The sequence below is a fragment of the Molothrus ater genome, chromosome 5 (assembly GCF_012460135.2).
Source record: "Molothrus ater isolate BHLD 08-10-18 breed brown headed cowbird chromosome 5, BPBGC_Mater_1.1, whole genome shotgun sequence".
Classification (NCBI taxonomy): Eukaryota; Metazoa; Chordata; class Aves; order Passeriformes; family Icteridae; genus Molothrus; species Molothrus ater.
In genome coordinates, this window is record NC_050482.2 from 48,848,127 (window position 1) to 48,978,893 (window position 130,767).

The following is a 130,767-nucleotide window of genomic DNA, read 5'->3' on the forward strand; positions in this document are numbered from 1 at the left end:
ACAAGTAGCAGACAGCAGCTTTTATACTTTCATTTGGGTATGTCAAGCCCATCAGCAGATGATCCACTAAATTATCTAGCATGAGGAACAGGAACAGCAAACATTCACTGACATTTTAAAAGCACCAACCTATTTCCCTTGAAAACTTGCAAAAGCCTACTGGCCAGACTGGTGTATGCAGGTTAATGAAAGCCACAGTCAGGTGATGTGCTCAGCACCACCTGTCCCTCTGAGCAGAGGTACAGTAATCAACAGCCAGCAGAGCTCACTGTTCACCATATGAAGATCCACCATCCCAGCTCCCTCCACAAACAGTTCAGCTTGCTCACCAGACCCCCAAGGACTGGATCAAGATAAAAAAACCTCAATGTATGTTGCCTGTGAGGCAGACCCACAACCCCAGTTCACAGAGGCTGCTTTTGCCTGGCTAAAAGCAGGATTATAAAAGCTTCTATGAAGGTTCTAACCTGTATCCCAGGAGGCCTGAATGCCATTCTGACTTCTGGACAGGCTTTTTGCATGACCTTCATGAACTCATCTGGGGGACAGGGGAGTGCATGCATGCATGTGTACTAGGACTGTGAATACCACCCTTCAGTGGGACATGACATACTACTCACTGTGCTTTACCACCAGTATTTCAGCAAAGCCTGGGATGGCATCTGCCAGCTTGCCCAAGAGAGAAAATGTGGGCAGGCTGCTTCTCATGGTATTTGCTTTGCACAGCTGTAGAGGAGACAGAGAAGGAAAACGTTTCACTGATGAGGACACAGTCCAAAGGCAGAAATGCACCCAAACCAGCAACTTCTCAGTGATGCATAATCTTCCAGAACAGGATCTTTTCCAAAGATGGGCCCTCTTCACCACTTGGGATAAAGCACAGGGAAACCCCAAATACCACACTACGTCTCCAAAATGTCTTTAAATGAATTCAAGGAATTGCCTGCTTGTTGTTCCTTTTCCTCTTTCTCCCCTCCATCTCTTACATGAGCAGGCTAATTTCTCACCACTTTTGCTACTTCTCTTTTTTTTGTACGCTGTGGGACCATCATAAACTTAGGAATGAAGAGAATGAGAGCCCATAGCACAGGCTGGGAAAGCTCCTCATATAACTGAACAGTGAAGTAGGAAAAGAAGCATCTAAGGAAACCACACAGCTTCATAAGAGTATCATGAAGCCCTGTGGCTGCAAGGCATCATGAGAACAATATAAAAACTCCATGGTAGAAACTAACACTGCCAACATCACAGCTGGGAATGGGCATTAGGACATCCTAGATCAGAGGGGATGGAGCTTTGAGCAACCTGGTCTAGTGGAAGGTGTCCCTGCCCATGCCAGGAGGGTTAGAATTAGATAATTTTTAAGGTTCCTTCCAACCCAAACCATTCTATGATTCTGTGATCCCACTGCTACATCCCAGTCTTGCAGGGCCACTCATTCCTCAACTTCTGAAAGACTGGAAGAAAGGGGAAGAGAACTCATCTTCACTGACCTCCTTCTGACTTTCATCCAAAATGCAGTATAAGTACTGTTCTGACTTCAGCTCCACAACAAGCCTCACCAGAACTAGGCAGAAAAAACAGGATCAGTAATACACACACAAGAGCACTCACAATCCATCTTCCATGGGGCTTTAGCAGACCAGTGAGCAAAGAGCTTAGAAATGAAATGAGCCCAGACGTGCTGAGAGAGCTGGGTTACAGCAGCATTCCCAGCACTATTACCTCTGATAGCCCAGCTCAAGCTCTCTGAGGCATCATTCCAGCAGTCCTGCTTCAGCTGCACTACAAACCATGCATGGAAATGAGCTGCAAGCGACAAGCTGAGCCTCAGGACAGCAAGTAAACATAAGGAATTAGGAAAGGAAGGGGAGGAAAAAACTAGCTTAAAAGCATAAAAAATTATGGTAATTGAATAGACCAGGCTTCCTACTGCATGAAAACTGGCCTTTAAAAATGCATCCTTCCAGAGAAGATATCAGAACTGAAACTGCTGAGGAGCCTTAGATTCACACTCAGAGCTCCTCCTTCAGCTGCTACTGTCCCTAAGATAAGTGAAGTCTGTCAGCCATTCCTCCCCACTGCAGATGTCCCATATACCTTACCAGAAAGCACAGTGCCAGTCACCAGAGTGGTGCTGGTCACTTCCTCAGCCCCAAGCAAGTGCTGTTACTATTTTTAGAACTCTGACAGCTCTGTCCTAATAAGAGGAATCAGCAAGAAATGATGTTTTCCAGGCAGTGGCAACACATCACCTGGGGTTTCCCTAACCAAATCTCAAGGGAGTTGCCTGATGCTGGCAGGCTGCCTGTGCCTCCACACACAGACCAGCAGGCCAGTTGCAGCAAGTAAAGTTCTTCTTCCAGTACTTTTAGAACTGGCACCTGAATGTTCAGCTGATAAAATTTTGGCAAGAGCCCCTTTACTGAGACACTGCACACATTTCTACACGGGGTTTGGTAAGGCTGTCTTGGATGTAGCTTGCTGTCATGGCATGACTCATTTGGAAAACCTACACTTTTGATTCGTGTCCTAGGAAAGCATTCTAAAAAGAAATACCAGGGACTTCTGGGCTCACCATTTCTTGGTATATCCAAGGCAGTACTAGACCTGCCTGAGCTACAGAGCTAGACATCTCAGTAGAAGCATGTCAGAGACAGGTGATTTATAGGTGGTTTAATAGCCCTTTCTTGCCCTAAACTCTCAGAAACTTATAACACTTTCAACACTTAGGCAACACTAATTCAAAATTGCTCTGTTAGAGAGCATCCATCTCTCAACAGACTGGTAACATGACAAAAAGACTTCTCCACTTTTCAACCCCATTTCAAGCAAGTGTCTGGAAGCTAAAATCCCTCTGGAAGAAGTTTGTAATAGCTCCTTTTACCTTACATGGCTGGTCATGAAATGCACTACTGCACTGTTGATATCTCTAGACTCAGCAGAGGTGCCCAGGGTTAACTGGACTGCAGAGATTCCTTTGTCAGCCCTGCATATGTTTTCTTCAATTTTCAATGAAGGACTGCTCACAAAGAGGAATCTACAGCCTGTACAGCTAAATCACAAATACCCTCTACTCCTGAGGAGAAAGCAGTAGATCCCATAGACTTCCATTTGCTTTGACAATTTGGTCAGGTCTAAAGATGCCAAAGTTGAGGCACTGTTACCCATCTGATACTAAATTCATGACACACACAGAACCTTTGAGAGAAATGTTCAATATTTTAAAATGCACACACTCCCCTGCCCCCAGTATTGGAGCAGACCATCATTTTTGATGCACGGATATCGACGGTCTTCCCTTCTGAAGCTGTGTCAAAGCTGAGCATCTCACTATAGGTATCAGACAAGACACATTGTCCCCTTCAAAAACTGCCAGGAACTGAGATGTGGATTTGTCTCTCACCTTCAACTAATAGGTTCAGGGCACTGCTGTCTTCCACAGAATGCAACATCCCTACAAGACAAACCACAACATGTCATGGAACTCATTCCTGTTTCTGATCATCAGTGCTGTAATTCCTTCTTGTTAAAAGGAGATGATTTTTTTTTCAGAACTGTTTTGTTTTCCCTGCTTCACATAACACCAGCCTGACTTTGTCAGATAAGAGTGGATACTCTCCAGGAATATGGCAAAAGTTGCCTCCATAAGCAGGAAACAGGGACACAAAACACTTGGTTCTCTTGCAAATTTTTATGTGCTTTATAGTTGAAGTCAATGGCTCCACCTATGCCAGGGAATATGTAACTGCTGCTACTACCACATCTCACTGTGTGTATGCAGTATTACACATCTGAAACAACACCCTGGAATGACAGAAGTGGGTTTTGTCCTTTGTGTGCTTTGTGTCCTCCATTCTTACCAGTTAGTATGATCAGTCTTCTCCCTCCACAGTACTGACAACCCTGAAACCAAACCTGAACACCAGGTTTAAATCATCCAGAAACAGTTCCAACATTAAATTGAACCTGAAGGCATCACTTCACAAGTTAATTTTACAATGAGAGCATAAGAGTGGATGTATCAAAACAAACCACTATCTCACTCTACAACACCACAGCAGACAAGAAACTCCACCTCCCAGCCCCTTCCAACCCATAGCATCAGGTATGTGTCTCGGGTCCCCACTTCTGCCACACTAAATCACTTGTTTCAATACATCCAATCAAATTACCTCCCCTCTGAAGGCTCCATGACGTCTCAGAATTTTGACCAACTAAAGCAATGTTATGACAGATGAAGAAATTACTTATTTCATGCCTCATCTGACCAATTCTTAGTAACTCTTTAGAAAATATTTGTATACAGCATTATTGAACATTACAATATTAGCTGCATTAAATTCAGGCTTATCTGAAACACACCACCTCGTAAGTAACACTCCACATTTCAGCCCTCTTAACCCTCTTTCTTCTGCCTGTGCTTATTCCAATATTCTCTCTCCAAATGTATTTTCCTGAATTCACTATTAATACCTCCTCCACAGCACTGCTCAAACTTCTGGGGAGATCCCCCTTACACTCTTGCACCAAATGATCCTTGGTTCATCCATGCACTACTGAAAATGAACATCGTTTGTAGCCCCAAGTTTAGGATTCCAGCTGCTGTGAGAGTTACACCAAGTACAGTAAAACCCAACGCTGTCCTCAAACCACCCAATCATAAAGAGAATTCTCTTCTCAGAGAATTATTAAAGCAGACAAGAGCACTGAAATGAAAGCACAGCATCCCTGTCTTCTGGGCTATTTTGTGTTAGGGCTATATAGTGTAGGGTTCAATTGGCCACAATCACCACTTTTTCCACTACTCTGAAGGATTATATGTGTACCACATACTATTAAAAAAAATTTGCACAATTAAAAGAACGAAAACTTCATAAAACTCTGTTTCTAACAAAACTGCTTCCAAAACATGCCCAACACAATCTAAGGGCAATCAACTCTTTGAACAATTCAGTGCATCAAGGCAGGGAGAGGGTCTTGTAGGTTACTTTTCCCCAAAGAACAAGAATTATCTGTGATGTGCAAATGAGATGGTGGAATTGAAGGAATCTGGTATATTTGCACTTCGAAGGCACTCTTATTTCTACCCTCCACCTTTCCCTTCCATTATTTCTTCTCCATCAAGACTTTAGATGTTTCAAAGACATTTCTCTGCTATGCAAACAGAAACCCATAAGAGAAGTTCAAGATCACAGAGACTTACTGGAAAGACACTTTCTGACATCCTGCCGAACACTATTTTGCTGAGGCTGACTCACCAGAAAGCAGCAGGTTTCAGTTCTACAGCAACAAAGATTTCTACAAATGTAAAGTGATGGTGTAAAAAAACCCCACTACATAGATTTGTGGTTTGCGCATTTTATATTAAATCCTGCAACACCTTTTTATGCTCACACTTTGATTTCTGTATGAATCTTCATATAACTCCAGAGGCATGAGACCAGAATGGAGAGCATTCAGGGAAAAGTAAAATGCCAAGCATTCCCTATTCTCCGGGACTTTACAGATACGTCAAGATACTTTGAAAAACTGCAAGAGCTTTATGAACATGCCAATTCTGCACCTTGGGGAATGGGAAAATTAATTAACCTATTCTAAATCAATGACAGCCAGTTTTCTGCAGGGAGTAATTACACAACAGCACGGTGGAAATATAGAGGCAGGCACCTCAATGTTCTTTTGCTCTTTTTTTTGGCTTCAAATGTGAGGAAGCTTCACATGTATTCAACAAAAGGTAACTACCTCCTCCCTGCTGCTGCACCAGGCCTCAGAGAGCTCTTACCAAAGAGAGTTCCTATCAAATGCATGCACACTCTCTCGTCTGGTGCCAGCAGCTGGACGACCGGCAGCGCCTGCCAGGCCAGGGCATCCTGGAGCCGGGACAAGACGTGCTTCTTGCGCACCAGCTACGGATCAAACACAGCAGCGTGTTAGGCCCCGGGCCCGAGCCCCGCGCTGCTCCCACCGCCCTGAGGGGAAAAGGGCCACTAGGGCCCGGCTGCCAAGGCGACAGGGCCGGCCAAGGGCCACACCGGCCGGGCCCGGCCCCCAACTGAGCGCCGGGGAGCGGCAGCCCCGCCGCTGAAGGGGCTCCGCGGCCCAGCCGCACAGGGGAAGGGGCGGCGGGGCAGGCGCTGCCCACCGAGGCGCTGCCGTCGCCCAGGGTCTCCACGGCGCAGGCGAGGCAGAGCGGCGGGCGCAGCGGCAGCGCCCAGTGCGGCCCGTGATCGCCGCACGGCCCCGCCGCCATCGGCGCTGCCGCGGCTGCCGTGCGACTCCGCCCCGCTGGGAACGGCGACTCCGCCCCGGGGCCGCCCCGGCACCGCCTCCCTTCCGGCGGCCGCGGCAGCGCTCCCGCCTCTTCCCTCACAGCGCGCTCGGGCCCACAGGAGAGACCGCGCCGCGGCCATGGTGAGTGGCGTCGGGCCCCCAGCTCCTCTTCGTCCTCCTCTCCTTCTCCTTCTCCTTCTTCTCCTCCTATTCTTCCTTCTCCTCTCCCTACTCCTCTCCCTACTCCCCACTCCCACCAGCCTGGGGTAGAGGGAGGCCGCTCTCCGGCTGCGCGGCGGGCAGCACGTGGAGGCCGTGCGGGCGGGGGTGCGGCCGCTTGCGGGGCAGGAGGCCCGGAGGGGTCCTGGGGACACCCGGTAACGGGCGATTCTCTGTGTCTGGGGCCACCCCCGCGCCGTGCTGGGAGCCGCAGAGGCCGCGGTTCTGCCAGCGCCAGTCGCTAACACCGCTTGTGACCTCGCTGCTGTGCCACCCCGCTGCCCATGTTAATGTTTAGAAGCTACTTGTGGTTTGCAGAAATAACCCTGATGAGTGCTCTTCTGGTGATTTCTTCAAAATTTTTGTTAGTCCTTTAATTTGCACTGTTAAGGTGCACTGAAGTGTTTCATTTTGCGTAGTCTGAAGACTGCCCCATAAGTGCGCTGCTTTGTAGGATGTATATTGTGAGTAGATACACTCTTTGATGTAAAGCATATCTTTCTTACGTTTCCCCTTTACTTTGATACAAGAAGAATCCTTACTCTTTTAGGAGTAAAATGCAATGGCGTTTCTTCTGTATGAGCAGAGCAGATTAGACACGACTTCAGAAATCAGTATATGGTGGACATGATGCCTGCACAGCGTTGGTCGAACCAAAGCCTCTTTTGCTCCTATTGTGATATTCTTTACTTTTTCCTTTAGAGTGAGGCAGAAGTGAATCCCAAAGCTTACCCCCTGGCTGATGCACAGCTCACCAAAACACTGCTGGATCTCGTGCAGCAATCCTGCAACTATAAGCAGCTACGCAAGGGAGCCAATGAAGGTAAAACCTGCATGTTAAAAAGTGTGCTACAAATCACAACAAGGATTTTGTGAGATGCCATGGGTAGAGATTGTCTTTTCTCTGTAGCTTGATGAGTGAATCACTCATTTTATATAGATCTGGCTATTGCAGGTGTGTGTCTCCTTTCTCCTCCTTCAAGTCTGCTTTAACAAGATTCAGGGACAGAACTAAGCTGTAATCTTTTTGACATTTATATGTAGTTCTGATAGATTCCCAAATTGTGTTCCTGGTGCATGGTTTGTAATCATGCATGTTTCAGTGGTGTGGCACTGGGGTTACCAGATGCCTAACCAGTTCAGAACCATAAAAGATTTGGGTTTGAAGGTACCTTTAGTGCAACCTGCTCACAACCTCTCTTCACAGTTGCTTGGGGCTTCACCTAGTCAAACTTGTAAAAAACTCCAGAATTCCTAAGGATAGAAACTCAGCAATGTCTTAGAACCCATGTCTCATGCACTAGATCTCTTCCCACTGATGCCACTTCCAGGACTTCCTGAAGTTGTTTAACATTAGATGTGCTTTCCAGAAAGACCTAGACTGACTCCAGCTTCTTTTACAGCCACCAAAACACTGAACAGAGGGATAGCAGAGTTCATTGTGATGGCAGCAGATGCAGAGCCCTTGGAGATCATCCTGCACCTCCCTCTTCTGTGCGAGGACAAGAACGTACCGTACGTGTTTGTGCGCTCCAAGCAAGCCCTGGGCCGGGCGTGCGGCGTTTCCCGGCCTGTCATCGCCTGCTCCATCACCATCAAGGAGGGCTCACAGCTAAAGCCTCAGATCCAGTCTGTACAGCAAGCTATAGAAAGACTCTTGGTCTAAGTGCCCATGAGAGTGTGTATGTGAAATAGAAAGTGCAAATTAGGGGAAATTTATGTTTAGCTTCATTTGAGATGATAGTTTTGATATCAAAGTTTCATTTTAAAATGCCACATTTTTGTTTAATAATGGCTTAATTCTTAGTGTTTCCGCCTCCTATCCCCCCACTTTTCTATTATTCCACTCCAACATTTTCATTCTCATTGTATTACTTCTTGAAAAGTGACTATACAACTGTGTTTCCTGTTTTATGTTTGAAAGAATGACAGAAAAAATAAGTCCTCCTCTCGTCTTCCTGTCTGCCTGCTCAGGGCTTTTTTAACCCACCCGTCAGCTTTCTCTGTGGTGCAGTATTTCTGCCAAGCTTGAACCTCCAGCAGCTGTGAGTAACTCTGCATTTCTGAACGGTTTAGGCTACTGAGGAAAAGGTTCCCTGTGTTCAGGCTGCTGGAGTCAGTAAGTGATGGAGCAGCACAGGCAGGTATAAGGCAGGCAGCAGCTACTGTGTAGCAGCAGGTAGAGCCAAGATCAGCACAGCCCTCATTCTCAAAACCAGACAAGAGACGTCTGTAAGAGATGCACCGCAAGCAGAAATCTTATGGCAATACACAAGGGGAACTCTCTTAATTTGATTATTTTTAAATACTGACTTTTTAAGAAAAAATAAAAATGCTGCAAAGCTAAATATAATTGTCATTCCCTTGGTGAAGTATTTGCAACTAACTGGAATGTTTCTGCTTGTAAAGCTGAACTGCTCACAGGTTGCCTAAAGGCTATTGCAGTGCAGTAATTTGTTCTCTTTCAGTTTCCTTTTCATGGACTGTTACCACTGAGGTTGGGCTCCCTAGAGAAGTTAGGCACAAAACACATGGCAGAGAGCAGCCTGTTGTGCCTGATGAGCACCCTACATCTGGCTGTTAATTATAAAAAGTGCCATGCTTTTTAGCTACTGCACTCTGGTCACCTGATTGAAGATGAACCCTTCTAAGTCATGGCCAAGGAAACAGAGAACGAGTAATTTTTCAGATAAATTAATACATATCTCAAGAAGAGAATGCTATATCATCTCATGTCCTGGAAAAGCAGCATGGAGCACCAACAGCAGCCTGGATCAGTGGTGGTTTTATGGACCTGGTTTTAGTTAAATACATATTGTATAATAAATGCACTTCTGCTCTGATCAGAAGTTTAAACCCCTGTGTTGGAATATCAAACCTGTTTTCTATTGCAGGATGCCAAAGCAAAATAGTGTGGAAACTCCATTAGGTGTAATAGCAGAATGGAAAGTAAAATTTTCTGTAATGTTTCCACAGAGGCACTAACTTCATACCTTTCATAAGTACATCCCAAGCAGATGAAGTGAGCTTATGAAAGACTGAAGACATCATGTTTGTATATTTTTGTAAATGGCTGATACCAGTAATCCTTGCTGAGATAAACTTGATCCAAATACTTCAGAATCCTTTTATTTGTATGAGGTTTAGAAGGGCTCCTGTTCCCTTCTACTGATGCTGACTGTTGAGCGAGTTGTGTTAAGAACTACAGCTTTGCCAAGGATTTGCCCTGTTGTACCAAGACAGATGATGTAAGAGAAAGCACACAAGGAGCAGAAATAAAAGATACTTGAGCAAGCAAAACTGTCTTTTTCTGCTCTAAAGTACTCCATCACCATCCCTTTTAAACTTCTGCTTAATGTGATAGCCTGCTATTAAAAAGAACAAAAAAAAAAAGCCAGGAGGCAGATCTAATAACCTAGAACAAACATGCCACAATCATCCAAAGCCTGGCACATAGTGTGCCTGAGGGTTAGCAAGGCAAGAGAGATGTTAACAAGGGTATTTGCAGAATTCAATTCACAGACTTACAGACAGGATAGTCTCACTATTCCACTCTTCAAGCCTTGCTAAGACAAGCAGTTACAGTAACTTCATTGCCCAAGGGCAAAATAAATTGAGTGCTTAGGCAAATTTTATTAAAAATAACTAATCCAGGCTGATGGGAAGTGTAACAGGTAACGTAGTTTCAGTACTGCAGAGCTCAGTGCAGGCTAGTTGCTCTCTGGGGGAATTGTCAAGGTAGTGAGTAGCATGCTGGCACAGCTAGGACAGTCACAGTGCTAGAAGGGTGGTCACAGCTGGCTCCACGTGTGCCACACTACAGATAGTGACAAGACAGTTTGTGGGCCACACACAGGAATCTCTGGACACTAAAAACACTATGCAGACCAAAATGGACACCTCAGGTATCCAATGTGGTATACAGGTGTCCTGTAAAATGTTAAAAGTTTCACTAAACAATTAGTAATTTCCTAAAGCAAAAGCAACAACTGTTTATTGGTTTTAGGTATCTTGCACTGCAAGACAGGTGGGGCATGCCAGGGATGGAAGTCTAAAACCCAAAACACCCAGCTACAGCCTTAAGTATGACTAAAAAAGGAAAAATACTGTATGTAACAAGGGCTCTCTCCATAACTTGCTATTCTTCTATTTTAAAAGCACATGTTTGAGTACAGAAGCCTGAACAATAGTCTGACTCATTCACTTAGAGAGGTAGAAAAGCTCTTTGCCATCTCAGTAATTTAATTGGGATAAATGCTTGCAGCCTTCTGGGGAACACAATTTGTTTTCCATTTTTAAACCAGCTTCCGCTATTACCATTTAAAAATGGAAGACCTGTGTGTGCAGATTTAAGTGCCAGCTTTTTGCCCAAGGGATTGGACACTGCTTCCCAGTAATGATTTTTTTCTTTTAAGATCTGCTGGTAATACTTGTAATGGTGATGGCAGAAAAGAACCCAATTGGATTACTAGTACTGATACTGGCTGTTTTGGAGAGTAATACATATTTATACCCTCTGTTAGGACACAGACTCAATCTACTGCTTGGATTCATGTGGTGCCATTAACACAGATCATTGTGTTTTCTTACACTGAAGTGAGTTCTGCTGTCTTTATGATGCCGAGACGACACAGTCGGTGTTGCAAAGGAAAAGATCCAAACTTTTATTAAGAAACCAGCAAGGCACAACTCTGTCCATGTGCAGTGGGTGACCTGAGTTCACAGGCAATTTAGTTCTGCCTTTACCTACTGTCAACAGAATCCAACTTTGCAGAGATGTTTCACAACTAAGTAAAAAGTTTCTCCACTGCTAGACAAAGCAACATTTAGTTGCCATCTCTTTCATAGCAAGATTAAATAGACACAGCACCCACATAAGACAATCAAGATTCTAAGCAGACAGAAGTAAACCAGGGCCTCCCTCTCCAGCTTAGTGCTCATTAAAGTAATCAGTTAAAGAATCCACAAGCTCCTGCTTCTTGCTTCCACATCTCAACCCCAAAAACCTGCATGCATCCTTCAGGATAGGTACAGTGAGCTTGCCTAGAGTGCCCTTCTGCACATAACTCCGCAGCTCATCTTCTGAGACTTCTACCTTGGGCCTCTTCTCAGTTTGACCATCAGAAGCTAGAAAGATACATTTTAGATCACAAAGATTTTAAAAATTAGAAAGACATCCATGCTTCTTACACATACCATAGTTAATGGCCATTAGCACATGGTACTTTAACAGCCACATGCTCACAGACCTAGTTTTCATGTTTTCTTTTAAGAAACAGGTAACTTCATCACTATGTAAGTCATGCAGTATTTCGTTGATAGGAGTTATCTTAACTGAAGTATGAAACTGTGTGTTCTGATGAAAGCATCACCCTCCAAATGAAACTTTTAAGGGATTCTCGTTGAGACAGCAGAATGCAATGATTCCACAGGGAGCTCGGCTGACACTTGCTTTATGCAGTCTTTCATAGACTCCCAAATTACACATGGACTTCAGCATTGCTTACACATATAGCCATTAAGATGCCCATCCTGGACTTGCTAAATGGCCCATGCATAAAGTCTCACCAACACAAACCGAAAGCATAAGTGATTTTACTATTCTGTTGTAAAACAGAAAGTTGCTAAAATTATATATACATATTCTGCAGTCATTTACCTACGTTACTTCTTATACTTGACCCTGCATTTTGTCACTCCAGCAACTCTCCAACTGGATACCACAATATTCTCTACTCTCTAAGAAGCAATACTGGATATAATACTTCATTGTGGAGATTAGCAGAGTTGTTGCACAAGCAGCTACTTTAAACTATGAGACAAACTGAAAACACAAGAGCTTCTTAACAGAATACAGACATTGTATTTCGTGTCTGCACCACCACTACTTACCTTGTTTTCGCTTTACAGCCTTCGCATCAGGATTGTAGTCAGGGGGATAAACCAGCTGCTTAAACTCATCCACCAGGTTGCCCAGCCTGTGGCTCATCTGTTCAGACTTTGGCACTGGCAAAAGATAAAGATTTGCCCTCTCAGAAACAGTGTGATCACAAGAAAGTCTGAAAGGCCATCCCTGTTGCCAGATGAACTATCAGCTCACCTGGTGGGAAAAATACAATGCTCATTCTACAAAACCATTAGTGTATGGAACCACACAATACTTTATTTTGTAGGATCATGTTAAACATTCACCAAGAAGGGACTCACAAAATATGAACCAGTTTAAGTATGCCAACTGCACTCTGTATTGGGATGTAACACCAGTTCATCAAGCACCCAGCTGTAACTTTAGGGTCTATGACCATGAGAGAGATCCCTGGGACTGAAGAACATGTGCACAAAGGAGAATTAACACATGTTAATGAGTTTGGGGAAATGATTACCACATGTATGTTTCTTCTGAGAAAACCTACATAAACAGCTTTTTCTGTACTAGAGATACATGATTTTGGTGGAGATATCCTTCCATGCATCCAGGACTGTAATAAAGAACACCTGCTTCTTAAAGCTGCATTGGTGCTAACAAGTCTGACTGTTTTTCAGTAGCATCACCAGACACAACTGTGCTTCTGTAATAACTAGTCCACAAGTGTCCTGCAAGCATGCAAAAATGCAAATACTTGTGTTATGATACTCCCAAATGAGAAATTTACAGCTCTTGGTAATATCAAGAGTTTGGACATCTAGAATGCTGCGTCCACTTCTGGGCTCCCCGGTACAGGAGAGATATGGAGCTCCTGGAATGGGTCCAGCAGAGGACAACAAAGATGATTAAAGGACTGGAACAGCTTCCTTATGAGGAAGGTCTGAAGGAACTGTTCAGCCTCCAGAAGAGAGGACTGAGAGGGGAACCTCATCTAAGTATCTGAAGGGAAGGTGTCAAGAGTATAGTGTCAGGCTCCTGGTGGTGCCAAGCAACAGGACAAGAGGCAATGGGCAGAAACTGAAGCACAGGAAGAGCCATCTGAACAGGGGGAAAAACTTTCCTGGGAAGGTGACTGAGCACTGAAACAGGTCACCCACAGAGGTTGTAGAGTATCCCTCGCTGGAGAAATAATTGAAGAACTACCTGGAATGCACCCTGTGCAATGTGCTGTAGGATAATCCTGCTTGGGCAGGGGGGTTGGACCAGATGACCCACTGAGGTCCCTGCCCTCCTGACCCACTCTGTGGTTATACAAGACACTCACAGTTTAACTCTCCCCCTCACTAGGTGGCAGCACTGCCCCCAGCAGAATAATTATCTTCATTCACTCCATTTATCACACTGAAATATTAATGAGAATCTTGAACAGAGGAATTTCAGAGAAAATATTTTTCACCACAGGAAAAAGGTGATTCAATTTTAATTTTGGATGGTAAAGTGAGCAATTTTTTCTTTACCTTATAAGTGACAGCAATAGAAAATAAGGTTTCAGTATTTCAGAATGAACCCATCCAGAATCCTACATAGTGAAACTGCACACAACTGAAATATTTCTTAAAATACATTTAGGTTTGTAGTAGCACATATTTGACTCATAACAAAGTCACGAGTCCTCTACCCTGCCTCCCTTCACACCCACCAAGAGCTCTCACTTGTAAGATCCTCAGCTTGTTCTGGTTCCATCATATCCAGCGCCAAAGCCTCCAAATTCCTGAAGTGCTGCTGCAAAACTGGGTTCTCAAAGCTGTCAGCCCTGTCAAGAATCCCCCAAAATGTCAATGCATGCTGCCAAGAAGACAGACAAAACACAAGATCTACCACCAACTTATGTGAGAATAAAACTTCCCTCTTTCCCACACAACAATCCATCACATCAGAACTGCTTTTCCTCTTTGCAATTTACCTGCTGAATCACTATCCTGTCATGTATAAACCCATAAGAATGCTGTGTGAGAGTTAGAAAGTTGTATGAAGCAAAAAGAGATAGTGGTATTATACTTCATGTACAGTTATGGTGGCTTCCACATATCTAGAGAAAAAATCTCCCATGAAAGTACTTCATAGCATTTATCCCAGCTGTAATGAAAAAAAGACCTAATTTTTCTTTCTAAAGTGCTCTAATTTAAATGATCTGGGTCTGATCTGCTGTAGAGTGGCAGAGCCACAATAAAATGTGATACCTCTGCAACAAATGACAACAGCCCAGAGAACAAGAGCAATTCTACAAAGAACTCCAGAACGTGCTACATAAAGCATTGTGGTGCCTGGGTATCCAGAATGATTAAGAATAAAGTTTGGACAAAGCTACTGCAAAGAGAAGCAATTTCTATCAAAATACATCAAAATCTGATCTCAGGAACACCACAGCTGAACAACACATGCAGCAGAGCAAGCTGAGCAAGCTGCAGCAGAGCAATGGTTGTGCTTTCTTCCCCATGCCACCCCCTGCACCCTATTTAACTCCAGGTACCTGTATTTGAATCGTAGCTTCTGAATTATTTCCTTCATTTTGTCTACCTGCTCTTGGCTGGCTGGCACATTGTCTGTAACATCAACATTACGTTTGTCATCTGCATAGGGTAGAAAAATCATGTGGAAACCTACACAGAAGAGAGGGAGGAAGACAACAGTTACACAGAAGAATGGTGTCAAAATAATTTACAGAAAAACCAAGATGGTTATTATCTAGGTCTGATGACTCCAAACTACCCACCTGCTTTGTTGTTAACAACAGCAGTCCATAATACTTCCAAGTGCCTACAGCAGGACACTCAATCCCAATCTCAATGTTTGTAACCAACATCACTAATGGCTTTGTGGAAGACATTCAGACTAAATTCATAGCTACCAATTGGATACCAGAGACTTGCTTTATGTGCAGGAGATCAACCAGCCCACCTCTCCCACTGGGTCTGAGCTTGAGAAAGATTTGTTTCAAAATCAAGATATTGCCCACATTATTCTGAAATAATTTACTTTATACACAAGCAGTGTTACTTCCCTACTTTACATTCTCCCAGAAGATGTTTTTGCACTTAAAGAGGTGAGAAAATGCAAAACAGCAGAAATCTGCTCCCTAATCATTCCCCGTTCGTCTGATGTGGTATGAGGCTCACTATATGTGAGATTATTTATTTAATACTTTACAATCTATTCAAGGATACAACATAATTCAAGAAAAGACATTCTGACTAGTCTTCAAACAGGAAAAAAAGGCTTTTCATTTCTACAGCAGTTATTTGAATCTGCAAAAAATAGGTAGAAGGCAGGGAAAACACTCTAGCCAGGTCATACCTGAGCAAGCACTGATGCAATTGGGGCTTTAAAAATAGATTCAACATCAGATGCTTACACTGACAAAACTGAAGAAAAGGAATGTTGGAAAGCATTTTCCCCAGTTTTAAGGGAGGGTAGCACCAAGAGTATTTTCCCTCAATAGAGGATGCCATTACACTGACTACATCCCATCATGCAGGGAAAGGCATCATCTCTTCCCATACCTGGAGGGGCTATCTGCACTTTCTGCTCATCCAGCTCTTCCTCCTGGGGAACCAGGGCCACAAAGCGAGGAGGGACATTCCGGCGAGGGGTGTACCTGCACAGCATCATCACCTCCCTCTCCAAGCACTTCATCAGTAGGGCATTAAACAGAGTTGTACTCCCTGCAAATCAAAGAGGGGACTGGTCACACTGACAGCTTTGCTCCTTTGCTCTGGAATATAACCCTAGATATAATCTTGTAACTTCTTTGAAATGCTTGCATTATTGTGGCAGTAAAAAGCAAATTTTAGAAGGGAGAAGACTCAAAATGGACAATATTAGTGAGTATCTCCTGACCAGCAGTGAGAGTTCTGGTGGAAGAAGTGAAATCACTACCATCTGAGAGATTGAATACTGTGAAATTTTATCTACCAAGTCTATTTTTGTTTGGTGGGGCATCACAATAAAAGCAGATCACAGACCTTTTGTGGAAGTAACACACTAAGAATTCAGACTTCAGTACTATTCCTGAGGCACATGTTTGCCTCAGGTATATTTCACCAGACATGGTGGTCAGGGAAAGACTGACATATAAATAACATGATTGAGCCAGGAAACTGCAGTTAGAGAAGCAAGCATAAGGGTTCTTCTTTAGTCAGACATTGGAAAAGCCTTTGGTCATAACTCAGCCCTCTTTATCCACTGCTAGACCAAGGAGCTAAAGGTTTTTTCTTTCTACTGCAGATTGGGATATATTTCTAGATAAACAGATGTATGTATACATATAAAAAGGCAAAACTAAGCAGTTCTAGATGTCCTTCCCTTCTCTCTTTACAAGCCTATAAAGTGCTGTTAATTCAACTATACTTCCTGAGTATCATGTTTCCACTCCTAGCCGATATGGACTTAAAACCAGCAATTATCTCCCCTGATTTGGGGTTTAGGTTTTTCTTTTTTTGTTGTTGGTTGGTTTTGTTTGGGCTTTTTAAACCAACTTTACCTTCTTGTCAGGTACTAGGATCCTTCACTTTCATGAATGGCTAAAACAAGTACTTTGAGACTACATCTGCATGGTTTAATTGGCTGCTTGTCATGATGGATAAACATGATGCACAATTGGCTGCTCTGCTATAGAAGAAAACAAGACATATCTGCAGCTGAGAGGGGCAATAACAGTTAGTTCTTCTTAACATTAGCAAGTTTTTAAATTACAAGTAATTAAAATTTTACACTCAATGATCCCCACCTACACACGATGGATCAGCAGGTTACACTAATGCAAAGTGATAAATCTTCTCTTGCCATCTTTGCTTACCTCTCACCAGGGACTCCTCAGGATAGATGAACTGGGAGGGCCTGACATGGTGGTGCTGTTTTAGCATTGAAAGTGGTTTGAAGCCAATCAGAACCAAACCTGGAGAATCAAACTGTTTTAATTCTTCAGTCTCCTCTTTCTCCAGCACAATCTGTCGGTTTCCGTATGTCTAAACCAGGGAAGAGCAGATGATAGGGCTGCCAGCATAAAAAAAAAAAGAGGACCAGGAGGCAGGACAGGGCAGGAAGTGCAGGAAGAGGATGCAATTGCTGTGTTCCACTATTTAAAAGAAGGTTATAGACAAGACAGTATAAACCCTCATGAGAAGTGCACACTGAAGTGGCAAGTGACAGTCTGTGACCATTATCCCAAGGGAAATTCTACCTGAACATAAGCAAAATGCACTTTTGTAAGAAAATGGCTAAGCCCAGATACAGAGAGGCTGTCACATCTCATCTCTGGAGTTCTTCAGAGGTGTCCCAAAAAAGCCCTGAGCAACCTCATCTGCTTTTGCTCTGGGCTGGGTTGTACCAGACTTTTTCAGAGGTCCTGTCCAATTGTAAACTTGCTTCAGTCAGCTACCTGCTCCTGACAGAAACAGTGACTGAGAAACAATGTTTCTGTAGCACCACTCATGCCTCACAAAATCAAAACCATATTATAGTCCAGCTGCTGAAGCAGACATCAGGGCTTATTGCTCAGCTTTCTGTTTATCTCCTATACTTTATTTCAAGAAACTAATATCCACTATAAATAGACTAAATACTTCATTTTAAGACAACAATTTTAAGAACTACCAACATCGAAGAAGACACAAAGCACACTTGTGACAGTATACCTAGCAACTACATAACCTGTTTTGAAATAAAGCTGTGCTTGTTACAACGTGACACTCAATTTACATCAGCCAAACTATCAAGTGGGAAGGCAAAACAAAGAAAAATTTATACAAAAAAAAACTCCAAAGGAAACATGCCTTTTGTTTGGAAAACAGCTCCAACTCCCCTGTGATTCACACTTGTATGTTTAACAAAATGGACCATATCTGTTCCTAACAAACCAAAAGTTGACAGCAGTGGCAATGGCCCAGGGTCACACAAGGTCAGGCTCTGACAACCTCGTTCTTCCTTACAGAAAGAAATGAACTGTATTCCTGACAGCACTCCCACCAGCAGCTATGCCTTCCCATGACAGCCAGGCCAGGGAGACAACCCGTTCTCACCCTGCAGAGCTCTCAACACACCAGCCTGTACCCAGGTGCATACACATGCAAATATTTCTGTATCTCATCTTGAAAGTACAATACAAACAAAAGCAGCAAGGGAATTGGCATCTCCCTCACACATCAGAGACAAGAAAAAGCAGGTACATAATCAAAAAGTTACCTGAGCCCTTTTAGTGTCACTGGGCAGGAGCAAGCTGCCTGTTTTTCCGCTAAACATCCTTGTTTTGGTTTTAACAGGTTCATTAGTTTCCCGATAAAGCTTCACCGGATGTGGTTTATAAGCTTTTTGAATAAGGTTGTAAACACCAACAGAAAGGGCCACATCTTTGCCCAGATGCAGATTTAGCCTGTGTAAAAAAGCAGATACAGACTTGAGATTCCTGAAAAATCACTACTGCAGAAGAAAATCACCCCCTCATGTAAGTTATTTCCTTTGACCCTCTCCTGTTCTCCTCCCCCAAAATCACATATATCTTTGGAAACATACTATCAGTTGAGTCATAATCTCACTTGAATAAAAATATTTTTGCAATATCATCATTTCTCATCATAAAAGTCATCTAAACACAAGTCATTTACTATATTTCTTTGACCTTTTTTTTCACTGAAGGGCAGCTATGCTCAAACAGAGCACAGGACAAGTCCCCATTTGGGTATCCCAATTATGCCTATTGTAATGTCCATGAATTCTCACAGCTGTTTGCACAGAAGGCAACATTCTCCCCCAAAAACCCACTAAGACAAACAATACCAAGGTTTAGGAAAAAATATAAATCAGATGTTAGAGAAAAAATTAGATGCAAAAGTTTAAAAATAGAGGTAATCTTCAAGTTGTGAGAGCAGAACAGTGAGTTACTACAAATGCAACTTCCTCTCTTATAAAAGGTATCACTGGTTTGGGATTCTTCCTCCCCAGCTATTAGAAAACTTAAGGAACATTCCCAGGAAAGAAAATAAGGCTGCAAGCAGGAGCAAGAATGCCAGTGACAACAGCTCAGGTTGGGATACTTTATAAATATTTATTAGAAAAAAACATTAGGCCTTGAAGTTCATTCCCTTTACTGTGCTTCCACGGCATTCTGCTATGAACTCACTCCCCAAAAAAACAACTGTTATAGAGCATGTGGTTCCAAAAATACTTTCTATCTGCTTTGTCAAGATCCCTGTAATCTCTCTTAAGTATCTCTAATCTTTTAGTAGGAGATTAGAAATATCAAGGCTGTGTGAATCCATGCCAAGTACCTAGACAGTCTGGCAACATATAACTATTTAATAACAGGAAAAATACCTAGCATTCACATTCAGATGCATTTTTTAAAGTTAGTGTTGGCAAGAAAAGCCTAATTTCAATCAGATTTCACTATACAGTACTTTTTATGTTGCAGCTTTTTAAGTAAGTACTTGGCAATTACGTAATTTTTTAACAAATTATCATTTCTGGCCAAGATCAATACAGGAGATATCACACAGAGGAAACAAGAGGTCCACTCTGCTCTTCTCATCCAGAAATATCATTGGAAACTACAGAAGAAACACCACTAAAGATTCTTGGACTAAAGAATTAAGATTGAGGAATGTAAGCACTTTAAAGTGCCTTTAAAGACCAATCATTCCAGAAAAGGAAAGTGAGATGCAGTCTAAAAATAACATCAGGTGCCCCTGCTGAATGAATGATGTATCATAAGTAGGCACAAACCTGACTAAAGCCCTTTTCTTTGTCTCCTTTGCTCGTACTTTCTTCATGAGATGTTCCAGTTTCTCTGACTCTCTAGGCTGGATCCCAAGGTCCTCATCCTCTGCTACATTTATAATATCCCTGTAGAACAACGAGATATCGAACCCTCCAGGCTTCTTCAAGTGCATCAGGTCCAAGATGATACCTAGAAACAATGGAAGAGATAAGAGCAGGATAAAAACTGCTTTTTTCTTGCATCAGCATGTATCTCAGCACTCTCAGATTTCTCTATCTACACAAATAATTTAAGTAAGTATAAGCTCCAAACTGTCATCTGTACCAGATGTGAAATATTCTGGAGAAAGGGAATATTAACTTCAGTCAAAACAATGCAGAATAGAAAATGTTTCCTCTCTAATTAAGAATCTGGACAGCAATGAAAGCTCCTATAAAATATAATCTTACCTCAGGCATAGAGGGGAGTAATAAGTTCAGAAAATCCCCTTTCCTTTAGTTATAGGGGCTAATGGATTAAGTAACCTTCACAGCTTCTAGATCCAGGACATCTCCTGAATTCCAACATCACTGGTTACCTCAGCTACACACTTGAACTAATGCTGTCTACTCTCTGAGCCCAGGCTGATGCCCTTCAGCTAATTCAAAATGGAACCCTAAAGTAATTTTCCTTTTGTGTTAACTCGGTGTTATTATTCCTTTCCTAGAAAATGATACAATAACAAAGAAAAGTTTATTTTCTTGGCCCTGTCATGTCCCCATTTATGCTATCAAACTAGAAAGAGGTCCTAGAAAACAAGTGCTAGCTTTTGAATACCAGATCAGAAAACATCTATTCTAATTAAGATTAGATACCAAATTTCTAGTTTAGGAACATTCAGAAACATTCCCCAGTTCTGATGATTTTACATCTTTTTCCATCACAAACCAGCAATGCAGTTAACATCTGCTGCAAAGATTCATCACGTTTACTGTGTCTAAAATGAAAAGGGGAAAAAGAATGACCTGTGTCCCTCAGATCACCAGCTCTGGTCCTGGCCAGCTTGGCTTTGGCACTGTCATTGGCATGGGGGTCATCCTCGTTGGTGAAGAGCATGATCCTCTTGTGGCTCAGCCTGACACGGACATCACTGAAGAGGTTGGAGCAGGCCCAGAGCGCCTCACCCAGGGAATAGTCAGCGCTGTGGCCAAAGCTCTCCCGGAACAGGGCCCGGCCTTTCTCTCCCCTGTACTGGTCCAGCTCCAGAACACGCTTTGCACCTGGGGGGCAACAGCATCCACAGGCATTGGGAATTCTGCCAGAAGTATCATGAGTTCTTCTGAGTATGCACCAGGAGTCCCCCAGAGCTGACATCCAAGGAATGCTCCCAGGCACCTCTGTGGCAATGTGTAGGGGGGTAGGACGGTCGGGACAGACAGAGACGAGAGATCTCTGCAGCCAGGTCATGGAACTTGGGGTTTATTGCAAAGGGCCCGGGTGCAGGGCCCTGCTGCGGACTGCCAGCCACAGCTTGGAGCAGGCCCAAGAGAAGAGAGGGGTAGAGAGGATGAGAGAGAGAGGATGAGAGGGTAAGAAAGTGAGTTTCCCGTTACAATACAATAAATCTTCTTCTGTGTTGAATATTCTGATTCTCACTAACCAATCTAGCACAATATACAAATCCTATAGCATTTACACACAGCCTATAAGAATCATTACATTACCATGCTGTGTTACATTTTAAACTCTAAAAATGACTCTTTGGACCCCTTCTGCCAAGCTAGTAGGGTCTGCTCTGACCCTTGGAGCTGTCTGCAAGCAGAGGGTCTTGTTTCATCAAAACGGGATTACCTTCAGTCTGGCCATACTATTGCTTTCCAGTTGTTCAGTAACTAAGGTATCTCAAAGCTTGCTTTCATTTCAATTTCACTTATAGTTTCTATATTCTCAAAATCTTTTGTCAGGCAATCATTTATAAGGCTCTCCTTTTTATTTATAAGGCTTTCCTGTTTCATCTTCTCCAACAGCAATGTCCTTCCAACACCTGGCTGAGAAAACTGTCCAGCATGGCCTAACAATATCACTAGCCACTTACCACTGAAAGCACCTGCTAGGGCAACAGGACACAAAATGCCCTGGCACCAATATGGGCTCTTTCTGTGGGAAAGGACAGGAATCAAAGTATTGCAAACCCCCTCCACTGAATGCCAAGTGCTCAGCTGCAAAGGCAGCAAACTGCATCTGCTGCAGAGGCACAGCAGACTGCTGCACCACCACAGAAAAGAGGAGCCTGAAATGCATCCTGCATCTCCACAGCATGCTGGGAAGGTGGAGAGCTCCTCCTCCTCCTTCCACGCCCCTCAAATCAGAGAGAATGCACACAGAGGTGAGAGGAAACCCACAGATCACCACACTGATCACAGCAACATTCAGGTCAGGTGTCCACAGCCTTGCTGCAGCTCTGAGGATTACCTCAACACAGCTAGGACTCCTTTTCCCACCTGTCTAACAGCAGGTTCTGTTCTCTCCTGTTACTCTACAATGGGAGACAAGCTTTCATTTTTCAGCCACTGCATTCTGCAGAGCTTCTTCCTTTGTCCTTCACTTAAGCTCTATAGCACTTACAAAACTTCATTTGAAAATGTTTTTCTCTGCCATTACTATTTTATTTTCATTTCCTCATCTATCCTTTAACATAAATCTTCATAACTATGTACTCCATAATAATCACCAACAGCATCTCTTCCTTCTCCAGAGGATTGCTCTCCAGGGGCAGCAAATACACAATTCTGCTCTTTTTGAACTGATGCCTTAAGTTTTAGCTTTCATATTTTCTAGCTTCTGTCCTGCATTGGTATATAACTCTGAGCTTCATATAAAGTGTTAGCAAGTTCTCTTCACAGGGCAGTTAGGCACAGCAGTCCTTTTCCAGCCTGAGAACCAGGGACACTGTTGTAGCTTCAGGCCCAAAAAGTGTAAACAGCAGCAAATTGAGGAGAGCAATCTGGAAGGATGGAACTTCATGAGCTGAAGCTGTAATTGGACAATTAACCTCAATATGTAAATGGACCAAAACTTATATAAGTGTGAAACCTCATGACTCAGGATCCATCCTGGGTGGAGCCACAGCCGGGCTCTTGGACTGCCCAAGGTGTATCCTTTGAAGGCCATTTAATAAATACCTGCTTTATTCCTTTAACTCTGTCTTAGCCTCTGTTCCAGGTAGCCTCAGAAGGCATCAGAACAACACCCACCTTTCACCTGTGCTGTTTTTATCCTCGTGGTGAGGCTACTGCCTCTAACATGGGAGAAAGGACAAGCAGGGAAGAAGGAGGAAAATGAAAATACAAGACCTATACGGCACTGTCTACCACAAAAGGGAGAAGAACCTAAGGCAGCCCTATCAGGTCTCTATTGTAATAAATTCTGAAATTTATTACAATAAAATAATTGTAATAAATTTCAGAATTTATTACAATAGAGAAAGCTCAATTCTTTCAGGAGAAGCCCCTGTGTTGTTACTGCACCCCCCAGTAAAGAAAATTAAATCAAACATCCTCAGAGATAAAGGCTGTATTAAAAGTTGTAGACAAAATTCCCCCAGAAGACTCTCAACTGCCAGACAATCTGTCACCACTAGCATGCATTCTTTGCACTTCTCCTGCTGCCTTTCCATTCAGCAACCAGCACTTGCTATCAAGCAGATGGTATGTAATCTCAAGAAAATGAAAGAGCGAAATTCAAGAACTGCAGAACTTATTATGGAAATAAGAGATGGAACACCCCAAACAGGCTACCATATTGAACCACCTGCTCCAGCTGACACTGCCTGAGCAGGAGGACTGGACAAGATGACCTCCAAAATCCCATCCAACCTCAGCTATTCTGTGACATTTTCCATCAGCTGGAATCCATGGTGCCTTAACATGGACACACACTTTTCTGATGGACATTTAAGAGTTCTGTTGAGATACTCTAAGGTTTAGCAGACAGCAAGTGAAGCCACCACATTAAAATATAAGAAAAGGCATAGAAAAGGATCTGAACCAACTCTAAGAGAAAATGCTAGGCTCTTATGAAGTTTCTAAGCTTTCAATAAATATCTAAATCTATCCCCACCAGCAAGAGTAGATTTCAGTAAGAACTTGTCTGATAGCTCTCAGATTTTAGAGAGACCAGTTACTGACAATGCTACTACACCAATTTCCTTGCTCCCTCTTTTTACAAAATCTTCATATCACTTTACCTGGATTGTCCAGCTCCTGGAGAACATAAATGTGCTTGAAATCTGCCGAATTTTTGTTGTTTTCTGTACCATAGAATACAACGCTTAACAGGTCCCTGTCACTGCTGATAATTTTGCTGGTATACACATTCCGGATGCACTGAAAAAAACGCACCCAGGTCAAAATTACAAGAAAATAGTTTTCAGAAAGGAGTGTGAAGTCTTGCCTTAGCAGTTTATCCATCCCTACCTGGATGGTCATGTCGAAAGGAGTCTCTGCCTCCCTGTCGGACTCGAACATAGCCTTGGAGGCATCCACCAAGAAGATGAGGCTGTCCCGGCCCGAAAACCTCTGCTCCGCTACGGAACGGGGGAAACAGTTTTAGCAGCGGCCCCTCCACCCGTGGAGCATGGAAAACAGGCTGCCACCTTCCGTGAGGAGGTGGGGGGCCCTTACCGACCGCCTCAGGCCCTTCCTCCTCTTCCTGCTGCTCCTCCTCCTCCTCTCCAGCCCGTCGCCCCGGTAGAACGACCCCCAGCCCGCCATGGCCTACGCCGCACGGCCCCGCTCACGCTCAGCCGACCGATCGCTCCGCCCCCGCAACAACTCTGACCAATGGCGAGAGCAGAAATGGGCCGGCCCCGCCCATCCCGGGGCATTTGCCCCTCCTCTCCACGCGGATTGGCTGCAGTGGGGTAGCGAAGGGCGGGAGGTCCTCACGCGCTGCTCACGGCTTCGAGTCTCAGCCAATGACGGCGGGACTTGTCCGTCCCCGCCCCCCGGCTGTAGCTCCGCCCCCGGCGCTGTCGCGCAGTGACGGGGCGGCCCCGCAGGCGCGGAGCGGCCGCGCATGCGCCCGGGGAGGGTGGCCCCTTCCTCCCCGCCTGTCACCTCACGGCTGGTGCCGCTGTGCTGGGGACCGGCACCGGGGCCGCCCTTTCCTCCCGTTCCCCTCCGTCTCCCGGAGGGAAGGTCCTTCCAACCTTGTCTGCAAGGGTTCCGGCTGCCGCCCGGCGGCCGCGCCCGCGTCATCGTCCCCATGGAGGAGCCGCTGGCGCTGCACCCCGTGAAGCTCTATGTGTACGACCTGTCCAAGGGCATGGCCCGGCGCCTCAGCCACCTCATGCTGGGTAAGAACACGGCGGGGGACCCGGAGCCGCACCGGCCGCCGCCTCCCAGGGGCTCCCATGCCGCCACCGACCACCGCGGCCCGGCTTTGCCGCGCCGGAAAACGGGGCCGAAGTCGCCGCCTCCTGCCCCTGGGGTGGCGATTCCCGCCCGGTATCGTTCTCCTGAGGGAGCGGCCCGCTGGGGAAGGCTCCCCTGAGGGCGCTCCGGGCGGCGGCGGTGTCCGGCGGGTGCAGCACGGCTCGAGATGCGCGGGGCTTGCCCGGCGGCTCAGTGCTTGGGGACGCTGCGGGGTTTGGCTGCAGGATTCCGGACCCCGCTGTCTTCGGAAGGAGCTTTGTCAGTGCGGCAGATGCAGCTGCTCTGGGTCCAGCCTGTTCTCCCGCAGCCGCCCGTTGCCGCTACGCGGGTGTATTTCCTAACGGCAGAGTAAAAGTGTTCCTTGGCCCCTGCAGGGAGGCACGGCTCGGCTCCCTGAGCCCGGCTGATGTGCTGCCGCGGCCGGAAGGCTGAGCTGAGGAAAGGCGCCTGCTGTTTACAAGGTTATTGAGCTCGAACGTCTCCATGTTGTGGCGAGGCCGGGCTGGGCTGGTGATGTGCAGCTATCCTCCCGCTCCTTCAGAGGGTTTGTAGGAGTCTGCTGGATGTCTTGTCGAGATTGTGTGCGTTTCCATCCGAACCTGAAACTTGGGATGGAAAGGAAACGGGTTTTGCTTAAAGTTTTGGAAGCGTGAATTAGGAATGCAACAAGAGAGTGTTTTATACCTGTTATGAGCAGATTCTGACCTATGCCAGACCAGCAGTCTGTGTGGGATGAGACTTCTCAACAGACTCAGTGTCTGAACAGATGGCTCTGTGTAATCTTGTTTTACAGTTTGTTGGCATTCACTTTGCTCATCTGCCCTATGAGGAGATTCTTGTGATTTCCTGCAAGCTTAAAATGAAAGTCCAAAGCACGAGGTTTCATGAAGGTCAACGATAGGTTTGCAAAGTTAGGAAGAAAATAGTACAGGGATCATGTGTGTTGTGCTCTGTTAGTCATTTAGCAGCAACCACTTTGGGAGATGTGTGTTTCCTGCACTGGATAACCTCAAAACTTTTTATGCGGTCAGAATTGCTTCTATTGTAGCCCTTAGGGAAATAGCTTTTCACCTATCAGGTGAAATAGCCATGTTTTATCATGTGCTAAGAGTTATAAATCTTGAGATTACATGGGTGCATGATTTACCTGTATTTGAGTTGAGTAGAGTTTAACTACCTGATATCAAAGTGTTGGTCCAAGCAAAGACTGTAACAGAGGTAGGTTGCCACTATAATTATCTCCATGCCAATCTCCGCACAGATCAAGCAAAGGCTTTTTAGCTCCCTTTTTACCTACAAAGTCAGTCTTGGCATCTTGTAGCTTTCTGAATTTCCACATAAAAACACATAGCACATTACTTCATTTTGATGCTTTCTAATCTATTCAGACAACTTGGAAACTTTTGTGCTTGTGATATAGTTTGATGGTAAATTTTGGGAATCTGAGCAGTGAAAAGGAAAGCTTAAAAACCTGAACACTTCTGGGTAGAAGGGGAAATGCTACTTGCTAGTACTGCGTGGTAACTGTGTTCAGATTTGTTGGTGGAATGTGGCCAACGAGGGAGGCCCGCGTGGTCACAGTGACAATGCAGACTGCAGAACATTTGAGATTGTGCATCCTGTGACATGATTGTCCATAAAACAAATCATTCTTTCTTTCTTTCTTCCTTCCTTCCTTCAAGTTGTTTCTTCTATGCATTCGCACTCATCTCTGTTTCAGATGATTTTGGAAACCTCCCCAAGAGCCAAGTGATTGAGAGAATACTCCTCTTACCTCATGCATAGACCCTTTTTCCCCTGAAGAACAACAAAAAAACTCTTCTTATTTCTCTGTATATCAACTCTCAGGTGGTGGTCAATATCAATTCTTTCTTTAGTGATGTTCAGAAACTGTAGGTCCTCGGAGAAGGTCATAAAAATTAAAGAAGAAGGCATTTCTTAAAGGATTTACACTTGGCAACTCTGCTTACAGTATTCTCTTCATCAATGCCAAGTTTGAAACAATGCTTTTGCTTTCAGTGATAATCCTGTAATATTGCCTAAATTGAAATACATTGTTTTGGAAAGAAAAAAATAAATACAGCAATTGATTGTGGTAAAATCAATTTCTGTCAGGCTTGAAAACAGCAGCTCAGGTCCCCTTGCCAGAGGGGGATGAATCCTGTCTTGTGAGACTGACCACTGCAAGAGCATCACTGCACTGTGGCTTCTTGTGCTGATAGGGTCCAGAGGTACTGTGGGCTATGTCAGCACAGCCTTCAGGGGTCAGCTCTCACTGCCAAATTTATACTGACTTGTTCAGTACCATTTCTCTCTGTTGTTGTTTAGTGAATCTGGAAGGCAGAGATGTTTAGCACAGTTCATAGCAGGCTTTGGAGTGACTTAGTCTTGTCCCTTGGACAGTCTTTGTTTTTCTTGGCCAGTTTACTCTTTCTCTACCCAGACTACTTTTATTCTTCTTACTTTTCTGTAAGCTTTCTGTAATTTAGTGACTATTCCTATTCTGAAGGATACATGACCAAAAATTGTAGTTCAGTTGCCTTTGGTATCAGAAGCAGCACATTTAATTTTTATGTTGCTTTACTTTACATCTTCTCAATAGCTACTGTTGGTCCTCTCTCCCCCACTCTCAGTCTGTGACTACATTTGTATGTTCAAATACGTGTTATAATAATGAGAAATGTTGACCTGAATGCAGTAAGCTTTCTGTTGCCAAGACAGAAAACATAATCCACCTGATTCTGTGGAGGCTAAAGAGGAAAAGAGAATAGTTCAGCTTGCAGTGCTGATTTTGAAATAGACGTCCAAAGGCAGAGAAGTCTTTAAGGAAGATTAAAATCCTATTGCATCATAGGCCTAAAGAAAAATATCTACCAGCTCAAAGTTCTCCTGTCCTGTAACTGAGGTTATTGCTTTTGTGACTCACAGAGTGAGCTGGGAGCTTGGTTAACCACAGCAGCCTTGGCTCAGTGTAGTGTAAATTAACATTGAGTGGACTGGGAGTATGTTTTGGTTGAAATTTTTAAGTGGTGCATTCAGCTGTAGGGATTTAACAGCCCAGAGGGAATTGGAGCGAAAGGTAACTGCTGAAAGGAAGTGCCTTCTGCTTGGTTCCATTTTCCCAGGCCAGCACATTTCTCTGCTTCTCCTCCATCTGTTCTGAACAGTTTTGAATTGCTTCAGCATGATATTCTATCAGCTTTGCTCCCAGCATTTGCTGGGGATTTCATGAAAATGGCATGTGTTACCTTCCCCCAATATAGCCTACTTCTGGCTCTCTCTAGGCACCTCAAGGAGAAGGGAATTGAAGCAGGCTCCTCCCTCTCTGTTAGGTTTGGTTTTTTTTGCTTTGGTTGAGCACACTGGGTAGCACATAGAAGAAAGTGCTTGATTAAGTGCTTGCCTAATTAAAGTAATTTTCAATTCAAAAAAGGCAGGAATCTTAATGGATTGTCCTAGGGAAATTACAACAATATGCAAAGCAATGCACTGCTAGAAATAGCCATGTTGGTTCACCAAATTGTATTACTTCTAATTCCACAGGAGACCAGTTCACTACTTTTTTTTAGAGTCTTTTATGGTCTTCTGGACTTTGCATATCCACTGCAGACTACAAATATATTGTTAAAGATACTGACCATCCTATCATTTCTTTATAGCTCAAAAGCAGGCGTAGATCTTGCACTGAGGGCTGGATGGCCTGAACTCAGAATGGGGTAAACTAAGGGCCCATCTGCACAGACAGTTCTTCCCTCATGTCTCAGAACTCTTCTGCCCTTCAGTATAATAATTTGGATTAATATACAAATTCCACTTTCATTTGATATTTAAAATGCACAGGAATAATCAACGTTGTTTGGTCCTCAAGATTAATAAATTACTGTGACTATAAAAAAGATTGGTGAGTATCTAATCTCCCTTGTGCTTGGCCTTCCAGACAAATCTAAGCATGGAAGTAATCCAGTTTGATTGTATTCTAAAATTATATGGGCTTGCTTCTTCTTTCAAAATACCCCTGTATCTAAACAATTACAGCCTCCTGAATTGATTTTACAAGAAACTAATCTAACTACTTCATTCTCCCTGTTCCTGTGACTAAGCTGAGGGTCCTGGAATTGTTTATGTTCTATTTTTCTCATAGGTTTCTGGCTCATGTAAACACCATTAAAATATTTGAGCTATGAATGTTATAAAGAAAATAAAACAGTAAATATAAAAGCTTGTTTACTTGCTACTTACTCTGCCTTATGGAAAGAAATTGAATCTTTGAGATGCTTAAGCACAGTTTTATGCTGAACTGGCATCTCCCCCCCAGGTTCTTGTGAGTATTTTCAGGAAGGAGCCACAGAAGCACATCAGCAAGGGAAAAATAAAAAAGTAAATAAACAACAAAACCATCTCCAAACAAAAACCATGGTGATCATATTTCCAAAGACTGACAGGCTATCCCCTGAAACTCTCACAAATATAATGCAGTAGCTTTTCATGTCCATGTTCATGGTCTGTCATGAAAACAAGGTACCTTGACTTGCATTAGCTTGGAATGGATGCAGATCAAACTAAGCTGATTTGCTTCACATTTACTTCAGGCTGAGCTGGCACATGGGCAGTTTCTCTGGGAGGGTTGGTACCTGATAGCCTGGCCATATGCACTAAATGTTGTGTGATTAAATGTGTACATCTAAATTTGCAATGACCTTTCCTGTTCAACAGCCCCTGACCCTTGAAATATTTAAACTAGTTAGCATCTTGCTGTTTCCCTGTTTTACCTGGATAACAAAATCACAGAAGAGGTAAGGTTTCAAGGAACCACAGTGGGTTATCTGGTCCATCCTCCCTGCACAAGCAGGGTCATCTCAGGCACATTGCACAGGTTTGTGTCCACATGGTTCCTGAGTATCTTCAGTGAGAGAAACTCCACAACCTCTCTGGGCAATTATTCCAGTGTGTCATCACCTCTACAGTAAAGAAGTTCTCCTCATGTTCAGATGGCTCTTCCTGCGCCTCAGTTTCTGCCCATTGCCTCTTGTCCTATTCCTTGTCACCACTGAGAAGAGCCTGTATCCATCCTCTTGATAACCCTCCCTTCAGATATGGTAAGTGCCCAAAAGAGCATAATCCCATCAGGACATTCCTGTTCTGCATTTTGAGCATGTGCATCCTTTGGATTAGCTTTACTGTAGGTATGAGCGAAGGATAATGCCTGCAATTAAATACTGCAAGGGTTTTTGCAGCTCTGATAGAAATTACTGGAGAATCTCTATACAGTAATAGACAGCCTCAGGTTATGAGTAAATGGCTTGGTTTTGGTGGCAGCACCAGCACACAGCTCTACCCACATTGCAGTGACCATGGGAGTTTGGAGTGTTGTGGCAAGGAGTGGAAGAACAGGAAATGTGATGATACCTGCCAGTATCCTGGATAGTGTTTGCAATCCCTTCTTACAGTCCACTCTATTGACTATGGGATGTCAGCTCTATTGCACTGTAGGATTATTTGGGGAAGTTCATGGCAGCCTTGAGCTTCTGGCTTTCAAGTGGACAGTGCTGCCAGAAGCTTGGTTGGAAAGTGTTGTTGCAAGGCCCAGATACAGTTTGTGTCTTAGCACTCACAGCAATGCTGTAGCCTTGCTTGGTCATGCTGTTGGGGCTGTTGTGTGTATCAAGCCTTCTGAGGCTCTGGGCAAAATATTTTGTGTGTAGTGAGCAATGTCAAGCAGAAGGCAAAATATAGCTCATTAGTGCATGCTGCCCTGACTGCTCTGCCTCAGCTTATCAGGGGTGGCAGTGGTGGTGAGCTGTCACCTGTTCTGTGCAGTGTCTGAGTCTGGGAGAAAGGGCAAGAAGAGTCATAGAGGAGGGTCCCCACCAGAGGTAGAACTTCAGGAGGAAGATGATTGTGTCCATGAATGTCTGTACATAACCTCTTACATGACAGACAAGCAACACTGAGATTCTTGCTGAGCAGCAGGAAAGGGAGCTGCCTGAGTTCCTCAGAAACTGGTGGCCATTGATTTATTCCTCTGTGGCTGTTTGAGTTGAAATGACAGCAGCCAGCTGTGAAGCCTGGGTACTGCAGCAGCTTAGCAAAAGTTCTCAGTCTTGGATGTCTCTGCTTGATGCATATGTGGCCAATAATGGCAGGTTTCTTAGGCATGGGATTCCCCCAGCAGGGCTGTCACTAAAGACACTTGCACTGCCTCTCACCAGACACAGTCCATCAGTGGAAGAAAGGGATTATATTTTGTCTGCAGCAGGCTGGAGAGCTACCACAGATGCCTTATTGTCAGCAGTGCTGCAGATCTGGTGTGTGTTTTCCACAATGCCAGCTTGGTTAATGACTTTTAGGAGCCAAGGAAAAATAGTGGGTCTGCAGCTTCATTAAGATTTTCAAATCAGTGTTGGCACAAACCGACCGAGCTGAGCAGCATCGGACAAACCTGCCTTGTGAAGATAGGCAGCTTCACTTGCCAAAAGCTGTTCTGTTACTGCCCTGGCAATCGCTGCCTTTGGACTGCTACAAACTTCATGTGTAACAGCAGAGAGTGGACTGCAGTCCAAAACAAAGTCCAGTTCCTGAATTCTGCTTGGGTTTTGTACATACAAACAGACAATTACTTTGGTGAAAAGGGACCTCTAGAAGCCCTGCTTAAGGTAGAGCCAACAAGAGCAAATTCTTTAGGGCCCTGGACAGCAGAGTTCTAAGTATCTTCAAGGATTGAAATCCCATATACTTTCTAGACTCCTGCTCCAGTGTTTGACCACCTTCATGATAAATGTTTTTCCTGCTTCCTACTGAATTGTGAATTTCCCATTTTCCAGCTAGCACCTGTTGCCTTGCACTGTTGCTGAGTAGAGCAAGGGTCCCCTCTCATCCATACCTGTTGGGTAGCTGTAGACAGGAATACAGACTCTTGGCTTTCTCTTCTTGAGGATGAACACACCAGTTTTCTCAGCTCTTCTTCAGTACAGTAAGTGCTCCAGCCTGGTATGTCAGTGTCTTTTATATTGTGGTGATCCAAAAGTGGACACAGCACTCCAGATGTGGTCTCACAAGTGTCAAATTGGAGGACAGAGTCACTTCCCTTGAGCTGTGGGCTGCAGCCTTGCTAGAGCAGCCCATTGGGTAGCCTTTGCTGCAATGATAGTTTCAGGTAGGTGTTGTAATTGCACAAGCAGGTCCTGGCAGCACCTGTGACATTGTCAATATCTACCATAGCTCTTTCACCTGCATTCAGTATCTAGGTACAAAGTGGCAACTCTCTGGAGAGTCTTTTGTTATTGTTTGCTGGTGGTGTGTGTGAAAGTAAATACTAAGATGTTCTCTTTCAATTTAGCATGCAAAGAACAGGCACAATTCTAATATATGCTGCCTTTGAAATGGTTTGTTTCTCTGGTCTGAAGGAAAAAGTTCAAGTTTCTAGTGAAAAAGTTACTTATCACAAGCAGATGTGTAATAATTTGTTAATAGATACACAGAATGCTAACTGGGCAAAGCCAAAGGGTAGATCCAACCAGAGGCCAGTGCTACCTGTGGTGCTGAGCCTGCAGGGCCAATGGGCTGTAGAGCTGGCAGCTCTAGAGTGTGAGGTGAAACCTGCTATGGGGAGCATCTGGAGCAAAGGCCAAAGGATCACAAAGCACAGCAGTGGGACATGCTAAAGGGCCAGCAGATGCTTCTGAGATACTGCAATACAGTGTTCTGGTTCTGTCATTATTGGCCCTCTCCCTTGGCCTTCGTCCTACTCCAAGCCCACATTTCTGTGCAATGGGTTGTCAGGGAATGTGGTTGCTGCCTGGCTGTGACCCACGGGAGTGACAGATCAGTCCATCTACTTCAAAGCTACATGTGCTCACTTCAGCTGATGTTTCTGTTGTCACAACAGCCTTTTCCCTGCCTCTGCTCTTCCATGACTCTCATCTGAAGCAGGTACCTATTTTGCTTCAGACCTGAGTGGAAAAAAATGTGTTATTGATTGCTTCTTCTTGTGGCAGAGGAGTACTCAGTCTAGTGCTTGGTTTCAAGAGAATACCAAATGTTGGTATGCACAAAGTTTTTCTGTTCTTAATCTGCTTTTTGGGGGTTCTGCACCTTGTTCAGGAAATGAAGTTATAGCACATCTCCCCCAGCATGCACGGCTCCCTACAAGCTCCCAAAGGGAGGGTACCAGGGACCAAGCCTTTCGGTTATGATAGATAAAATAATTGAGCCTAGAGCAGTAAAAGCTGGTGACCTTTTATAAATAGGTTTAATCTTAAGATCCTGCCATGAACAACAGAGAGGTTTATGTCTCCTGCTTCTAGGGAACTGGAAACACGTTTTAAAAGGGACCTTTTCTCTGAGACTCAATTATATTATCAGTGTAGGGGTGCCTGAAGCAAGTCTTTGTTGCTTTGTTCTGGAAAACACACAGCTTTATAACTTGTGTAAATTTCAATCCTGTACTTCTCTACCTAAGTTCCCACTTAAACTAATTTTTAAGGGCAGGGGGAGGGAGGGAAAAGAGGAAATCATAGAATACATTATAGAGGCTACCACCACTGGTCATATGTTTAAGTCAGACCTCTCATCAGCTACTGAAAAAGAGAAATGAATACACTCTGCTGGCCAGCTGCCTGCAGTTATGAAATCCGTTAAATTCAACTCTTCTGCTCCTGATTGAAGAATCTAAGTTTAGGAAAATGTTTTCTTGGTCTGTAGAAAAACACCTAAGGAAGGTAAGCATCAGAAGGATAGGATGGCATTGCTACCTCTGCCTGCCAGGAGGGAAGAAGTACAAAGGATGTGGGTACTAACTAGTTAAATTGAAAGATATTCTGGATTTTTTAGAAGCAGTTCTGGATTAAATCTTTTGTGTTGCTCTCATGATGAAATAATAAGCATGGTTCCTAAGTGATTGATGGAAAGTAGGCTGAAATCTGGAAAATACATTGCTAATAACTCTTCTTTTCTCTGCATACAGGAAAACAGCTGGATGGCATCTGGTAAGTGACTAGATTTAAATTGCATAATGTGGGTAAAACACTGGTGTAGGAAGTATTTTCAATATGCAGTTATATATGCTTCAGAGCTTAAGAACATTTTGTGGTGGAAGAGAGACCAAGGCACTTTTTGTTGCTGAATACAGATTGGCAGTAGGATTATGTACAGTCAGGTGCTAGTTAAACCACTCTGTTCAAAGCTCAGTGGACCCCATGGAATAGGGTGTTGTTAGTAGCTGTTGTGTTTTTGTGCACCTGTGTACTTTTTCAGGGGTAAGTTGGTGTCCTTGTCCCAAGCACTTTGTCTTATAATACCAGGCATGACTAAACATGATAATAAAAGAGTAGGTGGGAAGAAGGTATTTCAGGATCAAGTCTTCTGTCATATAGGAGCAGTATCTACATTCAGTCACAAAAACACCCTTAATTTCCTATAATTCCTACCAAGAATTTTGATATCACACGAAGAGGGTTTGTTTGGTTTCATTTTAGAGGCAAGAAACCCTGTAAACCCTTGTCCATCCATTTTCCTCTCCTCTGATCTGTCTCCAGTGTCTGTGTGACCAGCTTCTCAGGCAGTGAGAAGTCTCTGTCAGTGTGGTAGCAGGGCTAGTTCTGTCTCTGAGGGCTGACCTCACCCTCAGCCCGTTAGCTGTGAGAGGCTCATGCCTGGGCTCTTAGATAAACCTGTTCTTTCCTAACTGCTTGCAGGATTACAGTAGGCTTGATAATCATTGCTTCCATATCCATTCATGTCCCAGCAGATCCTGTTCCCACTCACAGAAACACATTGACCTTCTCTTTCAGTTATTCCCTTCATTATGTCCTTCAGCTCATCAGTTTATCAGTGATTTATGTGCTAGGCTATTTACTTTTTTCCTTTATTTCAACTTGTTTTGTTTTGTTTTGTTTTCTGTGGCAGGCACACCTCTATAATAGTCCATAAGGATGAATTCTTCTATGGCAGTGGAGGGATCTCCAGCTGTGCACCTGTAAGTTAAACTTAATTTTCTGATAATTTTTTGTAAAGTTACCTGATGAGAATTGCTTGCATTACTGTCTTTTAGAAAAGCAGCAAAAGACTTCTGAATTCAGGCAGATGCTGAAGCCAGCTGCTTGTCATGGTTTCCCAGGGAACTGAGGGTGAGGGGAGCATGGACAGTGGGTTTAAGCCCAACTCAGTTCAGGCTGGGTGATGCTTCTTCTGGTAGAGTCTATCTATGCAGAACACCTTTTGCAACTGCTTTGCCAGAGTGACACCTTGTCCAATTCTGTATCATTAAGTGTTACATGCAGACTTTTTAAGAGTAAAAAAAAGCCCCAAACCATGATGTTTTCTCAGACCTTTCTGTTCTTAGAAGGGTAAAATGGATGGGCCGTGCTTCTAAAGGAGAATTTTGCCATAGCTTAGAGCTTTCAGCCCAAAGAGCCAAATTTACCAGCTGAAATGGAAGTTTCATGTTCCTTCTCATTCTCTGGATTGCAGAACAAGGGAGGCCAGCAGGGCTTTTTGCTTGATAAACATCCCAAAAGTTCCTTCTTTTGTGCCCGCACGAACCATAACAGCTTTATTCAGTAGAGTCCTCCAAGAGAATTCTGCCTGATCATTTGACAGTGTCTTCTGGCTGTTCATTTTTACAGGGAGGGACACTTCTTGGCCCTCCAGACACAGTTGTTGATCTGGGGAACACTGAAGTCACTGAAGAAATTTTTCTGGAATACCTTTCCTCTTTGGGGGAATCTGCATTCCGGTAAGTAACAGCCTGTACTGGAAAACCTGTGTACCAAAAAGGTGCAGAATGGAGGAAGGTTTTATGAAACCAATCCAGCTTCCAGAGCTTCTGTCTGCTTACTCTCTCATGTGGTACTCTTCAAATATGGACTGGACTGATGCACCAATACACACAAGGAGCTACTTTCTAGGCTGGGAAAGCATTCTTCTGGGAAGTCTTTAACACTGTTTTTTGTAAAATCCATAATGCCTAAAATATTTTTGAGAGAATCACCAGAGAAAATGAAATCTCTCAGTAAATAGCAGTTTGCCCTGTGAGTCATAGGTAGTCACTGTAGTAAAGCTGCCAGTTTTCACATGAGTAGAAGCAAGGTCTTGACTGTTAAAGAGTCTGCTCTGCTTCTGACAAGAGTAGGAAACCACAACATTTAGTGTTCTGGCTGTCTTTCAGAGTCAATAATTCCTGTGATTTCTCATTACTGCTACTGTGGTTTTAATTGAAGAAACCTGACCTCACCTGTTCTCCCAAAAATGGTTGCTTTAAAGTAAGGGATATGGAGAGATGTCATTTTCCCCCGATTCAATTGAATTTGAGGGTGAATTGATGTCTGTATTTTACCTATTTGCCTTAGAATTCTTTGGGGTGGGCGGAGGAATTGCTAATGTAAGATTCTTCATCAAGGGTGTAAGTTTTTTTCTGCTTTTATGATTTATTGCTGAATCTGTGGGGTTTTTTGTTTCAATTTCTTTTCTGTGGCACAGAGGAGAGTCTTATAACCTCTTTGAACATAACTGCAACACCTTCAGTAATGAAGTGGCCCAGTTTCTGACAGGAAAAAAAATCCCTTCCTATATCACTGACCTTCCATCTGAAGTTCTCTCCACGTGAGTATGGATGCCCCTCCTCTCTGTAGCTGCTTCATGCTAATGCTTAAACATTTGATAGAGCCAGCAGTACCAGTTCCTGATGGATCTGTCTGAGAACCAGCATAAGATTAAGGAGAGGATGCAATTTTCTTTACATCAACACTTGCAACACTCTATGACAAGTGCTAACTGGCACTGGTGTCCCAAAGAGAGGAGAAGGATGTTCTTCTGCCTTTAACTTAAACTAGCTTTTTTGTGATGGTCTCTTATATAGAGAAAGTTTCAGAAGACAGTGTAAGGGGTTTTTTCCCTCTTAGACAACCAGTATCTGTTAAAAGTCATTTCTCTAAGCACCATAATTGCAGAGGTGTCACTTTGCTTGTGAAGAGGCAGGGGAGATACAATTTTAAAATTAATGCTGCAGATTTAAAGCTAGGATTGGGTGGAAAAAGAGGATATGGAAAAAAGAAATTAAGAATTTCCTGCTTGATAATTCAGATGTTGTTTTTGTTCGGTTTTTTTTTAACTCTCAGCTAGTGAGGATCCCAGTAGGATGATGTGAGCTCCATCATTTATGTCTTACTTCTCGTAACAGTGGTTACAGCACATTATTTGTGAGACATGGGTCTTCTACCCTGGATTCTTAGAACTTCAGATCTCTCAAAATCAAATAATGTCTGTAACAGAAGGAGTCTTACTGAAAGACAAGCCAGGTGCTACAGATTGCAACAGAAATTATTCTGGGAGTGTTGAGCCACTGTCTTTTAAGTAAGCTAGAGGCTATTCTTTTGGCAGGCCTCAATATTGATGTACTTAATAAAACACTGCAGTTGCATAACAAGGATTTTGTTTGCACACTTAAGTAGAATGAATTACTGAGAGGTGGTTTCAGAGAGTGTTACATTAGCAGTCTAGGCATGTTAGGACTCAGAACTACCTTATCTGATGATTATATGATATAAAATCATGTTTAAGTTTCTTAGTTATTGAACAGTAAACTAATAGGTTAAATTAGTGTGTTTTAGTTTGTAGTGGAAGTCTTTTCTTCAAATTTGCTTCTAGAATGTTGGTTTGATTGCACTCTAGGAAGTGAGTGCACTTCACTGGTAAGTGGGAGTTGTTGACCAAGTAAACTATTTGAGATGTTTATTTCTTTACCTTCTCAGACCTTTTGGACAAGCTTTAAGGCCCCTCCTGGACTCCATCCAGATCCAGCCACCCGGAGGCAATACCTTCAGCAGACATAATGGACAGAGCTAACAGGAGTGACCCAGTGTGCCCAGCCTCACCAGGCCTCTTCCTTTTTAAACATGAATCTACCAGATTTCTATTTTATAATTTCTCATGAGAATTAACTCTAAAGAAGTTACAAGACAAGTTTTAAAATTTCCTGGGGAGAGAATTTATCAGGGTGCATGTAAGACAATGCTACCAAAAATATTGCCATAATTTCTAATAGTATTATACTAATTTATAAAGGCTGTCTTGTCCAAATAGGCTGACACTTTCTATGTAACTCCTGTACTGGTAAGTGGAAATTCATTCCATGAGCATTCAGTGGTCCATTACACAACTTGAAGTAAGTAAGGGGATGTCCTGGCCATCCCTTGCATCTCTGTCATGTCACTGCCTCTGTTATGAGGGTATTTGCTGAAGTCTAGCAAAAAAAGCAGAGCAAGTATTGGTAGCCTAGGAAGTGAAGGTGTCCCAGGATTAGTCTGCATATTTCACTGACATTTGCTCAAAGGAAGAGCTGAACTCATGTGATCAGAATATTTGCAGTGGTACAAGTGTATGGGAAAGGTGATGAAGCTGAACCATGTGTCAGTGTCACAGTCAGAAGCTGAAATTCAGTGGGACTTCCTGTGGTGGGAGGGAACCTGGAGCTGAAGGTTACCGAGAGCCTTGTAATTCCAGATCCAAGAGTTATGGGAAAGAACCAGCTGAAAGAAGAGAATCCCATGAGCAGAAGTGGTAGAGACAAATTTCAGGTGAAAGTAAAATGAAGTGAAAAGTTTCCTTTTCTCACACATAAGCTTATCAGCAGATAGAACCTTGGTAATGCATAAAAACTGTTTTCTTGTTTTTTTTTTTTTCCTTGCAAAGCCAGGGTTACAGTACAGCAAGGCAGGAGTGGCATGGCAACTGCATGATAATACCAGTTGGACCAATTCTGCCTTCAATATCCAATTGCCGACACAGTAGGAGTTCCAACAAAGTGCTGCCCTTTCCAAAGCAGTCAAGCACATCAGGGCTCTCCTTAAGAGAAATAAGTGCTAGGTCTCCCCAAATTAAAGAAAACGAGGAAGAGTAAAATTAAGCTTTTCTGTGGAACAACTGAGTTTCTTGGGATACATGCAGAAGCAGTCCTGTACTTAGATTAACCTTTGATTATAGCAATACTGCATCTTCTAGTTTAAAATTTTTAGAGCTTTGCATTTACTTGCAGTGGGAAAGAACAGGGGAATGAAAAAATAGGCACAATGTTTTCTTTTCATGCATATATATATACACTACTTTCCTGAACAATTTTGTAGCAGTTACATTTAGGAAGGAATGTCAGAAAGACATCAGACAAACCCCAGAACACTGCTGATGCTCTGTAAATGGGGATTGCACATCCCAGATGCTGCCAAAAAAGCATCTATGCAAATGTACAGCCCTTTGTCCAGTGCTTTGTTGTGAAAAGTATTGCTGCAAGTTCAGTCCTGCATCTCAAACTTCCTGCACTGGAAACTTCTTATATACCTAAAGGAGATGTCTTTCCTGTGCTGGGTTCTTTCTCCTGGAATAATGCAGATTGATAAATTTCTCACACTGTTACTCTATGTGGACGATAACAGTTTGTATTTTTGAGGGGTTGGAATAGAGGAAAACTGCAATTTTGTCACTGTCAAATACTCTGTTGTCCTGCACCTTGTGGAGCCAGTGCTCAGATGGGAATAGGGTGTTGTCAGGCCATTCTGCTCTTTCATGTTCACCTGCTCTCAGTGCACAGCAGTGGCCCCTGCAGCCCAGATGCTTCTTTTCTTTGTCATTCTCACCTTGTGCCATCAACTTCTCCTTAAGCATTTCATTTGACAGACTGGACTCAGAGGTAACTGTAGCAGTTACTACAGATGGCTTTATACAAAAGCTTTTAATCTTTCCCCCTCCAAATGTCCTGTTTGCAGAAAACATTCTATGATAAAGTCAGTTATGAATGCCTTTTGATGCTCCTGGAGGAAGGATTGGTGTTTGGTTTTACTACACCATAGGTTAGTTTTCCTGTCCAGTATATGTATTATCTCCAGTCTTTTCCCATACATGTTTGTGAAGAGTAACCAGCCTTTCATCTTAATACACACATGACTGTGCCACAAAATGCTGTAGATCATGTTAGAGATCTTGGAGCTTCCTAGTTGAGCAGGTACACTCAAGCTGACACAGTGCAGCCCAACATCCTGCTGTGCTCGTTTGGTACCTGCAAGCAGCACAGCTGTGCTTGCTTGCACAGCTGCCTGTGATGGAAGCACTGGTGCCATGGTTTCTGCCCCACACACTTACACAATGAGGATAAGCCCTGTATGACCACCACTTGGGATGTCCTGAGCCTAGTTTCTGCTGGGCTGCCTCCTTCAGGACTTTTTGTATCCTCTCAGGGCAGGAAAGAAAAGGAAGACATTCACCCTGTGCATTTTGCAATCTGCCTTTTCCCCTCCTGAGCAGAGCCCCTTTGCAGAGATAATGCTCCTTCTTTAAGGTCACTGGGTAAAACTTCACTCAGCCATATATTGTTTGCAATAGTCAGAGCTCCTGGGCTCAGGACCTACTCTTGGGTTTTGTGGCAATAGAACTGTAAGAGGGAATCCTCTTTGCTTGCTCTTACTGGGTAATGAGACCCCTGTACGCTGTAGGACTCTTAGGAAGCCTGCTTTCTCCAAAGATGGTTATGTGTAAATTGCAGGACTGTGCCCTCAATGTTCCACCCAGCTGAAAACAAACTAGACTGAGAAATGTATGTAAATGTATATAGGTGATGAACTTCATCCAGCTGTTGGACAAAGGGGCAGAGGAACTGAAATCGTGAAAGGGAAGAGAATCCTTTTGCCCACACTTACTATGCTGTCTTGTATTGCTGAGGTTCCCCCGTGCCATTTAAAAATGTTAATAATGTCTTTAGGCAGAAAGTGATGTTTTGATTTACTTGTGGGTTTTTTTCTATTACAATAAAAATAAATACAACACATTTTTCTGATTGAATGCATGTGCCCAACAGCTGCCCAGCCAAGGCAGCTGCCCAGAAGTCATTATCTTCACTCTGGTCCCATCTGGGAAGTGCAGCTTGAGAAATTTTCCAAGCAGTTTCTGCCAGGTGCTGCTAATGGAAGTAGTGGTGGCAACTGCCCTTTGCTCAAACTGGCCAAAGGCAATACTCTTATTTAAGTCTAGGAAATCTTTTCTTCTCTAAGTACTACACTATTTAAAACCATACTCCTGCAGCTTGACACAGCTTGGATGAGGTGAATGAAGATGTTCTGTCAGCACAGGTTTTGTTCAAACCTTGGTCATCTAAGTCTGCATGTATGAAATGTCTAATGTCTGCTGTTGAAGAAGAGGCCAAACAGAGTTTTAAAATGGAAAAAAGTATTTTCCTGACTGCCTTGATGCTACTTTCAAAAGGGAAAAAAAAAAGGAAAAAAGAGGTAGAGTAAGAAGTAGACTTCCATGACTGGCTTCCTCTGGAGCTTCAGAGGGGATATTGGGGAGGATTATATAGCACTGCCTAAAATATCTGGCTCTGGGGAAGAAATTCATTCTGCTTGGTTCAGCCTTCTGCATGCTTATTGATGGCATCCAAATGATGAACCACAGAGTTTGCTGTTTGTGTAACAGTCTGTATCAGCACAGTACAGAAGAGGTCTTGTAACAGAAGGGGATTGTAACAGAGATGTGTGATTGTGATTATTTTGGCTGTGTTCTTCAGATGTAGTGCTGGTTTGCTACCAAGTACTAGTACTGGCCCCACAGAAAATACCTGGAAACAGGTATTTTAATTTTTTTTTTTTTTTACCTTTTAAAAGTTTAATTTTAAAACTAAAAGGAAAACTTTGACCTTAATGGCAGCTCTAGACAGAGTGTAAGCCAGTGCTCACAGTTGTTTGCCTTCTAAACTTCAAACAAAATTTCCTGGCCTTTCCTGCTGGTAACAGAGATTTTATTCCTGACAACAGCTGCTGCCTATCCAAGCGGCAACCAAGCGAATGTACCAGGAGTGGTTGGAGTGTGGAGTATTAAATAACCAGAACAGAACAGCCATGGTCGCCCTGTTCTCAGAGCTAACCCAGCTGAGGGAACAGCCCCAGCTGTGGACAGCTGTGCACTTCAGCACAAGGCACCTTTATGCTCCCAGGGAAACCAAGTTGTCCCCGGTCCTCACCAGCTGGTGCTTCCTGGGAGAGGCATTTTGACATGAAGAGACTCCCTAAAGCAGCAGGACAAGCTGAGGAAGCACAGCAGGTAATTCAGGTTTCAGGAAGTTCTCCTGGGTAGCATAAACCCGGCAGTACTGCAGGAGTGTGAGAATGTGAATGCTGTCCTGTATTTTAGCAGACCTCCCAATTCTGGAAAGTGCCCCGAGGTGGCACTGCTGCCTTGCAGCACAGGGATGCACCTGAGCCTGGGGAGAACAGCTCCTGCTTTTGGGATGCCCACAGTAATGTCAGTGCAAGAGGCACGAGAGGTGTCTCCCAGACAAGAAAGCTGCAGGTAGGAGCAGCCAGAAGACAAGACCATGGAGAAGCTTGGGCTACAGCAGATCCCAGTGCTGCTACAATGCTAACTCCACACTGCTTGCCACCCAGACATGCTTTATGAAAAATAAAGGTTTGCATTCCTGAAACCCTGGGAGTTCACAGTGTGTCTGACCCCACGGCTGTCCTTTGAGAGCCCTGGGTGTTAGCTCACGGTTCTGCTGCATGGAGGAACAGTTCCTTGGCTTCTGGCACTCAAGCACCCAAATCCAGGAAGGCATCTCTGCTCACCCATCAGCATGCCATGGTAGGCACACTTGGATGGATTCATATTCTGGAGTAAGTGTCCACACATTAACTGATGATAAATGTGTAACCACACCTCAACAAGTCCTATAAGTGAGCATAACCCTAAACTCAAAACTCAGCACCCAAGTGCATACAAAGTAGCTGGGTGCTAAGAAACCATTCTGGGAGCTTCCCTGCATCTGAGAAAAGAGTTTCTAGAGGTGGGAGCCCATAACCAGGGTCTGATCCAGAAGGCCACAGATTCTGCAGAAATATCAGTGTTGGAGTGAGTGACATATGCAATAACCATGCAAGACTTCCTGACTTGCTGTGTTGCAGAGGCAGCTCACAGAAACAGAATCGAAACAGCTGTCCTGGTGGACTCAACAAATGTCTCCCCCAGAAAGTAGCTGAGGGTATTTTGGTAAACCTTGTCCGAGGCAGTGGCACAGAGGTGAATTATTGACATTGTTTCTGTACATACCCCTGCCACTGAGTGGGAGCAGTAAAATCATAAACCGCAAACAAGAAAAAACAGAATCCGTGAAGCCAGCTGAATGCTTCCTTTTGAGAGAAGTCTGGTGAAGAACTGGGAAAAGGGGTTGCATGATATCTTGGAGCAAATTATACTGAGGCAAAAAACAATCAGACGGCAAAAGAAGAATAAATCTCTCCCCAGTTCCAACATAGCTCAGCACACTGAGCACTGGTGGGGGAGAGAATGCAAGCTAATTTTTGAGCAGAAAGCATTGGATGTTCCACATAGGCTGGTTTTGATTTTGGAAAATAATTCAGGAATTATTGTAAGAGACTAGGGGGTGGGGGGGGGAGGAGGAGGGATATGGGGCCGGCTGTCAGCATCAAGCCAGCATAACACAGCGCCGTATGAATGAGGTCTGACCAGATGGTCTAATTAAATCCTAAAGGACTCGTGGAGTAAATGGTAGGTGGGTCAAAGCAAAAGCTACCGGCTTTGTGCAGAGGGTATTTTCGCTTCCCCAGTGAAAATATGAACAGCATCCCATTGGAAAAGCAAGGTGAGGCACTGACTAGGAAAGTGCGTGCTGCTCCTGTCCCCTTCACTAGGATACAGGAACCCTCAGAGGAGCTGAACTTACCAGGCAGCACAATCCAGACCCCAAGCCCTCAGTTCCGGGGGGCACTGCAGCAATAACAGTAAATGTGAAGAGACGCGCCACACACCACCGTCCCCCAAACTCCAGGCTCGAAAATGATTTCAGGAAAGAGCCGAAGCGGGGGAGCCGTTCAAGACCCGCACCTTAGTGCATCCCTGTGAGGGCCGTGGAGGCGCGGGTGAGCAGCCGGGGGTGCCGGGCAGGGCGGCACGTCCCGCCCGTGCGGCCCCGGAGGGCGGGCGGCCGCCATCAGCTCCGCGGTCCCGCCCCCCGCCATCCCGCAGAGCCCGGCCGGGATGGCGGCGGCGCGGGGCCGGGTGCTCTGTCTCTTCGACGTGGACGGGACCTTGACGCCGGCCCGGCAGGTAGCGAGGCGCGGGGGCTCGGGGCTCGGGGGGGCTGGCCGGCGAGGCGGAGCTCGTCCCGTCGGCTGCGGCCTCACCCGCTGCTTCCCCGCCAGAAAATCGAGCCGGAGGTGGACGCGTTCCTGCGGGAGCTGCGGGAGAGGGTGCACATCGGCGTGGTGGGAGGCTCCGACTATGCCAAGATAGCCGAGCAGCTGGGGGAAGGGGACGAAGGTGAGCGCGGCGAACGAGGTCTCCCGGGGGGCACCTGTGCCCTAAATGCAGCCCCAAGGCTGCCCTTGGAGTGGCCGGCCGTGCCCAGGCGGGAGCTGCTGCTTGGCTCCCTCTGCCCGAGTGGATGCTCCGATCCATGCTGCCGGCTCCAATCCAGGGCTGCCGGCTCGATTTGTACGAGCTACCTCAGAGCTCTGACAGCTTCACGCCCTGCTGGCAATTTTCGCCTCCCTGCTGCTCCATGGTAGGGTCCCCTCAGGGTCCCCCTTATGCTCCTCACGTTCCGATGGGGGCATGGGGTAGAGTAAGGAGTGGGAGGGCAAGGGGGCAGCGCCTGCCTCCTCCACCGTGTTCTCCTTCTCCGGCATGGATGACAAGCGCCACTGGGCTCCAAGCTCTGCCTCCCACTCCGTTAGTGCAGGGAGGCAGAGAAATTCCCGGCTGAGGCTGATTGCTGAGTCGCCAGTGCTGTGTGTCTGGGTAACAGGGGGGGCTGGAGTTAGATAACCAGTAACCACATCACCCCAGCAGCCTGGCAGTGGGGAGGGCACAGCAGAGAGCAGAGTAGCACGTATGTAGTTGAAAGCCAAACATTTGTGAGCCTTTATCTTCGTCCTGCAACTGATTCAGCCCGTGACCTCAGTCAGGTCGTTTCCCCCTGCATGCGTCACCTCCCCACCCGTGAGCAGAAGATAATCTCCTCATCCACTCTGCGGAAAGAAAGCAAGGAGCGTAGGATGGCCAGTGGCCCTTTGCAGAGCACAGGAGCTGTGGAAAGCACAGTACTAAGAAGCAAGAAGATGGCTCACTCGGTCCCGATCCCAGTCCTTTTTGCCCCTTTGCCCCAGTATAGTAATGTTTCCTCTTTTTTTCCTCCCCTCTCAGTCATTGATAAATTTGACTACGTCTTCGCAGAGAACGGCACAGTGCAATACAAGAATGGGCAGCTGGTCTCCAAGCAGGTGAGTCCAGCTCCCTTTGCAGCCATGGCTCCCCTGCCCTGTGCACCATGGGGAGCAGCACCTGCCCGGCCCAGGCAGATGGGCAGCCTCTTCTCCCCAGTTGCTGCCCTTCCATGTGGGCTTCATGGGAAGTCAAGCATGGTCACTTGCCCTTCTCTTTCTGCAGGCCATTCAGGACCACTTGGGGGAGGAGCTGCTGCAAGATCTGATCAACTTCTGTCTCAACTACATGGCACTGCTGAAGCTGCCCAAGAAACGGTAACAGCTCAAGTGTACACGAGTGGAAGTCATGATACTGATTTCTATGGAGCTGAGCTCCAGATCTCTCCTAAACAGAGCTGATCTACAGTGCTTGTCTTGCTCCAGGTTTATATCTTAGCATCCAGAGGCATTGTGTAGGATCACTGTCCCCCTGAGCTGGGCACCTTGGGCAAATAATGGAGGAAGTGTGTTTGTTCTGAAGAGTCTGCACTATGTTTTAGCATAGTGCCTGCTCTTTTGCCCCTTGGATTTTCCTCCCTGAGAAGCAGGGTGCAGCCACTGTGTGTATCTCATTTAGGACAATGGTACCAGCTTGTTACTGGTCAGGACATCAGGCATCACTGGTAGTACATATTTCCAACCAGGCAAACAATGGATCTTAAGATGGGAAGTCCAGCCCCTGAGCACACGTTTTCACACTGTTTCTAACCCAGTGTTGCTGGCTGGCCCTGCTCTGCTCTCTACCCTGTGTTGCTCACTGCTCTTCCCCTTAAGACCCAGCAGCCAGAGGGTGAACTGGGTTGGTACACCTCTGCTGACGGAAAACCACGGCCACTACCGGGACAAGAAAGGGCTGTCTTCCATTGGATCAGCTCACTCTGTTAGCACAGAAAGAGAGAGAGAGAATTGATGGCATGAAGGTGGAAGGGGGAGCAGGAGTTAAACCAGCCTGGTTGCAGAGTCAAACCTCACCTCAGACCACAGTTTCAAGTACACGTGAGCCACCCAGGGCTGTTGGGAGCAGCAGCTCTGCCCTCCCCTTGCCATTTTTTTCTGCTCTCCCCCTGTGAGCTTGTACAGTGAACACAAGCAGGTGAAATTATTCTGGTAGAAGTTGCTAAACTGTGATCCAGATAGTTGTTTATTATGAGTCACCACGTGGCAGTACAAGGACCAGTGAGGGGGGTCAGGACTGCTGGCAGAGTAAGGCCCCCGAAAAGCACGGGCTGGGACCCAGAGCCCTCAAGGCTGTTTGGTTGCCTCATTGCTGTCTGGTTACCCAACAGCCTTGGTGGAGTTTCAGCTCCCAAGTAGAGCTCTGTGGATTTAGCTTTATGGGATTTCTAGCAAAGCAAAGACTTTAACCCACATCTCCTGAGTCCTGGCCTGGGGTGTGAGCCACCAAACCCTCAGTGCCACAGAGATGCTGCTGCTGGGCTGTAGGCATGGCTGCCTGTGTGTCCATGCCATGATGTTCCTCACTGTGTCAGGAAATGGGAGGGGGAGAGCTTTTCCTCCAGACTCAGGGTGGTAAGCACTTTATCACAGAGAAACAGCAGGCAGGGCTGGGAGGGACAATAAGCTCAGGGGTCCTCAGCTGGACGGGGGAGGGGATCTCCTCTCCAGCACAAGAATTTCACACTGACAGGGCTGCCATCCCCTGTTGCTTCTGCCCCACCAGTGCTGGCACAGCTGACCCTTTGATAAGCAGAAGTAGCTGGGTTTTTACCAGAGATGAAAGAAGGGAGCAGTTTTCTGCCAGCTCAGTGCTTTCAACCACCCCACTGAGGAAGCAGCTGAGAAGTGACCCCAGCACAAGGTGAGGGTGGCAAGCAGGAACTGGATCCTGTCTGTGCAGGCTTAGATAAGAGCTACAGTCAAAGGTGCAGGGGTCAAGAGGGAGATACAAAGACTCTGATTTGTGTCCCTTGAGGAGGCACTGATTGCTCCTCTGCCTGCTGCCGGGCATCAACAGCGAGTTACACTGACCTGGGCCATCCCAGTGCCCCAAGGTACTGCCTGCTTCACCCAGCTCACACAGCATTTCCTAAGAGCCTCATGGGGTAGAGGTGCCACAGCCTCATCAGGCAGCTGGTCCAGGCCAGTCAATAGCTGTCCTTGCAGTTATCACAACATTAGAAAATGTTATCTGTCATCTCCCCTAAGCTCATTGCTTCCAGTCTATCCCCAGGGCATGGAGAGACTGTTTATTTCTCTTCTCTCACAGTCTCTTTTTATAAAACTTTGAGCTCCCTTAAGCTCCCTTTGAGCTACCTTAAGCAGCTGTTGGTGTCTGATCCGTGCCTGTTGTGAAGCACTGAGGAGTGGGCATGGCTTCTCTCCTCCTGCATGTTCTTGCAGAGCCTCACTAAGCAGCCATTCTCCTGGAAAGGGGAATGTTGTTTTTCTCCCCTGCCCCAGTAACCTTGTGCCCTTGCCCACCCGCAGAGGAACCTTCATTGAGTTTCGCAATGGGATGTTGAACATCTCCCCCATCGGTCGCAGCTGCACCCCGGAGGAGCGAATCGAGTTCTCCGAGCTGGACAAGGTACAAGGGCCACCCCTGGGCCCAGCCTCCCCTTGGCTGGTTTGGCACCACCCCAGATCTCAGGCCTTACGTGCTCCCCCCCTTCCCAAGGAGAAGGGAGGTTCAGCTTCAAGCTGTGCATATGCAACAAGGGGGAGACAGGACTGGGAGACAAGAAACCCGAGGGAAGACACAGATGGATGGAAGAAACTTGATTTTATTAGGGACCACCAATGCAAGGGGGTGGCCAGCAGGATTCCCTGTGCTGTGGGAGAGCCCCAGGGAACAAGGCAGTTATTTAACAGCATGTTTCCTCATTTACAGTACCCAGAGATGGCCCAGCAGCTGTATTCTCTCTCCCACTTCCCCAGCCCAAAAGAGCTGGAACTAATGGGCTTTCCAAACTGGGAGGGCCATGGCAGATCTGCTAGACTGATCTCTCTAGAAGTTTTGGCCCATGCTCATACCAGTTTCTGCCTGGGGAGGCTTTCTTGGGGTTGAGGGATCAGCTGGTCTTGGCAAGACTTTTTAAGCAAAGCTGGAGGGTTTGGGTTATGAACTGGGCTGTGGGAAACTGAAGCAGTTGCATTTTATTGCCAGGGAAGATCTGGGATGCGCTCCTCCCGGTGGAGTGAGCTGGTGGCCTGCTTGGACACTGGGCAGGACTGGTGGAAGCTGGCTAAATGGCATGGCAGTGGGGCCCAGTGCAGGTGGGGAGGGAGCAGAGTTGCCCAGCAGACAGGTTATGGTGGTTTCTGGGAGACTGTCAACATGTAATTATTCAAACCCTCTTCTCTTCCCTTTCCTCTTGTCCTCCACAGAAGGAGCGGATTCGGGAAAAGTTCGTGGCAGCCCTGCAGAGGGAATTTGCTGGCAAAGGCCTGCGCTTCTCTCGAGGTGAGCAGGGAGGGCTTCCTTGGCTTTGCCTTTATCATGTTTCCCATAAAATTCTGTGAAAGGGAGCAGGAATCCCAACTGTTCCCTCTGAGTGTCTGGAAACCCTGGGAAGAGCAGAAGGAGATTTTAGTCCTGGAGAGCTGCCACAGGGGAGTCACGTTTGCATCCATGACGTCTGCATCCATGCAGAGAGTAAGCTATGCTGCAGGCTTCCCTCCCTGGGAATTAGCCAGACAGACAGGTTTCCATCCTGTGGCATTATCCCTGCCTTAATGTCAGCCAGTGGAGCCCACTGCTGCCCAGGGGATCTGTTCTGGCTCAAGCATCAGCAGCGGGGCAGCCAGCAGAGCCCCAGGCACATGCACTCTTCTCTAGAAATGGAAGAGGAGACTAATGCATGTGTTGGCTCTGGGGTTTTTTGGGACAGTTAGCTGCAAGGGAAACATCTTTCTTCCTGGAGGGAGAGCTGACGAGGAGTAAGGAGATTGCAGCTCCCTACCATGGGCTTTTGTAGGGCCGCTTCTTGGGCTGGTTCTGACAGCCAGCTTACCAAAGGTGCAGAGCTGAAGGAGGGGCTTGAGCAATCCTGGGTGTCTGGCCAGGATAAGGAGAAAAATGAGGGTGTGTAAGTTGTGGGGGTGCTGCTGGAAGAGGATTCTCTGCAGGGGTGTGAGATAGGAAGGTTCCATGTGGCACCCAGCCAAAGGGCAAGGGGAGGTGAGGCTGAGGCAGTGGGTGACACCCCAGGCCCTCTGATCCCCCAAGAGCTTTTCTCTGAGAGCTTTCACTTGCCTTCAGCATCCTGCCAGGGGCATCCTGTGCTGCCCACAGCACTGGCACACATCATTTGTCAGAGCAGAGAAAGACAAGGTCCCTGCTGCTGTGTGCCCTCAGGCACAGGGTGTGAGAGCTGGACAATGGGCCTTTCTCCTTGGGCTTTGGGAAGCTGCCACAAAGAGCCCAGGCCTGTTGTATAAAAACATGAAGGGGAGCTGTGGGGCCCCTGCTCCTCCACAAAGAAAATGTGGGGTGTCTCAGGTCAGGCATCTGAAAAAAGGGCATGCAGAAATGTAGCTGTTCTGCAGGCTGGCTCCATGTGCCTTCTGGCTGTGGAGGATTCAAGGCTCAAGTGGGAGGTGTCCCTGCAGCCCCCCAGGCCCCTGCTCTCCCTAGGGGAGTAACAGTGCTGGCTGGTTCACACCACCTCTTCACTCTTTGATTTCTTACCTGCTCCAGCTGGCATCAGGAGCCCCTTCCTGCTGCCCAGCTCTGTTTAGAGGAGTAGAATGCAGCAAAAGGCAGTGGTTTTTACAGGTAAATGGCTCTGGATGCAAAAAAAGAGGATGTCACCAAGTTTAGCTTGTGCTCTGATGCTGGATCCTGCTGCAAGCCTCCCCTGAGCTCATAGGGCACTTGCTCCCATCCTTATCACACTGCCCTGTCCAGTTTCTCTGCTGCAAGGTGGTTGTATAGGCTCCATCCCCATCTTCTCAGGCTCCAAGGAGGCTTGGTTCAGGATCCCCAACCAACAGGGACACTCCAAACAGCCAGGAAGGGGAGGTGCATGGCATCAGGGCTTGCATGTTTGAGCAACCTGGGGTGTCAGTGCCTCTTCTTCAGCAGGAACTGACCCTGTGATTATCTGTCCTCACCCTGTTCCTTAGAGAGGTAGGATTATCATTTAAAAAGGAGGGTGTGAAACTCCAGGATTTCTCATGGATACTCCAGCAGGTTGCCTGGAGAAGACAAGCTGACTGGAAGGAGGTCACACATTCCAGCTCAAATGCCTGTTCCTCTGGCTCTGAGTGAGACCTAAGCATGCATGTGCCCTAAGTTGCAGGCTTTATTTTGGGAAGAGCTTGTCTCCTGTCTTGCTGCTGAGACAAGGGGCTCTCTGCAACCTGTGGACACAGTGGGGAACTTGAGAGGATGGGGAAGGTGCTGCCTCCAAGCACCCCTAAAAAGCAGCAAGGTGCTGGGGTAAACTCTGCTTGATCTAAGAGCAAGGGCTGGGAAGTTTGTTAACCCTTGGTGGCTGTGGGTGTCCATGTCCACATACATGTTCTCTGGGAAAGCTCCCTTGCCACTCTGTGTTGGTCACATGTGACTTGGTGCCTCTCCAGATGCTGGCAACCCTCACTAAACTCTTGTGTCAAGAGGTCACAGGTCAGGGTCGTGCCCTGAGTATGTCAATGGGTGGGTGGAACCTCCATGGTGGTACCTCCACAGCAAGGTCCTTGGTCAGTGTGCAGAGACAGCCTGCAGGAGACCCCAGTCCCTGCACAGTTAAGGAGCATCAGAAGAGTGGTTTTAGAAGGGCCAGTGATGTCTAGCAGGAGCCTAGGAGAGAGTTTGGTGCCAATCTCCAAGGTCATTGTCCCCTGTTGGGACACAGAATGTGCTGGTGCTATCTGCAAGGCGTGAGCCAAAATCTTCGCCCCACCCCCCCCAAAGATGCCTCTCTTGGGAAGAACCCTCTGGTTCCTGCTTGCCTGCAGGGAAGCAGTGCTAATGTCACCCCAGCCATGCTGATGTCCCTGCAGCCTGTTGTCATAGGAACAGCCTCTGCCACTGTCCCAGCCACGTGCCAAGAGGAACACCAAGGCAGAGCTGCTGTTTGGGGTGGGGGCTCCCCCCAGACATCCAGCCCCTTCCCATCCTCCCGCCCATCCCCGGTGGGGGGACACCCTGCCAGCTCCCAGCAACGTTGCCTGATGCCCTCCCTTCCCCTGGCAGGTGGCATGATCAGCTTTGATGTGTTCCCAGAGGGCTGGGACAAACGCTACTGCCTCAATGTGCTCGATGATGAGAGATTTGACACCATCCACTTCTTTGGGAACGAGACAACCCCTGTGAGTATGCCCCACTTGCCCCACACATGGCTGCTTTCTCTCCTGCTGCTCCATCATGGGTCCTGTGGGTCCCATGGTCCCACTGGTGACAACACAGACCTTTAGTGGTGTGAGGGGGGAAGATGCTGCCCTGTGCTGTGGGGTGCTCTCATGATGGCTCTGCTGGCTCATGGGGAAATCACTTGGATTCACTGTGCTGGGAATCAAGTCCACCTCAGCATTGCTTTCCTTGCCCCAGCACCCTAGGGAGAGCAGCAGCCACTGCTGTGGCCTGCATGACCCAGAACACAAGCTCCCAGCACTTAGGAGAGGACTCCTCAACAGTAGGAACAGCTTCACCTTCCCTTCAGAGCAGTGGAGGATGATGCTTCCTTACTGCTGTAGATCAGCTTGGTCATCCACTCAGCTCTTCCCACATGCTGGCAGCCTCTGCTCCCCGGATGTGCCCATCCTACCTTCTGCTAGCCCCTCCACAGGCAGGGCAGGGGTTAACTCAGGCTCCTGGACCTTCCTCATCTTTTCTATGCTCCTCCCCTGGCACTGAAGAGGGAGGCAAGAGGGAGGGAGCAGAGCTCCCCGCCCAGCCTCTTCTGCCCCCCTGGGTCAGCAAAGCCCTGCCTGCCCCTGCCCACCAAGCCCCTTCCTGCCCAGCCTCTGGCTCCCAGCCCAGCTTCCCAGGGGACAGAGCAAAATGTGGATTCATGGATGAGGTTGTTCTGGCCAGACCCTGCTAATGCTGTCCCTGTTTTCTATTCCCCTGCAGGGAGGGAACGATTATGAAATCTATGACGATCCCCGCACTGTAGGACACAGTGTCCAGTCCCCCCAGGACACGGTGCAGCGATGCCGCGAAATCTTCTTTCCAGAAAGAGCCAACGAGTGCTGACTGCCCGCCCCCTGCAGCCCTGCCCCAGTCCCACCCTCTTCCCCCACCAGGAAAAGCACCTTCATTTGAGGAATCTGCTCAGGGTAGACCAAACAACCACTTGGCAGAGCTGGTCAGGATGTAGCACGTGAGTGTGGGTGGGTGGCAGGAGGGGCCTTGGCTGAGCAGCCCCTCAGCGTTCCCCGTGTGTGGCTGGGGGTCATGGCACCAGGCCCTCCTCGCCTCCAGAGAAACTCCTCTCTTGACAGTTCAGCTGTGGTGGGCGGTGATGCAGATGCTTTTGTGGTCAGAAAGCATTTGAAAGGGCCAAAGAGTGAGTGTGTGTCTGTCCTGCACTCCCTCTCCTCTTCCCTCCTTTTCAACTCACTTTCTTGTAACACTTGTGCATGAGGGAACACGTGGCTCACCTTTCTGTCCCCCTTGGACCTTGGCCAGAGAGGCTGGGGCTGCTGAGGCTCAAGGCATTCACCAGAACTGCTCTGAGGCAGGAAGCCAGGAAGGCTGTTTGCTCCAAGCCTGTGGTAGGAAGGAGTAGCTGGGATCCCAGCTTGTTGTACTGTTGGGCTTTCTGATGGACAGGTCACCGTGTCCTTCCCTTCAGTGCCACAGTGTGCCTGTCCTTCCCTGGAGATGACCTGGGAATGATGGCTTTAACATGACTGGGCTGCTGCTCTGGGCTTTGCTCGGGTGCATAAAGAAACCAATTCTTCTCTTTAGCTTACAGAAAACACCCAGGGGTTATTATCTATATTATTCTATATTTTCAAGTCAGACCTTGTCTGGCACAGCTGGAGGATCCTGGCACTTCATGCTATGGAACAGTTTGGGGTAGAAGGATTTCAGTGGTCTTCCCACTCCTGTATCCATTGGGCATCACAGAATCACAGAATTGTTAAGTTGCAAGGGACCTCTGGAAATCATAGTCCAACCCTCCTGCCAAGGCAGGGTCACCTTGAGCAGGTGACAGGAATGTGTCCAGGTGGGTTTTGAATGTCTCCAGAAGGGGAGACTCCCCAGTCTCCCTGAGCAGCCTGTTCCAGTGCTCTGCCACCCTCAGTGTAAAGAAGTTCTTCCTCATGTTGAAGTGGAGCCTCATGTTTTAGTTTATGGCCATTGCTCAACATCCTCTTGGTGAGCACCACCAAAGAGAATCTGGCACCATGCTCTTGGCATCTGCCTTTGAGATGTTTATATGCATTAATGTGATCCTCTCTCAGTCCTCTCTTCTCTGGACTAAACAGGCCCAGCTCCCACAGTCTCTCCTCATAAGAGAGATGTGTCCTTATAAAACCTTACCCAGGTCATTCATAGCAGACCAAGTCCCCTTCCCTCCCCAGTTCTCAGCTTTCCATCCTGCTGCCAGAGGCATTTCCAGCAGGGCCCAGCACCAGCCATACCTGGTTCACAGAGCTCCTGGAGGTCCCTGCTCAGCAGTGCCCTCCAAGCTTGCTCTTCCCCATCTCATCCCACAGACACAGTTTACAGGCTCACCTTTAGGGAGACCGGATGTCCAGTGCAATTGTCCTATGTCCTCTTCCTCTCCCTGGATCTTTGTGGGTTGCAAACCCACATCTCTCCTTCAGCCTTTGACCTTCTCCCTCACGTTGTCCTTTTATTCCTGGCAGTTGCATTGTAGTGTGTGGCCACAATGGTGACACTTGTCACAACTTGGTGCTCAAAAGGAGCTCAGGGATCCCCTCCAGGGAGATGTCCTGCTTGGAGCTCTCCAAGATACACAGATCTGGTGTTTGTGGACCTGGAGAATGTTGGAGGTTTCTGCAAACCCTCCCCCATTGTTTCCCAGGAGCCTTTCTTACCCCATCCCTGCTGGTTATGGTACTGCCCCCTCTCTTGGTCCTGTTTTCTCCCCCTTTTCTTCTGTTCCCAGTTCCCTCATTATGGCTCTCCATTTTCCACTGGCAGCTGGACTGCAGAGAGGAGTTTCTCAGCTGGCTACTGCCACCTACCAAAGGCACCACCATCCTCCTCAGGAGAGAGACACTGGTGCTTCTAGACCAGGGCAGGGCTGGGTCCCCACATTGCCATGGGCAGAGTCCCTGGCGGCCCTTGGCACTGCTGCCTGGCCACAGGAGCAGGGATACTGCATGACCAGTGCTGGTGGGGTGCTGTCTCCTCCACCTGACTGCACCTCCTAACTACAACACATCAGATCTCTGATGCAGCACATTTGCATGAGCACAGTGGTCTGCCAGCATCCAGAAATCCCCAGCAAATCCACAAACTCCTCTTTCTACCCAGGGAAGATTTCTGTGTGGGAGAAGAGGACCTGTTGGAGAAGCTTGTATGCAGGATACCCTTTTCACAGGTCATCTGTTCTGGCCCTCCACTGCAACCTTCATGGAGGAATTGTGTTTTGTGATTCCTTCCTCTCTGTTTCACTGTGGATCAGGTTATGTGTGAGTCTTGGGGAGTTTATTTTTCCTGTGAGTCTATTGATAGCCAGCAGGACCTGTAGTGAGCTTAGTGATGAGTGAAGAGTGGGGTCTGGCCCTGACAGCGTGGGGCACTCTGGTGGCCTTGGGGGCTGAGGTGACTTGCACCTTAGAAGTGAAAGGCGTTTCATGCCTGTCCCTGAGGCCCCTTTGCCATGGTGCTCCTCTCCTGCTGGGTGCCCACAGCCTCAGTGGGGGTTTCTCCCCATGGATGTGAGCAAGCAGACGTGGCAGGCCCCACGCCTGGGACTGTCTTGGTGTGTGGATCCATATCAGTGTGAGATGGGCAGCTCCTGTCTGGCTGATGACAACTGTTAAATGAGAAATATATTTAAATACATAGATATGTATATTAAAAAATTAAAATCAATCCTATTAAAGCCACAACACTCAGCAGCTGGAGGCAGTGTGTGCTTTGTGCTGGGCTGTGCTGGGTGAAGGGCAGCCACACAACACGCAAGACACACTTCAAAGTCCCCACTGCAATGGGGGCCAGCCCCACTCTTGGTCACCCCTCAGGTGAGCAGCAGCCTCCTGTCCCAGGCCCACAGTGTGGAGCATCTCCAGCCCCCTCGGGGACACACTGTGGGGGAGTCCTTTCTGATGTCTGGATCAATTCCTGGGTGCTCCAGGTACTTTACCTGGGAGAGTCACTGTGACACATGCACACAGCACAAAGAGCCAGGATGGGCAGGGCTCATGGGAAAGTCACTTTTAATGGTTTATTGCCAATGTTACAAAGGTTGACACATGGTCAGACAGGCGGGAACCACACCAGAGTTGTAAAAACACCAACAAGTCTAGGGTTTTAGTTTATTTAAAAAAAAAAAATCCAACAGTTTGCCTTGGCCAAGCTGACTGCATGTCCTGGGGATGCCTGGAGCCTGAGCCACAGTTGCCACAGCCCCTTGGAGAGCCAGGCTTTGGGTTGGCAGTGAGATGGGCCGGAGGGTCCTGGGGCAATCCCCGCGCCAGCATGGTCCTCCTGAATCCACAGGGCCCTGCTGTCCTGCGTGGCACCAGCCTTGCTCTACTCCTCTCCCCACTTCGCCCTGTTGGCAACAGCAGCAGCAAGAAAGGTGGCAAACACCCCTCTCCATCCATGCTGAGCACCAGCAGTGCCAGCAGCTCCTGCTGACATGGTGCTCTGGGAGCTGCCTATCCCCTCCTGCCCTGCTTGGGAGGACCTGCTGGGACCCCACTGTTCCCAGCCCTGCTGTGAACCCCTTAAGATGCTGGTAATTCCTGGAGCATCAGCACTGTTTCCCTGGGGTGAGCTCAAGACCAGCCCAGTGCACGTTGTCCCTGTCCCAGTGCCCTCTGCCCTGTCACTCCCTGGGGCTGTGGGAGCCCACCTGGCCAGGGTATGGCAGTAAAGACCAAAACCAAAGTTTGTGCTTTGTATACAAGACCCTGCCTACACCGAGGGGCTGGGGAGGAGGTGGCTGTGCTCGCCCCATGGCCGAGGCTGCTCAGACCCCTCAGCCCCTCACCGCCCCAGCAAGCTACAGACATGCACACACACACACACGCATGGGAAGGGGGTCCCCAGGGGGCTGGGGGGCAAGAGAAGGAGGAGAAAGTGTCTGTCTCCCCAAAACCATGTCAGCACTGAGCCAAGAAAAGTGCATTACTGCTCAGCAGCAGCAGGGAGCACAAAGGTGCCAAGTGCCCCTGCCCTGTGCCCAGGTGCAGCCCCCCAGGCATGGCACCGAGTGCCCTGGGTGCCCTGCCAGCAGCTGTCTGCCTCTTAAAACCAAATTTTTACTTTCTGTAAACCAGTCTCCTCCCTGTGGCACCGCTAACCTGAGATCTTGTGATGGAGGGATGTGGCTCAGGTGGGTGCTGTGAGCTGCCAGCGATGGGGATGGGTCTCAGCCACCCAGACCCCGCACAGTGATATGCCACCCCACAGCACCCTGTTTTGTCCCTGCTCCAGGGCATGTCCCACTGCTGCTGTCCCACTGTGGACTGAGTGGGGTGCCCATCTTGCCAGAGTGGAGTTCAGGAGGGTGAGCTGAGCCGCCCAGCCTCTCCCCACCCCTTTCTGCTCTCAGCACCTGCTTCAGCCCAGTAGAGCTGGAGGGCTGGGGCTGGGACTGGCTCCTCTATTCCCCATGGCCTCAGGAGCAAGGAATGGAACATGGGGCTCGGTGCTGCCCCCGGAGCTGGGGGACAGTCAGGGAGGGCTCTGCTTCCCCTGTCCCCCTCGACAGACACTTACAAACACACACAGAGAAAGGAAACCGTAACCTTATAAAAGACACTGAACGCAAACGCCTGCACGTTTGGGGGCAGCCCCGGCCCCGCCGCCGCCTCGGCTCCCCCCACGCCCCTTGGGAGCGGCTGGGCAGGCTCGCTCCATGGGGCTGAGCGGCTGGCGGCCCCCCGGGCGCCTAGGAGCCGATGATCTGGCCAGACCATGTCTCGTGCTTCGTGTGGGGCGCCAGGTTGGTGAGGACCACCTCCACTGCCTGGAACTTCTGGTTCTTGGGAGGGATGGGGCACACCTTGTACGTCACCTCGTCCCCCTCCACTGGGACGTACTCTCCCTCGATGCTGCAGGAGAGGAAAGGAGAGGTGGTGGTGGTGGTGCCCCAGCCAAGAGAGGAACTCCTGCCCCAGACCACCCAGAATGAAGGAATGCAACTGACCCACCAGTTGTGCCTTGGAAAAGAAAACCCATTGATGATGGAGGGTACAGGACAAGCAGAGACCCATGTCCACCCCATGGAGACATCCACACCCCAGCCCACAAGTCTCCAGCTCCATGCTGATGGCATGGCTTCCCTGGGGTCTTCCAGCACCACACAGCCCTGGGACTTACTCAGACACATGCACGAAAATGTCCTCAGTGCCATTCTCTGGGGTGATAAACCCGTGGCCCTGGGAGCGAGAGAACTGCTTGCAGACACCCTTGAAGACGGGGCCAGCAGAGGCACGCGCCGTGCTGCAGGAGGAAAGGGAAGATTTTTCACTGGTGGCCCTTGCCCAGGTGGAGGCACGGGGAGAGATTTGTGCTATGAACATGACAGCTCCAGGCCGAGTGCATGGCACCCACCCACAGCACTCTGGGCAGGGCTGTGCAGCGATGTCAGGCACCAGGTGACAAAGTGCTCCAGGTGCAGAGGGTCCTGCAGGCACTGCAGGTGACCAACTGGACAGTCCCAAACCCGCCAGGTACTTACGCCGAGTAGGTCCTGGTCCTCTTGGTGGGGAGGGGGCTGGGCAGGTCCCGTAGCAGGAGGTTGCCCCGCTCCCAGATGCGGCTGCCCTCCCTCTGGAAGGGGAAGGTGGGCCACACCGGCGACTTGGGGGAGTGCAGGGGTGGCACTGCCGGCGGGGCGCTGGGCTCCGATGACATGGCGGGGTCGCTGGGCTCCTCCGTCTTGGGATCAGGGCAGGTGGGCAGCAGGAGAAAGGATGCCCAGGCGTGTGGGCCTACTGCTGGTGACCTGGGGAGCAAAAGGGGCTGAGGGTTACAAGGCCTTCTGTGAGGTTTTTGGCACAATTTGCTGTCAGGAATTGTTCCTCAGCTCCCAGGCATTTGTGGGAGCAGGGAGCTCCCACATGCTGCCAGCCCTCAGCGTTGGACACCAACCTCCAGCACTGGGAATTGCCCCAGGAAGCCTGTCCCAGCTTGGAGTCACCTGGGATGTTCCAGAAAATCAATCCCAAGGGAAGAACCTGGTTTGTTCAACCTTTCAATTGACAAGATAATCCCACATATTTGAGATGAAGTCACTAATAAGCACACCCTGGGAAAAGGAGCAGTGGAGCCTGAGCTGCCACAGGCAGGGACCATTTTGGGAAGGAACCCCATGCAGTGCCAGCATGCCTGGGCCTCCAGTCCCAGGCTCTGAGAACGTCCCCCATCCTGAGATTGCTGATTAAAAAAGTGAAGAAAAGAGGCTGAGACAATAGGTCAGTATGCCAAGGTCAGGGTTCTGAGGTCTTCTCAGCACAGGAGGTTGCTTTCAGCCCCACAGGATTTAGGGGACAACCCCAATCCCAGCCAGCAGCTGCTGCCCATCCAGACACATTCCTACAGAAAGAAGGAACACCAGGAGACTGTGGTGAGGCTGCCAGCAGCCCTCATGCCCCTCAGGCACCCCAGCCCAGCCACTACACAAGCACAACCTCCTGCTGCTGCCATCATCAGGCTCCAGTTTCTGAAGGCATCATGCCATTTGCAAGGAGTTAAAGCCCTAAGGGGCAGAAACCCTGCAGACAGAGCAATCACAATTGTGGGCACTCTTGTCCTTACTGAAGCACCCCAGCATGAAATTGGAGGGGCTGTGCATTTTTCAGTCTCCCAGATGCTCTGATGTGTGATCAGCACTGCAGCTGCTTGCTGAGAAAAGCCTTGCTCCGTTGATTTTCATTCCAATCAGTTGCTGCATCTGACGCTGGCGCCTCTGTCCCAGGGTGCCCCACGCCAGGGGTTGCTTGAGGGCGCCTCTCTTTGGGTGCACTGGGTGGGGGCTCACCCATTTCCATTGCTCCTCAGGAGTTTCCATCACTTGGAGCTGAGGAGCCCAATATCCCATGGATCCCATCCTCTTCTCCAGCACCCCTATCAGCCCTTTTCCACCCCACTGGGGCGCATGCAGCTTCTTTTAGGACAACACCTGCACACACCAGGAAACACAGAGAATATTTAATTTCTTTTCTGACTCACAGTGGCCTTTTGAGACACAAAGGCCCTGGGGGGATGCACAAAAGGGGGTCACCTCCACTCTGAAATTAGCAGGCACCAAGGACATGGGAAAAGATTTCTAGAGCAGCTCAAGTGTCAAGGAGGGACCAGGCAATTCCTGTTCCCCTCACCCACCTCCACCTTCTTCCTCTGCCAGGGGCTGTGCCTGCCAGTGAGCCCCCATGGCTGCCAGTCCAGCTTGGATTGCCCCCATTTGGGCAGCCCTCAGCCAGCCTCCTGACAGCTACCCCCTCTCAGCCCTGCAGAGCTTCACCCCCTGGCCCAGGCAGTAAAGACCACACCAGAGTCCTACTCCAAGGCAGAAGCCACCATGTTCCTCCTGCCCTCTGAGACAACTTCCAGTTGTGGCTGCAAACCCCTCCAAACTGTCTTTCCCTTTGCTGGCTCCCCACCCACCGCCACACCAAACCCTTCCTGTGCTTCAGTAGCTCCTCTCCTCCATGCAGTAACTGGAGCATGCACATCTGCCTTTGCTTCCATCCCACCCCACACAGGGGCTGCTTAGCTCCTGCTTCCATGCCCAGGTTCAGCATCTACTTCCCCCAAACCCTGGCTCAGCATCTCCTTGTTCCATTCCCAGGCTCAGGCTCACATCTCCTTTCTCCATGCCTAAGAAGCCCAGCAAGGCTCAGGAAGCACCCAAGTGAGAAACCCCAAAGCCAGGCCAGACCCCAAACTGCTTCACAGCTCCTATCTGTGCCCCCATTTGACCACCCTGCCTGTGCTGGTGAGCAGTCTGGCCACTTTAGAGCACTTTAGAAGTGATGTGATTCCCATGCATTTCTGCAGGGTTTGTCACCTTCCTAGGAGGTGTCAGGATTGGAGGAGTGGGATGATTTGAGGGAAATAGCCCTCAGTTCTCTGCCACACCACGAAGCTGTCACTCTGAAAATGGCCTCACCAGGGTGGTGCACCTCCTCTGTGTGGCTTTCTCTGACACAGGAGGCCTTTCTGTTCCCCCATCAGTTTAGGGACAATGGAGGGTATTTAACCTGAATAAGGATGCTTGGAGCAAACTATTAGTATGCTGAGGGAGTTGGTTGGCATCCACAAGGGGCTGGAAAGATGGAAGTTTCCCAGAGGCAAAATTAAAATAAGAGGCAAGGAGGGGGAGCTTGCAGGGACAAAATGGTGTGCTCTGATGAAGTGGCAACCAAGAAGGGGTTTACTCCAGGTTCACCTGTGGGACCAGCCCAGGCCCAGGTGCCCTGGAAGGCTCCCTGTTTTGGGGGATGAGTGGTGAAGAACAGGAGCACTGCTGAGGAGGCAGACAGTCTGCTCCTGAGAGCTGAGGGCAGCAGCTCAGGGGGCCCTCCTGGGCTGCTATTTGCCCCTAGGAGCTGAGCTTGCTCCTAGTGGGAGAGCAAGCGAGGTGCAATCCCCCACAGGCACTCTGAGGGCTCTCTGGATGGCCCAGGGGGATGTTGGGTGGCAGCTCACTGGGATAAACACGGGCACGGGGCACAGCAAGGCTGTAGGATCCCCATCCTTAGTGGATGCACTGCCTGGACATGTCACAGAACTGCCTGCTCTATCTCCTGCTTGGAACAGGGGCTGGAGCAGAGATCCCTGTCCTGGAGCCAGGCTGAGGCTGTCTCACTCAGCCAGCAGCACTCAGTCCCTCTTCAGCACCAGGATCAAGCATCCCAGATTTGTTGGTCAGCCTTGGTGCCCAGCAGCTGAATTCCTGGCTTTGGTGGTGTTGGTGAAGCTGAGGCTGCATAGGAGCTTGGCACATGGGGGTCTCCAGGGCTGTATCCTACGTTCCACTTCATTTAAATCCCTGCTGCAAACAAAGGGACCGAGGAAATTCAACTCAGGACAAAAGCAAGCCTGCTTGCTGAAAGAAGAGTGGGGACACGAGCATATCTTCACCAGTGTCTCCTGCCCTCCCAGCCCAGACACAGACCAGGGAAAACCTCTGCTGTCCTCCTTCCCTCCCTGCTCTGCACCCCACCATCCTCTCCCCAAGCATTTGTCCACAATGCAGCTCCAGGAGGGGACAAGGAGGGAGTACCTCGGCACAAGAGGCATTTTCACCCTCTCCTCAATCTCCTGTGGTCACAGTAATCTCTGCTGAGGATGAGAGCATCTCTCCCCACCTCAGGTCTCTCCCGGCCTGGCTGACACCACCCCACGACACTGTCCACTCCACGCACGTATACAGTGCAGGGACGGAATCCGGGTCACTTGAGGAAGCAAGCGGAGAGACTGCAGCAGCCCGGCTCTGCCGCGGGGCACGGGAAGCCTTTCCAGAGTAACCACCCTCCCCTGCCACTGCTGGACTCCACCTCGCTCCTCCCTGTCTCCTCCTGGTGGCTTTGCTTCGAGGGTCTCCCGGGGTGACAGTCCTCCGAGCCAAGAGGAAAGTGGCTGCAAGCCCAGGGCTTCCTGAAAGGATGCTCTTTATAAAAAACATCACCTTCCCTGTCCACCTCCTCTCCTCCCCCCCCAAAAAACCATCTCAAAGACAAACCCCAGAGCCCTCTGGTGACAGGGTCTTCTTTGGCAGCAGAAGGCAGCTTTGCTTTTATATTTTTGGGAGGGCAGGCTCCTGAGCAAGCGGAGCTGACAGTCAGGAGCCCCTTGCAGGCGGAGGCAGGAAACCCAGGCCAATTAAGGTAGACAGGCAGTAGACACATCAGCTTTTATCTCGAGATCCAAGTACCCCATTCATCAGCAGAGACTGAAAGGTCTTCGGTTTATCAAATAAAATCACTGTCTCTCTCCCCTTCTTTAAAGCCAAACACATTGTCTTGGGTGCTGGCTGTGACCTTGTTTAACTAAACAGCCTTTCAAGGCCCGCTAGAAGGGGGGAAAGAGCCTTTTGAAGAGGCAGCAGCCTCTGTCTGCCACTCCCCGTTCATTAGTGGCAGCGAAAAAAGCCCCCTTACGCTGCCTCGCCCGGGCGAGGGAATACATATTTAATTAGCTTCATCGCCCTGCTGAGCCGGCCCTCCCGGGCGGCGTTTCTTTGTGCTCCTTCCCGTCCGCTGGCACCCCCGGCATGCCCGGGATGATGCACTGGCGGATGGGTGGCCGCTTGGCTGGCGGCCCTCACGCTCCGGCTCTGGACGTGACCCTTCGGCGGCCACACCGTCGCCTGTATGGGTAGCTCCTTTTCACGGCGCCGCTTCTTCTCTTTGTGAATCCCCAGCTCGGATGCTGCCTGCATCTTTGTGAATCCCCAGCTCGGATGCTGCCGGTCACCACACTCGGCTCTCCCCGAGTGCCACTGCTCCCCCCGCCCCAGCCAAGGAGCTGCAGGTTAATTTCCCTCTGCTGCCTTTTGCAGCAATCTCCTGCACGGGCTCTCCCATGCCACTCTCCATCACGTTTTCACGTTTTCTCCATCCCTTGCGACTGCCAGTGGCCTCAGTTCAGGAATCAGGTTTACTACCCCTCTAAACCACCCCCCCCCCCCCCAGTAGAAAAAAGCTCTGTGTATGTCAAAGAGACACCCCATCTCCACAGCCAGCTGCCAGCAGCCATCTCCTCACCCCATGGAGCACAGAAAGCAATGCTCTGGCCCGCTGCCATTCTCGGGGAGGCTGATGCCCCCCCAGACAGACTCAGCTTGTCTAGACACAGGCTGAAACTGAGAAGAGCTACACCCCTCCAGACGCATGAACACGTCCCCAGAGCTCAATGCAAGAACAAAAATCCTATTTTTCCACTGCTGGTCATATTCACCTGCCGAGGGACGCAATAACAACACGGTGGCCAGCAGAGATCCCAGGGGGGCTGCCATGAAGGGCAGGAACCAGCTGAGGAACCACGATGGCTCCAGGCAGGGTTTCCGTGAGCAGGGCCACTGCAACACTGGCTGGGCTATGTTTCTCCATCCTTCCTTCCTCGGAGAAGGCTCACAGCCTTGGTGTCTGGCAGATTTTTATAAATGCTGTCTCTGTCTGATGCTAATGAAAACCTCTCAGCTCCCCCCTTCCCGTTTTTGGTCACCAGATCATGTTAAGAGTTAAATACCAAGCAAAGCCATTTTCTCACCTACCCTGCCTATTACAAACCCCTTTGAAGAGACAAATTACTATAGGAAAAATAAAATTAGGCGGTTTTTGGGCAATGCACACTGACAGCATCCCCTCCCCAGCTAAGCCAATCACACTCCCAACTCCAGAGATCTTTGCTGAGATAGTCTCGCCTACGATACAGCCTGCTTAGCGCTAAAATATGAATGTCACCTTTATGGATTGATTATGAAAAGCTCCCTTAGTCAGTGCTGGGCTGCCCAGTTCTCAGAGAGGCCATGAGGGAAAGCAAGCAGGCTGACAAACGCAAAGGAGAAGCAAAGGGAGAAACCATCATGGAGGCTTGATTTACCTTTAGAGCATGTATGCATAACCATCATTCCCCAATACCAAGTTTGTGAGATTTATTTACTTTCTTGTGATGGTTTTTATTTTTTTAATTAGCATAGTATCTGTTCAAAGACATGGCACAGACATCTTCGTCTGTGTCCTTCCTTCCTCCTTTGTGGATCTAACTTGCCATCGGCAGGAATAGTGCAGCCAGTCCAAAGAAATCCCAGTTCCAGCCCCCATCACTATCAGCCTACTTTAATAAGTCAGATTTTTCACAAATTGCCTCCCGCTCACCCGGCAATCCGAGAGCCGGATCCCAGCTGAGCTCAGCCCTCCGTGGCAAAGCCCTGGATTATTTGCCCCCAAGCCAAAGCAGACGTGCAACATTGCCGCCGCCACCCCAGGGGAGTTATTGTTCCTGAGGCTGGTGGGGAATAACCAAACCGGAGGAGGGAAGTCACGCTTCATCCTCGCACCTCTCCACCGTCAAAAGGAAAGAGCAGGTTTCAAAGAAAAAGGTGGTCCGTGAAGTTTAATCTCCAGCTACAATAGCCCTGGCGCGCTGCATGGCCATTGTGCCTGCCCTTACCCACCTCCTTAGCAGCGACGGGCTCCCTGGAGCTGCGCTCTGCAGAGCATCGGGGCTCGGAGGGGCCGGACGCTGCTCCGCTACCGTGCGAGGAGCAGCGGTGTCGCCTGCAGCCCGGCTCCGGGGGCTGTCTCGGCTGCCTGCCTGCCGGCTGATGGATCTGCGCTGTCTGATGTGGGGATGGATGATGTGCGCCTCGAACACACACGCATCCGCACGCCTTCCCCTGACGTCAGGGCCGGGCCAGGGAGAGCGGGCAGGTGGGAGGGATCAGCCCGGTCAATTCTGAGCTAGCTGGGCTTAAAGGAGAAAGTCTGTGTGGGGGGCCGGAGGTGACGAGGGTCGGCCCCGGGGGGCTGCATCGCTCCGGTTGCGCAAAGTGACGCACGCCGGTGGCACAGCCGGACGCAGTGGGGCAGCCCCACGGGCTGTAGGGACAGCAGGATGGGGTGTGCGCTGCAGGCAGGGATGCAGACAATGTCCCTCACAATGGGTGAAACCTCTCCCCCGTCACCCCAATCCCACTCGTGCCCTGGAGCCGCTCTTCCCGCCTGCCCAAGCACCCCTGGGTACTACAGTAGGAGAGAACAGGAGGCACATGCCACAAACCCCTCTTACTGCCCCATTCCCTCGGGCTCACAGTCAGCCATCACAAACCCACGTGCTTTCCAAGGGTCTCATTTCTATCAGTGCACTGTGCCAAAAGATCTTTCCTTTCTGTTCTCCCCCGTGCTTGTGTGACCGTGCTCAGGGGAGCCACCTCTGCGGGCAGAGACCATGCCCTGAATCAGCCTGAGAGTTTCTCTAGTCGGGGTGTAGGGCAGTGGGACGAGGGCAGAATCGTTTGCTGAGTCCAAGGGCGAGGAGTAATGGGATTTAAATTACAAAGGGCAAGATTGATGTTAGACATTAGAAAACACTTTCTAACAGAACAGACAGTTAATTACTCAAGTAGATTGCCTGGCCAAGCACCAGGGTCTCCATCACAGCAGGCTGGGCAGGCATAACTCAGGGGCGATTTAGATGATATCAGCCTCATTTTGGAGTAGAAAGGTAGTCGATATCAGCACTTTACCAAGCAAGTCCCTGTGATCCTGGAATAAAATTTACAACAACCTGGAACAACCATGGTGCAGTGTCAGTGCTGCAGGGAGCTGTTATGGGCAGCCTGTGACCTTAAACTCTTTCCTTGATACATTCTAAGTAGCTGAACATGGTGATGCTAACTAGACCTGTTCCACAAACACCCTCAGGGCTGCAGGGTGGCACACAAGTTGTGTGGGAACCACGAGGCATGGCACAGAGTCAGGAGTGAGGGTTACAACTGCTCCACCTGGTTGTATCCATCCATCCATCCATCCATCCATCCATCCATCCATCCATCCATCCATCCATCCATCCATCCATCCATCCCGGTACTGGGTGTTGATATGGGGCTGTCCCAAGGGCTTTTACAGAGGGATGAGATCACAAAGCACTTGTCTCTCTCCTGTCAATGAATTATAATGCAGAAAAAAGCTCCACAGGCAGAAGAGAACAGCCCTTGGCAAGGGCACCAAGAAGCACTGAAACTCCAAGTGTTAGTGAGTTCTGCCATTGCCCATCACGCTGTTTGTGGCTTTTCAAGGAGTATTCCAGGACAGAACAGGAGCTCCATTCATGCCCTACAGACACCACAAGTCTTATCTCTCCAGTTTACTCTTCAGAACTTTGCAAAAGAAGGGGAGAAGGCTCCAGCTAGCTCTCAGTCTTCACTCTGAGTTTATCCTGAGATGGCTTCTCCTTTCTTGGGGGACAGCTTTGGCTCTCCCACATAAAGGCTCTTGATGGAAAATGCACAGGAACTTGAAGTATGTTTGGCTGGAAGGTGACTCTGGGCATGTGCTGCAGCGGAGGAGGCAGAGAGTCTATAGCAGGCATGCTTTAAAAATGATAAAAGGAGAAGAGGGGAAGCTTTGATCAACGAGAGTGGGAGTGGGGGTGCCAGAGATGCCTGCAGAGATGGAAGCACAGGCAGGAGCGGGGAGGACTTTTTATGTGAGAAGATACATAATTCCTTTGGAGTCAATCAAAGGAGGGCCAGAACTGTTGAGATGCAAATTACCACTCACCTCCCCTAGCATTCCTGAGCCAGTTTTCTCCAAGAGCCATGGGCATGTGGGGACAGAGAAAGTCTTAAACCAAGTAATTTGGGGGCCCCTTTCATTTTCCTCAAAGGTTCCAATCCTTCAGGTAACTTCAAATATTATTTTCCAGTTTTCCTGTACAATCAAGAGAATGATAAATGTCTGGTATTTTCTCTGAGGGACAGAAAAACTCTTCTGCAACCCCTGGATTCCAGCAGCTAAAGCTTAAAAAAAAAAAAAACAACCCAGCAACTGAGAATCATGCTCTGAAATACTGGAAAAGCTCCAGTACTGCTGAGAGAGACTCTAGAGACTTTATGGCTATGTGTAAAAAAGTATGTACAGGCACTGTGGATTTCTGGGTATTCACCATGTCAGTGTTGCTGGGAGGAGACAACTCAGCAAAACCAAGATGTTTTCACATCATCTCCAACAGCAAGACACTTCAGCAGCAGCAATAAATATAGTGCAACTCTGAGCACTACCATTAGCTGAGGCAACACCCATATTCTAGAGAGCATAATTTGGCTTTTGTTTATATTTTTACATTGAAGACAGCATTTATGAAATATGGAATTCCTCCAGGGAGAAAACCTAGGTGGGAACAGAGCAACATCAGTCATGCATAGACAGCCCAGGCATGCACCACTTGGGACTGGGGAGGGGCTACCTGTAGAAAGTGAGACTGGAAACAATTTCCCACAGCCTGGGATGTTACTGGTGGAGGCTAAAACACTGACAGCCAGACTCAGCTCTGGAGTGACTGTAGCCTGGTACCAGAGGCAGAGAAGCTCATCCGACGCTACCCTCACCAGCTTTCTCTGCACACATTTCAATTCAGTTTCCCCAGCATGAAATCGAAGTACCTGCAAGTTTCAGCAAAACACACAGCTGCAGAGAGAAGAGGAATCTTATTGTCCTTACTGAGGAATGGCCCACAGCATCAATCCTTGCTGGCAATCACAGAGCTGAAACAGGAGAGAGTTTCTGCACATCTTGCTTGGTCTGCACTTTACAGCACATGAAAGACCTCACTCATAGGACCCAAGACAGTGTGAAGCAAGGCCCTGCAGATCTCACACAGCTGGTTTTGGGAGCTGTGGATAAGGCTGAAGGAAGATGTGTCTGCTTTGTATTGGGCACCCAAAAGCCCCTGATGGGGCATGGGTATTGAAAGCGTGGAAAATGTCAGCTCAAGAATGGGCTAGAAATGGAAGTATGATATGACTCTGTCCAAATTCACTTCTTTCCATTTCCCATGTTCTCCCAGGTATTTCAGTCTACTATTCCCTGAGCACATGCCCCTATTTAACCCTACAGTTCTTATATATAAGCACCCAGAGTGATTACCTTGCCAAAACCACCAGTGCCTAAATTCTCTTTGCTTGTGTGATACCAAAGCTATTTCTTCCCCTGCCATCAGGACAGGGTTGAGAACAATTCGCTCTCCTGAAGCAGCTACAGACACCTGCAAAAGCTGCACTAGATAAAGGTCAAACTTTGCACTGCCAGACCTGCATGAGGCCAGGACAGAGCAGCAAGGGATGTGGCATGTGTGCCAGCAAAGCTGTGCAGTGCCGAGATTAGCACAGCCCTGAGTGGAGTGCAGGAGAAAGGAGCCTTTGTAAGACTCCCTGAAGTAGGACAAGAGCAGCAAGAAACGCTGGGGATTTGGGTTGAGGTGTTCTGATAAAGTGTGTCTGCTGTGCTGGCAGCAGAGCTCCTTGCTGAGACAGTAGATGCTGCTGCAAGGAAAATGCTGCTCTTCCAGGTGACAGGGGAAATCTTGTTTCTGGGACCCTATTTAATACTAACATGCCAAACATGGGCAAACCAGCCACGTTGATTTAAAAAAAAAAACAACAACCCCACAACCTAATAGACCCTGATGAAACAGAGAATTGAGAAGAAATCAACACCTCCTTGTCCAAGACAGGTACCTTCTTAATGAGGCCTAACCAGGGTATTTCCAACCTTGTTTCCCCCTCCCTTTCCCAGACAGTTCAGCATTTAATGATTTCTTACCTAAACTGCTCGTTACTGTCCCTCCACACGCTGCTGGGGAGCGTGGGGGATGACACACTTAGCCTTAGCATCAAAGCCATGATGCTGACAGTGCAGTTTTCACTGTCAGCCAGGGATGTTTGGTTTTCCTGGCAGATCTTTTTTTAAGCACACTTCAAACAACCTCCTTTCATTTCCCTGACAAACCTCAGATGTTAGCACACCCCCTTGTTTTTATGCCATCCCTCATGCTGCTTCTCCCTCACACTGATTCCCTCACTGCAGAACGCACCGAGGCCTCAAAAATTATCCAAGGGGGGTTGGTTTCTTTTTTGGCAATTAACAGTCAAATTATTCCAGCTCTGTATGGTGGCAGTTTGTCCCTGAAAAGAACCTTGACCTAAGCACTGGGCAGACACAGTGAGGGACTTCCAGGTGCAAAGAGGATTATAAACCCACTCAGGTTTGCTGGAGATGTGGGCAAACAGCTGAAGAATTGGCAGAGACTTTCATCTTTGGGCTCCTGAGCACAAGAGAGACATGGAGCTCCTGCAGCAGGTCCAGCAGAGGGCAACAAGGATAATCAGGGCACTGGAGCTCCTCTCTTCTGAGGAAAGGCTGAGGGAGCTGGGCCTGTTCAGGCTCGGGAAGACTGAGAGGGGACCTCATCAATGTGTATCAGTACAGGAAGGGTGCCAGGAGGCTGGAGCCAGGCTCTTCCCGGTGGTGCCAAGCAATAGGACAACAGGCAATGGGGCAGAAACTGGTGCACAGGAAGTTCCACCTGACCGTGAAGAACTTTTTTACTGTGCAGGTGCCTGGCCACTGGAATAGATTGGAACAGATTGCCCAGAGAGGCTGTGGAGTCCCCCTCACTGCAGAAGGAACGCAGGAATCCTCTGGATGCAATTCCTGTGCCGTGTGCTTTGGGATAACCACGATACCAAAATGGCTGGAAAACAAACTTTCTAACACAATCTGAAGCATTAGAAAGCAGGCATTCTTTATCTACGTAGGATACACAGAAGACTATCTCTGAAAATTTCTATTCTCTGTTATTTAACAACTCTGCTTGAGCAGGGAGGTTGGACCAAATACCCCACCGTAGTCCCTTCCTATCTGACCTGTTCCGCGCTGCTGTGATCTTTGCTGCCCTATATGGATTGAAGTTTACGAAAATGATAAATTAAATCGGAATAACTGCAGTCGGGAATTGTTCTAGCTGTGGCACGGGGGAAAGTGCCCGGAGGTGGAGGGGAGGGAACTACACAGCATCCCTACAAAGGACGCCCGGGCACTGAGCCCCTCTCCACTTTTATATCGGCCAAAACCGGCCCCCCGGCAGTCCCCGGATCCTGCCCCGCTCCGGGGTCAGCGGGGGGCGGAGCCCGGCCCGGCCCGGCCTGGCCCCGCCCTGCCTGAGGACGGACAAAATGGCGGCGGCGGGGCCCCGCCCCGTGTCAATCAAGGCGCGCGACCCGCCCGCCGAGCGCGATTGGTTGCGGCGGCGCCGGAAGTGGCGCGAGGCCGGGGCGCGCGGTGCGGCTCCGCGTGCGGCGGGCGGGTGAGGGGCGCTCCCGGCACCTCGCGGCACATCCCGGGCGCTCCCAGGCCTGTTTCCTTCGGGACAGCCGGGACACCGCCCCAACGGGCTCCGAGCCACACGTTCGGCTGCCTTCCCAGCCCATTGCTCCAAGCCCTCCCATTCCCGAGGCTGTTGGCGTCTCCTCGCCCCCCGGCACCATGTTTGTCCTGGTGGAGATGACTGACACTGTGAGAATTCCTCCCTGGCAGTTTGAAAGGAAACTGAACGAGTCCATTGCTGAGGAGCTAAACAAGAAATTGGCCAATAAGGTAAAGCATGGGTCACGTATAGGTTGATGCAGGCATCCCAACATCCCCGAGCGTTCCTTCCTTGTGTTTGTGCCTACTGAGGTGCGTGGGTGAGGTGTCAGAGGGGTTTAGATGTGAAGGCCATCCCCTACCTCTGTAAACAAAGAGACAGCCACGGATCATCTCAAAGGGGACATTTTTCTAATGGCCGATGTTGTAATGGGAAGATACTGAAACACCAGATGGGGCAGAGGAGCATGGAAGAGAAGTGAGAGCAGCTGCTGCTTTGTGTTAAAAGGAGCAATCCAAAATGCGGTCTGAAAAACAAATGAAAAATAATCCATCCAGTGGGGAATTTAAAGACAAAAACCCTATGTAAACACATGTAGAACAGTAATACTGGAAAAGGAATGAAGCTGTTAATAGCTGATTTGGTCCGTGCTTAGTAATTGAGATACTTGGTGGCATTAAGAAGTTGGTCTTTGGTGCAGGATATAAAAAGTGTTTTCTGGTGGACCTGGAGGTCAGAGTTTCCCTGTGCAGCCCCAGGATTGTGATTAGTGTATGGCTGTCAACACGGGGAAGGTGCAAAACTCAAAATGCAGCTGTAAATGTGAAAGGAGCTCAAAAGAGCAAGCTGAAGGGGTCGAGGGTTGTGAATAGCAGATTATACAGGCAGGTTATGAAGAGCAAAAGTCTTCTCTCTTCCACTGATGACTGGTAGATGCCTCAAATTTTGTAGGCAGTGAAGCTGTCTCAGAAGTAGCAGAGAAACCAAGAGTTTGCCTCGTGTCTCCCCAGAGCTAATATAATATTATACCAAGTATTATAATATTATTATACTAATATAATATAATATAATATAATATAATATAATATAATATAATATAATATAATATAATATAATATAATATAATAGCAAGCCTAGAGGCTTCTGAGAGTGTAACTCTAGCAAAAAACTTGTGTAGCATTGGGACAAGCTGTGAGGCTGGTGAATGATGGGCAGCTGTTTACTGTCTTGGCAGCTCAGGTTCTCTCACCACTGACAATTTCCCCAAGGGTTTCTCTTTGTAGCAGTGGTCTTTCCAGTTCTTTCCAGTGCCAGTGAAAATGTGCTCCCACAACATTTGGATTGGGGTTCCTCTATGCTGCTGGTGGTGTTGGAGGCAGTGTTCCAAAACAGACTCCATCCCATCTTGCCACCCTTCTGTTTCTGCCTTTTGAAAAGGTGTGCATAACATATAAATTCCATAGTTTGCTTGATTTTACCTGGTGGGTTGCTTGATTTACTGCTCTTGATTTTTTTTTTCTTTTGTCAGGTTGTGTACAATGTTGGGCTCTGCATCTGTCTGTATGATATCACAAAGCTGGAGGATTCATACATATTTCCTGGGGATGGTGCATCACATACCAAAGGTAAGTGCTTTTCCTCAGTTATATTGTGTTGTAGAAGGTTAATTAATGATCTGGAAATGTAAGCTGAGTTCGTTTGTTAGGGACAGTAGCCTTAACTGTGTTCCTGTCAAGAGGGCAAGAAGAACATGGTGAAAGTCTCTTATTTTCTTTTGGGTGCAAATACAGCTTTAAATAGCCAGTTCTTCTTGCCTTCTGCAGCAGCCCATCTCTGTTCTACAGTTAGAGCCATTAGAGTGTGGGGTAAGGGAAGGGTTAATTTAGTTGAAAATTTTTGAAAGTCTGCCCACAGAAAATAAGTTGTAATAATTGGTCTGCATTTCTCTGATATTTTTTCTTTTTGAAGCTTACTTTCCCTAGCTAGGATATGAAACCTATTTCTACATATAGCATTTGCACAGCATTTTATGCTCTTGTACTAGCTGGAAGTTTTATGACACTTTTGTTGAAACTTAGACAGATCTGGTTCATCATACATTTCTTGTGATTTTTTTTAATAAGAAATTACTAATTTCTCTACTTTGACTCTTGGCAAATCTGAGTAAAAACTGGAAGTAAGTGCATAAAAGTAAATTTCATTTTTTTTAAAGTTAAAATAAAGGTTTAAACTGGTAAGAGATGTATTTTTCTAGTTTCAGTTTACAGTGTGTAATCCTAGGTTGAGCACATGAAATATCTCCTGTTAGAAGGGAACTGCACTGGCTATATGTGCCTTCCCTTGTCTAAATTTTAACTCCAGTGGAACTCATTTCCTGCAAATAAAAGCTTCTCTAATACTGAAGGAGGACGTCGGACTTTCCTGCTTGCTTTAATCTCCATCCAGCTCCTCAACTTAGAATTACTCCTTGAACTGAAAGAAGAGAACTTTTCTCTCTGAGCTCAGGAGAAAAGTCTGCTTTCAGAATCTGGGGTAGCACTTAAATAAATTCTGCTGTGTCTGGTAATAACTCCTTTATAATGTACTGCCTAGCTTTATGTAAAAGAGGAGCACTGAGGAGGTACAGCTGCAATGATGTTAAATTTGTCAGAAGCATCCTTTGGCTGATTGTCTTGGTGTAGCATTCTTGTAATAACAAATGCTATGTACTTAGTTAGAAACATTTTATCTAGCTTGGAGGAAAAGTCCAGTTATGTTAGAGAACCTTGTTTAATCTGATAATACTTGATTTAAAAGATTTCATTTAATGAAAATACAGCATTGCAGACAAAGATAAAAGGCAGAAATATTACAAGAAATTATAAGTTCAGCTGATACTCTTGACCATGAGCATTGTGCTTCCATCATAACTTAATCAGAGGCCATGCTCCATGTTTATCTCTTTCTTTCTGTGAACTTCTTGCAAAACTGGGGAGCTGGGAACAGGACACTGCTGATCAGCTGCTGCCAGAATTTGTACAATCTAGTTAGGAATCAGAACTCTTATTCCCATTTTTCTATCTAATCAGTGCCTGTAAAGAAGTTGTAAAAGAAACTGGGTGTTTTAGAGGGCATATAGGATGTGGGATTTTGTTTTAATGGCTGCCACCCTGTGGGAGGACTGTAGTTTACTAACATGGACATAACATTAATGATCTGTTTTCTTTTAAGTGCATTTCCGCTACGTGGTTTTCCATCCCTTCCTGGATGAGATTCTGATTGGACAGATTAAAAGCTGCAGTCAGGATGGCGTCCACGGTAAACTGCAACTTCTGACATTAGGGACACATGAGCTGCAGAGTCCTTGGGGCTGTTGAGACACTGATTTTGGCTGGAGTAATGCTCTCTGTGGGCTGGTTAGTGGCTATTACTGGCCTCTAGTGCTGCTCTGATCTGAGGGTGATTGGTAGTTTGAGCCTGGCAGCTTCTCCTGACCTTAATGGTTTTGTCCACACTCCCTTTTGCCCAAGAATAATAGGCAAACCCATCTGGAGTGCGGACTGGTTTCTTTCCTTGCTTCAGTTAACAGAATTTGTTTTTTTCAAAGTGGAACTATTTCCTTGTGTTGGTCTGATGTATTTTTTATTACAGTGTTGTGCAAATTTGTGTTCATTTCCTGTACCTGAAAACGTGTCAGGGAAATGTCTTTGTGAGCACACAGTGCTGCCAGAGTCATGGAATATATAATTGATGAGTTGCTTTCCTTTCCTCTCGGAGTCTTCCATACAAGGGAGCTCTGCTGCTCAGTTGTTAAATTAGGACAATAAGGGTTACCTTGGCTGCTTTTGTTGCTGAATTTGGGCATGGTCCATTCCCTGATAAAATTCAACATAATGAAATCTTAAGGGGGATGTGCGGGCTGTTCTAACTTTATATCAGTCTTTATTTAACATACTACATCTGTGATTTCTAAGCTCTTTTTTGTCACCGACCTCTATAGCATCTGACTCATTTCTTGGAACGCTTTCATTTCCATTCCTGCTCCAAACAACCTTTTCCTTTCCCAGCAGGCACGAAGACTGTGCCCTCTGTTGCTGTATGTACTTTCAGCTGGGTGGTTGCTTTGCGGCCAACTGAAATTGAGCATTGTGGCTCAGAGAATAATTCCTGCATAATCTCACTGTCCTTCCTGAGAGAGGAAGGAAAATGAGCCTAGAAATGCATTTTAGGAATTGCTGTGGAACGTCATTTGCAAAGAATTGTTTCAGTCTTAACCAAATTATTTTCTCCACAGTTTCTCTTGGATTCTTTGATGATATTGTCATCCCACCAGAATCCCTGCAGCAGCCAGCTAAGTTGTATCCTTTGATCACCTTTGATAACTTCACTACTTCATTTCAAAAGATTGTGCAGTGCTGGCCCAACAGGCATTCACCACTGCAACAATGAAGGTGCTCAGCAGCAGAAGCTAAGCCCTTCTGTCGGGCAAGGCCCACAGACTGTTATCACAGCTAGACAGGCCCTCACGCTCATTAGGTTTTGCAGGATCATTGTGCCTGCTGATGGAAATGAATGGCAGTGTCCCCTGCACAGTTGTAATCCTTGCCTTCAGTCTTGGCTGCTGCTGAAGATAGAGTGCAGGTTTTACCACATCATGTAATGTCTACATACGTGTGTATCTAATGTAAACCAGTGTGGTAGGCGAGGTTGTCTTGGGTCTGAGGAGTTTTGCTTGTCTGGGGGTCTTTTCTGCTGCTAGGTGTTTTTGGGGAATGTGTAGACAAGCAGCATACAGCTTGATGCAGGAAAATCAGAAAGATGGGGGTCCTGGGCTGTGCAGACAATGACCTGGGACGGCACATTGCGGTTTGGAAAATAACTGTGAAAAGGCTTTGAATGGAGCCTATTCTCAGAACTGCCAGAAAGTGATCTGTCAGGCAGAATGCTGTTCCCCTCCTTAATCCTTGGCCAGTGATGAAGCAGAGCAGGTGTGGGTGTGGGAATATGAGACAGAAGAAGGGGCCCATGACCTTTACATGGACATTGGGGAAGAGATCCGCTTCCGAGTCGTGGATGAGACGTTTGTTGATACGTCACCGACCGGTCCAAGCTCTGCCGAGGCTTCTACTTCAAATGCTGCAGAAGAAGTCCAGAAGAAAGAGGCACCCTACACTCTTGTGGTAACTATGTGCATTAGTTCTTACGGCTTTGTGAGTGTTGTGGTTTATTCAGTGTCTAAAATAGCTCCCCTTTCCCAAGGAACTGATTGCTTTAAGCTGACCATGAAGCAGAGTCACCAAATGAAAGGAGTGGAAAAGGGGGAAATGAGGTTGTTTTTGTGGGTGCTCTGTTTTCTGAGTGTTTTCACTGGAACACTTTGTGATTGTTGGTGGTTCTCCCCGAGAGGCTGATTTAAAGCAAACTGTGTGTGCATGAAGAGCACAGAGCTGGGAGCAACACATCAAGGTCTATGTGGCAACTGAACAGTCTTTCCTTGCAGTGTTCTGGCATAAAACCTGAGTACAGTGCATGAGGAAGGTGGATCTGAACCAGTGGCAGCTGTGTTCTGTAACCTAGACAGGAAAGATGATGTATTTTTAGGCATTTTCCTCTGTTCTCTATGCAGTTTACAATTGCATGCTCTGCTCTCCTCTCTGTGAACAGGGATCAATCAGCGAGCCAGGCCTGGGCCTCCTGTCGTGGTGGACAAACAGTTAGCTGCCAGCGGAGCCTGCTCCACAGAAAGTCTTTCCGGTGGATGTTTGGGGGACAATGGGACCCTGCTGGTGCTCATTGCTCCTCTGAAGCTGAATAAGAAATTAGATCTGCCATTCTGTTTTCCCTTCAGCTTCCAAACTGCCAGAGATAGACAGCTGCTTTCAAGAAGCGTCTTCACTGATGTGCAGAAGTGAATTTACAAGCACAAAAAGCCTTGAGCACAGCAGCTACGAACTCAGCTGGAGCTTTGGTCTCTTGCCTCAGAGGGAAAATTGTGGAGGTCTTTGCTTGCCTGAATCAAGTAAAGAGTTGACTTTAGTGAGTAAAGGCAGAAGAGAATACCTATCGAGAAGTATCACTCCTTAGGCTGAGAGCTGGATCTCAGAGGAGTAGGAACCTGCCCTTCTCTTGACAGGAAATGAAGAAGATACGGCAAAAGGCTTGAGTTAGTAGAGGTGTGGTACTCTGGAGACCTGGAAAATGCTGTTGCTGAGAGAGCAGGGGAGACGTGGTGGTAATGTTCTGCTAAGTATGGGAACTTCAGCCATGGACCAAGTCAGCCAAGAAAGAACAGGAATAACAGTTTACCCAAAAGTAACTCAGGCTTAGTGAAGATGACCACTGTGGAAAACTACAGGCTGCTTATTGTGCTGAAGGGAATGACTTTTTTGAGTGGGCTCTATTTATGCAGAATGAACAAAACTTTGCAGGAGCTTGACTGAAAATATGAAATTATGAGCTGAAATGGACCAAGGCTGCTTTGAGCAACAAGCTAAATCCTTGTTTGTGGGGGTTTTGATACCGTAAGTGGAATAAATAGTAAAAACCACACAGCCTGCCTTCCTGTACAATTTGTGGGGAAACTATTAGCTTCCTGCCTAGCAGGAAGAAAACACTTGCCTCCTGCAGTTTAGCTACTTGGATTTCAAGGCAGACAGAGTTGAGACCAACGCTTTGCTCTATGCTAACAGCCAATGACAAACAATTGCCATCACCCTGCCTGACAGCAGTACAAGGAAAGGAGGGAACAAAACAGTGAGTAAAATCCATGCAGGGCCCATTGCCAAGAGAGTGATGTTGCACATAATTACAAGGCCAGCCACGTTTGGCACGAAGGAGCTGTAATTCCCTGGGATAGTGGGTCTGCTTAACCTCCAACTGTGAAAACAAAGCCTGAGTCATCAGCGCCCTCCCTGCAGCATCGTTAGAATCCCTTAATTCTCAACTGTTATTCCTGGTGCAATGCCCTAATTAAAAGGGAGCCTAGAATTCTTTAGGTTCACATAGTAACTGAGGTCCATCTGTGCACACAATAAGCTTACTGAATGCCACCTACAGAGCAGCAGTGCTCACACATGCAGCCATCTAGCTGTGATGGAAATAACTGTTTGCAGAAACCCCCCAGCTGTTTGTGTAGGTGGAAATTTGGGTGAAACAAGTGAGGAGCTTCCACACAGGCTGTTCTGGGGTAGTGCCAGGGCAAGGGGAAGAAGTCCAGCTACTCCAGGTAGTGGTTTTGCTCAGCTCCTTTGGACAGGGTCCTGGCTCCTAGGAGTAAGTGAAGTGGTAGTGATGTGGTTTTGCATGCTGTTCTCATGAGAGACTCCTCAACATCCATCTCCTGCAGTAAGTTGTGCTTTAGGAAACTAAGTGTGCAGTGCTGGGAAATCAGATACCGCAGGTGTTCTTTGCAAGTTTGTCATTGCTGCAATAGTGGCAGTGTTGCCCTAGACAGGAATGTAGGGGGGAGGGTGGTCATAATCACAAGTGTAGCCTGCAGTAGGTTAATGTCAAGAGCTAAACAGTCCAGGACAGCTGTGAGGACTTTTTTTTTACTACACTGAGTTACTGTTCAATTTGGGTTTTTTCTCCATATAGCAGTGATTTGGAAGAAGTTCTTTCCCACCCTCCCAAAAACAATGAGGGGGATTAGGATGATGAATACAATAACGCATGACAGAAGAGACGGTCACATTCTTTATTTTCATTTTAAGTCTTTAGCCATCAGTAAAGTGAATGGGCAGAAAACAACCAACTGAGCAGACAAACCCACCTTTGCTGGTTATTTCCAAATATAAATAACTGTGTGAGAACTGAAATTGAGCCAAAATAGAAAAAGGAAGCCGGGGAATTTAAAAGACAAAAGTAAGCCTAGCTGCACTCCCTTTTCATAGTGTCAGTGAAGAGGAAGTACCATAACAAAAAGGAAGCTATGGTTACATTTGATCAGACATTTATTCCAACAGTAGGCATGGAATTGCACTTTCATGAAAATGCCAAAGCTGAATCGAGTCCAGTGCACTGGGGCATTGTGCGCACTTAGCTTGATTTCTGCTGCAGCTCCTTCATTCTGTTCAGGGCACTGCCAGCCTGAAACCACTCGATCTGCGACTCATTGAAGGTGTGGTTCAGCATGATTGTTTCTTGGCTCCCATTGGGATGCTTGATGATGCATTTCAGAGGCTAAAGGAAGAAGACAGTTTTATTTTCCCTTCTCTTTCAAGGGACAAGGTTATCTGAAGCTTCTTGCAGGAAAATTTCTACATGGTTTTAAAGGGCTGAAAAGGGAAAATTCCAGCTCAGGGTGGATCTTAAAATAAAAGGTTGCAGTTCCTTCTAGGGAACACCCGTGGCTTAAGTCAACATGTCCAGGAATTCAGAGTACTGTACAAAGGTTTCTCTTAACTGTTCAGAACACCACTGATTCTGACCTGCCCTGTGTGTCCCAGCCCACTGTGTCTCACCAGGCTGGCAGGCTGCACTGCTCATCAGTGCCAGTGCTGCCTCACAAGCACACAACTCACCAATGATCCCCATCAGTGGCATGTCCCTGCCCCCAAGTGCATGACAAGTCACCCAGACAGTTACCTTTCCAGGTGCAAAGTCTTTCAACCCCACAATGCTCAGCTTATCCACAGGATGAATCTTGTTATAGTCTGCTGGATCAGCAAAAGTCAGAGGCAGTAGACCTTGCTTCTTCAGATTGGTTTCTGTAGAGAACAAACCACCAACCATACTTGTAACATCCCATCCCAGGGAAGCATGATTACCTTCTGCCTGCTCACACTACTATTCCAACAACGATTAGATTACTATCTTTGTAGCAAAATCAGGATATCCGTTGTTTGTGGCATATGCAACCAGGTATGTAACAGGAGTCCTGACAGGAGGGACCTTGCCATCTGTCAGCAGGGAGGGTTCATGCCTGGAGGTGTTGAGCCCTGGGCAAGGTATAAACACCACTTCCACTCAAACTGAACACATCCTGTTTACAAACACCATAGGGGAAGCCTGACTCACCGTGGATCCTGGCAAAGCTCTTGGTGATGATGACCCTTCCTCCCAAGTGACGTGGCTCCAATGCTGCATGCTCCCGGCTTGATCCCTCACCATAGTTTTCATCCCCAACAACTGCCCATTTGATACCCATTTTCTGTGACAAAAGACAGATTTACATTTGTGCAGCCACTCAAGTGAGGAATTGGCAATAAATACCCACCCACACATCTAATTTCAGCATTTTACTGACATTGCTATGCTATGACACCTCCCAGAAGACTCCCTTGGGTTCTGAGAAAGGAGAGAAATAAAGTTTAGTGCTTCACAGTAGTTAGGCACTGCCATCCTTGCTGACAAGGGCTGAGGAGGATTGCTCTTGGGATCCAGAGCAAATATTTTCCTTCCTTTTCCTGCCACCTCTCCTTCCATCATGCTATGCCAGACCAGTGTTGGCACAAGCCATGACCTCTGCTCTACTTCTGGAAGGGACATGGAAATTTTTAACTTCTCTCTACTGAAAGAGCCAATCGGAAACAAATGCCAAGTTGTCCAGAGGGTAAAAGGATATTTCTTGAGATTTGAAGCCTAGTGTTAAAGAATAAATAGGATAAGACTATAATTTATTTAAACATTAGACTGGTCAGAGGTGAAGCATTCCAGGAGGCAAGATTTAGTTCGTCTGATGACACCCATGCCTTGTAAGGTGTGCAAAGCCTAAAGGTGTTCTTCCTCTTTCGTATATGATCTCTGGTCCCCTCTGAGTCACGAGATCTTCCTCCCTTTTTCCCCATAGCAGGTAGGGACAGAATCTCCTACAGGAACTGCAATCATTAGAGAAAGTACCAAGAAAATGCCTCAGTGCTGAATGAATTCACAGCTGCTGTTACTTGAGAGCAGGACGGTGAGATCCTTCTATTTGGCACAGACTGCCCAAAGTGTAAACATCCTCTTAAAATAGACGTGTCAGGGGAAGGTCTCACCTTGTAGTACCGGGCTGTGTCTGGGACTGGGCCAAACTCCTGGGTTAATGCGTTGCGCACAGAGTTGGCTTTGCCGTTTTCGATGTTGATGGCGCCAATGAGCAGGTTGTTGGAGATGTTGTCCAGATGGCCACGGAACTTGAGCCACGGTCCAGCTGCAGAAATGTGATCAGTGGTGCATTTCCCTTTTACCTAAAGCGTAGCAGAAGAGAAGAATGTCTCAGGATGGACTAATGTACTTGACTCTTCCTCAACTCTTGTAACTGTGAAGCATTAACTGGGATGAGTGGTCGATACTCCAGAGGACTCTGCAGCCCTTCAGAAAGACCTCAACAGGTTAGAGAGGTGGGCAGAGAACTGTCTGAAGTTCAGCAAGGGCCGGTTCAGGGTCCTGCACCTCAGAGAGAGTAATTCCATGCACAAGCTGCTGGAAAGCAGCTCTGCAGAGAAAGACCTGGGGGTCCTGGTGGACAACAAGCAGTCCATGAGCCAGCAGTGTGCCCATGTGGCCAAGAAAGCCAATGGTATTCTGGGGTGAATTAGGAAGAGCATTGCCAGCAGGTCAAGACAAGTGATCCTGTCCCTCTAGTTAGCCCTCTGGAGTGCTGTGTTCAGTTCTGGGCTCCCCAGTACAAGAGAGACATGGAGCCCCTAGAGCAGGTACAGGGGAGGGTGACAAAGGTGATTAAGGGACTGAACCATCTCCTGTTCAGCCTCCAGAAGAGACAAATGAGAGGGGACCTTTCATTTACAATATCTGTAAGTATCTGAAGGGAGGGTGTCAAGAGTGTGGAGCCTCTGCTCAGTGGTGCCAAACAATAGGACAAGAGGCAATGGAGCAGAAACTGAGGCACAGGAAGTTCCACCTGAACATGAGGAAGAACTTCATTACTGTGCAGTGACCACATTGGAACAGATTGCTCAGAAAGGCTGTGGAGTCCCCCTTACTGGAGATATTCAAGAACCATCTGGACACAATCCTATGCCATATGCTCTGGGATGACCCTGCTTGAGCAGGGAGGTTGGACCAGATGACCCACTGTGGTCCCTTTCAAAAGAGATATGATGTGATCATCATATCTCTTTTTAAAGGCATAAACCCCAGAAAAGCACATCAGTTACAGAAACAAGGCACTCTAAAGCAGAACACAGTGGTCATTCTGCATGCATTGGGTAAGAAGAACATCCCTTTTCCAAAGGGTAAATTACAAAAATTAGCTTAGCCATAACATCTCCTGCTGTGTTCTCACTTCCCTCAGCAGTAGGTTGTTCAGGTACAAAAAGCAATTAAGCCCTTCCTGCTACAGCCCAGCCTCCCTGCTGGGGAACTTCAACAAGATGCCAAGTGTTACCCTCTCAGTTTCCAAACTGCACATAAGCCTTCTCAGCTTGTAAGAACAGAATTCCCAACCAGAGATAATGGCCTTCCAACTGGTAAGTTCTAAAGTGCTTATAAAGGAATTGCCTCTGTCAATAACTTTTGCACAGCAGTGTGGCCCTTGGGAGTACATCCAACTCTGTCACTGAGAATCAGGAATGTTCCCAAAGGTCACTTCATAAGGGATTGCATTTCAGAACCTCTCACCATATCAACTGAAGTTTCCATCTGTTAACTCACCTCAGGCAGTGAGGAGAAACCCATGTCTCCATTGAAACAGCAAATTGCAATGTTTAACAAGTGTGAAGTAATTTCTCTTTCTATAAAGTGGGAACAGAACATGCATACTGATGTATGAGAAGTTCCCAATGACCTCATTTCAGACAAAATACATCTTAGAACAGTCAGTATTAGAGATGCTAATTAAAGAACCCATCCACCTTTTCATTGTAGGTTGTAACTGGGACAAATTCTGCAGACTGCATGGTTTGGACAGGATCATATTACATGCTATAACAAGCCTGCTTTTGCATGGTATTAGCAAACCACTAGCCCAAAGGAGAAGAGTCACTTAGTTATAACAGAAAGAAGTATCAGAAAGAAACACCTGGAAGAAAGGAAGACCCCTTGCTTCCCTTTCTGTAACAACATGGTTGTAGGGGAGGGAATCAGGTATCCCAAAGGCACATCCAAAGCCTCTAGCAGTTGCTGTGCAAACCCCTGTTCAAGCAGACTTGTCATAGCTGATGCTCCCCCACTTTGTTCCTGACCTTGATGAGGATCAGCATGTCTTCTAGATCCTTGCCATCCCACTTATCAAAGGGCTCAAGGAGCTGGAGCCGCTGGCTGGTGGGGCTCACATCCACGCGCTGCCCACTGCCATCCTTGGGAGGGTACTGGTAGGTGTCCTGGCCTGGGTCAAACTCCTTCCAAAGAAGAAAGGAAAATCATCAGCCTCAGCCATCCCCAACAGCATGTGAAGAGCAAGCCAATACAGCCAACTGCACCCATTCTGGCTCTACCATCATGTGTCAAGAAAGAGGTCACTGCCTCTAAGTTCCCTCAGTATAAAGAAAACACTGCTAGTGTCAGGTCTTCCCTCCCTCTGCCCCCAGACAGAGCAGTTACCAGTTTGGGCAGCTCATCTGCATCAGGTGCCTCTAGTTTAAACTTCTTCCCATCTGCTCCTGTCAGGTAATCTGTCTCAGGGTTAAATTTTAGAGTGCCAGCGATGGACAGGGCTGTGACAATCTGAAAGAAAAAACAAAGACAAATTTAAAGGCATATTCTATGTCCCATCACTTCACCTGGAAGTCCTACATCTAAGTCTCAAAGCCACCAGCCAAAAGCTACTAAACAAGGCACACTGGGCCTCTTCTGCAGGTGCCCTGAACTATTCCACAGCCCCTCCTCTGGCTGTTTCTTACCTCTGGAGAAGTCACAAATGCGTGAGTCTCTGGATTGGCATCATTGCGACCCGTGAAATTCCGGTTGTAGGATGTAACTATTGTATTTTTCTCTCCTTTCTTGATGTCCTTCCTGTAAAAGAAGCAAACATTCTCATCAGAGCCAAATGGAATATTGCTTCTAGATGTCTTACTGCTAGAATCCCCCAGCTTGGTTTAGGCAGCAATCACTATCTTAGAAACAGGAGCTGTTGCCTGTACATGTTTTCCCCCCTTAAGCACAGACCCAAAATGAATGAATGCAAACCCAAGTCAAACACTGATTCTTGCAGTAGTTTTCACAGCTCATGTTGTTCACTGTTGAACAATAATCAACTAAGCACATTGTCTTTGGATATCCCATGGTCAGCCGTGATGAAGCAACATAAAAATGTGCCTCCCATCCCTTCTATTGGGAATTATTCTCCCTGCCACTCCAATGACTGAAGCTGGACCAATTCAATTTTTCTATTTTAAAAGGCCCATACAAACTTCAGTCCACCCTCTCATAGACAACAAATCTTTCTCCCCATTCTTTGCCTTCTACAAAAAGCCTCCAGAATGTGTGTCCATTCTGCAGCTTTATTCACCTAAAGGCTCAATTTAAATCTGTAGTCCTTCTTTTTGCCTCCTCCCGTACATACCAGACAGCTATGGCTAGCTGGTTTTTAAACATTTAATTACCAGTGTGTTGTATTTACAATCAAATCAGGCTTCACAGAGCATTCTGGAAGCTAAAAGACACAGAGCTAGAGTGAGGTCCAACTGTCATTTTACCTGTCCCACTGGCCGATGCATGGCCCACAAGCATTAGCAAGAACCAGCCCTCCAACTTCTCGCAGGATTTTTGCCTGGGGGCAGAAAATAACTTTGTTACCATAGAATGCCTGGAATGAGTTTCTGGGGTTGCTCTTTCAGGGGAAGAAGACACTAACAGGAAGCACTGAGCCTGAGAAAATTCCCTTCCTTGTTTCAGTTTTGAGCCACTTTTATAAATACATGGGGTTTGACCCCAGTAAGACTGTAAGTTAAGACTGGGTCAGAGCACAGGATGACTTGCCATGATGTTCCCATTCTCCACCTGCTTCAACTTGAGCAATCCAGCTACTTACAGACATCTGACTGAAGTGCAGTGTCTGGTCTGATTAATATTCTATAGACTTCCTGTCCATGTAAGGAGAGAACTGGCAACAGTGCAGGCAAGTATGTGTGCCTGCTCAGTCTACTCAGCAAACAACTCAATGAAGGGGGCAGCTGGTAAGGAAAGGTATGACTTGAAAGGTAGGAGTTGGTTAGAAGAGCCATCAAACATTGGCTGGACATATCCATATGTAAAAACTTGGTCCTCACACTATGACAGCATCAAAAATTTACTAAATAGTAAAGCTAATTAAAGCAACATTTTATGCACAGAAAGTAGGTAACAGTTCCTCAACAGACGCATTCCTTTTAAAGCCAGTATGAGTTTTGCCATAAATTTGGTCGAAATTGGGAACCACCTTCCAACAAAAGAGCATGCTCTCTTTATATGTTGGGATAAAAGTAGATTGCAGCCTTTTGTCAGCCATGGCCATCTACAGAATCCCAGGAGCATGAGGTATCCCTTGCTATGCTTTTCTCTCCTCAGAGCCCCAGTTCCTGACAACTGCCTCAGCCTTGTTCAGTTCTAATCCTGTTTTTACATGCCCAGGTAGTAAAGATATCAGGTCAAAACACTGTCAAGATGATGGCAGGACCCAGAGGCACAGTAGCACAGGACCAGCTACTACATCAGTAATTGCACCTCCAGCAGTAAGTGAAGACAAAGTTCAGGAGGTTTCCATTAGTTAACTTGGCCCCCTGAGTACTGTCCTGAAGAATTTAACCCTTTCTGTTTGGAAGTGCAAAGAGCAGCCATACTCACATAACCGTCCCTTTCAATGGTGGCACGGATCTGCTCTGAGCCTGGTGTGATGGTGAACTTGGATTTGCACTTCAATCCATGTGCAAGTGCCTGTTTTGCCACCGCTGCAGAGCGTCCCATGTCCTCATAGCTGGAGTTGGTGCAGCTGCCAATCAAGCCTGTGGTGTTTGACAGAAACAGGGGGGTGGTTACTGCAGCCCTGGTACTTGGAAGATTCTCCCTGACCCATCTCCCAGAAGAACAAACAAGGGATAACCACCTTGTCCATTGATAAAGAAACTGAGAGGGTTTCAGGTACCAACACTGCCAAGCCTCCCATTGATATAGTGTGGTCACAAGCAGTCCCTTGTCCAGCTCTGGAGGTTGCACAGTCAGAACACACTACTCAGTCACTAGTCTAATCTGACTAGGTTACTGTTTAACAAGACCTGAGTGTCACCTACTTGCACTCTGGTTAAGCAAATAACCAAAGAGAGGTATTGTTCCACAAAGACAAGAAAAAGCTTTAAATCAAGATGGCAAGAAATGGAGAAAAAGAAAACATCTTCAGTATAGTATGAAGACCACACAAGGACGACATGCTGTACCATCCTGACAGCATTCTGGTGCTAAGCAGCAAAATAAAAATTCTCTCTCAGTTACAGCTACTGTAACTGTATCCTATTTGTAACACTTCCCACCTGGGACATGGCTTTACAATGTATTTCCATTCTTTTCATTCCTTCCTCTACTCCATGAGCAACAGTTGAGAAGTCAGCCCACAAACTACCATCCCAAAAGCAGGTACATACATTTACAAGCCTGCTTTTTAGGACAGCAAGCACTAACTTTACTAGGTCCCAAGAGTTCAACAGCCAACTGCTGGGAGTGCTGACAATCATGCTCAAGACAACTCTCTGCAACAGGTAAATCCATACCACAGACTTTTAATAAAAATGATCTTCAATGGGTAACATTCCTGTCAATCCAAACATTCAAGCGTTTCAAAAATGGAAGAAACCTGGTGTACCTCTTGAGATTAAAATCCCTCCTACTATCCTGGATCTCATCCTACACACTTGTCCCATGTGGTCACTACTTTTCCCAGAAAATTTATATCGCCATGAACAGATGACACTGCACCAAAGTCAAAGGACATAGAGAAGCAGTGAAAAAACTGGATCCCAAGCTATATGACCAACAGCTTATCCCAAGACAACAATGTTTATGCCACAAGTACAAAGGCAGAGGAAAGAGCAAATGCTACCCACCAACTCTGATATCAACAGGCCAGCCCTCCTTTTCTGCCACAGCACCAATATCTGACACAGGGTGCGCCAGGTCTGGTGTGAAAGGTCCATTGATATGCGGTTTCAGCTTTAAGAAACAGTGACAAAGTCAGAAATCACAGCAGCAAAGAATAACCCCAAAACACAGCAGCAAATCAATTCCTTTCACAGCTCTATCTGGAAGTTGTTTAACTAAGATTCTCCTACATGAAAACTGGAGCACAAGCTGTAGGTGAAGCAGACCTGAATGTATTTTACACATTCTAGCACAGCATCAGGGGTGTTGTATCAAACTCCCAGTTTGGTCTTCAGTCACACAAAGCAGAGTCACATCACAGCATTCAAAATGGCAGAAGAAATGAAGCCTTACCTCACTGAGGTTGATTTCTATCACCTGGTCATAGTGACAACCAGAATCTGGTACCAAGTGTTGCTTGAATTCATCTGCTAGTGCAGCTATATCTGGAATAAGAAAGAAGGAAGATCTTAAAAGTGCAGCAAATATGAGGGAGAAAAAGAAGTCTAGAATAACTAAACACAGGGGGCATCAACTGTGTAATTCCCTAGCCACTTCATCTACAGACTCCCTGCTTGTAGCAGATGAACTACAGGACCACACAAGGTCAAAAATCTCATCAGACAACACCACAGGAGAATACTGCTCCCAGAATTCACCTTCACATGAAACCCATACTTCTACCCCCAAATCCTCTTACCAGCTCTCCCAGTCTTGCCCAAGTATTTCTTCATGCGTTCATTGTAAGGGAAGATCGACGTGGTAGCTCCAATTTCAGCCCCCATATTGCAGATTGTTGCCATTCCTAGAGAAGTGGGAGAAGAGACCACGGGGTCAAATGAGAAAGTCCAAGGCCACTCAATTCTCCAAAAGTCAGTATATGCAAAAGACAGCAAATCTAGAAGAAATCAGCGCATCGGCCACAGAAACCTAAAGCCACAGCTGAGAGGACACTGACAATATAATGGCTGGGTCAGCCCCCTATGTTTCTGATCAATACAGTGCCTGTGACCAGACTCTTGTGGAAGGAATGAGCCAAAAGTTACACTGATACATGCAGATACTGATATAACAAGGAACTCCTGTTTGCACGGAGCATCAAATAATTTACAGCAGTGAGCAGTGTCTCTGCTACCTTCAATGAGTGTTCTGTCCCTCCCTACCATCTCATTTGTTTTAACTGGAGGAGCCAGATATTTGTGAGAAATTTAATGGGCTGAATAAAATGCTTCCAGTGACAGAACATAGCACATCTCTTTCAAGGACACAGCAATGAAGCTGTAGAAGCTCCTGTTTTATATTTAACAAGCTAGAAGCAGATATAAAATTCCTCTGATTTCATAGAAGAAAAATCCCAAATTGCTCTCAGTTTGTAAACCAAGTATTCTAAGTTGTAGCCAAGTCATGCAAATTGAGAGAAGTCCAGCTTGAAGGCTGCATATCAAGCTAAAGGAAGACATTTCTTGGAGTTTAGTCCTAACTAGCATATTACAGAGAACTACAATTTTTGCTAGTTCAAATTCAGCACCCAAAATCCACAATTAGCTAGTATAAACTGTGTGTTACAAACTGCCTTCTAGTCTCAGAACCTCTGCTCTTTGTTTAGCAGCTGTCACACATATATTCCCATTAACCTGTTTCTTTTTTCTATTCACAGCCTATTTTAGGCTGAAATGAATACATCATTCCTTTATTGCTGACATCTCCACCCTCTAAGTTTACACTGGAATACATCCACCCTTATTCTTATCCTGACACACCATCTTACAGGATTCTTCACAATTAACCATTCATGTTCTCAAAATCACAAGAAGGTTTATTGGAGAGAGGTCACTGAGAGGGAGTGCTATCTTGTTACACCACTCTTCCAGTTTGCCATGTACAAACTGCTGGGCCAGGCTAAGGGAAAACATTTGGTACTTCTTGTTTGGTTCCCTTCCCAGCCTCCACAGATAGCTCAACACCCAGCTCCTCCAACAATCCACTCAGCTAAGAGATCTGTGTTGACTTACCTGTGCAGGAGATTGAATCCACACCCGGTCCATGGTATTCAATGATGGCGCCCGTTCCACCCTTGACAGTAAGGATGCCAGCCACTTTCAGGATCACATCTTTAGGAGAAGTCCAGCCTGAGAGCTTGCCAGTCAGCTTTACACCAATAACCTGAGCAACAGCAATGAGGGAAAAAAAAATACTGGCATCACTTCCTGTCAGAAAGGTAACAGTATATAGTTCTGCTGTGGGGTGTATTCCTGTCACACTTATATACACAGTGCTTGAAAATCAATGCTCCTTACACATCATGTATCTCACCCTTGGCATCAAAGCTTCATATTCCTTCTGCTCCTACCTTTGGGCATTTGAGCTCCCAAGGGATTCCTGCCATGACATCCACAGCATCAGCTCCACCCACACCAATGCAGATTCCACCCAGGCCACCTCCGTTGGGGGTGTGCGAGTCTGTGCCGATCAGCATAACCCCGGGGTAGGAGTAGTTCTCCAGAATGATCTGAAAATAAAAATGGATTGTTTGCTTGCTTGTTTTGTGGGAAAGAAGGGGGAAGACAGCAGAAAGAAAACAAAAACAAGAGTTTAGATCAGTTTGTATTTGCAGATTTCAATAGCAAGAAAATAAATGAATTTGGGCTGGATTGGAAATTTTGATCTCTTTTGTTTCAAACTCCTTGTGGAGGATGTAATGACAAAACAAGGTACCAAGTCTCAGCCCCAGGATCCTTGCTCATCTCAGAATAATAAAAAAATTAGAAAACAATCTCCTCTTTTTCCTTCCAGTTTAGGCTTTTGCTAAGGTGCTACCTTTGTTAGGCCTCAAGAGTCTGTTCCATAATCTCCACACCCTTAGTTAACAGCTGAGCAAGTCAGTTCACTTATCCAATGCACTTATCCTTCCACAGCCTTTGTGCTCCATAGCAGTAGAATACCAATAGGCTCCTCCAATCCATGCTGCCAACCAAAACTCAATTACACAGAGGAACTTCTCACCAAGACACTGCCCTTCCCTTACTGATGCTACCAGTTCCATGAAAGACTTTTCAACTATTAACAAAACCACAAAACCATTCTCAAAGAAAAAATGAGACTTCTGTGGTAGCAACACTGTAGAGAACTCAAGCTAATGAACGTCCCACTGCATATGTGCCACACCAACACTAGGAACAGCCTTTCTGGGAAGCACAGAACTCACAGCACATGCATCACAGAACAGCTTGAACAGAACTAAGGCAGTCCTTTACCAAAAAGACAAAGGCTTTGCTTTCAGAACTTTCAGCTTTATATTCTTGTAGCCACATCAACATATTTGTGTGAGAAGAGTCACTCTCAAGGCCTCACTTTGGCACAGTTGTACCTGAAGCTATACAACAGGACCAGTTTCCTCCAGCCAGAGAAAGTCAGCCACAAGAAGACTAGTAACCTCAGCACAGAGCTATGTTGCCACATGACAGATGTTACGAGTGGCTTTGGAACACAAATGACCCGAGGTGTTCCCATAACCTTTTGAAGAGTTCATCCGTTGCGTCACATTAAGTTAAGGTAACCTTAGTAACTCATTTTGTAGCTAGGAAAATATAGCAGAGAGCTCTTGACTGCACCTGGTCACAAGTTCCCTGCTGACAGGAGGCTTACCAGTCATCCATTCTCCTCTACTCCTTTTGCTTCATGCTGCTCTTCAACTTTTGCTGCCTGAGACTCAGAGGAACAATGAAAAATGACTACTGGACCCTCAAAGCAAACCAACTGCAAGCAAGTTAGGGACATCCTGACAGAGGTGTTTGCTTTAAAAAAACAAAAAGCCTCATCAAGTGGTAAATTATTTTGGGACTGTCATATTCTTTTTTAGATCCAAGTGTAATAACAAGAGAATCTCAGACTTGGAAACTGTTTTGCATTTTATTCAAATTCACCTAGCAACTCCTTATGTGTTGCCACTCCTGAGTACTTGAAGTACGCTGCTCTGTTGTGTCCTCATATACTCTTCTGGGTTTTATAGAACTAAATGCATACATAATAATCCTAAAAAAAGTATGTTCCCAAGGCTGCTTTCCTTACCACCAAAAGCAATTCACATTAACCCTATGTAGCCAGCTTCATGGCCTCACCTTACAGTCTTAATTGTACTAGGAGGAGCCAGCCCACAAGCAGTTAAGGTATTTCAAGCTTCTGTAATTCACATGGCATGCTGTTGGCACTACCTAATGATACATCAGGTTACAGTTTGACCAAAATAACCTTTAAAAAAAACTGCACTGTGGTCAAGATAACTGAGAGAGCAAGTAAGAAACCTCGCCTGCCTCGAGCAAAGCAAGTTGTTTCCCTAAACCAGTGAAATTCTCTAAAGATTTGCACTTGAGCTCTCTCTCCACCCTAAGGTGAAAGACCCACTCATGTTCAAAGACTGCAAAGACACACACACTTTACCTGGTGAATGATTCCTGACCCAGGTTTCCAGAATCCCACTCCATACTTGGCACCAGCCGTTGACAGAAAGTTGTACACCTCCTGGTTTATGTCCTATTCACACAGGGAAGCACAGAGCATTAGTACCACATTTTGTTCTTCCATACAGCAAAAGCTTGTTCAAACACATTCCTTTCTTTCACATGCCTGCCTGTAGTTTGCTTCCCAGTTTTGCAGCAGCTGGAAGGAGTTGCACATAATTTTTAAAACCAAAAGGTTAAGATTAAGACTGTTTGACAGACAGCTGTAACAGACCATTTAATTGCATCCCACTTGTAGCTCTACTAAAAGTTTTTTAGTTTCTAATTCCAAACAGCACAATTTAAGGAAAACCCTGCCAATAAGACATTTAAAAATGCTGTGCTCACTTTCCCTATTCTCAGGGGGGTTTTTTTAACCTGTTTCCCTCACTCATTCTAGCCCCTCCTTCCTTCTCTACCGGGTGTTCTTTTTCCTATGCAGATGCTTTGGAGACATTTCAAATCCCTTAGATAAATATTCTGGCTTTATTTTTACAGATTAAGAAATGGAACTCGAAGTGATCACTGCCAGGGGAGTTGGTGAGTGTCATTTGTCATTCTAGCAAGTCCCCTCTTTAAGGCTCACACAATGCTGTCTTTCTTGCTGCACTGTCACCATTGTTGGTGGAGGTCACACCGTGAAAATTGCTTGTGAGAAAAACCATGGTTGCCAAGGAAGTATGACACTATTATATCCTAACAGTTCTTGGCAGAAGAGTGCTGGAGTAGATAAGATAAGCACTAGAAGGAGAGAATTTCTTAAAGACCGTTCTCATGCAGCTAAGCTTCAGAATAAAGGGAAAGGGGAAATGAGATAATTGAAGAATTGTCTCAGCACACATTTGCTGAAGTTTCCCAAGAGGCTGCAGCAGCTCTTTAAGCCTTGTTTTCCACTGGGAGTTGGGTCACTCCACTCTGTTTGTGCATCCCTCCCCCAGTAAACCCAAACCACCCTCTGGCCTGCCAGCATTCATTGTGTGCCAGCTGGCAGCAGCAGAAACCAGTCAGAAGAAGGCAGGACCTTTACTTGCTTTGCTCAGAGTGGATGGCAAAGAAGGGACTCAGCTCAATTCAGGGCTGCAGCAAATATAATTGCCCTATGGAGAATAAATGCAGGAATAGGGGAAAAGGGAAAACAGGAGGTGAACAGGAGAAAAGAAATTGTCTGATTTAGTTAAGTCTCAAACTGTTAATTGCACAACTTAGGACTGAGACAAGCAGAGCAAGAACTCGCCAAATCACTCCTGAGTGGTGCAAGTTGCTTTATTGTGGCCCACTGAAGAAAGCCAAAAGCAGATACTTCAACACCACAAGTGCTGTGTGAGAGTAGATATGGACTAAAATCTTAAAATGCAGCTGACTCCTGTTTACTGTTGGTAAATTCTGGTATCAACATTCCAGGTGCAATTCCTCCTGGCTCTGACAGTGGACTTTGGCTAAGCCCACTCAGAGTCACAAGATTTCCTTGGCATTGTGGTATGTTGGTCAGAGATAAATGTGTCTATAGATTACAGAAGCTCATTTGGGGAGGAATAAGCAGTAAAACAGTTGAGTAGAAAATTTTAAAATGGCACTGTATCAGCAGTCGGACAAACAACACTTTGAAATTACCACATAAAACCCAACATCCTCCATACTTTTACACACTTTTATACTATACCCATAAGCCATGAAAGCTGCACATGATTCAGTTATTGCTCTTCAGATAATCAGTAGCAAATGGTTTGGGAAAGTAACTACTTGCCTCCCCCTCACAGTGGGGGACCAGTGCAATGCAGGCATATGTTCATTAGGTTTTTCCCACTGCCATACTGCAACATAGAGTAATCTGACTTCCTTTTTTTTCTCTTGGAAATTATTTTTTCTCTTCTTTAGCTGAAATATCTTCTCTAGAACACAAATGATCTGGGCTTCCATCACTAACAACTTAAGACTAGCTCTTCCCACATTCATGGTCCTTTAAACCATGTAATGGGTGAATCTGAGGTGAAAAACTCCCAAAAATCCATTTAGTCTGTTTCTTCATTGCATCTGACCTACAGAGCTGACCACCACAGGCAATCTGTTATCATATCTGATTCCTGGCTGTCCTTATGGGGAAAAATTTTAAAATGAGCTCATCCTTCAACTGGAAGGACATTTCCAAACAGACAGAAGTTACGCCTCTGCAATAGTGACCTTGGCTCTCTGAAGATCCTTTTCACCGCCTGCCTGGGCCTCGATGAGGTGATCACAGTGGATGGTGGAAGGCACAGCCACTTTTGGCAGCCCACTGCTGATGAACTGAAGCATTGCCATCTGAGCTGTGGCATCCTGCATGGCCACGCGGTCGGGCCGTAAGCGCAGATAGGTCTTGCCGCGCTCGATCTCCTGCTTTGCTGGGTCATCCAGGTGTCCATATACAATCTTCTCAGACAAGGTCAGGGGGCGGTCAAGCCTGGGGAGAATAATTTTAGTATCTGCATCTTGTGTACTTCAACATTTGCCATTTTAAGCATGTAATAGAATGCTTCCCTCTATTGCTCGGACTCTTAAGACCTATTAGGACAGAGAAACCTCCATGCTCTTCTTACAGCACTAAAATATCAACTGGCACATGGTTAAACAAGGGTTCAGTTCATAAAGTTCAAAAACATAGAAATTGATGTAATTTTATGCTTTCTTTTCTAATCTTCCTATACTGTAAAAGAAACATTGACTGTTCACTCCTTGAGTCATACTTCAAGACAGCAAATGTAGAGGTGAGACAGAGGTCAGATTCAATTCACAAATACCAGATCCCACAGCAAATACAACTAAGTGGAGCTTCATGACCTCAGACCTTTCATTCTGCAGCTGTATCAGCTGAGGAATCTATTTATGTATGTAGCAAGATCTTCTGAGAAGTAACTAAATCAACACAACAACTTGAAATGAGAACTACCACATTTAACAAGGGACACAAAGACTGAAGGACAAGTCATACAAACCATTGCCACAGTAAGTGGAGCAGGAATGACAAATTAGCAGGCACACAAGCCTCTATCAGCAGATTAAGGTCACTATGTTTACATATGCTATGAATTCCTAGCCCTTTGTTCCATGCCTAACACCTAGAGCAGAACACAGCATAAAGAAGCATTAGCCTCTAACAACCCTGACCCACACGCTGCTGCCCCAGAAAGAAGCAAGGGCCAATGTGAAGACTCCTCAATAAGGGTATTAAACAAAGAAGATGGAGCCCTTTCTAGCACCTCCTCTGCACTGGCCTTGTTCTCTGCACGTTGCACTGCTTCATCATATCCTTCAACCCTTCCCACAGTGGCCCACCACTATAAGGAGACACTACAACTCATGCTTCACTGTATTTACAACTGCCACTGTTCAGTGCTGCTTTCCCTGGTAAACATTCCTTGTGCCAGGGCCCCGCAATAATTTTTTCTTCCTCTCCTGTCACTGCAGAGCTCAATTCAATATCCTGACCCATCCTTTCTTCCCTTCTCCACTCTTACCTCTTACGGACAATGTTGATGTTCTTCTCCAATTTTTCATAATTGATGTATTCATTAGGTTCAAAGTGGCTCATGGCCACCTTGGCCCGCTGGCACAGGACAGGAGCAACATGGTAGCGTCGTACCCCACTGTTCAAGGCATGCTGAAAAAAAGGAGAGTATTAAAACTGGAGCCCTGCAGAGTGAATTTCTGTAACATATCAATTGAAAATGTTTTTCAGTTTTTATTACTGGAATTTTACAGACTGAGGAATGCAAAGGCACTCAAATATATTTCATCATACAATACTCCATATTATCTTAAACAGTCAAAGTACCCAGAAACACCAAAGTACCCAGGACAGGTAACATTTAATAAATTATTCCACATTTTTCTTTGTTGCACCAGGAGCCTTACACTTTCAAATGAGAAATCTGCTTTCAGGCAATGATGAGCCAATTCTCAAGAAAGCACCAGTCTGCTATGCTCCTGACACATCAGGGTCATGGTGAAGAACCAATGCTGTTCCTAAAGCAAACTATCCCTAGTATTTGCTTGCTGGCATTGAGTTGACATTGAAATTGACATTGGCAGGTGATACAGCACCACTCTGACTGGACACACCTCTGTTCCACCATCACATACTAAGTTTCCTAGGCAGGATCCCTCCATACTGCTACAAAACATATTAAATTCCACAAGGAGACTTTGGTGTACAGACCTGGTCTACAATGTAACACAGAGCAGGAGAAGCAAGATGTGGAAAACAACTCACCAGCTCCACCAGCCTGGCTGGTGCTCTTTTCCACACTCTCACAAAGGCACCCTCACCTTTTGCCTCTGAAAAACCTTGCACTTATCCTACAGGTGAGTTAGCTGCATGACAGGTGGACTATACTGTGAGCTGAATGCATCAGCAGAAAGTGCCAGGTGAAAAAAAAAGCCCAAATTTACTTGGCAGCCTCCACAGTGAGACAGTTTCCTGGAACACAGGAGAAGGGCAGGCTATGGCGAGGCACCTTTACAGCATCTGACCTGAAAGAGACGGGTCAGTGCCCAGGGCTAAAAGCTCTCACGCAGCTTTGAAAACTGAGTCAGAGAGCAACCTCCAGGAAAACTTCCAAGGATTTGGCACACACATTTCTTACATGCTTTCAAAGTCTCACTCATCAGCATCAGAAGTCTGGAAACAGACTGAAGAAAAGAGTTCAGAACTCTTCCTTCTCCAGTACTATACCTTAATCTCAATCCCGCTTTTTCTATTCATCTGCTTTTTCAGAGTTACAAAGTTTTGATAAATACAGGTTAATAAATGTAGCAGTGTTACACTAAACACCCCTTTTGCATGTGTGATTGTAAATATTCCTTGTTCAGAACACAATTATTGTACCTACCACTGGGGGTTTTTTTACCACTGTCAAAAAAAGCCTAGTTAATTCTTTAAACCTGTTCAAGCATTTTAATGTTTCTGTGTGAATATTTTTTCCAACTTTCTTGTTACCAGCATTGAAAAGACTGCTTGAAATAATCACAATCAAAGAGACATCACCAATTTTTATCAAAATCTCTTGTTTTATTGTCCTTTTGATAACACTTTTTAGTATCTTTTGCAACAAAAATTTGGGGAAAGCTAGGCAAGATCACACTACTCAGCACACTAGCAAGAAGGGTGCAGTTTGCATTTTTACCAAGCTATCCTCAGCCATTTTAGAAAGAGCTTTTGGTAGAAGCAGGAAAGATTTATAGCAGTTGTACACCACCATTATGGAAAGAGTATCTGAGGGAAGTGAACCTGGTGGTACAAAGAGGGCACTGCTCCTCCATGAGTGCATGGGAAGCCCAGTCATCAAATTTCACTGTGCTGCACTTTAATCCTAGAACTTCCAGAACTTATCACAGGTGTCAGACTTAGACCTTTCCTTCTTCCACCAGCAAAAAAAAAAACAAAAACAAACCCCCCCCCGCCTAGAACAACCACCCACACCAATACAAACACTACCCAGCTTCTCATTGTTTAACATACAAACTAGGCAAAGCTGCTCTTTACCTAGTAGCCACATAACTTTTATGTTTGCTTTGTTCTAGCCTTTTATTTTTTTTAACATCACAAGATATTCAGTCTTGTGAAAGTCTCCAACTGCTGGAGTGGCTAGAAAAAAACCACTGAGCTATTTAATCACTGTTCATGGAAAAACAATCTCTTTCCCAGGCCAGGAAATGTATTGTGGTTTAATGCAATAATTTCTTCTTAATTCATCATAGAGAAGAACAGATATGCAAATAAAAGTAATAGCACAGGCTTCATAGCATCTTAGTCTTGCCTGGGACCAAAGCTGATTAAAATAGAAATCTGAAGCAGGGCACTCCAAAAAGAGGTACAACAAAACTTTTCAAACAAAATTCAGGTAAAATCTTTTCTGTTTGAACATACATGTCTATTGGTCTTTTCACTTCATGAAATGGCACAAGGAAATGTAACATTTTTTCTAATACTATGTCAGTGTTCAGCTGGTAATCAAGATCAGCAATACAAAGTAGTTGAATCCTGCTGACCACAGCTTCAGACCATCAAAAGCAGGAAGAGAGCGTGTTTAAGGTGAAGGATTCTGTCTGGACCTGGAGAAGTCTGGAAAAGTGAAGGTCAGTTTCTGTAATGGTCAATATGACCCAAGGAAAATAACTGCCTAAACCAATCAGCTTCAGCAGACTAGACAATCATTTTTCTCTACATAAGAATTTTAAAAGGCACCTATTTAAAAAGTGCCATCTGCGTTTTACCAGGATATAAACCTAATCCTGTATTTCTGCTGGGAATTAATTTGATTCAATATGGTTCTGCTCATGCTGGCACCCAGCAAGTCTAAGGATCTACCACTTGTTGCACCAAGCAACAAGTATAAACTGCCAGGTTTAAAAGTCTGATCTCTCCTCACAAAGAATTTACACTTTATCACTCATCACATCTGTCTCTTCTCCCTCCTTGTTCTTCTCCTACTGCATCCTCAGAAACAGGGTGGGAGAACTGCAAGATTAAGGAAAAGTCACAAGCCCGACAGTTCCCAGTTTGACTCCCTCTCACTCTTCTCCTTCTCTGAGAGGGAGCGTACTAGTGCTTTGTGGGGGCTTCCATGGTGTTTTTTTAGTCAGCAGTGAGAAGTGCATCGAGCCCAAGAGCCAAGAGAAGCAGGCAATCTATAAATCTATAAATTTTCCCTTTTATCCAGGAACTGTTTATTTCCAGGCTGACCGAACAGCTGCCCAGTGACCTCCTCTCACCTGGCAATGAATCCCTTATTCCAGCTTGCAGTGTCCTTGTTCAAATTTCAGTAAAAGGAATGGCAGTAATCATTACATGGCTCCTAAGCCTACTAGTGTTTCACAAGGTGAAAAGCTTCCTTTAAAGACAGAAGAAAGCCAGTCTAATAAATGGGTCATTATTTCTGAAATCTCTGTAAGGAAGCCAACACTGATCTTTACAAATTTTAAGGTAGCTATCAGGCATTTAGCTCTCACTATAGTGAATGTTCCAGGTGCAAGGGGAGTCTGAATTCAGAAAACAACTTGCATTTTGGCAGCCGGTAAGGCAGAACGAGCCCAGTGAGCAAAAGCTCATGTTCAAAAGAGTAGCAACTGTTACGTGCACTTCTGTCTGGGAAATCTGTCCTAGAAATCCCAGCTGAAACCCAAAATACCATCTTTCCTCATCTTCCCTGAGCTAAGAACACTGGCCAAGTTTCCAACATTCACCGTGATTCAGCCTTAAAAAAAAAAAAAAAAAAAAAAGCAAAAAAGCAGCATGGTATAATCAAATTGTAAACGCAGGCTCATTTTCTAGACCCACCTCAAAACAGCAACCAAAATTATGGTTCCGAAGATCAGTTTAGCCCTGCCCAACATTTCTGCCAGACAGACAAAGCTGCCCACGCATAATTTCAGTACTTACCCACAATGCCTTCAATAAACCTGATATTTCAGGCAGTTTAGAGCTTTACCGTCCTCCCTCTCAGTCAATCTTCAGGCAATGTAGCTTGAAAAATGGAATGCTACTAAAGGCATTATTTTAGGTAGGCAGAAAAGAGATCTTGACCCTTTGAGGCTATTAGAACTTTAAATAGGACAGTCAGTTCAAATCAGGTTAATTCCAATTTATTTCCCTCAGAGGCAAGCTTTCTCTGCAGTTCCAGCTCCAAAACAGTTCCAGGATGGGAGGCAAACAGAACCAATAGTAGCAATGTGTGCCATGGTCAATGCTGGCACTATCACAGTGATTGACAAGATGATGCTCATATTCATTAATCTCTAGGCTGCTACACAGGGGCAAAAATCCCCTGGCTCCTAAAGACATCACCTAGAGGCATGTGTGATTAGAATCACAGATTTAGTACTTCACAGGGGAGAAAGAAATATGCACCCCTTGCCTGATAATAGACAACAACCTTCTGGAATGCTGAATTCCCCATATCGACTGTGCCAGCACAGCCTTTGTTTTGCATCATACAATTTTCATTATAGCAAATGATTGCTTGTTCTCATGCAATGTCACAGCATAAAACAAGAACCAATTCATTACCCTAATAAAAGATTTACCATCATTTTATGAGTAGTCATTTCTGTTCAAAGTACTAACTAAAAACTATTTAACAAGTAAGAACAAGTATGCCAACCTAACCAAAATGGTGCTATTCTGTAACTTTCATTTAAATTTAAAAACTACTACACTTTTCTAAAGCATCTACCTCTGAAGTAGGATAGTAATTACCAAACTGGAATTAAGATTCACAAAAGACTTTTAGACTACTAAAAGCCAACCAAATTTTTACTTCAGTTCCCTAAGCAAGGGGAACACATTGGCCAAGGTCACAGTGGGAAACTGAGAAGTTACACTGCCTGCCTTTATCACAAGAGAGCAAAGGCTTCCTTATCCCTTAGAAGCCCTAAACAGAAAATTGCACCTGATATTTGCCTTATAGGCCTTAAAAGATATGCAAACTTTATTACTGAGTAGACACTAAACACAACCAGGTCTTAAGGAAGGCAATCTCTTTGACAAGATCATATTACTGGCGAAGGTGAGTTTTAGAGGTCATGACAAACAAGACTACGAGAGCCTCTATCACAGCCCCAGGAAAAAAGGTAATTTATGTGTCTGACCCGCCTGCTTCTTCAGCCGTCCTAGTTCCCCACACAGAGAGGCTGGCATCTTTGTCACCCAGGGGCCTCTGTTTGTACTAAAAGGAGGATTTTGGAAGCAAAGTAGCCAAGGACACAACAAGGAGTCACCTTGTGCTGCCGCACGCCCATGAAGGGAAGCAATAAAAGATGAAGGAAAGAAAAATGCCTGCCCCGGGGAAAGACCTTTTATTTCAGCGCTCGGGCCCGCGCCCTCGGGCTCTCTGCCCTGTTAGGCCCGGGGCTCTGACAGCGACTCCAGCCCACCGCAGCGGGGTCCGGGCAGACGGGCGAGGCGGCGGCGCCAGGCCGCGTCCCCGCCGCCCCGTTCACCTTGCACTCACCTTGACGGCCGGCCGGGCCCGGTGGCGGGAGACGTCCTGCCCTAGGGACCGAGCAGCGGCCACGCCGCCGCCACCAAAGCCGCGGCCGCCCCACCATCGCCATGGAAACAGGGCGTGGGGCCGCAGCGGGGACACGCTGACCTACACGCGGAGGCGGGGACGGCCCGACCCCGAGGCTGCGGGGGAGCGGCCGCCCTCGTGGCTGCCCAGCGGGCAGTGATCTTGTCCCTGCCGCAATCCCCGCCGCCCGTCCCGCCCGCTGCCTGCCCCGCCCGCCGCCGCCGCTCACCCTCAGCCGAGCCGCCAGCACGCAGTACGGCGCCATTTTGTTCACTGACAAAGATGGAGTCGCGCGGCGATGGCGTCACGCGGCCCCCTTTGACATCTCCGGCGCGCGCGCAGGGGCGTGGCCGCGCGGGTCCTGGCAGGGAGACACCCGCGACAGGAGAGGGTCGTGGGCTGCCACTAGGGGCTCCTCTGGGCGGGGGAAGGCTAGAGAAGGGGTGGCTTTAGGGGGAGAGCTTCTCTCGGCATCCCTCGGCGTTTTCCCGCTCGGGGCAGGCTCTTTGGCAGGCGCTGCTCTCACCCCGGCCAGGACCCGGGGGGGGTGCGGCGGTGAGGGCTCCGCGGGGCCGCAGCAGCAGCAGCAGCACGGGGCGGGTGTCGCCTCGCCATGGCCAAGCACCACCCGGACCTCATCTTCTGCCGCAAGCAGGCGGGTGTCGGTGGGTGCTCGGGGAAGAGGATGAGGGTTCCCTTCGCCCCTTTTCCCGCCGCGGGGCGGGCGGGAGGCGCGCGCGCGCGGTACCGGCCGTGGGGCCCGCGCGCGGCCCTTGGGCCCGGCCGAGGCGCGGGAGCGGCGGCGCGCGCCACCCGCTCCTTCCTCCCTCCCTCCCTCTTTTGTTTTTTTTTGGTTTTTTTGGTTTTTTTTTTTTTTTTGTTTGTTTGTTTTTTTTTTTTCCCCCGTGCGTTTTGGATCCAGCAGCATTTGGAAGCATCTTTGTGGCTGCGAGGCAAAAGTTATCTTCCGGGTTATTCCTGTAATACAGATAACGGGATTTACTCCTGTCGCATCTGAGTCAGAGTTTGGGTCAGGGTTCAGAGAACTCTTAGACAAGATTAGAAGTTGAGGTATCCCTTCCAGGTTTTTGTCACTCCTTGGAAAAGCAAATTGAACGAGCAGCTTTCTGTATGATCCATAAAGGCGAAGCAGTCAACTGCACTGTCCACAGTAAATCTCTTTTCAGAATAATCAGTGCTTCTAACCATCTGTCTGTGTTGAAAAGTCGTGTCCTGACAAATCTCTTCTCTCTCAGGCTTCAGACAAATCAATATTTAGTCTTTGTGGATGTGCACATCTAGTCTTTAGAAGTCAATATTTATTAAATTTATCCAAGTTCCTAACATCATTGTTGTGAATGTCCCAGAGAAGTGACAAAACTTCTAAGACACATTTAACTACCTTCATGTTCTAAAGCAAAGAAGGTATTTGGACTGCTTTAAACAAACACTTGATTCTGGCTTTTTCCCCCCACTAAAACCAGTGTAAAAGCTGTGCCAAGACTCACCTACAACATTTCCTTCAGTCAGACACACTGGCTCTGTTTGAAATGGAATGATGAATGTAGGTGTTCTTACTGCAAAGGGGGTGTCATTTTGCATTCATAGTGCATCTTTGGTCCTGGTAAATCTCTCCAGGAGGATATATATTGTTTATCATAAATGTTTGTATTTATGCTCAAACTGTTTCTGTAATTTAACCTTTAATTTTTTAAGGACTGCTCATTGCAGAAGATAATTATTTGACATTCAAGCTTGTACTTACTTGGATTTTCTCCCGCCTCAAATATTTTTTTCTTTTTTTTTCCCCAGCAATCGGAAGACTCTGTGAAAAATGTAAGTATAGCATCCACATTTAGTGGCTTGAGAGTGTGATGTTGTGGTTAGAGCATGCAGTTTGGATTTGAAGGCTACAATCTATTTTTGCTTTGACCCCAAACTTAATGGCACTCTTTGAGAAGGGAGCAATTACCTTAACATTGCAAGTGTAGCTCAAGGAATACTTAAAAAGTTGCAAGCTCAAAGAGACTCTCACACAAACGCAAACGTCCCAGTGTACCCGCTGACAGCATTTCTAGTGGCTGAGGCTACAGTGCCTGCTTCACTGGATCCTTGTAATCTGCAATACCAAAATATCATCCTTATCATTTTAAAGCAGGGGGAAAATGCATTTTTGGGTTTTGGCTTCATCATACTGCAAGAAAGGTTCCCATTAGCATCTGGGAGAAGAAGAAATGGAGGGCAAACCTCTAAAGTTAGAGCAGGAAAAACACCCATGGAATCAAATTATAAGCTGTGAAAGGGGAGAAAGAGTGTGATCTGTTGTTAGATCCTTGTGTTCTGTTGTTAAACAGGACAAACCGGTGAGTAGTTTGTGACTCAAAAACAGCGTGAGAATAAGTAAAGTGGGAGAAGGACAGTCTGAAGCAAGAAGATCGTTTTCAAGAGCACCTGACAGTGAAACAGATTCCCATTGGTAGTAGCTGAGGGCTGTCACACCAGAGATTTAAGAGCAGGTTAGGCAAGCTGTTGTGGGAGTCAGGATTAGATACCTTGGGAACTGGTAATAGGATATGAAGCCTTTTATCCGTAGGTCAGTGTTTTGGTTGAGGTCCAGCTCAGCAGAAACTGTCCCTGGCATCTGATGGCTCCTTGCCTGTGTGATATCAGTACTTGAATTTCACTCAGTTCCTTGTGAGAGCACAAGAGCAACTTTCATGAAATGGCTGCTTATGCCAGTTTGCCCTTCCTTTGGCCTTGTCACAGATGAAGGATTAAAGGGACCATGAGTACAATCTCTTTGAGCATAGTAACTCCAGACTTTTGTTGATGTGGCACTGTAGGAGAAGCTTACAGTGCTGCTTCTGTGTAGGTAAGGACTCTAGTCCTCTCAGTGTGGCTTTTTTTCTTTTGCAAATGAATAAGTCAGGAAAAGTTCTAGCGTAAAAGTAGTGCTACAATCTAAGCAAGTCTTGGCTAATCACAAAGTAATTTTGTGTTTCTTCTCTGACTGTGAATGAATGACTAAATTTAAAAAAAACCCTCAAACATTGCAGGCCACAGCTCTTGTTCCTGTCAAGTCTGTGTGAAATACAAAGTTGTGCCCTGTGCCTGCAAGGTACGTTTCTGCAGTTCAGCTGTATTGTCTTTGAGAGTACAGGGAAGTTATTTGACCAGGAAGCTTTTCCTGTGATGTGGGGTGGCAGAAAGGACATTCTGTGAGCAAAGGCTGTGCTGTTCTCACAGGTGATGGCAAGTGTGTGATCTGTGACTCCTACGTGCGGCCCTGCACCCTGGTGCGCATCTGTGACGAGTGCAACTACGGCTCCTACCAGGGCCGCTGCGTCATCTGCGGGGGCCCCGGCGTGTCCGACGCCTACTACTGCAAGGAGTGCACCATCCAGGAAAAGGATGTAAGTTGCCAACCCTGCTGCATTGTAGTCATGCTTACCTTTAAGGGGCTTGGAGCTGCTGAAATTATTGCTAGGACGATTAGCTCTTGTTTGTCTGAAACCTTTATTCCCCTGTTGGTTGGTCTCTGTGTTAGCAAAGCATTTTGAAGTATTGTAACTCTTCATTCTAAGGATCTCTGACTGTTTTGCACACTCACAGTTCATTTCCTCCACACATTGCTTGTTACCACTTCAGGTTATCTTAGTACAGCTCCAGCCTAGGTTTCACCATGGTCAGAAATATTGCAGACACTGCAAGGCAGTGGCAGAAGCAGCTCCTCCCTAAAGTCCATTATGAGCCACTGATTAAGAGTACATATGGTACTATAAGGCCTGTGGAATCAAAACCTTTGTTTTCCTTTGAATAACAAGGTAAAGTTGGTCCTTAGTGTGGTAATTGTGTTTCACAAGTTTGATGCTTCTTGTATAATTTCAGTGGGATACAATTTATATTTTCTTACTCTTTTCTGGATTTGTCTGTATTGTAGATACTTCTCTTTCTGCTAATACTTTTTGGTATAATGGTTCCTTTTGTCTATAGCCAGAGCTATCATCTTTTTACAATATTGTGCTGAAAGCCATTGCATGTGGGAAATGAGGCAGCTGTTCACCCCTTGTAAGGCTTTTGTTAATAATCCAACACATTAATTCTAAATTAAACACATTAATTAATGTGTTAATTCTGCACAATGGGTGCAGAACATGAATTGCGACAAAGCATTAGAAAGACCTTACAGGAGAACAAGAACATGATGCTTACAGTTCTGCTATCCTAGAATATAGGCCTGGTAGCTGTGAGAGTGTCTGTTAAAAGTTGTTTGTGTTCTGCAAATGTCATTTCCTACACACCCTAATGACTGTGAAGAACGTGCTGAGAGAGTGGTTCAGAGTGATTTACAGGAGTGTCCTCAGCTGAGTGAGTTGCTGCTTTAACTCTCTCTAGTGCCTGTTTTCTCTAGAGGCCTGCAGCCAAATCCAGAACAGGAGCAGGTCCTCCTTTCAGTTTAGTCATTAGATCTAACAGGACCATAATCTTTCTCTGTATCCAAATATGGATATAAGTGCTTTGATGGGGGTGCTGCCTCCTACTTTATAAATGCTGTGAGAAACAGTAATTTTGTTCACTTACCTTTGGAATGAAGATGCCTGGCTTTATAAGTCATGAGCAAAATAGGCTTGGTTTTAGTTTTATCGATTCATAGGGATTCCCAACATGTGTTTTTCATAACCTAAGATTACCTGTATCTTATGTTTGGTTCAGGTGTGAAATAACCAGCTGCTCTGTCAAGGAGGACTGTAGAAAACATAAAGCTAGAGAAGAATAACAGGTCTGGAGTTAGAAAAGAATAACAGGTCTGGGGTGACCTGGGTGAATGCTGCTGTGAGTGAAGAAAGTTGCTCTGTAGCAGAAAACTCAGATGTTATATATTATTGCATATGTGAAGTTGCAGATCTGAAACAGCAGATTTGACATGATTTGTTGCAGGATTGAAGAATGCTTGCACAAGCATAGGGAGCCCAGAAGGAGAAAAAATTAAGTGTGCTGCTGCCTGTCACAATTATGGTATCTGGTGCTGATGTGAATAAGAAAACCAGATGGGCAGAGCTCTATACCTGAAGCTTTAACAGTCCAAGGCTTCAGCTACAGCATTTTCATCATCCTCAGAGAAAGACTGGAAAAAATAGTGAAGCAGGAAAGCAAATAAAATGGATGGTAGAGACAGACTGCTATTGGGCACAAAGCAAAGGACCTGGTTACTCTTGGCTCATTTGTTCTGGTGGAGGGAGGAATGAAGTATTGTTTCAGCCCACTTTGATCTGTGGGTAAAGGCCTGAATCCCACCTTGTCACCCAGGACATCAGTGAGTTGCAAATAGTAATCTTTTCTTGGAGAAAGGAGGGTGCTCACGAGCTGTGTCCTTAGGATGAGGTGGAAGAATGAACAGAGCCCTGCAATAAGGCTGTCAAGATTTGAACAGACTCCATGGATTGTGGGAGGAAGTCTTGAAAGAGTCCTACTATTGAGGTTCAAAATGAAATAAGGAGACAGTAGCTAGAAATGGGTCGTGGCAGGTGTATGGGGGAGGGATGATTTCTGTTCCCCACCTCTCCTGTGATTCCCATCGTGCAGATCCTCCCCACCAGATTGCATCTCTGGCATGGGAGCCAGGCAGCTTGGGTGCAGATTCTACAGCATCTGACATCTGCCCAGGGGCTTTCTAAATCTAAAGCACTCAGGCTTGCACTTCAGCCTAGGACATGTGTTCCTCTGCCTGCTGGGTCCCTCACATCTGCTGTGGCCAGCCATAATGTTTTGCCCTAAAGAATTATGCAGGTGCTGGGCTCAGGTGGCCCATGGGCAAATTTTCCCAGGTATACGAAGAGGGCATTTCTGATTTGGTTTTGCAACCACACCTCTCAGGAGGGCCTTCCCTACTCCCCTTGCTTTTCTCAAGGCTTTTTTCTCACCATCTGCTGGAATTCAAGTACAAGAACTTACATATGTAGCTGCTGTGGGTAGTTGACCCTACAGCCTCTGCAGTAATCAATCCAGGATACAAGAAATCTGAGATTCAGTTCTGCTGTCACTGCTGAAGGGTTCCTAAACACAAGAATGGTTTGGTGACATCTAGAACAGCAAGATTCTTCTTTGCTAAGGAGAGGAAAGGTTATTCCTCTGGATCCTAGAAGTCCTGCATATCCTGATTTAGAAAGAATTCAGTCTCGTGGCACAGCACATCCTTTTCATTAAATGGCTGATGTTATATGAGCTGTTTTCCATTTTGGCCCTGAGGGAGACCATGTCCTGCAGTAATGCTGAAGAGACATCCATGCTCTTCTCTGTTCCACTATCTTACTGGTAACCATCACTGAAGAGCAATTTGTACAGGTGTTTGAAATGTGTTGAGGACAGGGCAATGAGTGTGGGAACTGAGAATCTGCTACAGCTATGATGTTGTTCTGTGTTTGCTCGTTTCCTAACTTGCATTTTCTTTTCTTACAGAGAGATGGTTGCCCTAAGATCGTCAACCTAGGCAGTTCCAAGACAGATCTTTTCTATGAAAGGAAAAAGTATGGCTTCAAGAAGAGGTGATCCTATTCGTATGTGGCTACCTCCTGTTGGTTTGGCAAGAGGGTCTTGGAACATCTCCGGACTTTACTCTTATTGAAAACTCATTGATTATTTTTTCTAAAGCAATACAAATTCAGTAATATACTTAGAATTGAAGAAATAACAGACTGAGTGGGGACTGAAACCTGATGAGAACCAATGATGAGAGAGGGCAAATGAAGATTACTGTCTCTTGCCTTTGCAGAAGCTCTGCTAGTAGTTGCCCCAGCTCTATCCAAAGCAGAGTGGGCAAGCACTTAGAAGGAGCCATGTAAAAATAGAAAGTGCTGTTTTTAGTGTGGAGAAACACCTTGAGGTTGTTCTTACTGGGCCTCCTCTCAATTTTTTGAAATTGCCCCATCCATCAGTGTTGAAGAACAAAACACCAATCCGCTCCCCTCCTTCCTTCCTCCAGTATATTTCCATGCTGCCCTGTTTTGTAAGGAATCTGCTCATGTCTGGTACCTTCCTAGGGAGAGCACAGCTGTTCCATGTTTTCTTTGACAGATAAATCCAAGGCCATTTCTTGTAACCATTCCTGTAGGATGCATACCAATAAAGCTTTTCCTTTTGGGTTTTTATTTTTGGTACAACAAGGATTTCTATTTGGTTCATTCTGTGCCTAGCCTCTCTGGAGCTTGCTGGGAACACAGAGGATTAGCCCAGCTAGCACTTCACAATGGGTTATCTGGTTTCTGCTTATGGCCACGTGACCTTGCCACAAGGAGCTTCAGGGAACGGCTGGTGCTTTTGTCTGCCTGTGATCCCAGCCACTGATCATTTTGTCCCGTAGCATGAGGATCGCTGAGCTTGTAACCCTTATCCCGGCTAATACAGCCGTGGATGTTGTTTCACCATGCAAACATCCAATCCCTTTCTAAACCTACTAAGCTATTTGACTGGCTATCCTGTTCCTGTGAATAAGTTAAAGCCTTCCCTGCTGTAAGGGGAAACCAACCATTGTGTTCTGGGCTATTGGCCGTGTGCGTGCTGGAAACCAGAGGCTGCTTGTTAGTCAAATACCAGGAGAGGCTAAAAGCAGTCTGTTGGCTCAGCAAAGATCTGGGAACAGGGCCTTTGTGCAGAGGCGGAACTGAGTTCCCCACGGGTGTGTACTCCTCAGATGGTTAAAGCAGGATCCTGGCTCAGTGTGCCCTGCAGTCCTTCAAGCACTTGCAGTCTGAGCAGAGCGTGTGCCACACTAACACAGTTGTCTTTGTGCAGTTTTGGGGTGCAGAGCCCCAAAAACTTTTTTTGTTTTAGTGCCCCTTTCAGGATTTCAGCTATTCCCTTGAGGCTAGTACCAATTCCTCTAACTACTCCTTGGCTTAAATACCTCTTGTACCTGCTCCAACCATTTGGATAAAAGTGAAAAGCATACAAGTTGTTATTATCCTCTCCTCAAAAATAATTTTTCCCTGCTGCAGCTGGCTGTAGCTGTCACTGGCCCTGCAGCTATCTCAGCTGCTCCTCCCTCTCCTGCCCCCAGCTATTAATTCTGTCAGTTTTCTCTTCCAAGCTTTTTGTAGTTCTGAGAGTATCAGTATGTCTTTTTCCCTACACAGTTTCTGATGGATGCCATTTGCCATGATGTTCAGAGCAATCTAGCTCATTGGTTACAGCAAAACTATTCTCCCAAAGCATATGGGAATAAGCAACTGCCTCTGCAGACCAGGAAGCCCATGTCAGACCTGTTATTTGCCATTTTAAATTCTGTGTTTCTTTAAAAGCTGGCCATGACATGCAGATTTGTTGTACTTGGAACTTTATCACTTCAACCAGAATTTATCACTTACCCTCAGTCAGGCCACCCATATTATCTCACTAGGAATGCAGAAGGTTTGTACGCACTTTTTTTCTTTCCTAGAAATTTGGAAGATGACAAAGTTTTTCAGTAAAGGTAGAGGGAAATGAAGTAAGGAATTATTTTTTTGTCTCAGAACCAATACACCCTGGTGAGCTAATTTTAGACCACCCCTGTTCCTAATCATTTAGCAGGATCAGCCAGGCAGGGCTTGCTGTAGAGGTACGAGTGTTCCCATCCCTTCCCCCATTCCCAAAAAGAGCTGAACATACTCACTTTCTTGGCACTCCCGATGCCCTCACGCTGACTGCTGGATATATTGGTCTGTATTCTGAGAGTTAAGCTGCCATTTCTAGTTGTTCTGAGTCACTGGGCAGGTGGAGAGAGGGAGGGACAGCCTTTTTCCCCTTTGCCTTGTTTGCTCAGACAGCTCTGGGGAGCATGCCAAATGCTGCTGGTGCTCGGATCAGTTCAGTGCCACTGCCTTTCTGATACTTTCAGAGCATGGATGGGACATTGCCCTGAAGCTGCTAATTCAGACAAGGGTAATGGACACATTTGTGTAGCCCAGAAAAACATGACCTTGCTTGCCTGGTAATGATTTCTGTGCACCAGTAGATGATACCTAGGCAGGGCCTCTAGAAAAGTGCATTATTTTTCACCTAAATAGATTTTAAAGTACTTGTCTAGGAGAAGGAGATTGCCTTGCAGTACTGGAGACCAGATCACAGGCTAAAAGGGTGAGCTTCCCCACAGGGAAAAAATGAGACAAGACATGTCCTGCTGCTGTGTGCAGGCCAAGCTTTGGAAGGGCTTCATCCATCCGTGGAGTTTTATGCGGCCAGATTCAGGGACTCCCTGGCTGCCAGCTGCAAAGTACTTGTGTGGCAACAGCAGGGAAGGGTGGGAGAGACAGGGACAGCTTTGTCAACGTGGCAGCTGAACCCCCGTGGTGCTGTCTTCAAATCCAAATGCTTGGAGCTAAATGTATCTTCCTGCCGTTACTTTTCTAGGTAGCGTTATTTTTTCTTTTTTTATTAAAATGTTGCATAACAAGTTAAAAAAAAAAAAGCTCCTTCAATTTTAAATATTTACATTGAAGGAGAGAACTTAGGACCTCTTGGCCTATTAAGAAATCGGTCTCTGTTGCCAGTACTAACAAGGCATTGCTGTGTTCTGAAATGTAGGTGTTCCCTGTTACACACCCCTTCAGACCAACTGCCAGCCACAACTACAGCTGAACTCAGCAAAAAGCTCTGTAACACACATCCACTTCCTTGAACCACCTAGACCTTGTCTTGACAAAGCCCTTGAGCCCCAAGCATTACTTCTCTTTAAAAAGAGACAAAACAAAAAGAAAAGATAGATGGAGGTTTTGAATCTGCCTGTGAGCTTTTCCTGTGGGAGCTGCATGGACAAAATCTCACTTCTGAAACATTATCTTCACAGAAGCTGTTATTTTCTCATTACAGACATCAGCTGGAAATGTTTGCCTCTTTCAATAGCAGGAAAGAATTTTTCATTTCCTTGGGGTTGTCATGTGAATTGAATGTACAGAGGATTCAGGGTATGGCGATATTAATTATGTCCAATTATAACCTGACTCCCCTTCCTTGGCATTAAATAACCCAACCAAACGAGCTCTGTCCCAGTGGCTTGGCATTTGGTCCCCTCCCCATGTCCATGTGACAGGGGAGCTTTGCTTTGACTTAATAGCCAAATGGCTGAGAATGCAGGAGCAGATCCTGTGACAGAATTCCTCTGCCTGCATGTGTACAAGGGCAACGCCATAATTAAAGGAGCACGGTCAAGGCACAGGTATTTTAAAGAGCCCTAATACGTGACACCCTCTTGCTAACACCTTATTAAAACAATAATAGAATTTTAGAAATGTAATTGCCCTTTTTTTGCTTCATGATGCTAAAAATAGCTCAGTCATTTTAATTTCCTGATCTCTACTGACAGTATGATTTTGCTTCCAGCAAGGCAAGGGAATAATTGAAGAAAAAAAAGGAAAAAAAAGGTGTTCTTTTGTAAGGAAGGAATTTACAATTCTTCAATTACAATTTACAATTTTTAATTTACAATTAAAAGGAATTTTGTAAATTCCTTTTAAAATAGGAGTGACGAAAATAAGGCTGCTCATAATAGCTCTCATAAATCTTCCTCTTTTTCCCCATTCTCTGCAGAAAATAAAACAACTTCAAAAGTTATTGGGGTTTTTTTTTTCTGTAATCAGTGGGAAAATGAGCAAGGCTGGCTGCTGTGGCTAGGTAGAAACATTAATGGATTTCTTAACAAATGGTATTGCCTGGCCTCAAAAGAAATGCTCTTCTGTGGCAAAGGCAGTACCTGAGGCAAAGTGTTCCTGAATGAGCAAGGAGGACAAACCAAACCCAGAAGAAGGCTGAGGGCTATTGTGGAAAGAGGGCAAGAGATGAACTTTATATTTTTGCACTTTAGAGATGGTTGCCAGGCCAGCTACCCCTGCTGCACAGGGACTGTGGTAATGCCTGTGTCACCCTGTGCTTGTGTCAGCACTGAGGAGAATGCAGGACACGTGGCTGGGAGAGCCTGGAAATACCATTTGCGGTGTCCCTTCCACTAGTTTGGGGTGTTACTTGGGTCAAAAGTTGCTTTAAGTGTGGACAGCAAACAGCCTTTCCAAGTGGTGTGTGTGAAAGGTGGTGTGACCTTGGACTGTAACACACACGGCCTGGGGATGCCTGTAGGCATTTTCTTTATTTTCCTGGAACTAGCAATGGGTTTGCTTTGAAATAAAGGGTGCGGGTCCGTTTGTGTGCTGGCTGAGTGCCTTCAGCTTGCCAGGGGGTGGTGCAACTCAGCCTGTGACGGTGGAGGTGCCGCCATCCGCCCATGGCCCCAGGGATGGCTGTCATCGTGGTTGTCCTTCCCCAGGGCAGCCTGTGTCCCCGAGCCCTGCCCGAGTCGGCGAAGGCCCTGCGGTGCGGGGGGAGCAGCCGGGACGGAGGCAGGCCGCGGCCGCCCCGGTGACTACATCTCCCGGCAGCGCCCGCCGTGCACACCCCCTTCGACTCACTGGCCGAGGCAGCGCTCCAATCCGAAGGCGCCGCCGGGGCAGGCCAGCCAATGGGAAGGCTGTTGCTAACACGCCGCAGTTATTTTTAGCACGGCCGGCGCTCGCGCACCTTGCGGGTCTCTCGTCTCCGCCGCGGTGGGGCCGGCCCTGCTCTGTTGGAGGCGGAGGGACACAGGCGTGCGAAGACGAAATAGTTCGGGAGGCGGGAGCGTGTGTCGGGGGCGGGGTCTCCGTGCCCGTCTCGGGGCCGCGGAGGTGGCCGTGCCGCTCCTGTTCTCCCCGCGGTGACACCAGCCCGCCCGGTTTGGCCTTGCCCCGTTGTTCCCCAGGGAGATGCGCTTGCAGCCCCCCGGGCTCTCCGCCCGCATCGGGGACCGGGGATCCCGAGGGGTTTGCAACGATGGAGGGAGCCGGGATTGCCTTGGGCACGTCTCCCCGAGCTCCTCCACTGTAGCGGGGCGAGGGGCTCCACCACGGGGGTCTTCGCAGACATGCTTGGGGTGTGCAGAGAATTGTCCCTTCGGGAGTACCGGGCTGGCCTTGCCGCTGAGCCGGGGCTTGACCATACCCAGGGTGCGCGGGGGCGGGGACCACGCCGGCCAGTCCCGTCTCCGTTCGATTCCACTCCCATCCCCCCGTCGCCTCAAGCTAAGCCGCTTGGGGAAATTCTCAGGTCAATCCCCGCTAAGGCCGCGGCCCCTTCCCTCCTTCCCTTGAGCTTGGATCCGGAATACTCCCGGTGCCGGGGGGGGGCAGCAGAAGGGGCTCCACCGTCACGCCTCCCCCCCCCCCCCCCCCCCCGCCCCGTCCATCCCCGGGAGCTGCGGACGGCGACGGGAGGGGGAAGTAGTCCCGGCCCGCCCCCCGCGGCCGCATCACGCGGGGCGGGAGCGGATCCGTGCGCCGAGAGGTTGCTAAGGGTGAAAGTTTGCCGTGAGTTGGCTCACTCGGGGCCAGGGCGCGGGCGGCTCTGGGGGCGCAGCACCGGCATCCACACCACAGCACCGGGCCCGCCCCGCGCCGTCGGGGACAAGGGAGGGAGGGGACGAACGAGACGGGGCAAAGCAGAGACGAGACCTGCCGGCAGCGCCCTCGGCCCCCGCGACAGCCGCCAGCAGCCGCCGGCCCTGGATCCGAGAACGAAGTAAGTGGGGCCGGGGCTGCTTTCCTCCTCCACACCCCCCCTCTTGGGCTGGGGCTCCTCCAGCGCGCGTCCTCTTTGTGAGCTCGGCCTGAGGGGGCCCATCGTCCTCCTCCCCACCAGGGACAGCGATTTACCCGTCCATGGAGTCACTGTGCGGCTATGGTCCCCGGGGGGATTAATGGGGTTTCAAGGGAGAAGAATGGAGGTGAAAGTCACTGGGTCGGGGACGCTTTGCAGTGCCCCAGTTCACCATTTTGTTCTCCACAGCCTAGTTTGAGGGGCGGGGGGGGTGGAAGGGGGGGCGGGATGCGGCTCAGCCCCAGCCCTAGCAGCCCCAAAAAAGGCAGGCTGGGCCCGAGGGCGGTGGTGGGCGCCCTGGGCTCCCGGGAAAGGGGGATATCGCCGGGGTGTTCCCTTTCGTGCACGACGAGGTCCGAGGGGGAGAAGCCCGGCGACAACAAAGGCGCTGTCGGGGCTGGGCTGCGCTGCCCCCCCACCCCATTTCTCCCGGACACCCCGATCTGCGATGCCCCGCTGGGTGCGCGGGGCCAGGAGCTCGCTCTTGTTGACATATCCCCATCCATCCGACCCGCTCTGTTGGGAACCTTGTTTGCGACCTCGCGTGCCCCACTGGGGCGAAGGGGACAAGCAGCGGGGGGCGGGGGAAAGGGACAGAAGGTTACTGGGCTTCTGGCCTCCCGGACTCCGTCCCGCATCCGTGGGGGGGGAAACAGCTGCGGGGTGGGGACGCGCCCGCCCATCCCTGCCGAGAGAGAGGGAGGGGAAGGGAAGGGGAGAAGGGGGCGGCTGCCCGGCGGTCCCGGGCCGCGGGGCGTGTTCCCGGCCGTGGGCAGCGCCGGGAAGGGCGGGCGGGCCCCAGCGCGCATGTGCCCTGGAAAATTTTGTGCCCTGCCCCGCCGGGGGACGCGCCGGGCCGGGCGCGGGGCGCGCCGGGAGCCGCAGTCCGGGGAGAAGTAGGTCGCGGGGCGGGGAGGGGGGGCCAGGACTACAGCTCCCGGCGTGCCGAGGCCGGCCGGCACCGGGGATGGCCGCGCTGCCGGGGACGGAGGGGCGGCGGGGACTCGTCCCCGCGGGGCCGTTCGGCTGGCGGGGGAAGGCTCTCCGCCGCCCTTGGCGGGGTGCTGGGAAGGGCGCTCTCGTTCCAGACGGGTGTGTCCGGCTGTGGGACCGCAGGCCGCCGTGACAGCCGTCTCTTTAAGTCCCGAGGCGGCGGCCAGCCTGTTGGCAGGGCCGGGCCTCGTTCGGGAGGTCGAAGGGGGATGCCCGCAAGGTCACCCTCCGTGTTGGTGTATACGGGAGGAGAGGGAATCGTTCCCGTGTTCGCTCTTCTCTGTTGAAGTGATGGTCTGGCCTATCCCCTTCAGCATAGCGATAAACGGGGAGTCTGAGGGGGCTCTTGCCTTCCCTCGCAGAGCAGAGAACAGCTCTTTGTTCCCTGCCAGCACCTCGATGTACAGTAAGCCTTTAGTTTGAAAATGCTGGCCTTTATAGAAGACTGCTCAGAATATCACTTACAATTGGTACTCAGTAGTTTCTTCTCTCAGAGCCATGATGCTTCAGCTGGATTTCGGTGGGTTTGGGGGTTCTTAAATTTTTTTAAAATTATTTTATCACATTTCAGTGCAGTAGATTGAGGGGATCCTACTGGAGCTCATCTTGCCATGTCAACAACCTGAGAAGCCAGTGACTTTTTTGTGCCTTCGGCAGGTATCAGTTGTATGCCTCTACCTTGACAGCTGTTGGTGTTATTCGGCTAATTAACTTACCTTTTTCATAACCAAGGTACAGAGTATTCTTTTTTTAGGAAAAATGGAGAAAAGACAAAAGGAGATATTGTATAATTGTACCTCCTCCACAGCTTTCTGAAAAAAAGTTGATGAGGAACTGGGGTCCTCAATCTATATTGAGACATTTGTATAGCAGATAGGATGTTAACAACTTTTGGCCAGTGTTCCTTTCCCAGTCTTATCTGATCTCTTAATAGATTTTGGATCTGGATTAGAATTTATCACAAGATAAAAGATTTACCAACTGGCTGTTCTCTTCCTGCTTAACTTGCTGGGATCCCAAGGTGTCCTCTCTTTTGAACGTCTCAAAGCCAAAGAAGTTACAGAGCTCCATGTAATCCTCTCTTGAGGTAGTATGGTCTATACAAGCTCTTGTTAGGGTTTAGGTGTGCTCTTTAGGGGTTTGCTTCATACTTAATTTTTGTAGAAAAGGCTCTCTCATTGTGCCAAGACTTTTGCCTTCTGAAAACAGCTTCTTAACTGTTCTTAGAAAAACCATCGTTGCTTATTTCTTTGGTGTTCTTACTTGGATATGGACAGGTTGCAGTGACCTACCAAAGTTTGTTACATTACAGTAATTCCTTAAAGCTGGTTTTAAAGACAAGACTTCTTTTCCGCTGCCTTGTTCCTGTGTGTTTTTATGTCGCTGAGTCAAACCCAAAGGGGGTTCCTTCCTAAACTGGCCTCCTTGTTGGCAGATCAGAGGTGTGGGATCTGTTTCTGGTTACCATCATCGTAAAGCTAAGTCTCTGTGAACATGGAGTGGTGCAGAAAAAGCAGAGTATCTGCATCCATTTTTTGCAGTAAAGCTTTAAAATATTTGTGGGCTTATTCAAAGTTATTTGATTCTTCCTGTCCACTAAACTAGACCAAGCAAACAAGTCTGGTCAGTTTTTAACTCCTGCTGACTTAGCCAGCATGGATACCTGGTTGTGCTGCTGAGATTTTTCAGGGGAATGCTAACTATGTATGTTTGTACTTCATCCCCACCCCCAAATAATTGTCACACATCATAAACCTTGGCTTGAGTGCTGTACAAGAATATCCCTAAAGCCCATTTTAGGAAGACGGTTGAACACAGTGTGTCTCTTTGAGCAAGGTGAGGGCAGCTGAAGACAGAGCAGCCTCTGACTAAGCCGCCAATTAAAAACTGGATATTCTTCTTTCCCCTGGAGAGGTGTGGAGGCTACTGGAAGTATGCTTGCTCTTAAAATATCTGTGAGGTTCATCTTCCTTGGATGAGTGACAGAGCGTAGTGCTGACATACCTGGTTTTGGGTTTTTTGTACCCAGACAAACATTGTTTGCAAATCTGTGTATAATTGCAGACTTGAGTGTTGTGGTTTTGCATTGTGTTTTTGTGGGTTCTCTCCATTTCGGAGACCTCCTCACAAGGCAGAGAGAGAGAGAGGAGGGAGGATTACTTCAATCTTTGGCAAGCAGTTTCAGTTTTTATTAAGTAGGTATCTGATTCTGGCAGAGCTGATCTTCCCTCTGTGCAGGGATAAGCGATGTGAGCTGTATTGATCAGGCTGTTGGTATGTTTGTATTTTGTGACCTTATGTACATTTACTGTCCCACTCTCCCCACCCAGCAGACTTGAACTGAGATTTTGTGCTTGTAGCTAGGCAGAGTCTTAACTGGGTACACTTAATAAGATATGTGCCTGCTAGTCAAGGGGATGGTAAACATGGGCTGGCAGCTGGTGCCCCAGGCACCCTCCCTCGCTCCTTCTCGTCCCTTCTGCGCTTGTGCCAGCAGGACGTGGCACCCGGCACAGCCACCCAGCCTCCTGGAGAGGCCAGCCCTGCTGTCCTGAGCACAAGCAGGTCTCTGCACAAAGCTGCTGAGCGAGTCACGAGGCTGTTCAGGTGCTGCACTTGTGCTCTGGAGAGGCAGCTGCAGGTGAGCTGTGCTGGAAGCAGCTGAGTGCCAGGGCAGGAGAGGTGTGTTAAGTGTGCTGCCAGAGCAGACAGTGGCCTGCCGAGTTACAGCAGCAGTGCTTGGCAGCAAGGTGAGTGTGATGTATGTACTTGCATGTGGGTAGTGGCTACACCCTTATTTCTTCTGAGAGGAGCAGGGAGAGTTCTCTCTATCAACATCCCTCTGTTTTGAGGATCAGTAGATTTGTGGTGCCTCTCCTAGAGAGCCTTACTTCTTGTTAGTATTTGTGCAAACTGCTGATTCTGCTTTGTTCATGAAAAGGCACAGTTATTTATCTCAACAGGAGGAGAGTTGTTGTGTTCTCTAGTCTTCATCCATCCTTTTCTCTCCTTCCCTAGGTCTCTTTGGAGTCAAAACTTGTCTATGTTTCTGTCATTTTGTCACTTTTAATACACTGCCCTGACTTGCTTGCTGGGAAGAGAGTATGCATCTGGAGATCAAAGTTGCTCTTAACTTCATCATCTCATACCTGTACAACAAGCTTCCTCGGAGGCGGGCAGACCTGTTTGGTGAGGAGCTAGAGCGCCTGCTGAAGAAGAAATATGAGGGTCACTGGTACCCAGAGAAACCTCTGAAGGGATCTGGCTATCGCTGTGTTCACATAGGGGAGACAGTGGATCCGGTGGTGGAGCTGGCAGCCAAGCGGAGCGGGCTGGCTGTGGAGGATGTGCGTGCCAATGTGCCAGAAGAGCTGAGTGTCTGGATTGATCCTTTTGAGGTTTCCTACCAGATCGGTGAGAAGGGCTCTGTTAAGGTTCTCTACCTAGATGACAGTGAGGGCTGCAGTGTCACAGAGCTGGACAAAGAAATCAAGAGCAGCTTCAATCCCGACGCCCAGGTATTTGTCCCTATCGGCAGCCAGGACAACTCGCTGTCCAATTCTCCGTCCCCCTCCTTTGGCCAGTCACCCAGCCCCACCTTCATCCCTCGCTCTGCGCAGCCCATCACTTTCACCACTGCCACCTTTGCTGCCACCAAGTTCGGCTCAACCAAGATGAAGAAGGGTGGAGGAGCCGGAGGAGGGGGCGGTGGAGCAGGGGCTGTGCAGCAGCCGAGAATGGTCAGGTCTCCCACCACCAACCTGCTGAAGCACAAGGGCCTCTCCCTGTCCATGCACTCTCTGAACTTCGTCGGAAGCGCTGGGAGCCAAGCCCCGCAGTCCCAGCTCTCCCCCAATGCCAAGGAGTTCGTTTACAGTGGCGCCTCGCCGGGAGGCAGCAGCCTCTTCTTCGATGGTGTTGCCAGTGAGAGCCAGGCCAGCAGCATCCCGCCAGCATCGCAGTTCAATGCCAGCACAGGTGGTACCTTCGATATGGCTCAGGTCTTCAGTGGCAGCACCAATAGCCTCTTTTTGGAGAAGTCTCCCTTCGTGGAAGGACTCAGCTACAACCTGAATGCCATGCAGTATCCTAGCCAGTCGTTCCAGCCCGTCGTCCTGGCCAACTGAATACAACGGAAGGAGAGTATTTTGGGGCAGGGAGGGAGGGGGGAAACAAGAACAAAACAAACAAACAAGAGGGAGAGAAAAGAAAAATAGAAATATACAGAAAATATTAAAACCTTACAAATATAGGTTCTTGGGAAAAGAGAGAGCTCAGTGTTGTTGCGCTGTGCTGGTAACGCTCCTGAAGCACTGAATTGTTTTTTAACTCAGTACCTGTGCTTTTTTCCTACTCACTTTTTTACTCCTTAAAATGAGTCTTGGGCTTTTTTTTGGTTTGTGTCCCCTCTTCCCCCACCCCAGCCCAGGACTGGTGTAACTTGTAGGTCACAATGCTCCTGATTTCCTGCACCACCCCCTGCCCCACACTGGACACAGGGTCCTTCTACCTGGGTGTAGGGATGTCATCTTCATACCACTGTGCTGGAGGAGGGACAAGAAGAGGATGAGTCAGTGTTGGTGGGGACAGACACAGTCTTGTTGCGTGCTAGCCAGAATGGGTGGGTGAGCTTGCTTTTTCTGTGTACACAGAGAACATCGCCTGTGCCCACGGGCGCAGACCATTGTGCTGTTGTGGCTCCAGCCCAAGCTGGCATCAGCTGTTCTGTGTGCTGAAAAACACTAACTCTTCTCCTTCACCATCTCACAGCACATCACAGTCAGGGCAGAGTGTTACTGTGAAATGGCTTCTTCCTGCTCCCTTCCTCATCTGCACTTCCAGTTGTGGCTACAGGGGCAGAGTGGCTTAGTGGCTCTGGTTATTGGACCTTTCTGTACCTGAGCAAGAGGGCTTTTTTATGCTCTCTCAGAGCTGCCCAGTCAGTCTGGATGACAGCCCCTGTGGTGTAGAATCACCACCTGCCTCTCTTTGTGACTTGGGGGAGGTGGCACTGAACCAGCTGGACCCCACTTGGATCCTTCCCCCACGTCCCAGATGTTCTCCCCAGCAGCAGGGGCCAGCATCCACTTGGGGTGGCCTCTGAGGTCAGAGTTCTCATTATCTGCTGTGAATTAATCTTCTTGTCTCAGAGAGGAAATTCCTTCCTTTTTAGTTAGTGAGGCAGCACAACTTTTCAAGAAGATAGGGTGATGTTGAAGCTGCTGTCTTGAGTGGTAGCATAAGGGTTTATGCTTTCAGCCAGGCATGCACCTGACTAAATCCCTTCCCTTGCCTTTCTGGAGAAGCATAAGGCTGATCCAGTGAGAAAAGGAAGCACCTATCATAAATTCCTCATTCCAGCCAGATCACATCAGCATGGACAGCAGCAAGCTTAGGGCAGAGCTGGGATGGGCTCTTCAAAGGCAAGTGGTTGTCTCAGTCTGTGAATGTAAGGTCCCTCTTCACAGCAGGGATGGGATATGGGACTCTGCACCTTTCTCCAGGATGGTGTGTCGCAGTCAGGCAATAGTGGCTGTTCAGCTTGATCCCTTCTGTGTTGAGGACTCCAAAACCCACCTTCACAGAAAGCCAAAGGAGGACTGCTTCATGCCCAGGAAGGATGGAGGCTTTTTTGGTGGGAAGGGAGGTTTCTTTGGAGGCTGCTGTGTGAGCATGGAAGTGTGCAAAGAGGAGAGAGGTGGAGATGATGAAACTCCAGTTTTTGAAGTTCTCAGTTTAAATGAAAAATAAGCTTTTGCTGCTTCCCAAACTTGAGGTTTGGTTTTCTTTTAATGATGCTTCTTGGAGCACAGTCTGAAATCCACTCCTCCTGCACTTGTGGAACCAATGTGCTCTTTCAAGAAATCTTTGTTTCAGGTGAGATGAGCTTGACCGTGTGCTTTTCCTGCTCCCTTCCCTGAGATGGAGGCACTCCAGCCCTTTTGTAGTTGTGTTGCCACTGAGCATTTGCAGAAGGTAATGGGCTGTCCCAGGGAGACTGTCTCTGCCCAGAGCTCTCCCAGGAGAGTTTCCAGTGCACCCTTCCCCTCGATGGGTGATAGGGTGCACAGTCCTAGGGTTCCCAAGCAGGCTGCTTGCTATTGAGCTATGACCAATGCAGCAGGTGGGTGAGGAGAGCAGAGCCCAGCCAGTTTCCCCAAAGCTGGTGCCCACAGCCTCAACCCTGCAGGTTTCCAGACTAGGACAAGTTGATGAGGAATGGCCCAGTTGTGTTTCCCTTTTTTCTTTTCTTTGAACCTACTGCTTTTAACGGATGCTACCACTGCCATGAAGTCCTTCTCCCCAACAGGGTGCTGCTGGGTGCCACCCCACATGCTGCACTGGACTGTGAGGGGTGTTCAGCCCCTGATGGCAGGACCTGGTCCAGTTGCCCCCCACTGTCCCCACATCTGGCAAAGCCACCTGCGAGCCGCTGCCGTGCGACAGCATGCTCTCCTCCAGCACAGGGAGGGAGGGAAGAAGTGGGGATGTCCCCTGTCCACTTGCTTATGTGTGTGTGAAGCTTTGATGCTGCTTTGCCCTGCCACACGTATTTATACCTGCTTTAAAAATAGTGGTGTGAGTGGAAGGAGGAAAAGAAGAGGGACCAACCTCTTTGCATCTTAAAAGGAAAAAAGTGTGCTTCAGAAATGTTCCTCCAGCATCAGGCAGCAATGGAAACTAATGGCCTTTTCAGGTCTTTTCTAGTCTTGGATGTAGGCGTTCAGCTTCAATTTTATTTTTTAAAAACCTGCACTAATTTACCTGGTTTCTTAGGAAGAGAAGAGAGAAGATTTTTTTTTTTAACTTTTATTTTTTATGGGTTTATGTTCTTTTTGTTGATGTCTGTTTGTATTGAATAATTTGCTACATTTGTAAAATGTAAGAGGTATATATAATATATGTATATTTCTAACGTAAAAAAATGTAATTTTTTTCTTTTCAAGATTTTTTCTTAAAAAAGAGGAGAGAAAAAATATTTTTTCAGGAAAAAACTTTAAAAAAAAAAAGAAGTGGTGAAGATTCCTTTCTCCCCACTCAGCCTCCCTTTCCTCCCGCCCCTCTCCAAGGAGTGAATCGACAGTTGCCTTGTGGGAGAGGAGTGAAAGAGGACAGAAGTCTGTATGTCTCCGAGTGGAGGGTTTCTGCGTGTGCTCTGCTTGGGGTTTTTTTTGGAGAAGGGGACTACTGAGAGGGGGAACCAGGGGGTTGCTGTCTTTTTCTTTTTTTTTTTCCTTCTTTTTTTTTTCTTTAGCGAAGGAGGAATACAATCAGAGTTTTGTATTCAGAATGTTGTGCAATATTTTGGAACGGGATATTGGTGTGTCTAGAGATTTAGTTAAAAACAAACAAAAAAAACCCACAAAAAGGTTGATCAAATCTGTACAGTTTCTATTGTTCCAGATTTTTTTAAGTTTGTATTAAAAGCATGATATAATAACCGTTTGTCGTGTGATGTGTGCTAAGTGCAGAGAGAATACCTCGGACATGCCTAGTTTTGGGTAAGGAGGGATACAGCCGCCTTTGGATGAAGTGGCGCTCAGTGTCAGCCTTGCAGGCAAGGTCCTGGTTTCACAGCATTAGGAATAGCTCAGTGATGCCCAGGATTGTGCAACATGGCCAGGACAGCTGTCTCAGTGACCTCTCCTGCTGCCAAGAATAGCAGCACATAGGAAAAGTGGCGATGTGCCTGGCTATCCCTGGTCTTGCTGTGATTCAGCTCCCTGGAGTCGGGGGGGGGGGAGCAGAGGGAGCCTTTGGTGTATGGTGCTTTGGGAGCCTTCAATCAAGCAACCAAAGTTCTTAAAATACCCAAATTCTGTGGCAGCTCACTAGGACCATCACCTTTGAGGCAGGGTTAGGAGCCCTCTGGTGTAACTCATGGGGTAGATGAAGCCCCCCATGGCAGTGCTTCCTGCAGAGAGGTGCTGATTTTGGGTTGATTTCTTTCCCCTCTGCACAAACCAGTTTGTTTTTATTCTGGGGTGGCTGGGGTACTTGCTAAGCAAAGGGAGCATTGAGGTACATATGCAGGCTCTGTCCTCCCTGCTGTGAACGTTAATCCAAGGTGACTTCCCATAGTGGCGTGGGCTTGAGGCTGGATATGAGAACATGCAGTAATGATAGTAGTCTGATTTTGTTTTCCTTTGTAAACTCTCACTGCTCAGTTTCAATCAGAATTTCTGTTCAAGAGAGCTCCTTATTAGCAAAAGATGAGATGGCTGAGGAAGGTGCTGAAATGCCTATCATGCCCCACATGTGCTGCTGGCTGTGTGACCCAGCTTCCCCAGCCCCACCACACTCCTGCTGCCTCCTGCTTGAGGAGTGCCTCAAGTTCCCTATGCTGCCTCCTTAAAAAGCTGTTGAAGGGAGCTGCTCTGAATGTCCTTGAGGAAACCAAACAAGAAACTGGAGCTGACTCCCACTAGCATCCCCCATGCCTCCTCAGCCCCTCTAGCCTAAATTTCTTCTTGGGAGAGCTCACTATGCCCTTGGCTTTGTGAGCCCCAGGAGCTGGGCTGCTGCTCATGCCTACTGTGTGCCGCGTGACTGTCACACTGCACTAGGCAACAAAACTATTTTTTCCCCTTTGTGTCTCAAACCCCTTGTAATCATTTATCTAAAGCATGCACAACACTTGCCCTTAGACATGTTTTTGGAAATGGAAAATCAAGGGTGACTATGTGCCTTCCTGATCCTTGCCCTGCATTTGCTCAGCTGTGACGCAGGGAGGCACGGAGCCTTTCCCTTTTTGGGCACAGGTAGGGCCTGGAGTTGGCTTACAGCTGATAGCTGCACAGCCTGAGCAGGGATTAGGGAAGAGGTTTTAGTATAGCCTTGTTCCTCCCAAGGTATTTGTCACTGTTCTGTCTCAGGGAGCAAGAGGAGTGTAGGGAGCTGAACCCCATGTAGCGCAGTGTGCAGGGAGAGGCTCTGCCTTCCATCAGCCTTCAGAGGCGAGCTGCTGGACCCCCGTGTTGGGCCAGTGTGAGTAGTGCCTGGGTGTGGGAGTATTTGCTGGATGTTTGGACAGTGACTGAGTCAATCCCCAAGCAGCTTGCTCCAGCAAGGCACAGCAACAAGATGGGACTTGTCTCCTGAAACCTCCGAAGTGAGGGGTGTGGGGCTATTGTTTAGACACCTGTGATAGGGGGCTCCGTTATTAAGAAGGAAACTTGCAACTTGAGTCACCAAGAAGGCAGGCTTCTGCCTGAAAGGAGGAGACAGTAGAAAATGCCACACTTCAGCCTGGGGCTTTTCAGTCTGTGACAGCAGCAGCAGCAGTGTCTAACTCAAATTGGGCTGTTTGGGGAGTAGGGAGGGACTGGTGCCCAGAGGAAAGCCTTAGACAAGCAGGAAAAGCCATTCCCTGGACTGTGTTTAAAATACAGGCCCAACAAAATAGCTTGAGTTTAGTTCAACAGGAGAGGATCTCCTGCTATCCCAGAGCCTCCTGGAGATTTGGAATTACTGGGATTGAATAACACATGGCATGGGCGCTGCCAGCAGCGGGTGCCTCCGTGTCCCAGCGCTTGCCGACATGCCAAGACTGGGAGGTGGAAAAACACCACTAGTGGGGGGGCCAGGACCTGCTGAGTCCTTGGCATCCCCAAGGAGTTTTCCTGCCAATGCCACCTGCTCCATGCTCACATGGCTGCAGCCACAGCACTGCCCACGGCCCCAGCGGGTGTGAGGGGCAAGGTTGACACCATGGTTACAAAGGGCTGGACAGGTCTTTCCACCCCTCGTGTCCTCTGCCAGAGCACAGGCACCAGCCCAGCTGCAGGCTGTGGCCAAGGTTAGCCACCTCCAAAACCTTGCAGTTTTTCCTTTCGTTTCTGTGGCAGGGCTCCAATTCAAACACAACCAGGGGCATGTTCACCCCCAGCCTTGCAGAGCTGTTCTTCCAGTGTCCCCCCACTGCTGCCTGCCTTGTCACCTCCAGAAACATGATATTTTTATAAAGCAGATAAAGAGTGAACCTTTCACCCTCCATCCCTACAACACTCCAGGGAAGGATAAGCCTCATCTGGCACACATAGTGCTTTTGACTTGTACTGCTTAGTGAAGGGCACGTTTTGTGTGTGGCCATTGCCAGTGGCAAAAGTGACTCCAGCATGGTACATGCATATGTCAGGAAGGAATGTACTCTTTTTTCTTCTTTAAGAAGCCCTCAGAAGGCACAGGAACGAGGTAGGAAGAGAGGGTCAGGACTGAATTTTGCCTCTTTGCCTTGAGCAGGGGCAGGGAATGGTACAGGTGACAGTGTGTTCTCCTTCTTCACCGAATGCCAAGAAGACAAGAGTAGTCCCCGTGTAATTCGGCAGCTGCTGAGTCCTAGTTGGGGGGGGGGCATTTGTGCTTATTTTTGTTGGCCTCACGCTGCTGGCACAGTTTGCATGCTGAAGGAAGCAGATCCTCAGGAGGGAGTGTGTCCCTCCCACTTGACAGGGTGTTTCCACCAAGGACAAAGTTTTCTTTCAAGTGAATCAGCCAGAAACTGCTTGCAGAAGGTGCAGCTGGGGCTTTCATCAGGCAAAAATGAACCTGAAATGACCCACACAAGGTGTAGGGAGGGCAATGGGCAATGTTGCTGCAGCAGGAAATGCTTCTTTCACGGGGCTCGGTTGCAGAGCTCAGCAAATTCACGCAAGGGCCAAGTCCAGTTTCCCTCAGCAACAAGCGTTCTTGCATTTCCTGATCTTCCTGTGGTCAGGTTCAGTGTCAACATGTGCTGCTGCAGGCTCTCTCAGAAGCATGAGTGGCGTCACAGCAGGCCTCGGGCACCTTTCCAAAATCTACCAAGGTCATCCTCTGTCCCTACCCATGTCCAGCATTGCTGGGCTGGTGAGCTGCAGCTGGGAGGACACTCCGGACGTCCCCCACAACATCCAAAGTGGCAGCACTTGCATAATGCACTGGGCAAATGAGGGACACACAGAAAATTTGGGGGGAGCCACAGAGACTTAATCTGCCAGGGGAGAACTGGGGCTGGCATCCTTGTGGGGACAGACTGGCAGCACAGTGGAGAACACAGGGAAAAGAGCAGCAGTCGTGTCTGGAAGGCCACAAACATGAGCCAAGGAAGGACTGAGGAGCAGAGGGAAGGAGGACAGCACCCCAGGGACATCTGAGGTGTTTACACACAGGTGCTGATGTCACGGGGAGGCAAGGAAGGCAGGAACTCTCCTCTTCCCACCTGGTGAAAAGGTGCATGTTCCCAGTGACCCAACAAGGGCAGCAGCTCCGTGGGCCTCCTTCTTTGCAAGCACAGCCAAGCAGAGCTTCTTCATCCCCACCTGGCTCCCTGAACTCTCATACGTGATCCTCCTCCAACTCTCAGTCTGGGATGGTCCTGGCACAGTTTCCCCTCTGGGGACCTGGCCAGATCTTACAGGGGGGCCATTTATCATGGTGCTTTCCTGGCCTCCAGCACAGACGTGGAGATGCTGAGGCTTGGGGGGAAGCCATGGCTTCACTGCACTCCCAGGCAGTACAAGCACCAGGCTGGCAACCATTGGTCTCTTCTGCTGCCTCACGCTGATCCTCCAGTGCCAGGAGCTGCTCTGAATGGGAAAGGAGGTGATGCAAAATTATGGGAGGGAGACATGCTGGGGAAGGGCAGCTTATCTCTTGCAGCCATGCCACTGCCAGCCACCACTGAGGAAGGGAAAGGGCTTGACAAATCCAGACAAAATAGGATCTAACAAAACAAGACCAGAAAGAACACAGGTGGGCTGTGATACTCCAAGGCAGAGCTGAAAGTGAACTGCACTGCTGAGGAGAACAATGTAAGCTGTTGCTGTTGGCCAAGGCATTGGATGCTATAACCCACAGTCTAAGGGCTAACACATCAGCACAGGGAACCACAAATTGCTGGTTTTTAGAAACATAAACAAAGAAAATTTCTTACAGTCTAGATTATATATCACACTGCAGATCAACCATGCAAGAGAGACATCACTTGGTTCTTCAAATGAGAGACTTGACCATTGAGAATAACCAATCAGAGCCAGCTAAGAAAGATTATTTTATTTTGATAAGGTTTTATTTTTAATCTTGGAATTATTGTCTTCTCCAAAGGTACCATGCTCTTTGAAAAATCCAATTTTCTTTCATGGAAATACTTTATATAAATTTTTTGACCAGTCACAGAACTTAAGTAGAAACCTTCCCAAAGTCAATGGTTATAGAGGTGACAGTGGGGGCTACAAGAGCTCCATCACCAGCAGAGAATAATATAGCATGTAACCAGCATGGACTCCATCAGTCACATGAGGCCAGTATTTATTGCAGGAGAAAGCCACTGACCACATCTTCATGTGAACACACAGACAACATCACAGCTGAAAAGATTTTGTTACTTTATATTTTTAAAGAAATGACTCCAGGCTTCCTAGAGTGCACCTTAAAATGATATGAAAGGACCCGAGTCCATCCAAGCTTGACTCCAGTATTGTGGGGTGCCTTAGACTGAACTGTTGACTCCTCTGAGTGCACAGGGTAATTGCTAAGACCTGTGGGTTTTCCAGCAGCACCTGATTGATCTCTACCTGTGATGGAGCTTTCCTGGAAGGTGGAACGAACTGGTTGAATGAGGCCATCTGAGGGCCACAATAGCAGTCTTCAAAGCATGACTAGGAAGTGGAGGTCTCTGCTGGAACTGTGTGCTGACCCTTGCCTTGCCTGGCCAGTAGAGCTTCATAGTCCAGAACCAGTTTGAGCTGGATATCTTCCTTTAACATACCTGGAATGTGCTACAAAGTTGCACAAGTGTCTTCAGAGCTGCTCTGCTCTCACAGGGCTGCAAGAGCTCTTGGGGGTGGGCCCCAGAGGAAGCCACAAAAGCCAGACCACAGCACTGCACTGGAGGACACCGTGTCACCTCAGTGGTGTGACAAAGCTTCCCACAACTGGCTGGACGTGCCTTTTGGCTTCCAGAGCTGGGAGGCAAAAGGGCAAAGGGAAGGGGTGTCGCTGTGTTTGCCTAGATGACAAAAACCCAATGATTTTATCCAGTGACACGTGTTAGCCTTGACAGAATTGAGTACAGGGAGCTGACTCTGACCTCACAAAACCCCCAACAAACCATTCCCAAGTACTTTTCTGTGATACAACTCTGTTGAAGAAGGTACAATTAGCAAGCCCCCCCTCTCCCCCTCCCCCATTTCTTTCCCTGTCTTTAATGTTATCCTCTCTACCTGCAAGGTCTGCAGACAGGGGTCTCCACTGCAGGCTGTGCTGCTCCCCTGCCAGCCAAATGCCCAGAGAGCTTTTCCTTTGCTCCCATGCCTGGTGAGACCACTCTCTTACCCTGCAAATACTGGTGGGGGAAGTGGTAATTGTTCCTCCTAGAGGTAATTGGCACTTGGCAGGATCTTACTCATCTTTGTGGTGACGGGGGCTGGTTTTCTAGGCTCTTCCACCAGCAAAGCAGGCTGCAGGGCTGTGGCTCTCCACCCTGCAAACATTCAAAAGCCTCTAAGCCAGGGGTGCAGCTGTCTTCACTCCTGCCTGGAGCCTGCCCTGCCAAAGCCTTCATTCATGCTGGGTGAATGCTGGCCTCTCACACCTTTCCAAACAAAGCAGGTCTAACCTCAGGGAGTTAAACACTCAAACTGGCCCACAGATGAGGGTGTCTGCTCTGCTTTGTGGATCCGTTCAGCAGAGTAGAAAGGAAGGTGAACAGATGCAACTGCACCCCTGTAATATTTGCTGTTACATGCACATGCTGCTGAAAGCTATAGGAAGATCCCAAGGGTATGGAAAGGCTTCCCAGCCCTCTGGATATGACACCAGCTAATGCCACTCTGGGTGCTACATTCCCCAGGTAGGAGCTCATCCACCTGGGGAACTTGGGAAGCATGCTTCTCCAAAGCTCTATCCTTCTCTTCTCCCTCACCTCTCTATCTTCCTTGCTCCAAGGGATTATTTTCCCTAAATGCTGGGGCCTGATCCTAGGAGCAAACAGCAGCCAGCAGTAGGGTGTAAGGAAGAGTTCTGCCATCAGTGAGCAGCCCTATCTCTCCTTTTGACTCTTGCTGTACATATCCCCCTTGTGCCATTCACCTGTAAGCAGCTGATTCCCCTTTTTCCTCCTCTACAGCTCTTCCCAGTTTTCTCCAGTTCCCACATATGCCTTGCCGGTCTGGCAGCAGCTGCCCTCCATGCAGTGAAAGAGCATTTCCAGAGCCATCGGCCCCAGCAGGCAGCTGTGGGAGCTGGGGCTGTGTGGCACAGTGGGAGCACTGCTGCACTCTGCCTATCCTGGAGCAGCTGGCTTGGCTGGCAGCCACCTCCCTGCTCTGCCACCACTGCTGCAACAGCCCAATTAGTAGCTCAGGTGTTGCCACGGTGTTTGGCTGCAGCCCAAGAGCTAATGATGGAGCAGGTGGCAGATGTGAGGATTGCAGAAGGTGGCTAGAGATGAGGGGAGCACGTTTGGAGCAGCTTGTTAAGACCAATCTTTGCAGACCAGCTGGGATGATGGATTTTGCAAGGTGTGTTCCTGCTTTGCAGAAGTCTCCAAAACAACCTTCAATCTCTGAAGGATGATGCAGCTGCATTTGGCTCTGCCACCCCTCCCAGGATGTCCAAAATTATTTTGGGATTATAGCAGTGACCATAGCTGTGGCCACTGGTTTACAGCAGGAGGAAAACTCATTAAATCCCAAAGGTATTTAATCAGAAGCAAAGTGGCAACAGGGCATTTACATGTCACTTGTGTTGATGCAACATTATGATAGAGGGGAAAATATGTCATTGTCTGATGAAAGAAGCTCTGTCTTACCAAATTCCTGCACTGTGTGTCTATCACAAATGACCTGAGGCAGTTGGGAATTACTGATCCTAAAGCAAAGCCATAGAAGGGAGAGGAGAGGAGAGGAGAGGAGAGGAGAGGAGAGGAGAGGAGCTGAAGAGTGGTGGTAGAAACTGTCTGGAAGTGTACAGGCGGTGCAGTGAAGAACGTGCAACCTGGCATGCAGCAAGAGCTTGAGGAGCTTTCTCCAAGCAGGTTGAAGAACTGGTTAAAAAGAGGCTTAGAGCTATGACCAAAGAAGCTGTTGATGCAGTTTGACTCCTGCTGTGCTTACAGAAGCAGGAGTTTGTACCTTCTTTGTAGGCAAACAGGATTATGTCAAACTACCTAATGCCGTCATTCAGTTCTCTTACTAATGGAAACATTGAGTATGGGCTAATTGCTCGAGCCAAAAAGGGAGGCAGGTTTTTATGATCACCATTCTGTGTTACCCTACAAGTACAAACTGCTCCTTTCAGGACTCTGCATAAAGCAGGAGTATAGATCCAGCTCTGCTTGCTTATGCTTGAGGAGTCAGGATACATGGATCGTCTAAATCTTTTCCATCCCAAGCCCCCATCTTTGCTGTCCTTCCCCAGGGCCTGTTTCTGCCTCTGCTGCACTCAGTATCAGAGCTGACTTCTGTGGGAGCATTACAGCCCTTGGGTGTCAGGCCCTCAGTGGGCTGCAAAGAAAAGGAGTGAAAAAGTCTGCTCTTGGGTCTGCATCCATTATATTGATGCTTCTTTCCCCCAGTGGCTCCAAAACCACCCACTGCTGCTGAAACACAGCCCCATCTTGAAAAGAGCTGTGTGACAGTGGGTATCACGGCAGCCATTTTGTACTAATAACAATAATTTTGTACTAATACCATGTCATGGTAGGGAAGACAGAAATGACTAATTAAAATGTTGCAGAGATAGTCAAGTCATGAGAGCATTACTCAAGTGCAATTTAGCTGGGAAGCTGCAATTCACAGCTCTGCTATTACAAAAATACCACAGGGCTTAATTGGACACATTGTTGTCAAGGTATCAGGGTAGCATCCTGCCTGAACACAGCTCCAGGCTACCCACCATCCACGCTGGGCATCAGGTCAGAGCCTTCCACTGCTGGCTCCCAAGTGGTTGGTGCCAACTCCAACAACTATCGTTTTTTCTGGCTAATACCAGGCAGGCCTAAGGTGTCTCAGCTTGCAAAGAGATCATAGTTCAGAGTGGCATGCTTAAGATTAAGGTAACAATATCATTAGTGGGAAATCTAGCCAAGCAAAGGAGATAGAGGGAGAGGAAAGCAAAGGGTAACAGAGAGAGACAGAGCAGCCTTCCAACAGGCCAGAGATGGGAGGCAGGAAGGACCTGGGTGTGAAGAGGACAACAGCTCTCATACCAGGCACATTTCTCTCCTGCTGTTGCTGTCTTAGAAGAGATGAGCCTGGCTTCTTCTGAAAATGCCTAGTGAGCAATCACCACAAATACCTTCCCTGATACATTCTGTGACACTCTGAATCTAAATGACATATGTTACAGGAGAGAAAAGTGATCTTGCATGGGTTCAACGAGGCATCTCACCCCTGTGAAAAGGCCCTCCCTGAAAGGCTAATGTGGGTCCAGGCCTGCACAAGAGGCAGCAGAAGCAGCCAGGCTTTGGGAAAGGGCTGTTTTGATCCTGAGGGGCCTGGTCCAAAGGAAGAGAAAGATGCAGACATATCTTGGCATCTCAGTGCCCTGCAACCAGTGACAACAGCTCTGAGCTTTTGCTGCCCCAGACTGGGAGATCAGAGGTGCAGTCTCTGCTCTGGGTCAGAGAAAATCACTTGTATGAAGAAACACAGATGAGATCTTCCATCTAACTGACCTGCACATGGTGCCCTTGCAAAACTCTGCTCTGCTCTCTCAGCTCCTCGTGCTGACTGCCAACACAGCCATCACGCTCACTAGAGACACCTCCTTTTCCCTATGTTACAAATGCACAGTTTTGCCTCAGCTTGGCCAACAGCAGCCCCTCAAACTTCCTGCC

The 130,767-nt window shown here is 47.4% G+C and overlaps 10 protein-coding genes across 10 annotated transcripts in view; 6 read left to right on the forward strand and 4 right to left on the reverse strand.

Annotated features, from left to right (window-relative positions):
* The window catches only part of MEI1 (meiotic double-stranded break formation protein 1), a 19,954-nt gene extending 13,701 nt beyond the window's left edge, over positions 1-6,253 (reverse strand). The window contains exons 1-5 of the mRNA XM_054514915.1: positions 6,113-6,253; positions 5,786-5,909; positions 3,407-3,457; positions 1,494-1,567; positions 621-726 (exon numbers count right to left, since the gene is read on the reverse strand). Coding sequence (XP_054370890.1) covers positions 621-726; positions 1,494-1,567; positions 3,407-3,457; positions 5,786-5,909; positions 6,113-6,253 — 496 coding nt within the window. The remainder of the gene's footprint in view (positions 1-620; positions 727-1,493; positions 1,568-3,406; positions 3,458-5,785; positions 5,910-6,112) is intronic.
* A 73-nt stretch (positions 6,254-6,326) lies between these two features.
* On the forward strand, positions 6,327-9,792 carry SNU13 (small nuclear ribonucleoprotein 13). The gene is made up of 3 exons (XM_036400664.1): positions 6,327-6,414; positions 7,195-7,315; positions 7,896-9,792. The coding sequence occupies exons 1-3, from the start codon at positions 6,412-6,414 to the stop codon at positions 8,156-8,158; spliced, it is 387 nt and encodes a 128-aa protein (XP_036256557.1). The 5' UTR covers positions 6,327-6,411; the 3' UTR covers positions 8,159-9,792.
* A 1,340-nt stretch (positions 9,793-11,132) lies between these two features.
* XRCC6 (X-ray repair cross complementing 6) lies at positions 11,133-24,880 on the reverse strand. Its single transcript, XM_036400663.1, is given in 13 exon segments — positions 11,133-11,619; positions 12,385-12,498; positions 14,071-14,171; positions 14,889-15,018; positions 15,919-16,080; positions 17,214-17,382; positions 18,599-18,785; positions 20,135-20,318; positions 21,134-21,388; positions 24,355-24,493; positions 24,584-24,693; positions 24,791-24,836; positions 24,839-24,880. Coding segments are annotated over 13 exon segments (1,836 nt in total). The 3' UTR covers positions 11,133-11,422.
* A 304-nt stretch (positions 24,881-25,184) lies between these two features.
* DESI1 (desumoylating isopeptidase 1) lies at positions 25,185-41,351 on the forward strand. The gene is made up of 6 exons (XM_036400661.1): positions 25,185-25,464; positions 34,506-34,527; positions 35,447-35,516; positions 36,166-36,275; positions 37,019-37,141; positions 38,290-41,351. The coding sequence occupies exons 1-6, from the start codon at positions 25,185-25,187 to the stop codon at positions 38,381-38,383; spliced, it is 699 nt and encodes a 232-aa protein (XP_036256554.1). The 3' UTR covers positions 38,384-41,351.
* Positions 41,352-44,519: 3,168 nt separating this feature from the next.
* Positions 44,520-55,812, forward strand: PMM1 (phosphomannomutase 1). Its single transcript, XM_036400481.2, has 8 exons — positions 44,520-44,644; positions 44,740-44,857; positions 45,743-45,819; positions 45,986-46,077; positions 48,250-48,349; positions 49,150-49,225; positions 51,962-52,077; positions 52,841-55,812. Exons 1-8 carry the CDS (start codon positions 44,576-44,578, stop codon positions 52,961-52,963), a joined length of 771 nt encoding a protein of 256 aa, XP_036256374.1. The 5' UTR covers positions 44,520-44,575; the 3' UTR covers positions 52,964-55,812.
* Positions 55,813-56,113: 301 nt separating this feature from the next.
* CSDC2 (cold shock domain containing C2) lies at positions 56,114-65,251 on the reverse strand. Its single transcript, XM_036400482.2, has 4 exons — positions 65,049-65,251; positions 58,605-58,871; positions 58,244-58,366; positions 56,114-57,975 (listed from the first exon to the last, which is right to left on the reverse strand). The coding sequence occupies exons 2-4, from the start codon at positions 58,778-58,780 to the stop codon at positions 57,813-57,815; spliced, it is 462 nt and encodes a 153-aa protein (XP_036256375.1). The 5' UTR covers positions 58,781-58,871; positions 65,049-65,251; the 3' UTR covers positions 56,114-57,812.
* Positions 65,252-70,723: 5,472 nt separating this feature from the next.
* On the forward strand, positions 70,724-77,324 carry POLR3H (RNA polymerase III subunit H). The gene is made up of 6 exons (XM_036401579.2): positions 70,724-71,028; positions 72,327-72,423; positions 74,009-74,095; positions 75,072-75,135; positions 75,750-75,957; positions 76,442-77,324. The coding sequence occupies exons 1-6, from the start codon at positions 70,918-70,920 to the stop codon at positions 76,493-76,495; spliced, it is 621 nt and encodes a 206-aa protein (XP_036257472.1). The 5' UTR covers positions 70,724-70,917; the 3' UTR covers positions 76,496-77,324.
* Positions 77,325-78,459: 1,135 nt separating this feature from the next.
* On the reverse strand, positions 78,460-100,634 carry ACO2 (aconitase 2). The gene is made up of 18 exons (XM_036401674.2): positions 100,534-100,634; positions 94,752-94,894; positions 93,439-93,697; positions 91,202-91,294; positions 89,115-89,273; positions 88,777-88,927; positions 87,465-87,569; positions 87,119-87,210; positions 86,731-86,836; positions 85,481-85,638; positions 84,355-84,428; positions 83,560-83,671; positions 83,261-83,383; positions 82,903-83,058; positions 80,755-80,946; positions 79,796-79,928; positions 79,364-79,485; positions 78,460-78,958 (listed from the first exon to the last, which is right to left on the reverse strand). The coding sequence occupies exons 1-18, from the start codon at positions 100,567-100,569 to the stop codon at positions 78,815-78,817; spliced, it is 2,358 nt and encodes a 785-aa protein (XP_036257567.1). The 5' UTR covers positions 100,570-100,634; the 3' UTR covers positions 78,460-78,814.
* A 185-nt stretch (positions 100,635-100,819) lies between these two features.
* PHF5A (PHD finger protein 5A) lies at positions 100,820-107,449 on the forward strand. Its single transcript, XM_036401675.2, has 4 exons — positions 100,820-100,969; positions 102,117-102,140; positions 103,551-103,717; positions 106,761-107,449. The coding sequence occupies exons 1-4, from the start codon at positions 100,918-100,920 to the stop codon at positions 106,848-106,850; spliced, it is 333 nt and encodes a 110-aa protein (XP_036257568.1). The 5' UTR covers positions 100,820-100,917; the 3' UTR covers positions 106,851-107,449.
* A 5,163-nt stretch (positions 107,450-112,612) lies between these two features.
* Positions 112,613-121,389, forward strand: TOB2 (transducer of ERBB2, 2). Its single transcript, XM_036400935.2, has 2 exons — positions 112,613-112,877; positions 116,967-121,389. Exon 2 carries the CDS (start codon positions 117,053-117,055, stop codon positions 118,073-118,075), a length of 1,023 nt encoding a protein of 340 aa, XP_036256828.1. The 5' UTR covers positions 112,613-112,877; positions 116,967-117,052; the 3' UTR covers positions 118,076-121,389.
* The last annotated feature ends 9,378 nt before the right edge of the window (positions 121,390-130,767 follow it).

Coding starts and splice junctions, on each gene's coding strand:
- SNU13 (XM_036400664.1), top strand. Junction 7,316..7,895: donor ACGCAAGGGAGCCAATGAAG/GTAAAACCTGCA, acceptor CTTCTTTTACAG/CCACCAAAACACTGAACAGA.
- DESI1 (XM_036400661.1), top strand. CDS start 25,185: ATGCGCCCGGGGAGGGTGGCCCCTTCCTCCCCGCCTGTCACCTCACGG. Junction 25,465..34,505: donor CCTCAGCCACCTCATGCTGG/GTAAGAACACGG, acceptor CTCTGCATACAG/GAAAACAGCTGGATGGCATC. Junction 34,528..35,446: donor AAACAGCTGGATGGCATCTG/GTAAGTGACTAG, acceptor TTTCTGTGGCAG/GCACACCTCTATAATAGTCC.
- PMM1 (XM_036400481.2), top strand. CDS start 44,576: ATGGCGGCGGCGCGGGGCCGGGTGCTCTGTCTCTTCGACGTGGACGGG. Junction 44,645..44,739: donor CCTTGACGCCGGCCCGGCAG/GTAGCGAGGCGC, acceptor CTTCCCCGCCAG/AAAATCGAGCCGGAGGTGGA. Junction 48,350..49,149: donor AGTTCTCCGAGCTGGACAAG/GTACAAGGGCCA, acceptor TGTCCTCCACAG/AAGGAGCGGATTCGGGAAAA.
- CSDC2 (XM_036400482.2), bottom strand. CDS start 58,780: ATGTCATCGGAGCCCAGCGCCCCGCCGGCAGTGCCACCCCTGCACTCC. Junction 58,367..58,604: donor AGGACCAGGACCTACTCGGC/GTAAGTACCTGG, acceptor TTCCTCCTGCAG/CACGGCGCGTGCCTCTGCTG. Junction 57,976..58,243: donor ATTTTCGTGCATGTGTCTGA/GTAAGTCCCAGG, acceptor CCTCTCCTGCAG/CATCGAGGGAGAGTACGTCC.
- POLR3H (XM_036401579.2), top strand. CDS start 70,918: ATGTTTGTCCTGGTGGAGATGACTGACACTGTGAGAATTCCTCCCTGG. Junction 71,029..72,326: donor ACAAGAAATTGGCCAATAAG/GTAAAGCATGGG, acceptor TTCTTTTGTCAG/GTTGTGTACAATGTTGGGCT. Junction 74,096..75,071: donor CAGTCAGGATGGCGTCCACG/GTAAACTGCAAC, acceptor TTTTCTCCACAG/TTTCTCTTGGATTCTTTGAT.
- ACO2 (XM_036401674.2), bottom strand. CDS start 100,569: ATGGCGCCGTACTGCGTGCTGGCGGCTCGGCTGAGG. Junction 84,429..85,480: donor CCATTGAAAGGGACGGTTAT/GTGAGTATGGCT, acceptor TTCTGCCCCCAG/GCAAAAATCCTGCGAGAAGT. Junction 83,059..83,260: donor CAGATGAGCTGCCCAAACTG/GTAACTGCTCTG, acceptor CTTCTTTGGAAG/GAGTTTGACCCAGGCCAGGA.
- PHF5A (XM_036401675.2), top strand. CDS start 100,918: ATGGCCAAGCACCACCCGGACCTCATCTTCTGCCGCAAGCAGGCGGGT. Junction 100,970..102,116: donor CCGCAAGCAGGCGGGTGTCG/GTGGGTGCTCGG, acceptor TTTTTTCCCCAG/CAATCGGAAGACTCTGTGAA. Junction 102,141..103,550: donor CGGAAGACTCTGTGAAAAAT/GTAAGTATAGCA, acceptor CTGTTCTCACAG/GTGATGGCAAGTGTGTGATC.
- TOB2 (XM_036400935.2), top strand. CDS start 117,053: ATGCATCTGGAGATCAAAGTTGCTCTTAACTTCATCATCTCATACCTG.